The sequence below is a fragment of the Dermacentor silvarum genome, chromosome 9, assembly GCF_013339745.2.
Source record: "Dermacentor silvarum isolate Dsil-2018 chromosome 9, BIME_Dsil_1.4, whole genome shotgun sequence".
Classification (NCBI taxonomy): Eukaryota; Metazoa; Arthropoda; class Arachnida; order Ixodida; family Ixodidae; genus Dermacentor; species Dermacentor silvarum.
Window position 1 is genome coordinate 117,531,829 of NC_051162.1, and position 107,500 is coordinate 117,639,328.

A 107,500-nucleotide genomic window follows, 5' to 3' on the forward strand; every position below is an offset into this window, starting at 1 on the left:
TATTGTATCCAACGTTTCTGCACAAATGTTTATGTCGAAAGCAACGAATGGTGCTACAATAAGTGCAGAACGGTTACATGCTTAGATTTCATTTTGATCCATTGTTACTTTGTTTCTGTGTTTCTTTCTGTCTTTTTTTACAGTGATTCGCTTTGTTGAATTCTAATTTATCGTGCTTTTGTATAATCACTTGTAGCGTCGAACTGAGCTTCTCAATGTAAAATGAGTATTGTTTCGCGCTTACCTTATTATGTATTTCATTGATTTATTCTTCTCGCAACACTCAGTGTTGCTTTGTTGGTTCTAAAGCTTAGGCGAGTGGTCATCTAGAATGCTTTTTTTTTTTATCAACCCTCCAGTTCCGTTTGAAACTAAACTGAAATAAACTTCAATTTGATTCGATGTGAGCATTTCTCACAAAAAAATGTGGTTGATCCCTCTTATATAGGAATCGGTATAGAACACGAAAGTGAAACGTGTCTTCACAGAAGTAGTGTAATGTTTATTGCACATTGATATATAATGTCTATTGGTGTTTTGTGGCTAAAGCGCCCTTAGGCGTTGATGCACCCACGCTGACGCCTGGTGGCACGTCTCCTCCATCACGACTACCAACGTCGATGACCATGAGCAACCGTCGTGCATATGGAAGCTGCACTACGCTGCACACGCTAGCACAACGCGAAAGACGAAGCACGTAACTGACACACTAATACAACGCGCAAGACAAAGCACGTAACTGAATCGTCACCGAGTCAAATCAGCGCGTACAGCGCGTCGTAATTGCAGCCTCCGCGATCAACTTCAGAAACATTTTCAGAGCTAATTGCGGAGGCCACGCTCCGCTGTGCTGAGTACGGTGAACGCCACCTAGGTGGCGTTGGTAGTGCTTCTTGATGCCAGCGTCCCTTCGAATGCTGGCATCGAGGCGTCGTAGTGCTGAGACCACCGAAGCGTTCACTGTCGGTGCGCGTTAAGGCCGGAATACATGGAGCGAATAACCGGCGTCCGAGCGAAGAACTTCGTCGGGCGGCGAACGTCCGACGGCCGGCGTCAAGAAATTTGCCGTCCGCAGCCGATCTGCCTGTCCAAACATTTTCGTCGGGCGAACGCCGCCGCCGGAAGCGTCTAGCGCGCAGCGGTGGACGACAGCCAATCAGGAGGCACTAGTTCCGGTCGCAATGCATGCTGGTGTTTCGCGCGCGCGCGCCTTTTCGCGTCGTCTGCAATCGCGTTGGTGTTGCCGTGTCTGCATGTCTCTGCACCGATTGAGTAGTTCCTAGTATGATCTCTCAGGAATCGCGTTGTATTTGTACATCCCATATCCGCTGATCTGCGAGGAAACAGACAAGCAGTGCAAGCTCTCTACAACAACCTTCAACAGAAATCTTCTGATCTCAGAGGCCACATGCTGTCGTCATGCCTATCTCCCGACTTCCCCGATAGATGACGTTGGCATCGGATATTTCTTTCGCTAGGCTTAGACGCGTTCGAAACGAGAAGCGATCTCGAAAACTACTCAAGGTTATCCATAATACTCTGTCGTCGAAGCGGCCTGAGACTAAGCGAAAGCCGTTTACGCAGTCATTTGCTTCCAACTAAGTGAATTCTACAAGGACAACGCCAAATTCAGTTCGAAGCGGGCGGCCGGGACCGCCGCCAACACGGCGGCCAACGCGCGGCGGCGTTCGCCGCATGTATTGCAACACAGCAAACATCCTGCGTCGTGTCGCCGCGTCGTTACTTGACGCGTGAAGTTCGTCGAGAAAGTTCGCTCCATGTATCCCGGGCTTTAGTGTCATAATGCAGTACTTCTCTTTTCTGCTCGTAGGCGGCGGCACCGCCCCGAGCAAGAGCGCGGGTACACGGAGGAGTGTTAGATATATAAGGCGCGTCTGTGTAGCTCTCTGCGAATGCGTTTGTGGCGCAATGGGTTAAACGCTCGGCGATCTATCGTCGCGGACCGAGAGGTCGTGGGTTCGATTCCCAAATTTTGCATGTTTGTGGAACTTTTTCTTCTGGTTTCTTTCTTTGTATTATGTTCTATGACGTATTTCCGTGACGGAAATACGTCAGTGAAGTCTTGGTGGACCCCGGAATAAAACACTTTCGTGTTAAAAAAGAAAATTTTATTGCAAGAAAGCCTTCGGAGCTGTTTAAGAATACTTTCCCTGTGCAGCGTCTTCCAGTGCAACATACGATAGTCGTTCTTCAGGATTCAATTGCTAATTTCTTTATTATTTTTGATGCTTAGTTATTTTCCATCGGTTAGCTGTGAACCAGAGCGCTGCTGAGGCTTCACTCGCGTTGCTAAAGCTTTCGTTCTCAGCCAGCTGCCCTAGTTTCGGAGCAGCTGACGCGGCAGCTGCGCCCACGTGATCGCTCATGCCACGTCACGCCGACTGCAGCGCCAGTCTGTCCAGTGGTGATGCTCTCACCCATACGCTCGGGCCAGCACTCGAAGCCAGAACGCTGCCCTGGCTCCAGCACAGAACATTGAGCCGAGCTTGATATTGCGTACCCTCGAGTTCGTCGCTTTTGCAACCAAACGCCCTGCGCATCTATGGGTGCTTCTAACCCCCATGTGCCGTTGATGCTAGGTCAGCACGGCGGCAGCGGCGTCGACGACGCGAACGCGAGCGGAGTGTCCGCATAATTGCACTATCACAAAAACATTATTGAAGCTAGTATATGGCAAAGAGCAGCTCTTCGGAAGTTCTTTTAAGAGGAAGCTTTAGTTTGGCAGCTCCTATCTAAATACATGGGAAAGGAGAAATCGTTTTCTTGGCAACCAGTGCACCAAATTTGATAAATTTATTGCACTTAAAAGAAAAAGTTAGAATTTAGTGACTGTTGTTTGCGAATTGTCTACTTAGGCCATCGGCGTTTTAATAAAAATTGTCCAGAATCGCAAATTTCTGAAAACGAAACTATCAAGTTTACAACTCAAGAATAGAAAATAATATCACCATTCTGTAAATTGCGCGTAATAATACATCTACAGCGGACCAAATTGACGTATTATACATGGCGTTTAAGCCTCCAATATGTAGGTGGAGATATTGCAAACTCGTGTAAACGATGTAACAATTCACGTAAAATATAAATTGGCACATCAAATTCACGCGCTTTAAATGCTCTAACACATGCAGTTTACAGACCTGCGATATCTGTCCTTCGTAAAGAGCTACTGATTTGTAAACCTTGTAACTTACGACTTTTTTGTAAATTTGTTTTAATACAGTCACGCCCTAAATCGAAATTCCGCATCCTACAGTCTCTAGAATATATCTTTCACAGTCAAATGCAGCCCATTTACTGGAAATCAGACCAGTGGTTATTTTAGAAAATCGTTACTGCGTTTTCATATATTTGAATAGGCGGCATTGGATTTCGGCCTAGTGTTAAAGATTCCTCTTACGTTTTCTGTTGTCAGCGCCATAGGCTTCGCTGTTTCGTCGTCAGGTTACAACAACAATCAGATATCTTCGTCGAGAAGCAAGAAATTGTCATATTTTATTTTAAATCCCCGCATACTCGCTTGCGTTATCCGATTTTTAGTTTGACGTCTTTTAAAGCTTCAGCCATCATATCGATGAAAAAACTTGGCTGCTGAGCAAGCCTGAACTGTTGATCGTAGAAGAATCCCCAGAAGCAGGACTGTTGCTGGAGGTGGGTCTGTTCCACTATCTGAATGATCGATGCCACTGTTCCATCGATGAAGATTAGGAGGCCGCTCAAGAAGGCGAGCCCGAGGGCGATCTTCATCCTCCTGCCAAGATGCCTGCGAGAAAGACCAAATTTAGAAACGTCTTACTCGATCTTTTTAAATGCTTAAGCATTCTATGCATACCCAACCAGAATCCTGTCTGTCAGGCAAGAGGAATGCAATAGGTCATACCCCCCTGAACATTTCCTCATACCCCCGTAAGCAATGGCTCATACCCCGTAAAGGCTACTAGCGCTCGGCAAAGTGAACCGAACAGTGCATAAGTCCATTGCAATCACCCATACAACACGCAGAACAGCATACGTTTCAACAAAGAACAAGCTCAAAACAGGCATCCGAACCATCAATAAAGCATTGCATACCCCCCACAGCAAATGTAGTGGTGGTTTTGACAGCTTCACTGGGCATCCAGGTTGATAAGGACCGATGAGGGTTGAAAAGGGTCGGATCATGTTCGATAAGGTTGATAACGACCGATTAGGGTTGATAAGGGTTTATACTGGTTGGATAAGTTTCTTAACATTGATAATGACACCGGGCTGCGTGGAGATGAGCAACTGGCACAATGCTTACGCGTACTTAGACAACTCCCAGAGGAGTTTCCACTCAATATTGTTTTTTTTTTCAGTTCTCGTTCATTCAGGCGAGGGGAAACTCAAGAGTAAATTCAGAAATCCTCCAAAAAGGAGTGTTTACCCCAATGAACAATCAGAACCACTGCACTCTAGAAACAAAAAATACAAAGAGTGTGTTAAAGTTTGAGCCGCGACTATTTCAATGTAGTAGCTGCATGTCATATATGCGACTATTTTCATAGAGCACTTGCGCTCCGTATACTCAAACTCTGCCACTTCTATAAAAACAGTTGCACCATTTTGGGTGTATTTTTGTCACGCAACAATAGCCATCTGTCTTGCTTCCGTTTCCTTTCTTAAAAACTCTGCCCTTGCTACTTTCCTGTCGAGAAGGCTGTGTCGCGCTGATAACGCTCTAACCGCTCGTGACCTGGAAGTACCGGGCGTATGCGTTCAAGAGAGGAAAGCCACTCAAGACAGCTGACGATTATTGTTATGAGGCAAAAATACTCTCCTTAGAGTGTAGAACGGGTAGAGCGCTAGAGTACTTCCACTATATGATTTGTGGAAAGGGAGTAACTGGCAGCAGTGCAAATTTTACTGTATTGCACGCTAGTCAGAGTAACGGCAGTGGTGCTGATTTTGCTGTGCAGCTACAGGTTGAGCCATTTCCGCTAGTGCCTGTAAAGAAATAGTAACTGAAAGCTTGTGTCAGAAACTTGTTTCAGACGGCGACGCTGACGGCAGAATGCGCTTGGAGTGTCGATATAATTGCTATCTCAATAAAATGAAAATTGCCACGTGACTGCCCGCTCGAGGCTCTGTGCGTGTATTCGCGGGCTTCTTTCACGCTCGAAAAAAACTTTTATGTCGCACGTATTGAGCAACAGAAAGCTGTATCGCGAGCTTTCTATGTTGCTCTGCTAATTTCTCATTGACACTTTTTATCTATAATTGTATTATTTGAGAAGTTGATTAAATATTTAGGACTAATTATGTAGTTCTCGAAGCGACATGGGCGTACTTACCAGGAGGCCCAGGGGGGTACTGGCCCCCGCCACTGTCATAAGTGGAGGGGCAAAGTATGCCATTTGCTCCCCCCCCCCCCCCTACACTTTTGACAGCGGGCACTTTCGGCTGTGCACTGGGCAGTCCAGCAAAACTACAGCTGAACTTAATTTTGTTTCTTAACAGACTGAACATGTAAGTAATACTCTTCTTTACTACGTTTCCCCTGCTTGCGCAGCGAGGATTGTCCTTTGTGCCTCCTCGTCACGCGCGAGGAGGCGCTCACCATACGCGCTCGCACAGCGCTGAAGGCGGGATGCTGGGCAGTTCCCGCCCTAACAAAGGTAAGCTTGCGCTACTTGCGTCATGCCCACTTTTTTGGGACCACTATATCAGCATTTGAAATCGCAGTCAGCTTGCTATATTTAACTTGGGCGCAAGAGGGAGGGCCCTATGAAGTACTATAATGAGCCGCGCCCAACGATTTGTGCGCCTTACAGCATGAAATCGTTGGATTATCAAATGCTGGAACTATTGGATATCCGTCGAGCGATAGCCTAAATAGCGCTGCAGTCTCAGTATCTTATCACCATCAAAAGTTTGATCAAACTTCTTGCAGGTATAACTGTCGAATTCCATTTCGTAATCACGACGTATCGCAGATATCTTCGTGAAAATGGCCTTCGTCGAACGCGCAGAGCGATTTCAAAACCGATAGTACGCTGACTTGGATACTTGGATGTTTTCTAAAGGCATGTGTCACTTCTGAGGAGCTACACTATTATTTTCCGGCAGGAGCAATAACAGCAGATATTGCATACTTTGAAGAAATCAAGGCTGCTTTTTCTTGCCGTGTACCCGAAACGTGAACAGTGTAGGTTGCTTATGCGCTCTGAAAACATTTGTTGAATACTTGCGTTCTCCCAATTTTTATGCGTTATAAACGACATTAGTTGTCCCCTCCTCCCCGGTATGATCGGTAAACTATGCGGGGCACAGTGTTTCTATTTATTCGAAGCACGAAGCTATGCTCTGAGGAATGAGCGATAATTTTTGTTTCTTTTTCTATGTAGTTTCTTTACAGCCTTTGCAGAAAGTTACTCGTTGAAGAGTGCCAGGGTGTCATACTGGCGGCAAGCGAAATGTTTTCCAGACTCCTAAAACAACAGCCCCAAATACGGACTTGAAATTCCAGGAAAATAGGGAGAATGTTATGCGCCATGCGTTGCGAAACTTTAATTTTCCTGCTTTAAATGCAAGTGTTGCAGATATTTACTAAGCCCTCGTATTTCCATATGTTTCCTGCATCATACGAGATCGTAGTTTGTTTCTGCGGTGTCCTCGGCTGAGCTGAACAAGGCATTTTATTTATATCTGGGGGGGAAATTATGCGCATGGTATGGTTAATGTTTAGGCAATGTTCCAAATAGGTGGTTTACATGCGCCTTTTCCAGCAGAATACGTATGCCAGTGGTCCATACCGTTATTATAGTCTGTTTTACGAGCGGCGTAAAACTTATACGGCTGCGCTGGCAGAGTTACAACAACTGAGGTCAAATTTTGCGAACATAGGGGGAACAATACGCCAACTTTATGTGTGGTGGTAAATGCGTATTGACCACATACAGCTTCAAAAAATGATAAGCCAATATTCGATAGAATCACGCTGCTGTTATTACCTAATTTTTCCAATGTCCCAAGGGAACTCTGCGTTTCAGATATTTTATACTTTGAAGAAATAGGTAGCATTTCATGTGGAATGTGTCACGTAGGTTTAATGTTTATGGCCATCTTAGAAGCGTTGCGAAAAATTATTGAACCCTCGTTTTTCTTTTTTCTTTTTACTTCTCCATGCGTGATATATTAGGTTCGGCTGGTGTCCTCACTGAACTAAAGGAGACAGCTTCTGTATATTTAATGGCTGAAAGTGAAAGGCAAAGGGGGACGTCTACGTAAAGTTAAAAACAGATGGGTAATTGCGGCTTTCGCAACAAATTACGTACGCAAGCGCTAAGTACTCTAGAGTGTTATGACCGTGTCTAACGAGCGGGGAAGAATTGAGTGCGTTGCCCTGGCAGAACTGTATAAAAGCCAGCAAGACTAAATTTAGCGATACTTGGTGGTACGCTATGGAAACTCTCAGTGCGAAGTTAAATGCCTTTGGATCAAACGCAGCATTTGTAAATAACATTCTTATTCAAGTGTTAAAGCGGGTGATATGGCAGCTATCAGGTATGCTTCCTTGTGTCTCGACACAGCTGTAGGTTACAGCAGGTTTATATTTCATGGGATGGCGAGGGGAGGTTACGGTATGTGTAATGTCCGACAATTTTTTTTTCATGTTCCTTGTCAAGTTCGAAGTGTAGCAAGTAATTACTGAGCCGTCGTTCTTCCTCTCTATTTTCATCCGTCATAAGACGTTCCTACTTGGTAAGACGTTCCTCCTCGGTGAACTGAACAAGACACTTTGTTTATATTTGGCGAAAATAAACGGCGCGTTAGGATCAATATGTGGGTAAACTTCAAATACAGGGGACTAACTCTGACACTGGCAGTAAATTGCTCACGCGTGCGAACCGGAGCTTTGTGAATGTGCGTTTCGAACAAGGCAGAATTTATTCCGCTGCCTCGCGCGAACTGTGGACTCAAGCGATATCAAATCTAGCGAAAATTAAGGCCTTGGGGAGGAGGGGGGCCAAGGGGGGGGGGGGGGGGGGGAGGAAGGACACCGTTGTAAATGCTGTGGAGAAGTAACACGCATAGTGATGAATTACTGGCTTTTAAAAATTCCCAACAAGAAGTTCTCCAAAGCATGACATGCGGACAAGGGTTCAAACAGACCAATCATATACGGGCAACTTTTCGATGAGCGAAAAAGCCGGCGTCATCTGTAGCAGCGAAATGACACCTAAATTCCCATTGTCTTCGACGCCACGTCACCACCGCGCCTCGACGGAGCAGAGCGGGCGAATCAGAACACCGCCAGGCGTTGCGTCATAGGAGAGGGCATCGCTGCGACGCCTCGACGGAGCAGATACAGCAACCCGGCTCAGAACGCGAACGTCTGTTGGCTCGAAAACGCGCAACGGAACGGTGTCAAGTGCCCGCGATGAGCCCCGAGGAAGATAATGAACATTTAACACAGAAACTCTAGTTAAAGGGAAACTGAGACTTCCACCCAAATGTAGCAATTTGCTAGAATGGAAACCCAACCGGGTTCCTCGATAGAAAGCCTCGCAGTTGAAGAAAAATTCTTCCTTGTCCGGGAGTCGAACCCGGGACCACCGCCTTTCCGGGGCAGCCGCTCTACCATCTGAGCTAACCAGGCGGCTAGCAGATGACAGGGCGAAGTCAAATTTGTCGACAACTCGAAGCAAAGGCAAGTGTCTGATGTAATAGTTCAGCGGAAATCCGCTAGGTGGAGATAAGTAATTAAAGAAAAACTGAGACATCCACCCAAATGTAGCAATTTGCTACAATGGAAACCCAACCGGGTTCCTCGAAAGAAAGCCTCGCAGTTGAAGAAAAATTCGTCCTGGTCCGGGACTCGAACCCGGGACCACCGCCTTTCCGGGGCAGCCGCTCTACCATCTGAGCTAACCAGGCGGCTAGCAGATGGCAGGGCGAAGTCGAATTTGTCGACAACTCGAAGCAAAGGCATTTTTCTTCAACTGCGAGGCATTCTTTCGAGGAACCCGGTTGGGTTTCCATTGTAGCAATTGCTACATTTGGGTGGAAGTCTCAGTTTCCCTTTAACTACTTATCTCCACCTAGCGGATTTCCGCTGAACTATTACATCAGAAACTCGTAGTGCAGATGCGTAGAGCCAATGCAGTGAGACAGCAGCGGATATGCAAATTTCAAAAACATTACTCGCAGTGCAAAACTCCCACGACAGCTCACTGGCGTTCAATTGGACATTTTTACTTTCACATTCACAACTCATAAAAAGAGCTTAGGTGTCCTCGGGTTTTTTAAAGTATGCGATATAATTGCAGGAAACTGAAAAGTTTATTGCAACCTTTCGAAAGAAACAGCGTCGCTGGCAATTGGGTTGTAATTTTCTAAGGTCGGACACATGTGCTCGATTTCTTTTTCTTGGCAATATTGCAAGTGACTTATGTTTATTGTACTTCGTTGTGTATAACCTCGACGATACTGGTACTTAAACTAGCGATACATTTATGCTGTGGATACATGCTTCCGATTAATTTATACATTTATGCTGCACCAAGTACCATTATTCGGGTAATTAATAAATTGGTTGTAGCAAATGAGCATTTCTTTGTGCGCTGTAATGCTGCTGCTGGGCGGGATCAGGGACTTCTGTCAGGCGCTCATTGCGTTTTGCCCCTGGATCATCGTGAGATTTTATATATTTGCTCGAAATACCTAAATGCAAATTCAAAGAAATGTGCGGGCACCCACGGCCCCCGTTGTGTGATTGATAAAGAGGTCTATGTCGGCGACATATGAAAATATCTGACAGACACATTCCCAGGCTCTTTCACTTATTGTAATAGTAATTCTATATATATATATATATATATATATATATATATATATAAGTTTTGTTCATTTTGACGCGTGACGCTTGCTTCCCGTATACAGGGTGTTTCAACAATCATGCACCAAGATTTAAAAATATGCAAATGCCACTTAGCTGGACAGACCCAAGGTAATGTTGTTTGACGTCGCTTGGCAGTGGCGTACCAACTATTGTTTGATTGTAAGAGAGAGAGAAAGAAAGGTCCCATCGGTTGCGGTTTGCCATCCACTCGAGAAATATGTGGTACGCCACAGCCAACCGACGACAAACAACATTAGCTTGGTTCTGTCCAGCTACGTGGCATTTGCATATTTTTAAATCTTGGTGCATGATGGTTGAAACACCCTGTATACGGGAAGTAAGCGCCACGCGTCAAAATGAACAAAACTTTTTTTACGGTGACCGTGTTTTACGGTGATGGTGACAAGAACTTTATTTAGTCTTGAGAAACTGGCCCCTATTCCGGACATTTTGCATACTACTGAGACATGGGTGCCCATCTAGATTTGTGACTTGCGCTGACTCACCACTGTTCACGCTGATTCATGTTTGCGTGCAGGCGTACGCCGAACCTCAGCGTATTAAAGTTTCACACTTTTTAACACGAAAGTGTTTTATGCCGGGGTCCACCAAGACTTCACTGACGTATTTCCGTCACGGAAATACGTCAGCTTACAATGTACACGAACACAATACAAAGAAAGAAACCAGAAGAAAAAGTTCCACAAACATGCAAAATTTGGAAATCGAACCCACGACCTCTCGGTCCGCGACGATAGATCGCCGAGCGTTTAACCCATTGCGCCACAAACGCATTTGCAGAGAGCTACACAGACGCGCCTTATATATCTAACACTCCTCCGTGTACCCGCGCTCTTGCTCGGGGCGGTGCCGCCGCCTACGAGCAGAAAAGAGAAGTACTGCATTATGACACTAACGCGCACCGACAGTGAACGCTTCGGTGGTCTCAGCACTACGACGCCTCGATGCCAGCATTCGAAGGGACGCTGGCATCAAGAAGCACTACCAACGCCACCTAGGTGGCGTTCACCGTACTCAGCACAGCGGAGCGTGGCCTCCGCAATTAGCTCTGAAAATGTTTCTGAAGTTGATCGCGGAGGCTGCAATTACGACGCGCTGTACGCGCTGATTTGACTCAGTGACGATTCAGTTACGTGCTTTGTCTTGCGCGTTGTATTAGTGTGTCAGTTACGTGCTTCGTCTTTCACGTTGTGCTAGCGTGTGCAGCGTAGTGCAGCTTCCATATGCACGACGGTTGCTCATGGTCATCGACGTTGGTAGTCGTGATGGAGGAGACGGGCCACCAGGCGTCAGCGTGGGTGCATCAACGCCTAAGGGCGCTTTAGCCACAAAACACCAATAGACATTATATATCAATGTGCAATAAACATTACACTACTTCTGTGAAGACACGTTTCACTTTCGTGTTCTATACCGATTCCTATATAAGAGGGATCAACCACATTTTCTCTCTCTCTCTCTCTCTCTTTCGTTTCATACGCTAACAACGGGCCCCGCAAGACTTCATCTCACTGCTGGGCTCTCGCTGCAAACATTTCATCCGGCCAACTGCAAAACGTTGACTGCATAAATGTACAAACACAGACGAGTACTGTGGACCTACGTGATTGCATAATATATTCGTTCATTAACGAGGAACCCGTTTGATTTTCATCGATCCATGGCTCCGGCCGGCCGAGGTATGCGACACAGCGCGTACGCGATTCACTCATGAAGAAAAAGAATGTGCTGAGCGAAATGTTGAACAAGTCACAGCATTGACTGCAATTATGCTAACCGTCCAAAAATTAAACGTTGATGAAAGTACACGGAACGTGAATATGTAATTCAATTTTTATTTACATTTCCTTGGCACAGCGAAGCCGATTCATGCTCCTTGTAAAATATTTGAGTGGGAAATGACTATGACTGGATGAAAGAAAAGATGTGAAGAATACACTGGCCAAAATGACAGTGTGGTCGAGGAGGTCGTCAAACTTACATAAAAAAACAGCGTAGAGCACAATAGTCAATTAAACATTAAGTGCACGTCCTTTAAACACGAGTAAAAAATAAATAAATGTGAGTATGCATGCTGAGTAATAGAACATAGCATGTATTCCACAACTTCTGAAATACAAACGCATGCATTTTGCAAACGCAAGCACTCAGAAATTAAGCAACTCCGAATGTACATGCAGCAGCTTGTTGGAACACCGCATATACCGTAAAAATCTCAGTGAACCCGTAAACTGCAACCACCGAGAAGAGCTCAAACTGGAAACTTGTAAAAATGCGTTTCAGTTGCGGTAGCAGAACCGTTGCAAGCCTCCTGATTAGCTCGAACAATAGAGCGACCGCCCTGCAAACACACTGATTCCTCAGTTTGATTCCCGGACCAGGCTGAATTCCTTCTACAACTGCGAAGCATAATTTCCGATAAACCCGGAGGAATTTCCTATTCGGCTTCGTGCTAAAATCGTATGAATGACAATTTTCCCCTGTCGTGAAATTGACTCCTTGTAGCGAATTTTCGCAACACTGGTTCGCCAGAACAAAAAAAGGCCCACCTTTTTATTGTCACCTCGATTTGCGTCCCGACAAACGTGTCTCGGCGTCTGTAACGGCGGTCACGCTTAAGTCCGGTTACAGCGCGCAGTTAAGGATAATTTCAAATCTAACGGCTTGAACCAAAAATTCAAAGGACGTTAATTAAATGAACGTAGTAATAATGGTAAATAAGGGTATTTAAATCTATTCTCGTGGTTAAGGAGTTTCGAATACGAGTGCGAGTGGTTCTTGGTATCTGAGTCGTACTCACCTAGCATCATTTTTGAGGAAACCGGACTCAAAATATGCCGTTCAATGGTTTGACATCACGAGACAGTATACTCTCAGAAACGAGCGGTATGTGTCACTTATCATCTGCGCAGGTCAGCAATTGCAGTCCTGCGCATGTACACGTTTGTGCGTACATAGCTGTACACTTATGGTTTTACACTCTTGAGTAAAGTTTGGTAAAGAATTAGAGTCGCAGGTGCGCATGCGTTTTGTTTCGTCGTACTGTGCACAGTTTCCCTGTTTCCTCTAATGCAAATATTGATCAACTCGCCCAAACGTCATCTCTACAAAGCTAGTGGCTAAATAATGACGCTGTGGAGTGACTTGATTGATGGGTGGTTTATTTATTGGTTTATGATGCATTATGCTATTGGAAATGTTGGCACAAGTACATTGTGTCGCCAATATCTCCACAATGATAAATTGCTTAATGAATGAATGATGACGATATGTGAAGTGAGTCCTTACAGCTATTCTTCAGTTTTGCTATCACACGTGGGGAGGTTGATTGTAACTAAAAAAAGAAGAAAAAAAAGCTGCACAAAAAGTAAATGTAAGATTTTTTCCATAGCCTAGAAAAGACACCAAGGAAAACGATCTTCTAGCGTTCCAAGACAGTCACTTACATAAGGACTACTAAAAAATCTCGAACTGGACGTATACAATTAAAAATAAAATCGCTTTCAGCAAAAAAAAAGCAAGCGAAACAATATTGAGGTTGCTGAGTTATGCCATAGCGTAAGAAATAGATGAGACCCCACTAAATACTGACAGGCACGCGAACGAAAAATTGCAATTTAAATGACGCACGAAAGACAAGCTGCCACCTGCAAAAAAAAATAATCAGAATATATAAAATAATCAACGAATGTAAGACAGTAAAGCTTAGGTAAACTTCGTCAGTCTCATAATAATGTTATTAGGACATTGAGGGCAATCTCTATTTGGTGGTAGGCACGATTTGAGGTACCGTGGTCGTTTTTTTACCCTGTAAGACACACATTTAATCATATAGTGTAGAAATACTCCAGTTACACAGGCTTGAATACTAAAGACGCGTCCCCCATAGAAGTGGGTGATTATGCGCATAGTGCGAGAAGAGAAATGATCGGTGTTCAGGTTTCTGGCCATGTTCCTCGCTCGGGGTTCTTTAGTCTAGCCCTCCTGGGAACACTTTCCGACGCTGCGCGGTAGGTTCATCTCGGGGAGAAGGGGCCCGAGGTACTGCTTGTAGATGGCCGGAGGTTGCGTCATCGCGTACTGTCCCTCGTAGCAGAAGCCCCTGAAGCAGGACTGCTGGTCCAGCTGGGCTTCGTGTACTATCTGCATGATGGCCGTCACGGTGCCCCCGATGTGAACCACCAGGCCGGTGGCTAGGGCCACCAGCAGGGCCATCTTCATGTTTCTACTCAGGGGCCTGCGAGAAATTCGGTAGTTATTTGTTACTTGTTACTTTCATACCCCACTTCGTTACCTCGTCAACCTGCCCACCTATACATAATACTTTATTCGTCTGCGAAACAAGACTGTGCGTATTCGTCTTACCTCACGTGCAGTGTATTCGTTTAAATACTATAATGTACGATCACCATCTGACTGATACCTAATCACCCTTATCTTGAATAAGCTGACCCTAAGCTATGTTCAGAAAATTTTAGTCTCACTACGCAACCTCTGTCATCGTCGACTATATTTTATTTCCCCAGGCATTTATTCAGTTACATTAAGAGACAGCTGGGTACCTGCTCCACGGATCGCATGGCCTGCTGAACTCCGCTTTTCCTCTTATTCCCAACAACCCCCGTTTGGTTTTTAGCCGACACCACTGTGTTCCTGCCTCTAAACGATATACGCCGGCCAGCTTTCTTTACATCGGCCGTTGCGTGGTGCATAGCTTCAAAAATAAAAAAAGAAAGAAAAGAAAAACATTGTGACGTCCATAGCATCTTCCAAGCTTCTCACTTATTTACATGCCACCAACACAAAATAATACCCCTGTCACAAGGCACGTGTAATGTCATTCGCAGCGAATGAGATTACGTGTTAATGCCATTTTTGTTGCTTCTGCACAGGCATAGCGAATGACATTCACAGCTAGTGGCATTCGCCCATTGAATGAGTTTCCCGGACTCATTCACGCACGACTTGTGTTATCTCGACGACAGGGGCTTGGCAAAAAAATCGAAAAGTTAGAACGAAATGTAATATATTTTCAAATAACCACCCAATGTTTACCATTGTATTACTAACAATATAGTGAAAATATGTAAACAATACGCGCGCGATTTGTTAGGTTTCGTTATCATAGCAGTGTGAGGATAAACATTGCCATCAATTGCGAATGCCATTTTGTTTACCCGTGTAGACTGGAAACGCGAGAGCGCAATGACATTCGGTATGAATGTCATTTACTGCAAATGACATTACATGCGCCGTGTGACGGGGGTATAAATCTTGTTTAAAATCCAACAGTTATATTCTTCGCTGCGTCCAGCAGGCCAGTCTGCCGAAGCGCAAATTTACTCTTGCTGACTCAATTCGTTTCATTGGGTGGGCCTATAGTACTCAAACTAAACCTGCCTCAAAGACCAAGCCGTGAGTGGCGAGACGTACTCGAACCATGGATCATCGTAACCTCTGCTTAACTTCATACCTACAGTATCTGGTTGAGTGATATTGGTTTCAACTACATAACCGTATGAACGTATCAACGCACTTAGTCTGGTGTGCTGCCGCTCAAAAAGCGGCAGGGTAGTGATGCAGGCGTCCGCTTATCGCTATCACGATCTGCTGCAACGGATCGCAGCACATCACTGGCGTAACTCGAGCGGCCAACGCCTGCACAACTGCCCTGTCACTTCTTATGGAGCGGGATAAATGCGCCGTTAGTTCATACGAGGCACGTTCATACGACGTTGGTTGGCGTTTGATCGCGAACGCCAAGAGACTGGTTGTGGTGCACATACAGGGAATCTGTTTACATTTAGCCATCTGTACTGCCCCTACAAATGTGCTTCTCACCACCTCTGTGCTCTACGGTATCTTGAACAGAAATGACAAGTGGTGCATAAATATCCTCACTGCAACAAACGTACGCTTTCAAGCGCATAATCCTATACAATTAAAACACGCATTTTCCCTCGCTTCGTCCCTTAGGTTTACACATAAAATGCTGTTCAACTTAATCCCAGCTAGTTTTAAAGAAGCAGGCGCTCTCTTTCACAATAATTATCATTGGTTCGTAGCGCTTCTTTTTTAGAATTCCGGCAGAGCTGTGTGTCATGTGCACGCGTGTCGTTGACTGGACGCAGTTGATGGCTAAATTGTAGTGTCGGATAAAAGCGGTCACAAGTTTGGCGCGTCCCTACACTGTTTATAGAGAGCTCACGCGTAAACTAGCGAATCCTTCACTTTTAACATTCTAAAGGAGCGCAGAACTCAACACCAAAACCGCCTCAACCTCGGCACGCCAAGAGAAAGAGTAGAGAAAAATAGAAGTGAGGAAAGGCAGGGAGGTTAACCAGAAGCACGTCCAGTTTGCTACCCTGCACTGGGGAAAAGGGTATAGAGATGAAAAGAGGGAGAGAGAGATGAGATAGAGCACAGTTCCGCGCACATTTGAAGATTCGCACCGAGTATACACACGGTCGCCAAGGCTTTCTCATAAAGGTATGGGCCTGGTGCGGGTATACCTCTCGGGCCACTGTGGCGACCCTTTGCAGAGGACGGCGTAGAAAATGGGCGGCAGCACGAAAGCGACGGGGCACGCGAACAGAGAGCCGACGAGTGCCACCAGGGGTCCTTCGTGAGGCACGGCCAGCGCAAGCACGCAGGCGCACACCATCAGTGGAGACGCCATCTTGGCGCGGCTCCACACGGTCCCTGCGGAAAAGTTATGGCACATTGATGCTCGTTCCCCCAGCTATAAGTGGAAAGTTGGTGTTATTTTTTACGCTGTTAGCGTCTAGTCGGTAGCGTGCTCTTTCTTGTGGCGTGCTCAACCAAAAAAAGCGGTAGCTGGAAAAGGGCGTTGTCTTTCAGTTCCCGCGTAACAGATTTATGTTCTCCCGTACATTCTGATAACAGTCTGAAGCTATCATGTCTGAAGCTTGTGTATAAGTGGTACTTTACGCATTTCCTGACGCCGTTTACTTCTGAACATTAGTTTAGTTAAATAAGGCACTTGCGCTTTGCGGACGGCCTTGATGAATGGGGATGTATGGTGCACTAGCGCAGACGTGCGTGTGCTCGTCACTTACGTTGCTTGTGGCGGTGGGACTCGCGTAGCGTCGTCTAACGTCTGTTGGGGTGGTGGTACTTGTCTAACGTCCGCACCAGCTCTATTGTACATCCACTTTCACAGGGTGGAATGGGGGCAGATGTTTTTCCACTTATCGGAACGAAGCGGCGTTTCTCATAAAATCACAAAATAACGTGTTTCACATATCTCAACCTCTTCCTTTTTTTTTAAACGTACATAATAAAAATGTGGAGCTGCGCGTTCTAGTGAAATAGCCAATGTTATTCGGAACAGTGTTTCACATACATGTGTCTATTAATCGGTACATATTTCCCGCACCTGGAACGATTTTTACGTGGGCTGCCCTGCATCTTTACTTCGAACTGTTCTAAGTATAGGTAAGTAGAACAATGTTACAGTTAACACTGCCTACTGCACTGGAACACAGTTCCACATACGTATATGTGTACATACATTTAAAAAGTCAAGGTCCCGATATATGAAAATCGTTCCATATCTTATGCGATTTTCTGTGCAACGCGGTTTCATTGAAGTTTCCACCTATAGCTGGGACCTAACTGGAACAAGATTCAGCGTGTAAGAAGCAGAGAAAACCACATAAAGCTTACGCTACGTATAACTTTTTTTTTAATCGCAGGGCTGTATGGCACGCTAGTATTCTCGTCTCAGCAACACCAGAGAGATAACAGTGAAGCTGCCGACTAAAGCACTAGGTTGCCGTGCAATAACTCCCTATATTTTATCTGTGTTCACTGTAAAAAAAAGTTGTGGAGTCTCTTAGGATTCTCTATTAATTTCGTTTAATTTCAGCAAGAGTCATACAAAAAGAAACAAACATGGAATTATTGGACTGCATACGGAACGCTTCGGTATGGTTTCCTTAAAGGATACAAAAGAATGGCACTATACCTAAATCAGTTTAGACTGGTGAATTATTATGTCAAGATATTAATTTCATTAATTTGTCGGGAAAGGCAGATTACAGTTTACTGAAGAACGCGAAGGCTGGACTTCCGTTTACTAAATTTCATGCCAGAACCTCAGCGCCGGTACATCCCAACGACGTTGGGGATGTCAACACACATTATAGTATTTGGACCCTTTTACCCTGCGCTAAGCAATTGTTAGGCAAGTATCTGGATATCCGCAACCTTGCAGTTCACTGCAATATATCCTGTTTGCTTTTAACAACATGGCATTTTGCAACAGCACGGCTGTCATCGCTAATAACAGCGCACTGAAAGCGAAGGCCTACGCATATGGAACACAACACAAGCGCTGCGCTTTCAAGTGAAAAGTTATTGAGGAAACGCGTTATTGTACACTTCCTACTGCACACGCGCACCTGAAAGGTAGCGAAATAAGATGACAAAGGATATCAGCTATCTTAGGTACAACAAAAAATAGCACGAGAGAAACAGGTGGGTGCTTAAAAACCATATCGAAAGCAGTGTGGCACGCAACTACCAGCCATTTGCAAATTCTAAAATTGAAAACTGTTTTTCTTTGGAGGGATTACAGCGTCTCTGTGGCACTTCTTTGTGGCGTAGGCTACCATCGTATCGCCCACCAATTGGGACACAACGCTTCAGCGATTGTGTTCAGCCCACGTCTTCGTTTTCAGTGCCGTCTTTCTATTAACCACGAACCAGTACCAACGTGTTCGGTTTCCAATCCTCTTCACTGTTGCTTACAACAAAAAACGGCTCCTTGTAGCAGCCCGCTCGAAGCCTCGGAAAAGTAAATAATGCTTAGGACGCATCTTCCCGTTTCTCGGGGCAAAAAACTGACAGCGGTGCACAGCGGTGTTCAATTAAAGATCCAATCTTGAGCATTGCTTGTGTAAACAATCGTTCCACTGCATGACAGGATTGCTAGGACATGCGAAAGCGTATATTGCAATGGAGCTGCCTATAGCGCAGTAGCGAAGTCATTGACTCTCGGCTGCTGAGTCTGCGTCTATGGTGTTTTTTGCTCACGAAGAGTTTCCGGAAATTTGTATTAAGTTCTCGATTCCCTAGAAATGTAATGTAGTCCATTATCCATAAACCATTGACTAAACCCAAATAGGTGGTGGCAAAGTGCATGACGTCACAGCTTGGTGCTGCGGCAACTAAAAGGCAGGGTCGCCGCCCGTACTTTGTTTGAAGCGCGGAGCACTTTAGGGCCCCGGGATGTCGTCCCTCGTCGGTGGCTGTCACGCACGACACAAATTAAGGTCTACGTAGGAAATAAAATTCCCATAAAATTCCCTAAAATCGTTCAAATTAAACCAAATAGGTATAAAATAATATAAAATAAGGAAACCATCATGAATTAACGCATTCATTAGCCCAAATTAATGAAAACTCGATCGAGAACGCCAAGCTGATACCGAAATTATAGTCAAGAGAGGGGGGCCACAGCCTCACAAGTGGAAAGATTCCGCTAGGGCGCGCTGAAAGAGAGCCGTTCCTAAAGTCCCTAAAAAAAGTTTTTTTAGGGACTTTAGCCGTTCCTGCGCTCCAGAACGCTCTTTCCCGCCATGTACGCCGAGCAGCAGGCGCGCTTCGAGCGACAGCGGGCGTTCGACCGTGAAGGACAGTACCGACGCAGGGCTGATCAAGTGGTGCGCGCCCGAGAAGCTGAAGTTGCTCGCCCGCGCAGGCAAACTAATCTGTGAAACGAATAGCTAAACACAAGATAAACACAGGATAAGACAAGATAAACACAAGGAAAACACAAGGAAAACACCGGTGAATCACTGCTCCGCACTTCCCCAGCTTTCACGTTGAGTGGAACTCCATTACCGCCGAGTTTACCATTGCATTAGCGCCGATTTTTTTTTTAGTACTTCCTGGTTTACGAGTCCTATTTAGGCGGTAGTAATGACCGTTCCGGCATTGTGGAAGCACGCTATGCTTGCTTACCTCAACGTGATCATATTCTTTTTTTTTACTGTCTCTGTAAAGTGAGGCTAACGAAAACTACTTAGATAAAACAGCTCAGTGGTACAGCGCTTCTGGAATGAGCGTCAACTAACAAAAACGTATTCTTGGAGCAGCAGGAAACGCCCGTACGTAGACTCGCTACCTTGCAATCTCCGCATCATACGGCTCCGTCCCATGTTTACAAGCTGCGACGCAACAGAATTAATGTCAACTTGAAACGTTTCATTTCCGAACACATCGACTTAAACGTTCAGTGACCCATCTCGCTATCGTATTTGGAAGAGTACCCACGTTTCCCGTAGTCCTCGATGCCGTCGTACTCAGTCCAGGGTGAAGGCGACGATGTTGCCCGTCGGCAAGACGCTCATGGTGAGGAAGAAGTTGGCGGCCGTTCGGGTCCTCTCGGAGTTCAGCGACATGATGACGTTTCCGCTTACGAGCCTCCCGAACGCCGCGTAGCCCATCACGCCGACCAGGAGGCAGGCAGAGGTGTACCCTTCGAGCAAAACAGTTAACCGCATTACGTGGTTGGACGACCCAAAACGGCGCTGTGGGAAATGAGAAATACCGTTTTGGAGGGCTACGGAATAATTTTAACCATGGTGGTCTTTAAAGTGTAGCTAAAGCAAGGTATAAAATTGTTCTTTATTATTATTATTCTGCCCCCCATCCAAATGCGGAAGCAAGGATTCGAACTCGTGATCTCGATCTCTGCAGTAGAACGCCATAGCCACGGAGCCACAGGGAGCTCAACTACTTCTTAAGCTTCTTTATTAACCTCCTGGTTTGTCCCCCAAAATGTTAGTGCCGGTAAAATGCATTGATTTCACACTTTTCTTTTCAAGGGCAGCGGTTAGCGGCCGAACGTGATATGGTAATGTCTGCCGTATGCACTCCAACCGATTTTTTTTTTTTATTCTTCCGTAAATTTCTTTCTCTGGATCCGGGTCCTTCGTGACAAGTATGCCTAAATAAGAGCTTCCTTTCACAGATTCTAGACGTAGACTGCTAATCACGAAGTCTCATTCTCTTGCAAGGCTTATGAACATTACCTTAGTCTCCTGCAAACGAATCTTAAGACAAACCCTTTACCTAGATTTAAGTGCGCGTTAAAGAACCACAGATCATCAACTTTAACCTGGTGACCTCCACAATGGCATCTTTCATAGCCCCGCAGAGTCGCTTTATGACGTTAAACCCCAGGAGTCATCAATCAGACCTGCTCTTACACTATGTAGTTCCTCAACGTTTAGTAAAACACTCGTGTCACCAACGTAAGAGAAGCTCAGGCGGAACAATACCGGGCCAGGCACGGCGCTAACTCCAGCTTCTGCAAGACCACCACCAACCCATGGTCCGAGCACTTGGCCCAGTTTGTGGCTTACCAGCGACGCTATAGCCAGTTGCTCGCTTGAAGTGCGATGGCGTCGCCGAGTCCCGCCTCACGTTCGTGAACCCCGAGACGCTTGCGTAGTTGAACGCGATGACACCGAGACCTACGAAGAAAGGCACGGCCGGCGGGGCAGCGAACGCGCTCCTGTCCATGGGCGAGTGACCCGTGCCGCCTTGTTTGTGTGCGGCTTGGCTCAGGATTTGGCGCAGCTCATTCCACGACCCGGGTACCCGTGGCGTCTGCACCGACCCGAAGCTGTCGGCAAGACCGGTCAGCAGCAGCGACAGAAGCGTCAGCGACAATGGCAAGCTGACCACGCTGCACCTGCGTGGACGGTTGTCGGGAGGATGATGTCAACATGCGACTAAACGCAAACCGTGTTTTACTGGCATACACCAACGCTGCTCTTCTAAACCGTTTTCTTATAGATGTAGCAAAGTATCTGTTTGTTGGGCAGCAGAAACATATCGTCAAAGAACGGTGGATGTTTTATTTCAGTTCCGTCTTGAAAACCGTGGTTTTCATAAATGCTGCATGCCAGTGCAGACAGGTAGAATGGTAGAGATATGAGGAAGCATTATTAGAAAATCTAAAGAGGATTTTTGAGTGGAAATTTTCTTCAATCGTTGAAACCGTTCAAAAATTGCAAGGTGATCGTCACAGCACAAAAAAGTTTGGGTAACAAATGTTTTGTAAAAAAAAAGTAAATCGCATGATGTTCCAACCAAGAGGGGTATTCTGTAAGTGCCCACCTAGTGGACAGTCCATTTCGGGCACCGCTGATTGGATGGAGCTGAACCAGCGAGGAAGAAAATGCCTATGGGCGCATGTATCCTTCTTGCTGGTAACCCAGCCTAGCCAATCAGCACTTCTGCAGCCGCCGATCGAAATAGACATTATCACTATGTGAACCTTTACAGAATGAACCCCCGCCCCCCTCCAGATCTCTGTCATAAATCTGTGCTGCCGCAACCCCGAATGAGAGGAAAAAACACAATACTTAAGTCTCAACTACGTTTACGAAACGGAGCTTTAAGAAGCTCGTTTCTTTGATTAAAGATCGGCGCGTGCGTGGAAAGTTCATTGCGCATGTTCAACGAGCATTACAATATGGTCACGTTGGTGGACATTTTCGAAAACGAGGTCACCAGAAGACAAACTGAAACACACACTCACAGCGCTGCTTTCAGCAACAATCACTGGAAATTCAAGTACCCCGGTATGTTTTATTGTGCCTTCTGTTGTCATCCATGTGGTTTCTTTTTTTTTCGCTATAATTTGCTTTGTAGATGCTTATTTTCTTGCTATTCGTCTTTTATGCCCTTCCCCCGGCACGGTGTAGCCAACCGTATCATTACTCTGGTTAACCACCCAGTCTTTTACTATTCCTATTTCTTGCGACCTCTCACTCACCAGTATCGGGCAACGTCAGCGCACGGTCCCTTCACCGCTGCACTGAACACGCCAATGCCGACGACAAGTGTGCAGTACATTAAACCATGAGTCCAAGGGGTAGGCATAAAAGCCAGCACGAAGTCCGTGATGGCCTCGGCTGTCAGGACTATGATCACTGCCTGCAGGCCCACCACCGAAAGAAGCCGCAAGCCGCTCACGATCCGCCTGTCAGAAACGAAGCAATTGCAATTGACAAATTTCAACCTGTTGATTTAGTTAGGGTTTACCTGGCTTATTTTCGCCAATCACACAACTGCGCATGCTGTGCTGGTCTCATCCAGGTTAACAGAGAGCGCCAGCTTAGAGCAAACTCCGTTTTTCCCTGTCCAGTTGCGTGGGAAACGTAAAAAAGCATTACGCATGCGTTGAACAGACTTGAAAAAAAAATTGTTGAACTTCAGAGAAAAATGTGAATTATACCGTGTTTGGGAGTGATAGTTTTGATTTAGGGTGTCATAGGGTTTACAGGAGTTGTAAAAAATTCATCATTCGAAAACAAAAATTGAGGCACGAAGTTTATCAATCCGCAACTTTGCAGAAAAACTGAAATCTCAGTTTTGTTAAACTGCATACATGTTTTTGAGCGTCTGAAGTGGACCAATTTAATTTATTAATTTACAACTTGCTCGAAATTATTGCAGCGCTTACGCAGGTTTTGAAAAATTCTGACTCACATATCAGTGGCCTGCTTCAGAGCGGTAATATAATACATCAATTTTGCCCGGTTTAGTTGCTTCAGCTGACGCGCTTTATTACTGTCAAACAAGGTTGTAAACTTTCTTATTCATTTTTCTTTTTTTTCAACAATTTTTCGAAAGCACATTGACAGTCTAAATTAATATCTGCTTCTTACAAACCGTAGACCTTTACATATTGTTTTAAATGCAACTAATCTTATCAAAAGCTGTGCAGTGGACGCCGTACAAAACGGTTTCCGCTTTCCTATTTATTTGTACAGGAGATTCTGAGCTAAAGCTCCCTCCAGACCCCACTACCTTTCCCTCGTTTCTTCTACCTATGCATTGATGAGACATAACAACGCAGTTCTGTCACACCAACAGGTGTTGCTTGAAATCCTCAGCATCAGGGTATTCAAGGTGAAGTTTTAGGGGTTCTGTCTCATGTTGAAATTGATGGCAACAACAAGCTCTTGCGTGCGTAGCGCTGTCATCAGCCCCAAAACTGTACGCCGCCGGGAAACTTGCAGCAAACAGACGCAATCCACAACCATTCTCGCGCGGTCCACAACCCTACACATCAACCCTGTGTGGTCCAATTACTTACTCGCGATAACTTACTGTATCGCTTTGGAGTTGAATTCCCCTACACAGAGGCTTACTTATTTAAAATCAAACGATCCGGTTCGCAGTTTTCTGGCTTATGCGGTAATATTGGTGATGCGGAACACTTCATCTGGCTGTTCCCGCCGTTCATCGTGAAAAAAAAGCGCGTTGTTTACAGCCTACACAACAGTATAGAGAAGATTGTCCTTCCACACTATAGCTTCCAAGACGCGGTGTTTTCTGAGGAGCCTGGAGTAATCAGAAAGCAGTTCGGTGGCTGTTGATTACCTTCCTCCGACACTGAGTGTATCAATGTTCGTTGACAAACCCCTGTTAGAATGTGTAACGTGCTCCAGCAGAAGAATTGCTTACCAAGCATGCCAAGCTAATGCCCTCTGCTGTAACACCACCAACAACTGATGGCTTTCGCTCTGAGCGTTCTCATTTCCCTGCCTAAATAACAATTCTCTGCACTGCCTTTGGCGCAATCGGAAACCGTTACCTAACTAAACCAAAAATCTCAGACATTGATTCCAAACTAATGCTCGCTCGAGTGGCCTTGAAAGCACTGTTGGGGTGTCAACTGTCCCCTGCGTGAGAGAGAGAGAGACAAATAGAAGATAGGAAAGGCAGGGAGGTTAACCATACACACGACCAGTTTGCTACCCTGCGAAGGGGGTACAGAGATGAATACAGAGGAGACAGAGAGAGCACAGTTTCGCGCACATTTGAAGGTTCGCACCGAGTCAGTCAGAGGGCTGCCAAGACCTGTCGACTTGAGGTACTGCAATAACGCTTTCTTGGTTTTTTGAGCCATCGATGCCTACGGCCATGGTCTAAGGATCTTCATTTCCGAATATCGTCTCGCCGGTTCAGCGCTTTCCGGAGAGCTTCACGCTCGAAGTCTCTGAAACATTTGGGTGGTAGCTGCCTAGAGGGCGCAGGAGAGTCGATGTACTCTGACCTTTCAGCCAATAACTAGAAGGTTCTGGGAGGCTTCATCCAGCTGGGTTTACTAGCGACGATGACTCAGTGGCTATGACATTCTGCTGCCGTAGGCAACGTCATCGGTTCGATTTCCAGTCGCTGCGGCCACGTTCTGTAGCGGTGAAGTCTTCGTGAATTTTCATCTCTCTTATATCTATGTGCACGTTAGTAAACTCTAGTTTGATAAATTTAATCGTCTCAGTTAGTGTGACCTTCCGTTCATGCTCGTGAGAAGCGCCCAGCACCTATAAGCGCAAATACGTTTGCTCTCATCGTCATCTTGATGAGCCTGAATTCCCCACCCCAGTGCAGGGTAGCAAACCGGAAACTGGCCTATGTTTAACCTTCCTGCCTGTCCTCTCTCGCTCTCTCTCTTTCTCTCTACTTGTAAAGTTCACTGCAGCGCGAATGCCGCTCCCAACTGGTTAGTCCATAGATTTGCCTAAACTTATTCCTTCGGGCTTCAAACGACTTTGCAGCATTTCAGAGTGACCCTTTCCAACAAAAGGTCGCGCTATAAATTCAATCATTCGCAATGATTATGCATGTCTGCGGATACTACTTGTCTCGCCGTGTTTACACAAGGCTCATCGCGGGGAAATTTATAAAGGTAGAGCGTAAAACGTAACGCCCCGAGAACGTCTAAAGTCACAAGCCCGAAGTCTACACCAATCCATATACTACACCCATCGATCCCAAGTTGGCTAACCAATCGCAGCACCAGGTTTCCATCTAACCATACTTTTTTAATTCGAAATCTCTCTTTCTAGTGCAGCATCGTCGTTAGATCACCTTGCCACACCTATAGCTTCCCCCTGATCATAAAGCGAAGAAAAACAAATATTTTCGTAGCAGTTGTGATCGAACTCATGCCCATGCAGCAACGTACAGTTGGACGAGTCACGCCGTCACCATTGATCTAACAAGTAACATTCGCTCTCGACCATTGTGACGTGCTTCATGCGCCCTGGAGGTTGACGCTTTTGGCATCTGTGGAAAAGTTTTTGAGGTCGCACCAAATGACGTCGAATACTACGGGCGAATACCACGTTATACGCATCGCCGAAGTTACCTTGTAACGGTGACAGTATTAGCTATGAGAGCCTGTTGACCAATGTCGCGTTGTGTTTAGAGCCGGCAAAAAATCAGTGAAGCCTGCTGATCTTTATCGCTCTCTTTTTAAATCCAAGCTTTCTTTGCGAATTCTCCCGGACTTTCCTGACCGTGGCTGCTGTCTGGCCGAATAGCTGGCATGTAGGCCAGCACGATTATCGGTACTACGCGTACATCGTCCAGGCTTCTGCTTTTTTACAGAGAAGCTGTATATATGGCTAGGATCTGGCGGATCGTCTCCGGTGGCATAGACCAACAATGTGGACCAATCCTGGCAATAGTGCAGAAAGCGTCCAAGTGCAATGGCACGTATCTCTGTGTACTACGGGTGTGGGATATATATATATATATATATATATATATATATATATATATATAGACCAGTAATTTTCCCTATGTTGTCCTTGGTGTCATTGTTGGTTTGTTATGAAATTATATATATATATATATATATATATATATATATATATATATAATACGGGCGGCGGATATATATCGGTTTATGGATTAAGTGCCTCAGCACAGGCGTCAAAACGGATGATAGATGGACCTTTGTTATACCTCTCGCCGCTACCGATGCCTCTTTCACAAGTGTCGCGATACTCGGCGGCGGCACTTCCCGCCAATCGCTGTGCCCCTTTGTCTCGTGACGTAGGAGATCACGCTAGTGTTGTTATCAGCAGTTGCCCTTTGGACTCGCTATGGGACGGACGCGTGTCGTTCGCTCGGAGGTAAGAAGAGCGGGAATTGAATCGTGCCAACGCCAACTATACTTCTGCGAGATTATCGCCACGTAGCTCATGATTCTGATGATTTTCGTACTACGGCACATACCCATAACGTGGGATTGGCCAGGAAATGGGCGGTACATTTACAGTAAATAAGAAGAAATGAAATTATACAAGGGCACTCTAGGGGTTGTCACATTGCGTATAGCACAGGTGCTAGAAAACGCATGCAAGTGCGCCAGCTTCCTTTACTCCAAATGCACAGAAATGAATGGGGCAAATTTATAGCCTTTGAATTAACCGCTTCACGAGAGCTTCGCATCACAGAGATTTCAAGATGTTCGTTGAGTCTGCATAATTTGCGGGTGTGTGCGTTTGTGTTGTTGATGGTGATCGACGTACACGTCTGCTGTTCACACGAAAGGATTTCTTACCCTACGCCTGGGCCCAGTGCCTTGGAGGCGATGTCGGAATACTGGGTGTACCAGTGGAACTTGCGGTATTCCTTGCTGCGCTCTTCCAGCATGACGCAGCAGCTATTGAGCAAGCAAGCGTTGAACACTGCCAGCGCTGCCAACAAGGGCACCACAAGGATGGCGGCCCATCCTGCAAGGGCAAAAGACGACGTCCTAAATTATCTTACTCTAAACGGACACTGGCAATATGCTTCTTAGAACTGATCAGTCGAGCCACTTATATTTGCCGCTCAATCTAACATTAGCTGATCAGTTTCGATGGGACGGCTAATAATTCGCTTACACATGACAATGATCTACCAACTCGTCAGTCGAGTCACTTCGGCTCGATCACTTTTGCACCCTTGTGTGAGTCTGATTGTGTCTACTGATAATTTGACAACCTGTGCTTAAGTTGACTAACTCATTCGCACATCCATTCATGATATTTAGCCGCGTGATAATTCGCTGACCTAGCTACGGCATGGATCTGCGAGTGCATCAAGCTGGCTAATAATTCTCGCGCGTAATTATTAGTTTGAGTCCCTACAAAGCTGCCAGACACTAGGCGTGTCAGTCAGTGTCATGAACTGACTGAAAGCATCACCTATTCCGGCAAAGGCATAGGGCATCGCCACGATGCCGACGCCCACCAGGTTCGCCAAGAGCGCCGCCGTGGTCATTGGCAGCTGCAGCATGGCCGACCGCGAAGTGAACCGGACGTCCTTTTTCTTCCACCGCTGAGCGAAGCATCGATTCGTCCGCTGCCACCAGCCGTCGCCACCGTCGGTTCCCACCGTGGCAACCACCTCTTCGGGGACGATTCCAGTGTCCTCTAGGGGTACCATTTCAAACGTGTGTGCAGCTGCAGAAGGAACCATGCGGGGTTGATTAGGCCTGGCCCGATAATGAGTCTCACTTAGGGATCTTATGCGCAAATATTTAGGAAAATATAAGCGTTTGTCATGAACACTTTTCTATTCTGACTGCAGAGATTGGTTGAATGTTTGAATGGGAAGATATTCCACCTGCGCTACGAATACAAAACAACTATGGGCACAAAGCTAGCGCATTAGATATTTGTAATGACGCGCTTAAGTTCTCAAGGTCGTACCAAAGAGCACAAGCTTTCCGAAAAGCTCTGACTAGTACCAACAGGAAGCAAAAGACCTACCTAGTGTAAAACGCTCAGAATAACTCCGAGACAGTTATTCTGAGCCAATGCACTGAGTTAACTAGAAGTTTTATTATGAAGTTATAAGTTGGTGGGCACTTGTTCCCACTAATCGCTTCATCACCCGACTACTGGAGACATGTTTAGTTTCGTAAATATACAAATTGAAACAGACAGACAGACAAAGAACTTTTATTCAGGTCCTGAGGAACTGCGTTGGGGCACCCCCCTTGGAAAGTTAAATTAACATGTGAAGTGCTAAACGGGATAGGCAATTCTAATTTTTATCTCCTTTAGGGGTTTTCAATGGAAATTAAAAGACTGGACACACCAAGCACTGTAGCCAAGAATTAATTTCTTAGTGTGTTTTCACCCTGCTCGTAGTTACTTTTTCGGATCTTTTAGGAAGGTATTTTCAACATGTTTATTATAATTTTGTGGGGTCACTGAAATGACGACGCCCTCACCTGGAATCTTACTCTAGCTTATCCAAGGTCTTCCTTGAACAAAATTTCACCCATTTCTTTTAATAACTCCTCGTAAATATAATTGTACGTGTATTGGTGCAGTACAAGTGCTGTAAAATAAGGAAGCATAATCTTCATGGCCCAATTGTCCTATTAGGTGCTGGCAAATCACTACAAAAGAACTACACGCATCACTTTACCGTTTCACTAAAATGTGATTGACACTTCGGAACGGCGGAGACTGCCAAAAATATTCCGTGTGATAAACTTTTTCGAATCTCTGTGTGACTCACGGCGTAAGAATCGACATGTGACTCAGTAAGAATCGACACGCCCTCTTACTGACCCCAGGACCGAGATGTCTCTTGTACGAGCGCACGATGAACACACAGGGCGCAAAAATTAATGAAAACAAAGTGGTAGGCTGGGCGAGCGCTCATTCACAACAGAAAACTTATGAAGCAAAATTCGTGTCATATCCCTCTAAGGCGCTATTCTATATAATTGTCTACGCTTAGATGGTGCATCAACAGCAAAAGCATTGATGAAAGTAATGATATTTAAAATGTGTCGCATACATCTTTAAACACTTCTGATTGGAACTATGCTGCAAGTTTTATAACATTTGCAAAATGTTTATTAAAACGGCTGGAAAGGTACACGGTCGGATGTTTTTTGCTTGGTGTCAGTAGGTCATAGAATGTAGTGGGTTATCTTCTCTCATATTTTTTTTTTCAAAATGTTTTGCACCTGGTATAAAATTACGCGGCTAGATAGATGCACATTTAATAGATGATATTCGCACATATTCTATTCCAGTAAGGACTTTTCGCATGGAGTCCACAATCGGTAAACTTGACGAAACCCCATAAATAATGTGAAATTCTCAATGCATTCTACAGCTGCATGATCTTTATGACACTAAGTACGCAAAAAAATGAATTGGAACTAAAATTCCAATCAACAGAATTAATTGGCCCCTGCAAAGGATATACACATTTCAGGTGACACACGTCAGGAGACACAACTTTAATGGGGCTCTAATATACTTTTATAACTAATCATAGAATGACCTCCCTATGAAAGTACGTTGTCTCACGAATGTCCTGCCGCAAAGATTTTTTTGAAATCCGTCAACTAAAACGGAGCTGGTGCACCGATACCCGGCCTTTTTTTTTTTTTTTTTTTTTTCGTCTCCGCAAGCGGGCTGGAAACCACACTGCCGAGAAACCAAGTGGACAAAGTCCTGGCTAAAAGTTGACTGTCACGACACCGTGTGGCGGCCGCTGTAGACTACAACGCTTCGCAACAGGTCGCTGCCATCTCGAAGGCCACGCGCCGCCGGCACAGTTACGCGCAGTGCGGAAATAGATTTTTCTGTACTTTTGAGGTCGCAGACATTATACATTAGTCAAGTATTTAACTCAAAATTAGCAATTATGTATTGCTGAGCCTGCTCTCGCGATCACGCAATTAGCCAAAAGCTTTGGTAGGTCCAGTTGCTTTCAATGACGCTGCATGACGGCATTGAGGAAGCAAGAGGAAGCAAGTTTCGGTGTTTTTTTAAACAAAGATCGTAAATTCCCTGCTGCATGCAATGCAGTATTATTTGGCACACTTGTTCACAGCAGCCTTTACGACAAATCGACTATGTTTTCTTGCTATGTTCAAAAAGTGCTTCACGGGCCCCCTCTCAGTTGTGCACGAATCTTCTCTCTTGCCAGTGTCCCTTTTGACGTTCTGTACGCTCATACTGAACCGAAACCAACTCACTCAACCTGACGTGCTGCTGTATGTGAGAGCAGTCAACTTCTAAAGTTATTGTTTGCGAGCTATGCCTACCATTGCGGTGTCATGCAACGGAATACTCACGTGTCGTCGGCATTTTTTCTTCGGGAAATCACTTGTAGGGCCACGGCAAGAAATCTTGAAGTTTCCGGTTACAGTCCCTTCTTCTCCGATCGCCGAGCAGGCCACTGACACAATGAAGCTGCAGACATGCAGTCAACGTCAATACTTGATTCACAAATTATTAAATGGCCCCTTACCGCTTCCAAAGAGTGACCCGACCACTTTCTTTTCTTTGGAACATCGCTCAGTGTAGTGGATCCTCCGTAATGTGCCCAATAAATTTTTGAGACGCAGACACCAGAAACACAGCAATCGCCCAACAGTTGTACTCCTTCTGTGCTTGCCGAATTCGCCGGCGCGGTATCCGAGATGTTTCCTCGGAATCAATGATCAATGAAGCAGGCCTGTGCCCTGAATGTCAAGTGATCGTTGAGGTAATGGAACGAAGATGCCGTCACAATTTCTAAATGAACACAGCTAGCTACTCTAAACACGACGGAAAACCCTTCTCAACTTCAACAACTGGCCCACGATAAGCTGCCATGAGAAACAAACGAGGCGCAAGAAGTCGGCTGTTGGCTCAGTTCGCTCCTCACACCAGCGATGTCACTATCGTGGCTATCGACAGCGAAACCGTTAAACACAGCAGGCGTCGAACGGAAGCGGTGTGCCGGTCGACTCAGAGTCGATTGCAACGGCAGAACACAAGGCCACAAGCTTCAATCAACACGGAACAATGTCACCGTCCGCAAAGCCACCGCGGAAGTGCCACCCGTTAAAGGCACGGTACACACAACCACATCGCGTAATTGAAGAGGAAGGTCTCCAAACATGAAGCCACAAGCTATCACATCGTAAAAGCACCACAAGTAACTTCTTTCCACAGTTTAGCTCAAAGGCATCAAGTGCGCGTAATAGTAGGGACAGGTCTCCAACCTCGAAATCACAAACTGTCACGCCGTAGAAGCACAACTATCTTTCCACACTTTGCCTCAAACGCAAAGCTCCTACGATGTATGCATGGCGCAGTTCACACGATGTCTGGCATAGAGCTGGCGTATCTTCTTTCGACTCAAGTTGCCTTTCACTGCCGTAAAAACAGGATATCCAGGGTCTTCGAAGTGGCGCACGTAAATCTGAGAGGCGGCGGGATGACAGCAAGCGATCCTCTGCAGCCCTACGTCGAATGGCCACTTTGTAATACAACCTCCTGAAGCCTCTGTCAACGACACCGGGGTCGTTGTGCAAAGCCGCGAAGATAACCCCGCACGCCGCAGTCGACTGTACAAGGAGTCGTGGCAGCTCGCGCACTCTCTCTCTCTCACCTAATTATTGTCTGCCGCGTCAACGGAAGCGAGGTCTCTTCTTTTTTTAAGAGGACACGTGTAGCTGCAACCAAAATAAAAGACACTTGCACGGAGGTAAATCGATTCTTCGCAGCTTCGATTGCTATGTACACCGTAACACAACTCCCGAGCTTCTGTCAAAACGACGCGGGTTGTACAGTGAAGCCGCGAACGTCGCAGACAGTACCGCCGCCACGATTGGCGAGCTCCCACCGCTTCGCTCGTCTCATTGTGTTCTCCGTCATAACAGCAGCCGCCGGCAGGAGCTCGGCGGGGGTCCCAAGCCTCAGCCGTTTTCGTTACCCCCACGCAAGCTGCGGATCACAACATCTGCGCGTATAACGGCCGCGCCGAACGCAGAGCGGCATCCGAGAGTTTGTATTCCCCTTTCCAGCATACTATAGTTTCCTTCAGCGACGCCGCAGCTGCAAGGCGCCGGCGTCTGCCTGCCACTGCATGAGAACGTGTGCTTTCTTCTTCAAAGCGTTTATTAGAGTGGTTGCAGCTGAGGGCGCTGCATTCGACTTTCTTGGAATATGTCTCAAGTATCATTATGATCATGCTTATCATCATCATGATAGTGTTATCTTGGCAGATTAAGTCACAGCAAGTGAAAACTGTGTTTGTCGCTGCCGAGAAATCACTTCCGGGTCCGCTACCTGAGAATCCTCATCTCATTCTAGGAAGGCGCGAAAGATGATCAAAGAATTTGCACAAGTGCACAAACCTGTGCAGTTACATAACCGGTATATTGTACAAATTCGTTTCACTCGATTCTATTCCTTCAGTGCCATCCACCTTTCGCGGCCGGTAAGATCCGGGTGATCACGTGGGCGATGCCCCGCACGGACCACTGGCGAACAGCGAAGCGGAGCTATATAATCGTTAGGTTTATACAAGCCCCGATTATAGTCCGAGAACACACATAAACGTTCACAGCATTGCAGATGAGTAGACCAGCATAACAGCCCCCGTAACCGCATTACGTCTCATAACACATAACTTCATTAACTACAGTAGATATGTAACAAACTTTAGCTTGCGTAACAGACGTTTGATGCGCAGTATTGAGATCGTCTGCTCTTTGTGCCTGCGCTTTTTTCGTCTGTCACTGAAGCTGTCTGCTAGAAGGCTGTAGGCTAAACAAGCTACCCGTTTGTAAACAAGCGCGCAGCTTTTCCGTTGACTGAGGTTGCACTCTAGCTCGCACAGTGCTGAAGCGAACTACCGACAAGTTGTGTCAGAAATAGCGCGAGAGAAGGAGCTCGGGGGGGGGGGGCACGAGGCGTCGTGCTTGGCGCCGGTTGGCGGAAGCAGACCGCAGCTGCAGTCCGAGATAGCCAGACGATTGGCGGCCGTGATCGAAGACGCACGTATAAGACCGCTGCACACGGGTGAACAGACGTCGCACGGCTGACTGCCCACGTCTGGTGTACCGCGTCTGCATGCTGATACGTCAAGCGTGGAGGACTAAATCTTCGTTGAGCGGAACCTTATATCAGTGACAGCTTAATTTACGAGTCGCGAGCAAATGGTCCCCGTCCGTTTGCTTTCCAGCTGCTATTCAACGATCAGTGAGCATGCTGAAGGGGGCATCGAATCATAACGATTTGCTGTATACCGCTGACCCGAGGTGGCCTACAGAAAAAAAAATTAAAAAGTTGTTTCACTTTTCTTTCTTGCTGCTGTAAAGCAACAAGCTTGTCATTTCAAAAATACCCTTTTGAGTTTTCATTCTCTTTTCCTGTCCGAGATGGCTCAAGTCCTAATTAAGAAAATTTAGTACAAGCTCACTTTCAAGGAGACATCGTAGAAGTAACTTCCAAAGCATGGCCTCCGTAAGCCGTCATATACAAGGCTCCATAAGGCGTTTGGACTAGTCCGAGACCAGAGCCGTGGTTTTATAGGAACATTTAACTCAGGAGATCTTATCTAAACGCACGGAAACGGAAACATTGTTTTCCTTGGCATTCACTGCACAGAATTTAATAAGATTCTTATATTTAACAGAACGTGATGAGATAAACCGACTTGAGCAAGTTATTTTAAGAAAGCCATTACCTTCTAAAAAATCCTTGATTTCCAAAACACTCTAGTATCAACCTTAGAACTTCGTCAATCTGCAGTGATATCCCAATTCTGTAAGCTTCACCTAATGAGATATTGAAAGACGAGAAAATTAGATGTATTATCCGCCATTGTGTAATATTCCAATGGTTTTGTTAGCAATACTTTTGCGAAACCCTCGCAAGCTTTGCAATAATTTCACGTAAGCCGGGTGCCGACGCGAAGCGGTGGTCGGTGGGGTGTCGCGGAGCACAGTATAGCAACACCCCAAATAAAAAGATACTGTTCCAGTCAGGTAGAACGTTCCCTCCCTGATAGTGAGATTAAATTTGGATCATCAAAACAGTCATGCCGTTTATTTCGGAATAGCATCAATCCCTTAACAGCAGCCACAGTTGTGCCTACAAGTCTGGCAGGTGACAGTGGTCTGCCTTTTCCCGTCCTTCGGCTATTCCTAAATAAGCGCATCACTGTTTGGATGATCCAAATATAATCTATCGGGGAGGGAGCAGTCTACCTGAGTGGAGCAGTACTTTTTTTTTATTTGGGGTGTTGCTAGGCTGCGCTCTGCAACACCCCAACGACCGCTGCTTCGCGTCGGCGCCCAGCACCGCGGCTTCCGCCGCGGCACCCGGGCGCAAACGAGAGCAGTATCCGCTTGCGCAAGAGCGGACGCTCGCGTCGCGTAAACCAAACCTCAAGTCTCGGAAGCCAACGTTGCGCTGGGCGCCGCCATGCTGGCGGAAGTGGCCTGCGACAGGAGCCAATAGGCGTGCAGCTCTGCACCCCCCTTCTGCGTGGTATATATTTTCGTATACACGTCCCGGAACACCACAAAAACTTCGTTCTGCCGTCAATTTTCTTGCGTCTTTTTAGCACAACATCGCTCTCTTTTAACCTTGCACTCAGTCCACCTCCACTAATTTGTTCAATTCAATTGAACGTAATAAAAAACAAAGAGAACATGACATCATACATCAAAGCCAGGACTGAATACTCCTAAAGTTCTTATCCGATGCGGCCATTTGACTTGGACCAGCTTGGGCAAATCCACTCAATTTGCTCCTAGGCACTATTCAGTCGTCTTTGAGAGCTGAGACTCTGGCAAGACCTCATTAAGCCTCGCAGTATCCGGAAAATAAGACGTCGTTCTGATTTATTCGCCCAATTAGTTTTTTTTTCTATGATATTTTCTACTGAAATCCACTTCCAGAGTTTTCGTCGCAGAAAAAAAAAGAAAACTTCAAACTTAATCCCGGATTAGAGTGCACGGTAATCAAATGCGGAATGGTGCAGCATAGAAATAACACAAACGGTAAATGAACAATAGATATACACTGGCGTAGCAACGTTAAACCTTGAGCTGGAACTTTGCGAAAAATGCCGTTAAATTCCATCCTACCAAGAAACCACTGCCTTCGTGCTCCGGCTTTCGTAAGCTTGAAATGTGGGGCGCAAGGAAGTCTTCTAACGAGATGGTTGGTGACCTAATGTATGCATAAAGCAGATATGCGTGAAAATACCGAGAAAAAGCCGGCGAAAACACAAAGGGGGCCGAGGGAGGGAATGCCAGCTGACGGTTTCATTAGCTCGGAGCGCCAGCAGCGAATTGGTCGAATCAAGCGCTTTTGTGTTTGTGGAAAAGTACTGAAGGAGCAAGGAACTTCGGAAACGCCAGCCAACTTTGAAGCGATCCGTTATTTTGCACCGCAGATATCATGCGCTTAGGTTCAAGTTCTGTTACACAGTAAAGTTTCCTATTTGCGTGAGCTAACTTATGTTATGAAAGATCAAATACAGGTTATGACTTATTTCTTTGAGCTATCATTTTAGCCAACTGCAATCTTGAAGCCGACTGCTTTGTTTTTCCTAAGACATTTACATCCTTCATCCCTGCCGCGCCATTGTAAAGGTGTACTTTATAATCAAAGCACCAGAGTGACAACTCCGATTTTCATTTTTTTTTTCATTGTTCACGTGTTTGCTACCATAAAATGTCAAATGCACAGGGTTCGAAACAGCTGAATTTATCTTACCGCGCGTGGGGACGAGACCCAGATGGCTGACCCCAAGGGCAGGTTTTTTTTTTCGAATGTGCCAATGATTCCATGGTTTTACCGGGCTTCTGATCAAGCTTTAAGCAATAACTTATGCGGAAGGCCATCTAGCAAACTGCTTTCACGAAGCCTCACTTGAAATACCGGCACAATGTGTAAACTAAAAGTTGTTCATTAGTGTCAACTGCGCAACTGCTTGCTTTTCAGTGCCCATATTTTTTTACAACATTGATTTCACGTTCAAAAAGTTGCTCAAGGTAGTTTCCCGGCTTTGGTACGCGAAGTAAACAAGACTCCGACGTTTGTAAAAAATATGTATTTACTGTAAAGTTCGCGATTATGTCCAACGAGCATGCAGCTGAACTGTACATGTTGCTAAAAGCTCTAAAATGAGCTGCAATAAGAAGAGACGAACAGGAAATACTCCTGTTCTGCATTGTCTCCCCAGCGCTTAGCAGTCCTTTGGTCGCAACAACAGCCTTGCGTCACCACAGAAGCACAAGAATACAACATCCTGAGTCATGGAAACAAGCGTTTGCAGTCGTAGTTCCGCGTTGTACCCACTTTGTACCATGAAGTTGCACCACAGAGTACGTCGTCGGCGAAGATCGATAGCTCCGCAAATGGCCAATTGGAAGTCACCAGCCATGAGATACACACACGCAAACAAGTCTTGGCCCGAAGCCCCTGTCCCCAAGCATAAACTATATGACATAAACTCGTGTACTGTGCGCTATGCCGAGGTGCCTCCTTTCGTATATCTTTCGGTCTATACATATCCTATGAAAGCTGTCTTTCGGTCTATACATACCATCTCGCCGTTTCAGGCGCTACATTCTAAGAGGCAGAAACTACTGGCACGAGATATAACAATATTTGACAACTAAAAAGATACATCCAGTAATCAGCTATTTGGTTTCTTATCCATGGCCACGCGTTAAAACTGACGAATGAACGCGGCGATTCAGTCATGCCGACTGGGCAGTAATTCTTGCACTACATCCAATTTCTACACTTCTGGACGAATACCTTGCCAGTAAATTCATTGATGTTCTGCTTAGTATTGTAATACTAAGCATTGAAATACGTATTCCAATACGCCATGCTGTCGTTATGCGATAGTGTCAGGCAATATACGTACCAATGGTTTTCGTCCCAGCGTATAGACGGATATTCCTAAACTGATGCTAATACGGGCAATCCGACTACATCTACATGTCTTGCGCACGAACTGACTTCATTTCTGCTCTAACGGTATCATTCGTAAAGTTACCAAATTTTAGTTAGTACAACTTTGTTAATTAGCTGACTTATGTTGAGGTTCGTCACGTAAGCTGTATTATCCGCTTCTTCAAGAAGCAAACTAAGATAGCAAAAGATTGTGCTATCTATACACAAGCTGGCCTTTTTATCCGCAGTATAACCTTGACAAAATAATCTGTACATAACACAGGCAAAATAATGTAGTCAGTCCATTGATGTTAAGTATTCTTACATAAGTATTCTTCAAAAACTGTTTTCCAAAATGGTTCCTGGTTCTAGCAACAGATAAGGTTGTAACGCGTATGCCATTGAGAATGCTGGTGGGCATGTTCCCAAATGCCAACAGAAAACTATTTCTTCGTGGTGTGACACGCGTTATATGATACAAGAGTTCTCGAGTACAAGTATTTAGCACCTGCATCCCTCGTCGGCAAAGTCCACAACGGTTTTCCAAATTGGGCAGACTGAAGTGAATAGTTTCAAAACACACTGGCCACTGAGCACTAGTCACACTTGAATCTTGCGTTTCTTCTGGCAGGTCTTTCTTTCGCAGGGGCCGCGACAGCGTTGTTTGCTCCCAAGAGGGAGAATGCTGTCCCAGACATTGGTCGTGTCGTGCATTCTGCGTGTCGTCGTTGTTTGTCACGGCTTCACGTTCGGGTCGATAAAGCAAGGCAGAGCGAATGACCCGGGCTTGACGAGGTCCTCTATCGAAGCTCCTGTACCCGCGATGGTTCCGATTAAACCGGCGACAAGAGTGATCAGTATCACCACTTTCTCCCACGTCGGTATGTTCCTGAAAAAAAGTTGAAATGCATAAACTGATTAGTTACACGTCTTACTGGTTATCGGATAAGAGAGCGCGAGTCCCGGAAACGTGGCGGGGCACATGCTGGTAAACCTCCATCGCACTCTTAGAAGAGAGGGAGTACTTGTGACTCCTCTGCAGGAAGTAAGCACAGTTTATTTAACTCCATTTTTTCTATAGTGCTCATTTTCATAGTGTTCGCTCTAAACCCATGCGGGCGAATGCCAAGAAATTTGCACTACACTGTGTTCTCTAAAAACAGAGGAGTGTAAAATTCAGCGGTGATTTAGCGGTAAATGCGAGAGAAGTGCGTGAGCTTTACGTCTCACTTCTTGGAAGTCCCAGATTCATGAGTTAAACCACGGTCACCATATTTCATAGCGTTGTTCAGGAGCTCACTCGACACCCATCCTACCGCTTAGAGGAGCGAAGTGCAAATGACGTTGGCCCAACACAGACCACCTTCAGTTGCACGGTATATATATATATATATATATACCTCTTCCCAGACATCCCACACTTACACCTTTTTTCCACTTTAACACTCCAAATACCAGCTACTCCCTCAAAAGGAATCATCAGTATCCCTGTTTTACCAGTACTCCCTCTGTCACCAGTATTTTTTTTTACCGCGATTAGCATTCTTATGATGCATCACGCACTTCCCACTGCGCGTGTCTCTAACCGTGTTCCCGGGCAAGAATGCGCGGGACGGCGCGCTTTGGCAGGAGGTGGGCCGCACCTCAGCCCCGGTGTAATATGTCCCGCCACCCGCACGGTACGAGTGGTCCTAATTTCGCGCGGCGTTCGAGTGGCAGGGGGAAGGGGGGAAGGGGCAGGGGCAGGGTCCGTGTATCTTTTAATGGGGGAACAGTGTATTGGGGGGGGGGGGGGGGACGGGGGTTTGCTTGCTTCCGAACTCGCGACTTTCTTTCCCTGTGACCCAAGAGAAAGCTGCGAGTTTAAAACAAGACAAGCGAGAACAAACCTCGTCAGACGCCGGAGAAGAACGCTCCACGGCAAGCAGCATCGCGAGCTCGAATTGAAAGACTTCATGGTCGCAAACAGCATCACGCCGTGCCGGCAGCCATGCATCGCCCGAAAGTCCTTACAGTCCAGGAATTAGAAGAACGCGGGGGGCAGCGCACCGAAGCAACACGCCGAAGTCGCTCGCGGTTCTATGCGGCGAAGACTGCGCAAGTTCGTCCCGCCCAGTTGGAGTGAATTCGGGAATATGTACGTACGTTTAAGGCTGTGATGCAAGAATTAACTTTGGATACTTCTGCCTGTCAACCACCCTCAATTTCTGTACGGCAAGGGTACAACTTCATAGGCGAATGCTGTGCTTGCTGGCTTGTCGGGTCACCCGGTCTTAAGTGCCGGTTCTATGCGCCAGCAGTCTTGTCTTTTCCGCGTGACTTGGTGAACTATTGCAAACGATTTCAGATATTTGTAGTTGCACGTGACTGCGCTCGGCGAATGGCAGCGCAGCGTCGCGTGGAGTGTTGCTACATTGCTACAAAGTTATTAGCATTACCGTTGATAGTCATTGTGAGATGGGTACTGCCATAATTTGTTTGAGTGAGTAGCTGTTCGCGATTTTTCGAGAGTTCTCCTTCCTCGGGTGCGCTTTTCTGAAACCTGGCAAAGCGAATGCTGTCAAACTTCCGCTACATTATAAATAGCGAGGAAGTACTGGCGATTTGTTTTGAGAGCTTCAGTTTTTTTTTTTTCCTTTTTTTGTATAACTTTTCTCTTTTTCGAGTTCTCCTTCTCCGAGTGTGCGGCTCTGAAGCCTGGCAGGAAGAATAATGCCAAACCTACACCACCCTCTATGAACAGGAATACTGATGACTCCTTGTTAAGAAGCTACTGTTTGTCTTAGTTAACTCCCCTTTTTGGAGAGTTGTACTTTTCCGGATGTGGTTATCTGAATCCTGCAACAAAACTTCGCCGCACTCTGACAACAAAGGGAGTATCGGTGGTTCCTTTAAGGAGACTAACTGTATTTTAATTTACTCCCATTTTCTGAGAGTCCTCATCTCAGCTATGGAGTACGTTCACTTTGCTCAGCCGCTGGTTAAGTGGAGCGGCCGTGGGCAAAATGAGAAAGAACTGTGATTTCGTTTTTAAACAGCGATTACTTGTGACCTTATTGTAGTATCTGTATTTTACATTGTATTTTGGTCAAAACAAGTTTTCCTGTTCAAAATTTAGTCTCACCAAACTATTTCGTTCTGGGCATGTGGGTTTAGCCACTACGGCCTCTTTAAAGCAAGTTGAGTGTTCCCTTTTATAAAATGACGTGGCGTTGGGCTGGTCGGTGATCGTCAAAAGTAAACACGTAGTAATCCTGTTATGGTCGGTCTTATTATTTGTGGTGCCTATTCAACGCACATAATCTTTACTTCCGGAGTTCCCTTTCATATTTTCGAAGGGTTACTCTATCTGTTTTGCTCTAAGGGTTACTCCACCTAAAGAGTCTACGTACGCCAGCGGAGTTTAGGAAAAGGTAGTCAAGTTAGGGACAAGCTGTTCCTCTCGCGACAATAGCGGGACAGGATTCCTTTTGTATATATTGCACTGCATACTAACCCGCGGATATGTTTCAACGTTAAAACCGTCACTACTCCAGCTCTTTAAAAGCACGCGTAATTCTTCATAATAAACCCAGGATTCTAAAGCACCGTGTTGGGCCAGCTGACGTCTAAAACGTGGTTGCCGTATCGTATTTCTGGCTTCGCAATCACTTCCGGCGTAAGCACTACGCAAAAACATAGCCTTAGAGATCCGCTTCTCTTCCTCAGAGGCAACCTTCGCTGGAACGTGGATTTCGACACGGCCTATAGCATTGTGCGACTGAGCACCCGATCACGGGACCGCATTTCGTTGAGGCAGGAATGCAAAAAGACTAGAGTGCCGCGCTTCTTTGTGAACATGAAAGAAGCCCAAGTCATCTGGGATGATGCTTAGTCCCACACACTAGGCCGTATTAAGCCGCTGTGTTACTTCGGGATGTCAAACCCCACCAATCAAATCTAGGAGTGTGAAACAAGATCAGTATGTTCACCTCTCTTTCCACTCTGGTGCCGTCTGGGAGCAAAGCTTGTAGTAAAAGAGGCAGGGCAGGATGAAGGTGGTCAGGCCGACCATGAAGGAGCCCACGAGTGGCAGCACTTTGCCGAAGTGGGGCACCTGTCTCTGTGGTGAACAGCAGCGCCAGCATGATGGCCGATCGCATGGCCACCCTCTTCCACGTGAACTCTGCAAAAGCAATGTGAGGACAGAGTGTTCATGGCGATCAGACATTTGCCTGATTATGTATAGTAATTCTGCCGTGACTCGAATGTTTGAACTAGCTGTCAAAATGTTAGTCAAGGAACGCACTTCTTTTTCTTACATTGTCCGGTTCTTGTGGAGTTGTGGGATTGAGTATGACTGTCGACTGTTTTCTGGTCTTTTCTAACAGTTGATGTTAGTTTCTAAATGCGTTATTACTTAGCCACGTCAATGCCTCCTGCGTGAAGCTTGGTTTGGCCTGCTTTAACTTCCCGGCAGAAATAAGGGCCACCCTTTATGGAAATTTTCATTCATTTTATAACTTTTTCGTCGTGCATTTCCTCACTACGAACATCTCGCTTTCGTAAACAGCGTGGCGTCACGGGCCCTGCGCAGAGCGAAGTGCGAGACGTGTGCAAAGAGCTGGCGGGCAAAACATTTCCCTCGCGCCATAGGCATCTGCTACCGTGGATTTGTCCGAGTAACGTGAGCTCGCTGTCAGCAAGCTGTCCGTCTGCGGCACGTCGAGAAGATCTTCGCCTGCGGTGAGCAGTACCCTAATGCTTTCCTCATATACGGCTGGATAGACGGCGCGAAGTGCTGGCCGAGTGTGACATTCCGCGACATACATGTTTACCTCGAATACACGACTGTACCATAAACTATACGGGAGCAATGAAATCCCGCTTAAGGCGTACGACCTTGCCATGGAGGGATAAGTGCAGACATTCGATTGAACTCAATAAGCCATGCGAATGCAGACGATTTGCCTCTACCATTGCGATCAAGAAACTCGATCATGATTCAATGGCTCTGGATCGAGCACAATCGCGATCGGAAATGCCCGTGCAGCAGCACTCTATATATCCGGATCTGGCTCGGCCAGGATTGAAAGTGCCTTTGTAGCCTGAATCGATGCGGCGGGAGGTTTAAATGCTTCTTCGCCGCAGTAGCAAACATATGTTCATCTAGTTCGCATTGATCTCATATACAACACGTCACGTAAAGAGCTGCCTACGTGTCGTGTGCTGTTTTCATCACGTAAACGCGAACGTGATAGCATTTGTCCCGGTGATCCTCAGCTGAGTTTTCGACCAAGTTTAAGAACATCCAGAATTAGAGCTACAGGATACTGCTAAGGCAGCAGTCGCGTAGTTCGAGTTTTCCAAGAAAAGAGCCAAAGTGAACTTCGCAGATTCTCTCATCGTCTGACGATTGCATTTTTTCGCGGCGCACGCCAGCACCCATGTTTTTCGCCGCTTCTCGTCACTTGGGAAACAGAAAAAAAAATATGATCCCACTGTCTTTTTTCGTTTGATTTACGCATGAAACCGCGCAACAATTCGGAGGTATGACGAACCGGCTCAGCGGACGCGCGCATAACGCACGCAAAGAAAAATAGACTCGATGACCACGAGAAGGCGCGTGTGAAACGGTGGTGTTGATGAGAAGCGCTTACCGTGGGCAGCGCGTGCGAAGGGACACACCTGTAGTGCTGCACTGCCGATCTGGGCAGCATTGCATGTGTAGCGTGCGTTGGAAAATGTGGCCCGACTATTACTAACTGAATGAACAAGCGTGGTGTGAGCGCGCACAAACAAACATGAATAGATCACACTGAATGACTGCAGCCAACGACTGTCAAAACGCTGGCAGCGCAACGTACCTTCGCCCGCTGTGCGCGGGCGAAGGTACGTGCGGTCTATCAACGGAAACTGAGCGGCATAAAGGTCAGAGCCGTGTGGAGATAAGAGACGGTGCGGTCGAACGAACGACGAGCGCGGTTGTTGAAAGCGTAGAAGTGCCCCCCCCCCCCCCCTTGCTCCCTCCGGCGCTGGCTTCCCGCTTCCTGGCATGCGCGTGGGGGAGATAAGAGACTGTGCGGACGAGCGACGAGCGCAACACACCTGTGGTACACGAAGCTCCCAGCGTGTGCCAGCGTGCGTGCGGCGTGCCTTTTGCCCAACAAACACTCCCGCGTGTACCCGAAGATCACGTGACCAACTCGTTGTGACGTAGGCCGGGAAAGGTCTATCGTTTCAGCTGTTCCTGTCGTGTTGCGGGAGCAGCCACCTCCATAAGCCACTTAGTTTATTTATTTGAATAAAATTGGAAATGCTCGCAGCTATTGCATCGCCAGCTTCTCCGCGAACAATAAATTGTTGAATGGCAGAACCATGATAACATGAGGTGATATGAAAGCACCAGGCAACGAAGGACTTTTCTCAAGAGTGCTTAAAAGTCAACATAAACAGACAGCAATAACACGGTACGTTCCGCGGTTTCTACGAACTTGCACAAGTCAATCAATAGAGTCAATGAAGTATTGCGCAATACAAAAATAACCAAAACTCTAAATATGCAATGTGGTAATACATAAGAAATGTCACTTTCATTAAAGAAGGTTATTAGGGCTTTTATAGCAGATCGCTGTAGTGACTCGTTATGCTGTTGACCAAGTAAATTTCATACACTGAAAGGACGATTATGAAGGCGACTTATTTCTGACCATGAACTCATATTTGCTACGCAAACTGGGTTCATGGTCAACGACGTTAACGATACAAAACCTACTCAGCGCAGCAGTTTCTTGTGGACTGATTCTTTCTTTCGTATGGAGGAAGGATAAAGGAATTTAACTGAATTGAGACAAGGCTGTTTTGCATTTCATCAGGACTGGCACACAATAGAACAAAAGGAAAGATGTGCTCAATGTAACACCACATAGTACATTGAAGGCACAAACCTGTGGGGATGCCGAGGTGCCCTTCGACCTCCTGGCACATGGGGTTAATGACTATGAGGAAGGCGGTAACAAGATGCACGATGAAGAGCAGCTGGACGGCGATGCTGACACCGCCGTCACCGATGGAGAGCAGGATGTTGGCCCCGACCTCGTTGCCGAAGGTCAGGTAACCCAAAGTGGCCATGATCACGTACAGACCCACGAGAGCTGGCAAAGAAAATCGCTCATTAAAGGCCGACTGCAAAGCGGTGTCACTTGCGCTCAAGTTTTCGCAAACGCGTAGATCGTCCGCTAACGAAACAGGGTCTATCCCAGCGATCTCCGGTTAACCCTGTCTGGCAACAGCTGACTCGATACAATGCCTGCAAATTTACTATTTTCAATACACTGACTATAGTCGGGTACAAGTCTAGAAGGCAGTGGCATTTGCCCCTCCTCCCCCCCCCCCCCCCCTTCAAAAGACGGATGCACACAAGCCTCCACCAGTGGGTTCGCACATTAGACTGACGCCATGAGGTGGGCGGCCGGTGACCCCGCCAACGGAGGGCATGGCAGTCCGCGCTTCCAACTGGGCTGAGTCCCGTTAGCGGGACTTTTTTTTTTTTGTCGCGGAGGAAATTGGCTGTCATCGCTTTAATCATCTGGGCGGGGCCTCTCCTGCCTTCTTATGTTCTACCCGACTATAGTTCCCTGCCGTCTTCTACTGCGCTTCCCGTCTATTGGCACCCTGCACTCCGCAACTCTGATAAGAAGCAGGAGTGATCAGCTCTGCGCATTACATGCCCCACCCACTATCATTTCTATCTAACTTGAAGTAAGATCTGGTACACCCATGTCCTTCCCATTAAGACGTGCACTTACAGATGGTGGCGTACGCTACGGCCATGGGGAACCGGCTCCTGTCCTTCATGTCGTTCTGGATGGTGGGGAACATGGCGGCGCCCCCGTACGAGAACATGATGGTGCCGAAGCCTCGGAAGAATGCCGCGAAACCCACGTGCGGCGATTCCCGCGGGAACGCCGCCCGTCCGTCGTGCATCCAGGCGCAGCACACGCCCACGATGATCAAGAATGCCGCCGCCGTCGCGCCCATGGCGCCGAACGCGGCGAACCTGCGCACCGCCGTTGAACAGGGAGAATTTGCAACCAGAGCGCACGCTTTCCGTCATGGGCACTCAGCCCCAGGTTTGCACTACGGTTGTCGTCGGTTGTCGTCCATACGGTGGTCGTTCATATCACAAAAGGTAAGCACCCGAAAAAAAAAAAAACACCAAAAGCACTTCACCTAACACTGCGGCTCCAATAGCTAAATATAGCATCGGGAAGTGTGTCTTGGACACAGTGTCATTGGCGTACAGTAGGCACCAAAGCCTAACGAACCGCGAGATCCGAGGAAAAGCTGGAAATTTTCCCATTCTGTACACACCGCCTGGTATTTGGATGTCCAGCGCGTGCTACTATATGCGAACAACACTGTTTCGCGTTTTTACAGGCTACCGTCAGAAACTGCTCGGAAATTCGAACTTTTTTTCAGATCGCCCCTCGGGATCACTAAATTTTGACGCTGACTGCGCGTGCTCGTGCTCGTCACGCGTATGAACCTTCCGCACGGCCAATCACGCGGCTCACCCGAAGTCCTTGGGCGTTCCCAGCAGCATCAGGACGCCCATGGCGGCGGAGATGATGATGAGCCAGTAGCAGAAGGTGAGCGTGACCTTGTCACCGAAGAACTGCCTCATGACGTCCATGACGAGCTCGGCTGAGAGCAGGATGAACACCGAGCCGTAGCCGAACAGGCCCATGATTTGCACCGTGGACGTGAATAACCTGCGAGCATTGGAGAAGGCAAGAGGGACTGTGCTTAAGCGAAAGCTTCGGCTCGGGGCCAACTCCTATGCTGCCTATTCAAATACACGGCGGAAATGCTTTCCTGTGATAACCTCTTGAACGATTTTAATGAAAGTTGTTGCATTGTAAAGTGAAAGTTAAGTTTTAGTGACTGTGGGAAACGCAATTTCCGTTTATTGCCTGAATGTTTTTACAAACAATTTTTTTTCTAATTGTAAGTTTAAAAAACATTTATTCCCGCAGTTTATAAGTATCTTCCTCTGCATCATAAACAGGTATTTCCGTTCTGTAAACTTCATCCGTTATATAATCTAAAGCTGCCAAATTTGAAGTATAAACTTACAGATTACGTGAACCTATTACAACGTTTACACTGGTTTTGCAAAACTCATACTCACATAACTACAATATGCCACAGAGAGGTGTATATTACACTAATTTTGTCCGCTTTAGATGTGCTATTAGATCTAATTTACAGAATTGCGGTACCCCTTTTCACTGATAAGTTACCGGGCTGTAAATGTGATAGTTTCGCTTTCCGAAAATTAGCGATTTTTCAACAAATTTCAAACAACCAACGGCTTAAATGAAAAGCCCGCTTCCAACAGACCCTAGATTTTTACTTTTTTCTCTTGAGTTCAACAAACCTTACCAAATTTCGCGTAGTGGTTGCCAAGAAAAGCGCTTTCTCCTTTTTCGTGTATTTAGATAGGAGCATTTGCCTTTACGCTCTTGAGAGCAAGGAAATGTTCCTGAGAGCATTTGCCTCTCGAGAGAAAAGAAATAATGTGCTCAAATCTCCCCTTAGGTGATGCCCTAATGATTCAAGGAGTGAAATAAAACTTGTGACTTCTGTTCTTCATAGACGCAGAGTGAAACGACTAAAATCATAATACAGGGTGTCTTTTTTTTTTCTTTCTTAGCTGCGCCAAATTTTAGAGAGTATCCGTGGCAGACAGCACAATTCTGGCATCAGTAATAAAACAAACATAATCGGGATTCATTTAGACTTTACGAACTTTCCACAGAATACCAGCGCATCAAAGCGACTGGTAATTCTGTGATTCCGAATGTGCCGCCTAACTTCCAAAGTCTCACGAATGACTTCCGCCACCAGCTGCTTACAGAGACCGGTAGTTTCCTGTCGGGGTCCCAGATGTGCCGCACTTTCAATATCCCAGTTTCATTTCCGATATATTCGTCATTTCCGAATACAGCTGTACCACAGGCGGTAATGACAGCGCAAGTGATACAGCTTCCTGTACCGGCGCAATGCAGGCTCTGTTGCATTTGTACGTATTGTCATTGTATCTTGGTTATTTATGCTTGTGACTAGCGAAAAACCGGCCACTGTGATCCTTTTATTCTCGTTCATATATACATTTATAAGGCAAGTTACGGATGTGCAGTGCGGGGTTAATTACAGAGCTTTGGAATAGCGTTTACAATATTTACATGCAGTGGGCGTAATTAATCTCTGATAATGATCCAACCCTTATTGAGCGCATATTAGCGCGGAGGCAAAGCTGTTTGTTTGAAGCAGTACGAATATAGCAGAGTATCAGGGGTGATAGCATCTGTCCTCTGTTCTTCAACGTGTCATGTATTTAATTCAGGCCAACATGTATCTATTTGACCATAACTGTATCAGCTAGAAAAAATTCGGTGTGACTGACGAGATGCAACGCTCACCTTGCCGTTACTACAAATCCACGCACACGCGCGCACGCACTCACCCACACAGAGAGAAAGAGAGAGAGAAACGTTACTCGTGAACACACCATGTGACATCTTAGTGAAACAGAATCATCAATTCTCAGGTATGATAGACAGTGCATTTCTGTCACATCAGCTGTATTACTAGACGAGGTTGAGATTACTTGCTTGACGAGCCACACTGTGGTTTTAAAATAATAACAATGTCAAAGGAATTTACGTTAGTAATTTTTTCCCCCTTGGGACACAAGTCTCAGTTGTGGAATTGTATTCGAGCAATGAAGAAGTAAAGTAATTTATCAGAAATTCTGTGCTTAGCACCAATGTCCAGAATGCTGCGAAATGCATTGATGTTTAAATCAACACTAACCTACACTCCACTTTTCCGAGTGATTAAGTTATAAACGACTTAGTTAATCATTGAAACTTTGTTAATTGGGCAACATTGCACTTTCACCTTCAGCATTCACATCTACGAAGAATGCAGGCAACGATGTTACAGGATTGCGCTACCTGCAACATATCTCTGTGTACCAAGAAAAGACCACCTGGTTTATAGACGCGCTCCAGAGGCGCTGCACTTCAGCGTCACCGAAGCGCACTACTGGGTGTCGCCACTAATCCTGCTCACTCTAGTGACGCGCAATATGGCCCACTTACTACTGACAAAAACTGCGCAGCCAAAGTGTAAGCTTCTGTATCAGGCCCAGTATATACACACGTTCCTGAGACGCGACCATCATATTCAAGAAGGACGCGCCTTGGCTAAGACACTAATCCTGGCCAACCGGATGGTCGTACCTCAAGTCGCCGAATTACTTTTAACAAGGGCTACGCAACAAAACTATCACCTGCGGTGTCTGGTCCGCTATATACGCACTTTGCCAAGACGCTACAGTTCCTTGTCACACTGTACGGGCAGTCTTGGGCCCGCCAATTCTCTCTCCTAAATTGTCCCGATTAATTTCGACAAAGACTGCAGAGCCTAAGTCCGGCAGTTTCAGGGCTGCTACGTACCTGGCCCACTTGCCGTACGCCCTGAACGCGATGGACGGGTACGGGTCTCGCACGTGCCCCCTGTATTCGGCCCATCGCTCCTCCAGGATCGTCCAGCAGGCGCCCAGCTTCCAACCGCTGTAGCCGGACGCGAACGCTGAGGCGATGATGAGGAACAGACCGAACCAGCCTGCAGGAAATTACCATTAGTCTGCGATAGTGAAAAAGATGACCTACAAAGTTTTTGATTGATTGATTGATTGATTGATTGATTGATTGATTGATTGATTTATTTATTTATTTATTTATTTATTCAATCATTCAGTCATTCTTTGATTCATTCGTTCGTTCATTCATTCATTCATTGATGAAAATATTGCTAATATCAGAGGTTATAGCAAGGAAGGCACACACAACATTTTTGTGATCGATCACAATGATGCCGTCATAATCACAATCATGCTGACACGCAACTACAATAGAACAGCTTCAAAGCAAAGTAATTTCAGTAATGAGAAGAGCAATGATAAAACTATTACTATCACTAGAAGAACCGGAAAAATTTTAGCAAGCAATGCAGCCTGTTCCAAACGTCCTCAATCTAGTGTACCAGGAAGCATTTAGTGTGTTTGTTTGTTTGTTTGTTTGTTTGCTTGTTTGTTTGTTTGTTTGTTTTTTCTTCGTTCGTTTGTTCGTTTGTTTGTTTGTTTGTTTGCTTGCTTGCTTGTTTGTTTGTTTGTTTGTTTGTTTGTTTGTTTGTTTGTTTGTTTGTTTGTTTGTTTGTTTGTTTGTTTGTTTGTTTGTTTGTTTGTTTGTTTGTTTGTTTGTTTGAGAGATGGGGAAGGCGAGCCTTCAAACACAATCATCATAAATACAAAAATACATGTGCCGGCAGTGGATGATAGAAAAAAGAAGCGGATGATTCAAATACGAACAGCAATATTTCAATGCTGTGCCTCGGGTGCGTAGCATATTAGTGCGTATCGTTTGCACATCGTAGTGCCGTACAACAATCTCTGCCTCGGGATATTAAATAACGCTTTCATTTGATGCCACTAAAAAATTCCCCCTTTTTTTTTGTCTTACCTTTGAAATGAAGCGTTCGCCTTTCATTGGGCGATGACGGATCAAGTACTGCGCACACTCATTCATTTAGTATACACTTGAAGTTGGACCACACCCTCCCTTTGCCATTGAGAGCAGAGTACTTTTGCATTCGTTTCTGTCTCGAACCTTTCTCTTCGAGGGTTAGGAATAAATCAATAAATCAATTTCAATTTTCGTGATCGCCTGCTGCATCCGAAATGAAATGCGCAGAACTGCCGCACGTCGCTCTATACGCGAGAACATTCTGTTCAGGGTGACAAGTTTCATTTACTATAAGCCAATCTGCGCTTCATGTGTCCAATGAGTCGCTCGAAAATTCATTTTACCGACGTTGGCGCATTTCTGGACTTGTTATTTGTTCGAGCTATAATAATCTATGAAATGATAATTTTACGCGTAATCCAGCAACCAAGACTCTTTTCACGAGGTCGGTTTTAATGGGGCCTAGATCAAAGCCCTCATTTGTAACTACCAAGCACAGTTACATAAATACGTAAATACGTAATGTTGACGACCGGTTGCCAACCCTTTTATCTTATTGCTTTCAACCAACTTCAACGTCACTACCAGACACAGTTACTGAGATAGGTAAAGCAAGAGATTAATGTTGACTACTGGTTGCCAACCCTTTTATCTTATTGATTTCGACCAACTTCGTAATTCAGTAGACCTATTTCATATTTGTAAAAAAATTATCATTTAAATTTCACCGCGCAGAATTTCACCGCACCTATGCTTCTTTGTGCGTGCAGTGTGATACTCCAAAATTCTCATTTAAGCATGTTGATGGTCGATGCGGAATCCTGAATTTTAACGTGAACTCGTAGTACTTCAAGGGCCCTTCATCATCATCAGCAGCAGCAGCAGCAGCAGAAGCAGCAGCAGCAGCAGCTGCCTATGTTTATGTCCACTGCAGGACGAAGGCCTCTCCCGGTGATCTCCAATTACCCCTGTCTTGCGCTAGCTGATTCCAACTTGCGCCTGCAAATTTCCTAACTTTATCACCCCACCTAGTTTTCTGCTGCCCTCGACTGCGCTTCCCTTCTCTTGGTATCCATTCTGTAACTCCAATGGTCCACCGGTTGTCCATCCACGCATTACATGGCCTGTCCAGCTCCATTTTTTTCTCTTAATGTCGGCTATCCCCGTTTGCTCTTTGATCCACACCACTCTCTTCCTGCCACTTAACGTTAGGCCTAGCATTTTCGTTCCATTGCTCTTTGTGCGGTCTTTATACTGTTTCGCATTGGTCTAAAACATCTTGGCCAACAATGCGGGCCGTTCACGTCCCACTCACCGGTTTCCACAATGGAGTAGGGCAGGGCCAGAATACCGATGCCCGCGACGCCGCCGACCACGAACACCGTGGCGAGGAAGAGCGAGATTCCTTCCGGGTTGGTGGGCACTTCCACTCCGCCATTCTCCGCCGATTTGACCTGCGCGTGTCACGTGGACTTAAGCACAGGCCGCTGCACGTCCATTGGCTCCACTGCCCTCGCCATCGTTATCATCACATTCATCACCATCATCGTCATCAGCAATAGCAGTAGCAGACTCAGCGATCTCCGACTGCCTCTGTTTCATGTTCAAGCAACTCTATCCTATCCCTGCAAATTTCGCAATCTCCTCGTACTATTACCTACTCATGCATTTTCAAATCTCGTTTCGAATAGGTTCCACTTAGTAACTGGAACACTTTTGCAAATATGTTATACGTGGAAAGAGCTTAGGAACTAGCTGATTATCTAGTCATCGCATTACGTGGTTTCCACAAGTATACTTGTTTCTGTTAATTTCAAGTAGATTGTGTTCTATATTCCTTTGCTATCTAGCTAAAACACTTGTCGACAGAGCACTGCTGATTTCATAGCACGGTTAAAAACCGTGCTAACGAAGACACAGCTAAACTTCTTTGGCGCTGTAAATAAATATATTGTACACCTGGTCACATGCTCTAGATTGTAGACAAACAGAATTAGGGAAAGATCTTAGAGTCCAAGATGATCATAAAATTTATAACACAGTGTTTTGTTGCAACGCTCGTGATGCAACACGGTGCATTTATTTTGTAAGTAGGCGTTTGAACTGAGGTCACTCTATTTTTTTAATGCGACTACCATTCTCTAGGAAATTCACGCACTTTGAAGGATCTATCTGCCTCTATACGTAACCGTTTCCCCGCCAACTTGGGTTACTGGCTACTTCGTGGTCTAATGGGTACAACATCAGGCGGCTGTGCCGGGGCAACAGAGTTCGAAACCAACCGTCGGACCAACTTGGGTTACTGGATATGTTCCATTTCGTATGTGCCAGTGGGTTTGTGCCGCTCTTCGACGATAATTTCTCCTGTGCAGGTCTGAATCTAACCCACGTGTAATATAGTCTGACAACTGTGGTTAAATATGCATCACACAACCACCACAGGTGGACTTCGCGGCGTCGTCGCTAGATGGCGCCGCATGTCCAGAGGGAAGTAGGGAGACCACAAACACTGGAGGCGTACAAAAACAGAGTTCCCAGTAATGGTTCATAAAACGTTTAAGCTGTGAATTCTTTGTGTTTGTGTGTTATATAAGTAGGACACTAAGAAAATAATAACGAGAGCTTGGTGGCGCAGCCCACCACCCCGTTTCAAAGGGCGTGGTCATAGCATCCATCCATCCATCCATCCGAAGTGCCAGAGAGGAACCCTGTTGTATACACGCCTACACACATAACGCGTCTCTGTGACTATACGCTGCGTCGCTACATTACTTTAATGCTATTCGCATTATTGCCGACATTCATCATAAGATTGGTTCTGCCGGAATATTTTTTATCACTGCTTGTATCATATTATTGTCTGGAAGAGAAGTATCAAGTCAGGGAAGTGGAGTAGATTGCGCCTCCTAATGACGCGCACAGCTAATAAATAAAGAACGGACACCAGGTTGTGCTACGTACGTTCAAACTCTGTCAGCGTACTTCCATTTCTTCTCGCAAAATGTCTCATTCAAATAGATACGGCACGCATAAATACTCTCATCAGACAACCGCTGGCCCGATTTGGATGAAGATTGTTGCATTAAGTAGAGCACAATTTTGGTTTAGTTCCTCAATTCTTTTACATAAGTTGCCTCAAATTGGTAAGTTTAAAGTCAGTATAAATTTGTTACTCGGCACCAAACAGCGATATCGCAGCTATGTACACTGCATCTGTTAGAATACTGAATCGAACAGATCTGATTGATGAGTTCACGATTTACGTGAAATTGTTGCAATATTTACGACAGTTCCGCAATAGACCAATTACCAAATTATTGCTATGTTTCAGAGCGGTGTACATACATAAATTTTGTCCGCTTTAGAAGTATCAGTAAGCGCAGTTTACCAAATATGTTTTTTTTATATTGATGAGTTACAGAACTGCAAACTTCACGCTTCAGCATTCTTGATCTTTTTTTTCAATTTTGAGCAGTTCCTTGCAAAATAATTGATGGTGAAAATAAAAAATGTGCTGCTTGCAATCATTAGGTTACTAATATTCTATTTCTATACAACAAACTTCATGAAAATCCGTGCAGTGGTTGCTGAACATTACGAGTTCTCCGTTCCCACGCCTTACGAGCTCTTGAGGTCAGAGTCTGTCATCCCTTCAGCTACGACATGCACTAGGCTCATGGTCTAACGCTGCCTGTGAACCTCGTACAACGAAGGCACTTTTAGCTCTCCTCAGAGACACTCGTCTCAATGAAACACTTCACTTGTTTGAGGTTGTGGTGCGGTGTGTGTTGCATGTTGCGTATCTGTGATGTGCACTGCATATATAGTTTCATTATTTATCGCACCCCATCTGGAGTAGCACACAATCCTCTCCAGAATTCTCTACACAGCCTCTCTCTCCCTCTCTTTGAAGTGAAGTTTTCTTGTAAGACGCGAACTCTCTTTTTCAACTCTCTAAACAGCTCCGTTCTCGAGGCCATTCTCAATGACTAAAAGCTACGAATATACAGAAGCCAAGTAGGAGCCACGGAATCAAAGCGTAAAGAAGCGCGGGCGGGTAATTAGGGCTTCAACTATCGCTCCGTGGGAAAAAGGCAGCGTAACCACATCCGCGACCACTTGAAGCAAGGGCAAAACACTCCATCATCCTTGACCAACAATGCACGCGACCTCGTCCTCTTTCCGAGCGCGAGTCACACGATCTCGCGTACTCGCGGTAAGGCGCGGGATGCGTGCCGTGCTCTTATCAGTGAAACCTAAATAAAGCTAACTGTGCGTTTAAAGAGACGCTGAAGTTGAAGATAAGGTTAAGCTGTGTTAGTAAATAAAACTTCGGCGATAGCAAGAGCCGCCACGTTTACAGCGCAGGAGGCTTAAGAGGAAGCTTTAGCTCAGCACCTCCTATCTAAATACAATGAAACGGAGAAATCGTTTTTCTCGGTTACCACTGCACCACATTTGATGAGGTTTGTTGCACTTAAAAGAAAAAGTTATAAATCGGAAATTTTCTGAAAACGAAACTATGAAGTTTACGACTCCCTAACTCAGCAATGACAACTGATATCACAATTCTGTAAATTGGACCTAAGAGTACATCTAAAGCGGACAACGGTCATATATTATACATGGCCTTCAAATAGACCACTTATTTGTGAGCAGAACTTTTGCAAAACCCTTGTAAACGATGTAACAAATTCACGTTAATTTACATATTAAATTTGTCCGCTTTCGATGCTCTAATGAATGCAGTTCACAGAACTGCGATAGCTGCTCTAGGTGCTGAACTAAGAATTTGTAAACTCCGTGCTTCTATTTTTTTTTTCAACCTTACCAATTTTTTAATAACTACATTAAAGAATTTAGAATAGGATAGAATAGAATAAAATAGAAAGTTTATTTCTCTTTCACGCAGTACAAAGCAGTACAGGGAAAAGGGGAGACTGGGCAAAAAGCTGCTAAAGGCAGCTTGAGGCCCTAAATCTAAATTACGCTTCCAACGGTCACTATAAATTAAGTTTCTCTCTAAAATGCAACAAATTTAATTCAAATGGGCGCAGCGGTTATCTCAGAAAATTGTTTCTGCGTTTTACATGTAGTTGAATAGGCGGCATTGGAATTGGGCCCGAGCTAAAGCTCCCCCTTAAGAAACCGGGCAACAGGCAAGAACAAGGACGCGGGAAGTGACGGTGCCTGAATTCGGCACTAGTTTGACGTAACGCCATAAAGTGTTACAGCGTATGTTCGGTTTTACTTAAATGGCATTTTGTAAAGACGCACTGCATGAAATTACAAAGCAATAACAAGGACTCATTCTAGCCACTTCCGAGAAATTTTGTTGTACCGAAGGCCGGCCGGAGGGTACGACAAAAAAAATACAGTCAAAGGGGTGATTTGGCAGAGTTCGTTATGCGTTTGTAAATGGTCTTACGCTAGAAGACATGGGAAAAAGAACGGGGGTATGGGGCGAAAGAAGTCCTTCGTGTGTCCTGTACCCCCTCCCCTTTGTTGGTCCGCGTCTCGTAGCGCAAAACCATTTCGAAAGTCAAGAAATCCATTGAAATCCGTGACGCCCATATACTGCTGCATCGGCTCCGAACTTGAGGCGCAAATTTTAACCGTTAAAGCTTCACGTTAATTTTCCTCGTTGGTAGTCAATCATTATTCGCCAATATAAGACAACAACATTTTAAAATCTTATTCTACTTTTTATTAAAAATAGACTTTAGAAAGACTACATTACCGTATAAGTTGACTTGATGTTTCCTATTCGGGAATGTATGGGCTGTTTTTGTGTTTTTGTGATCACTGTGTATACCATAATTATCGCCCAGCGCATGGAGTAGCATGTCACGCGATCACCCTGGCTATCGTCTCCGGCATCTCATTAAAGCCATGTATCTCTCTCTCTCTCTCTTTCGTCCTAGTGTTCCTTTAGGCAAGTTGTAAACCAATCAGCGGCCTCTTCGCAATACCAATTTCTCAGCGCTGCAGGTCCTACTGCCGCAGTACGCCCTTCCGCCTTCTTCAGTAACCATCAAGCATTCCATAGACCACAGAGTTTCCTACAAAAATCACTAGAGGACGCTAGCATCTACGAAAGCTGCAAGCACGGTGGTTAAGACCGCATGGCAATGATCTAGATAGCGCATGGCTTTGACTAAACTTCCTCAATCTGGCTTTAAACGGCTTTGTCACTTTGCAAATCGCTCATTTCGCGCAAAATATTGCCTTTCAAATTCAACCCTTGTTGCAGTGGTTATGGAGGTGCGCCATATCTTATTGCCTTCCAGTGTTCAGACGAGCATGACTTCTCTAAAATTTATCAATGTGATGGTTAACAAATAATGACACAAAAGTCTGGAAGCCACAAACACGTAGCTGCTCTCGATTTCCTCTAGCTTCACACGCTGCACCATCTCAGGTTCAGCGTTTCCTCTTGTAACAGTTGCAGAAAACACTACGATACCAGACATATGTTGTCTCATGTTGGATAACCTTCACCTTCCTTCCAATGTGAGTGAGACTAATCGACCCAGATAAATGCTACTATACTGGCTGTTGTACTGTGAAACTCGTGTGAAATTACGAAGATGGGCTCCGCCGCACAAAAGGTATCAGTGCAGAGAAGCCATATATGTGACCAACGCTTTCTTGGAAGTAGCTGCTTGTATTTTAGTTTCTGTGTAGTGGATTTCACGCGAACCCACGTAAGCTATAAACCGACTGCAGCAATATCATTGTCAGATGTAGACGCCAGCCTGCCAGAGTGATTGCGTTTAGCATGAACGCGTTTAGGTTAGCGTGAGCTGGTTCGCTAGTCGTAACTAAGACAGCTTAAGCTGTAACGCAAAACAGACAAGGACAGCGATGTGTCTCTCTGCGTTCTTGTGTCTAATATGAGTATGAATCTAATATGAATATAATATAAATGTAATGTGAATCTAATATGAATCTAATCTGTATCTAATGTGCGCTGCAGCCAAAATAATGTCTAACTCGGTGTGATTTCAAAGCTCAACTTTTTTTAGGCCGACCTTCATTTGCTACTTCCCCGGTATTGGGCGTTCGTCGTCGCTTCCTTGCCGGATATATTTATGGATATGTATATAGACAACTTGGTTCCCTGAGTATGCGCCAATGCCCATTCATGGCCACTCCCCCGAGAATGTATGTGCCACTGGGACAAAGCTTGTGTGGAACCTTAAATGTATTCACTCGTGTGTCGTTCTTCTATGCGCATGCTCCTAACATCAACATTCTTCCCTCGACAAGCGTAGCATCATACATAGCCTTCGTCCTCGTGACTGCTACCGCTACAGGCTACGAGGCTGTGCTCGTGTTATGAGCTACTGCCGCTACCTCATCAGCTAATAGAAGCTTCACATCTCGTGACATTTCGTAATAATAATAATAAACAATAATGATAATAATAATAATAATAATAATAATAATAATAATAATAATAATAATAATAATAATAATAATAATAATAATAATGATGATGATGATGATGATGATGATGATGATAATAGCTTTATCGCAAAGAAATATATATATATATATATATATATATATACAGAAGAATAGCCAGTCCGCATAAGCCAGAGGCTTGTGTGCAGGTTTGGGCACTCTAAGTAGTAGATGTCAAAGTTACTGTCAATAAAATATTCTTAAACAAAGCCTAAAGTAAAAATATAAACCCCAAGATAAAAAGAAGACATATTCGCAAAGAAACGCCGCGCATTTAAAACAGTATAATGCACACGTGATGCCGGCCACAACAATAAATGCACGTACTAGCAAAATTTGCATTTGTTACAAATGTTGTGCCTCTGTAACCCATAGTTTTTTTTTATTCGCTCCAGCAAAATAGCATTATCAGTGGGTGGCCTTATTTTACTAATATACAATGCAACATAAAAATCGCGTGTTCTCTTTCCATAATACGTAAACAGACGGGTTCCTGTGAATCTTTTGTCACAAAGAAATCCGACGCGGCTGTGGACGACACGATTGACGTCGACTGAAAGACGCAACAGCATAGGCTTAGGCAGTCACAGCAGTAACAGCGTCTAGCCGAAATGACCACGTTTTTACATTTGCCTTTGTGATTGGGCTATAGAAAAAATTTGATTCCACCATTGCGTTAGATCTGTGTGTTTTTTTCTTCACCTAAAATATTCCTTTACAGCATCAATATTCGCCCCCGTCTTCATTTAGTCTTTACAAACGTGGGGGCGCACAATAAGCGTGGAGGAGACAAAAAAAAACGAGAATTAATTTCGTTCGATATACAATTTCAATTCAATTTATATTCTATCCCTATACTGTGCTTCAATGAAGTGGTATCAGGAGCACCAAAAATAAAAATAAAAGGCGGCGATTAGGCGGCTTGACGGGGTCATTGCCCCCTAACGTGTCATTCGTTTTCAGCCGTTCATTGAAATGTTTACCGCAGAGAAAACTGAAAACGGAAGTGATGCAGCTGCGAAATGCGGGCGCAGTAAGTCTTCCAAACGTTTGGTGGTGTACAGCCGAGCATACACCCCGGCCCACATACACCAAAATAAACCGCAATATATAAAGGATCAATGCAAGAAAGCATTCAGTACAAACATACACACGTTCTTTGCGAGTAAAAGGTAAAAAAAGTTTTAAAAAAAGAAGGCATTTGTGCGTATACGCTCTGTAAGCTGCGTACATTTCTGCGCGTTCGCATAAGTTTAAAGCCACGTGCAGTCACTCGTGTCCTGCCCTAGTTTTGAACTGGCGTCGTGTTTATCTAAAAGTTTTTTATACGAGAATTCGACTCTGAAACTGCGGATTTTAATTGTGCTCCTTTGATATCTGGTTCCCCAAGGCCCTTATTTCTCTAGGCCGATGAGTCATCCGCCAGAAACAAGCGTTACCAACATCTTCAACTGAATCATCGCAAGTCGTGCGCTTATTTAGAGGTGACTTCAAACGCGTTAGGACCGTTGGCGGTAATTTCCTGGTGTGTATCCGTAAACCGAGAGGCCGCAATCAACAGTGCTCCTTTTTAACTGAATGGCCTCATTAGTATTACTGCTTTGTCTGCTGCTCAGTTTGGGTATGAAGAAATATTGGTGTTCAATAGGGCATCATATCAAACATTTCTTTTCATCTAATGTTGAAGAAATAATGAAGTTATGTTGGCTTGGATACTAATTATCCGCTCCCTTCAAAAGTTTACAATACTTTACACTGTGCGCCAATATGAAAAGGAGTACCAGATTTGCGCTTAAAGCCGCCAACTTTCTTTGTGCTTTGTAATAGAAATAAATGTTACGTGAGAGAGAGAGAGAGAGAGAGATATTCTTCATCGCAAGAGTTATACAGTAAGCAGCTATGAGTTTAGAAGAATCGCTGCTCAAACAATAGTCATCTATTTTATTTCATTATCTTGGACTGTGTGGAAATCATTTCCGCGATGGTGGTGAACGCAGCGATATTGAAACCATGCGGAGACCGTCTCCTTCCTGTGGCAAATTGTAATCTTCGGTGAGGAAGCGCTGCATCACGTGACTCCCGCCGTCCTGTCGCTTTACTAACGCACCATAGATTATCCGAAGTGACGGCCATTAGAGCGAGTCGCAAAGCCGGCAAATTGTGCGTCTTTCGTGTAATTAATTGTTTAAAAGCATGCGGGGTTAATGACCTTGTAGTCATTCATGCGTGCACTGAAAACTACACCACATTCCTTCCTGTTTGTGCCTCGGGAGATTCGGCCAGTTAGAGTGGCCCGCTAAATTTAGCGGACGAACTGGCGATGTAATGGCAAGCCTGATCGTCGGGCCCGAGAAGCTAAGCGACAGCCTTCTTCTTCAGTGCTTGGGAGGATGACGACCTAGAGACAGAGAGAGACAGTAGCACAAGCAAAGGCACGGTAGCTGGCAAAGGAAAATCCTGGTTTGCTACCCTACGCTGGGACTAGATTGGAGGGGGAGGTAGAGGGATAGGAAAGACGAGAGAGAGAGAAAGACGGCACAGGCGCACACAATCACAGCCGGTGACTCACCTCATATACTATCCCCGCACCGTAGCACGTGTAGCACTACAAACATGGGTTGAGACTATACAGCGTCGCTTGTGCAATTACAGCCTAAAAGCTCCCAGCTACCGTCTACCCTATCATATTTACGCTCTACATATCTTCCAAAATATGACCAAAAGGTGTACACGCTTTTTGCGAAGTCTCGCCTCGCTTTATTGACTCGTCTGCGATAGTCCGAAAACCATCACGGCTTGACGTGCTGCTTCGCAGTGTGACAGAGGACAAATTACTGACAAAGGGACATGGACAGAACAAACTAAAGAATTGACAACTGCTCATTTTCATTAGAGCATCTCGTATCTACTAAAACATTCGAGTGCAGATACATGGTTAACAAAAAAAAGTGAGAACGAAATGGCAATGACTAGAAAGGATGAAAGCTTATGTTGACGAAGAACGTGTTCCGGGTTAATGGACGTGAAAAAGGAGCAAAAGCAAATAAAATACCACCAACTGAAACACATTCTAGCAAGAAAACAAACTGTGTGTTCGCGGAATCATTCTGTCGCTATCAACGAGTCACTAACGTGTCCTTTGTTGCGCTATGAAGCAACGCGTCTAGCTACAACGTTTCACCAACCAGCACCCGTCACAACATTTTCAGTTAGAAAACAACCCGCGGGATCCTTCTATACGATCATGTCAACAACACCTGGGTAGTGACCATGTGCGCACGCGCGCACGTGAAAGTGGCGAATCCGAGCCAAAGTGGGCGTAACAGGACGGGACAGGTTTTCGCTACCGGTGCTCTTATCAGATGACGCCGTAAAACTTCGCTCTGGATTTAGGTACGACTGTGCAAACACGGCGGGACGATGTCGTGCTTGCTGTTGTCCTTGCACGATAAAAGTCCTTGTCAACACGTGTCATCTGTGTTCCTCTGGCTCCGTCCTCAAAAAAAATTTAATTCTGGGGTTACACGCGCCAGAACCATGATCTAATTATGAGGCACGCTGTATATAGTGGGGGAGTTCTGCATTAATTTCGACCACCTCGAGTTCTCTTTCTTTCTTTTTTTTTTTTGCTTTATTGCCATTTACAAAAATCAGAGTACGGAAAAGCAGAACATATTCAAACGCTAAAAACGTTATCCTGTCTTGGAGAACGTAATTCTTAAAAAATCGCACATTCAAAAGCAATTCTATTTGTGCGAACCAGTCTGGCACAGGTATTTGTGACTTTGTTTTTCAACAAATCTGTGAATGCTTTCTTTGAAGTAATGGCGCGCCGCCCTGGCGTCAACGTACGTCAGCATTTCGGACTGCTATACGACGTCTCCACACACTGTGCAGTACAATGAGCATGATTAAATCAAAGGGCATCCCATCCTCCCTATTGACAGCCAGAAACGGGATATATCGAGCACCGAATGCAACGAATGCACGCTACAAAATCGTGTGCGCATTTTGCAAGAACAGAACCCACGACCTCGTGCTTTACAGCGAAACGTCGTGGCCACTATAAGACTCCATGACGGGTGGCTCCGTCTTGTACACCCGACTCGCCCAAGCGTACCATGTTACTTACTAAACGTTCCTCTGCAGAAAAACGTTTCAAGCCTATCGCTTCGTAGATGGCCCATGGACGATGCCACCCTTAGTGTCACCTGTTTGCCTCTTTAAAGTGTCATCGTCACCAAATGCGCACCCGGGAAACGCGATTAAACGTCTTCTTCGTCCGCAAGCGAGCTCTATCGGACGTGCCAGTGCTCCTTTCGTAGGGGTGTTGCAAGATGATATCGCTTGTCACGAAGATTATAAGACGTCTCGCTCGCTCACTTGACGGCCCCTCCGTCATACGGGGCTCTCGATTACGTTTACGCTAACCAGTGTTTCAGACGTAGGTCTCCGGAAGCGTTACGGGGAAAAAATTCCAAACGGCAATGACGTCACCATCGGGATCGCATTTCTACAGCTACTGATCCGAGATGTTCGCTCGCGTCTCTGAGCGTCGCCTGGACTATAGCACGGACGCATTTGTGGGTGTCACATTAGCAGTTTTGATTGCACGGTGTTTTGAACAGACACTGACGAGGAACAATAAGTGAAGCTGAAGTGATAAGTTACGTTGCTGCAATCACAAAGCGAAGAGTCCACTCTTGCCCTCTTTCTTCGTTGACATTACATCGATGCGAGCGGGTCGAGTTGTAACTCGAGCGGATCCAGCTCGACCCGACCGTGCTTTCAAGCATCTTGGCAAGCGGGTTGGCCGAGTCGACACTGAATTCACCTCGGCTCACGCTCGGCTCAATCCGCTAGCGCTTACGTGGACCCGCCGACCGGATTTCGGCCTGATAAGCCGATTCGATCCGACTTTATCGGTTTCATGTTCATGCATTTCCTGATTGGAGACCTGTCAAACCACAGAACATTCAAAGGCGAAAGGCGAGTGGCGACGCCGCCCTGAAATTCATGCGCATGCTCATCGTGACGTTACAAACACCCAAAAAAGTCTCCACAAGTCTAGGCTATTAGTTATAATTAAAGACTAGCAGCATTGTTTTCTAGAGTGACCAGTGATTCAACCTAGCAAGTTTCGGCTGTTTGCGCGTGTGCCAAAGCAGCTCAAACAGAGCTGAAAATACTTCGAGATCTGTGCTGTCCCACTGGTATACCAGTCCTGATGTTTCGACGCAATATCAAAAACATAAAAAGAACGTTTTGCCTCCTCTTGCTTCGGTAATAGTAAATCGTTTTCCGAACGATATAAACTTTTCAAATAACACGTAACCCGCACAAAGCAATTTTGAATTGTTCTTTAGTGCATATTTAACGGTCAGCGAAGTCCCATTTCAATACCAATTTTTCATAGTTCTAGCTGAAAAGAGCCTACGAACAGTCCCATATTATATAATATAATCCCATATAACAGCTTTTAAGGACCCCCGTTGGTATACTAAAAAAATAATCAAGGAGTTTTACCAGACACGCCGTAGTGGGGTACTCCGAAATAATTTGGATCAGCTGAGATACTTTAATGTGCACCTTAATCTAAGTACATGGGTGTTTTCGCATTTCGCCCCTCATCAAAATGCGGCTGCCGTGGCCGGGATTTGATCCCATGACCTCGTGCTTATCAGTCCAACACCATAGCTTCTCGTTGTGATACTAAATTATGTATTGTATACTATATAGACGGCATCGACCCATAGATTTGTTCGACAGTCTCGTAGAAACACAGTAACAATTTTCTCAAATTTTGGGATAGAATTTTCGTAACCGTTTACAGAGTTTGGTGATCTCTACAAAAGACTTCAGTGTTGGCTAAATATTTCATTCGGAGAGGCGAGAGAAAGGTAAGACAGGCAGGCGAACCAGACGCACGCATGGCTTGCTTTGGGAAGGTGAGAGAAGGGCAGATGATGTTGTTTTATGGGGTTTTACAATGCCCAAACCACCATCCTGATTATGAGGCATGCTGTAGTGGGGGATTCCGGATTGATTTGGACCCCGTGGGGTTCCTCGGCGTGCACCTAAATTCAAGTACACGGGTGTTTTATGCATTTTGGAAGGGGAGTTGAAAGAATGGAGAAAGGCAAGGAAATCAACCGTTACGATGAGAAGAGAGACACGCGCCCAAGATCACAGTCATCGACAGATTAACAACGAGTAAGCGCCAATTAGTCCATTCGTACCAGTTCGTTGTCCTTAAGAATTGCAACACTGCCTTCGTCACTCTCTGCCCGAACGAACCATTTTGGAATGCCCACCTCACCAGCCGTCACCGGCTGGTGAGGTGGGCATTCCAAAATAATTTGTTCGGGGAAAGCAGTCTCTCGTCAACGCGAGCGAGCTCAGTTGCGATCGTCCGCCTCTCTAGGTGTATCGAGGACCGTCACAACGAATGTGACCAAGAGTCTGCTCGCGACCGAAGTCATCGCACCCAGCGTTGTCGGGCACGTTAATACAGAAGGCAAGGAAGGGGCAGACATCATTAAAGGGACACTTAAGGCAAATATTAGGTCAACGTACAATGTTAAAATACCATTCCAGAAAACTTTCAGGGCTTGTTTCATGCCAAGAATAGACTTCGTTTAAGCGAAATTGGCGTCTCAAGGGTCCGTGTACCTTTAGCGCAATTCAATTGTCCCGCTTCCCAGCGGGAAGTAGTAGCGTTACATACGGCACCACCGCCCTTTACTGTCGTCGGTGAGTAAAGTGACAGCCGACAGATGGCGCTACGATTTAACGCGAAAGCACAAACACGCCACCATGGAGAAGCCGAGAAAATACAGTGCTGGAGTCGTTGCTGCAGCTGCTCTTCGTCGTGTGGTGCGGACCGCTCGGGCATCCCACGACATTTCATGGACATGAAATTCTCATGGACATGGCATTCTTTGCCACTCTACGAGCCAACATAACCAACGCGGCACCAGGCGACAATCAAACAACTGAAACATGCAAAAGCGGGCGGTGCAGTCTTTTTTCTAAAATTCAATTAGAGCTGGACCAGTGGCATTTTCTTCAGTGTTCTAATGCAATGCAATAATCTTTTTTTTATTTCTGGTGATCGAGTACTAGTAACGCAATCATTATGAGAAGTGCCTACGTCATCCGACTACTACCTGAATGTCCCGGGGGAGTATCAAATCGTGTCCTGCATTTATATCAATTTCTCGATAACTAAAGCTCTGTTCGTGACAACACTGACACCTTAGACGTTCTCGAGCATTATTCCATTACTTTAGCTTGACTTAATTTTTGCCTTAGCGGCCCTTCAAGGCTCTTTGGGTGTTAGCCTTTAACAGATCGCAAAGATCTTGATGCATACCTGCTAAGAGTTTGCGCCGATCTCCTGAATATTATTGCTTGATTCTTTCGAAATGTTCGCAACAAGTGCAGTATGTCGCCGGCTTCTCCACAACGTCGATTGATTTTTGGATTCGGCGTCCCAAAGCCGCACGGGGGTAATGAAAAACGGCATAGTGGAGGGTTCCGAATTAGTTTTGACGGAATATGGTTGCTTATAATGTTTAAATCTCAGGACACAAGCGGTTAATTTTCTATTACAACGTTTTTTTTAATTAGTTTACCCTCATTGAAGTGCGGCCGCCCGCGCCGGGGAGTTGAACCCGAGACCTCGTTCTGCTCGGCAGCAGAACGCCATTGATACTAGCGCCACTGCAGCCAGTTTCTCCGCAACGTTCACTTGTTAACCGAATATAGCATCATGATAGCTGAAGTCGTCGCTGCCAGTTCGCAACCAAAGGCCGGTCATGTCACTTGCAACTTAAACAAAAAAAAGGAGCAAGGATTATCTCTCTTTCTAACGTACCATCACTCTTAGAGATGTCCGTCGTAAAGTGCAACGTGAAAACACAGGTTCGTTCAAATAACCACGCGGGTTGCACCCCCTCCTAGAAAGCGTGACGTACGGGCGCGTCATTTGGTGATGGCCGTCACCCTGCGTGGTGTTCCGCAACGCCAATGCGTATGACCCAGGGTTATCAACCAGGCAGCTAAAGAAGAAAAGCCCGCTAGAAGAAGCGTGGCTCACACGCGCGTAGATCAAATCAAATGAATATCAGCGGAGCTCTCTCTTTTCATGCGTAAACAAGAGGACGGAACAACAGCGTCAGCAGGAGATACGCGAAAGCGAGTGGCAGCTAGATCTGTACAGAAGGATGTTGTCACGACCGAGTTGTTACGAGAGATGAGTCAACAGGTTTCGCTTCTAGAAGTCTCAAATGCAGCTATGATAGGCTTCGTTGCGGCGTTATAACTTGCACGACCCGGTATTCTGCGGAGCCATAGCTAGGTACGTTGACCCTGTTATTACAACGAAGTTTTTTTTTTCTTGTCTTTTTTTTTGCCAATCTTCGCTGACTGTGACTGTTGCTACTGCGGGAGCGGCTACTATGCTGTCTTGCTGAGTAACTCGCTTACAAGACGGCACGCGTGTAACGAATCGGCTTTCATACGACTAGTCTATACCACGTCAACAGATATGTGCAGGTTACCGGCTCGGTTCTCTGTGCAATTACGCGACAAAACGACGAACTGCACCTAATTATCCTCACTGCAACAAATGCCGTGCCTTCAAGCGCATCATTCTTTCATTAGAGCACGTCTTTCCCGGCGTTCGGCGCGTCTGCTCGGTCAATATCTCGCCGAGTGATATGAGCCAATCCTGGAGACTGCACAGTATTAAACTGGACCGATGCCTGAGAGGACGTAAACAAAATTGATGACGCAATTTATGACGCAAAATAAAATTGATGATCGCGAAGACAGTGCAATCCGCGGTCGCGTGCCACGTGGGTCACGTGGAGGGGGTCCTCAGCGTCCTTGTCGCGCTCTTCGGAAAGCGCAGTGATTGGGAAAGCGCTGGTACCATCACAATTTAGTTTTTTCATACTTGTTATTTCAATCTCGCCCGGCCTCATCTTCTAATTTCCAAACTTTTCCGAAAACGAAATTCATTTTTCGGGATACTTGACGCAACGTTCGCGAAATCGTAGAACAAGCCCGAGTTCGTAAACTGTACGAAAAATTCGTAAGTGTTGGCAGGTACGTTTAAATTATACAGGTTGTTTGGGGTATAGAAAAAGCACGAAACGGAAACGTTTCCCGCTGTCCCCACCGTAACACATCCGACTCAGAGCTGGCACCTGAGCATTGGTCAGTGGAAGGAACCGGGCTGAGTGCTTGTAGAAGTTAGTTTAGTGAGGATAGGGAGGACGGGTGCTTGCTCGCTTTTCTCGTTCCGTCCCCATCACAGTGCGGCATCCGCCGAAGGGACTCTAACCCGCGATCGCGTGCTTAACAGCAAACTTCCACTGCCACTGCGCCAGAGTGATGGGTCCAGCAGTTAAGAGGCAAGAAGTTAATGAACAAACAAAAAAAGAACCGCGCTAAAGACGGGTTTAATTGAGGGTAACCTTACCTAGGTGGACGGCACATGGAGGCTGCACTACGGGAATGTTTAGCTTTAGCTGTGACACCCAGTACCAGGTATCGCCTGTGATATATGCACGAGCAAATTACGGGAATGTGGCTCTCCGAACGATCGGCAAGAACGGTAAACCCGAAACGTCGCTTGCACGTATCGCTTCCCACATCGCTGCTGCTAGCATCGCGCAGTCTGCCACGTACAGCCTGTCAGTCAAGCGGAATCATCGGGAAACCCGAGCGTAGCTCGCACCGACTGCTCTGCGTTCCATTCCTGACTTTGTTTTTGCCTCCATATACCTGATGCCGCGGCACAACGGCATAGCTGCGCGTTTGTAATAATGGCGGGGATGATGTCCTAAATAGTACAGACACACTGTGAGGTTCGTAATTGGGTCGTAATTATGGCCAAAGCAAGGATAAATGAAAATTATAGTGTATAATTGCATAGGCTTGTTGAATGTTTCTTCTACCTCGAAAGTCGCAGTGTGACAAAAAAAAGCTACTGAACACGCTCACCAGAGTGGTAGAGGCAATACAGTTCAATGAGTAAACTAAAAGGACATATAGTTTGCCAATGTTCCCTTGTAAACCCATGTAAATAATGCAAATACTGTGAAACAAAAGTTATAATGTTCCATTCTATTGTGTGCCAGCGATACGACTGTTAATTTTTTTTGAGAGGGCGCCACGAGAGAGACCCACATTCACCGCACGGTACCTATTACTTTTCAATAATGACAGAGCCACGTGGTCAACACCTTCGAACAGTGCGCAGCGCTCATGTGACGTTATAGGGAGTTTAGCCCCCTAGTGGTGGCCTGCCGAACAACGCTTTTATTTTTGATCTTCACAGTAATGTCAACTTGAAACTCAAGCAAAACTGCACCCAATATACTAACTAACCTTTGTTTAGACTTTACAAGCTTCAAACCTCGCGCATGATTTCATTTTTGCTGAGCCAACGATGTCGCGGTTGCGAGTACCACGTGCTAAAATCTAAAATTAAATTCTGGGGTTTTACGTGCCAAAACCACGATTTCATTTTGAGGCACGCCGTGGTGCGGAACACCGGATTAATTTTGATCACCTGGGGTTCTTTAACGGGCACCCATTGCACAATAGACGAGCGTTTTTTGCACATCGCCCCCATCGAAATGCGGTCGCCGCGGCCGGGATTCAACTCCGCGACCTCATGCTTAGCAACGCAACAGCGTAGCCGCTAAGCCACCGCGGCGGGTAAGATGCTTGTAAACGTGGTCGGGTTGAGCTGGATCCACTCGACTTCTGACTCGCCCCGCTCGCGTCGAGGTAATGTAAACGAAGAAAGATGGTAAGGGGGGTCTAGTTTGCTATTGCAGAAACGTAATTTATCGCTACAGCTTAACTTATAATTCCTCTTCAGTGCCTGTTCAAATGCCATGCGATCGAAACGGCAAATGTGACACCCACGCAATGCCATTGCCACTATGCCACCACGGCGTGTACACCACGTGTCCACCGCGATGCCACACAACAGAACCAGTACGAAAGAGTGGTTGTGTGCCATCTGTTCTTTTTTTCTTTTTTTTTTTACAGCGAAGTTGCTTATGGCTAGAGTTCTATGTATTTTTAGTGTCAGTCAACATATCTGCGTGTGCAAAAACTCACCTTGCGAATTTGATGCATTTTCAGTAGATTAGTTTTCAATAGGCACCATTTTCAAGATCAGTAGACTCTCGGGTAGATAATAAGCACTCCTCAAAGATTTGACGCTGTGCGAACCGCGTGGGCCACGTGTACGCTCGCACCACCCTCTCTTTGTCGTCGTTCCAAGCGCTTGCGTGCCTAGTTTTTTTCCGCTCTCTCGGTGTGGCAGTCCCGTCACGCGTGTCTAGTTTCCTCCGGCTCCCCGAGGTGGCGGCAGTCTACCGCGCGAATGTAAGCCGCCGATCAAGATCGGCGATCAAAATGAAAGTGTTCGTGCGTGTGTATTTCTTCGGGATGACCACCGTCGCCACTCAAGAGATAAAATTTCCTCATACCTTCGATCTAAATTCTGTGTCACCTCTATGCAATGTGCTAAACTGCTTCGCTGGTAATCCACCTTCACAACAGTGGCATGGCGCGTTATTTATTTTTTATTTTTTTGCAGTAAGCGACTCGGGTTCCTGTGAAGGGCGCCACGACTTTCCTTGACGTTAAGACGTCAAGGAAAGTCGCACACCACGTGTGCGCGTCCGGTGGAGACTGGGTGATGACCATTACTGCATCTCAAACAACACCGGTGCGCGCACCTCTGCGAAAGAGGTTGTGACACAATCTAGTCGTGCAATAAGCAACTCTGACGCGAGAGTGCTTGCTGACGACTCTTGCTGCGAGCGCTAGAGCATGCATATGTCAGAGACTCGACATATGTAGGGTGTTCCGCCTCATCAAGTGGAGTTTTATCTGTCGTGAAACGTTTCGCCACCATTTTTTTATCGCACTTTCGGGCACTGCGAGAGGCAACCGTTGCTCGTCTGCCAGCATATCTGGCCGAGATATCCCAATCGTAGGCGGACACACGACCCTCGGACATATCCCGGTATTGCAACATCCGAGCATGCTCGAAGTGACAGTGAACGTTTCAAAGTAAAGCTGCCAATTTTCACGCTGAAGGGGTCGTTTTTTTTTTCCTTTATTCTTTTTGGACCAAATCTCCGTGGCAGTTTCTTGGAAAAGGAGATGACCGAACTGCCATCATCGCTGGAGCGAAGATAAAACGCCTCAGGAAGTTTTAAAAAGATCGAAGAATGTCTAACGTATACGTATATGGCTTCTTAGCTGTGTGAAACTTGTGTGACACATTGTCTATCAGTGTAACAGAAGCAGGCAGAAAATGAGAACAGGGCGGGAAACATCTCCCTTATCAACCCTCTTCTTCTCTCAATCCTACACTTTCGGCATCACCACGTTAAGCCATCGATTCTATAGTTTAAATCTCAAAGCTGCATGTCTGGCCTCGTGTCGATAACTAGCCAGGTGACAGGCGATTCCATTTGCTCAAGTTGATGTGAGTGTGAACGTGAAATTCTGAGCGACCCATGACCCCTGCCGACAAGCACCCTTCTCTAGCACACAGCGAGTGACAGGGAGAGAATAACTTCTTCGAGGTTGTATCAGCGCACCGGTATCAAGAGGGAAAGAGAGAATAACCGTCTTTATTCAACACCTAACCCCATGTCCTAAGGCTCCAGGACGTCCCCGGTACGGGATACCAAGGTTTTCTGTAAAGATTACAGTGAGGGCAGAATATTGGGAGGCGATCCAGCTTCGTATGGCTGTGGGCCGGAATTGAAGCTGAGGTACTAAGGAGTTATAGAAATAGCGTCCTCAAGCAGGTTCGTATGCCCAAAAGCCCCATCTTTCTTGCGCGCCTTTCGCCTTTTTCGGGGGCTCTATTTGCCTTGTTTTTGTGTTTTTGTACTCCTGGTCGATAGCGGCCCAGAACCTTGAGACGCCTATATCCCATAAACTCCCTATTATGGTCAAGAACACTTTAGAGGGCGCTTACAAGTGGAGGCCGATTCGTGACGGTTGGTTCTCCACCCAAACTTTGGCACAATAACCACGTGGACACGACCGCTTATGCCAGTCTCTTCACGTGTTACTGGCTCCTAGTTTATGCGCGAAACCCAGCATCAAAGAATAGGTACCGACCCGCCCAAGCCAGTACCTTACGCAGGTCCATAAGTCATGGGTGTTGTCGGGGCAGCCACCACAATGTCGAATGTTGCTGGCCCCGCGGTAGCGTGGAATACGATGAACAAGGTAATGCGAGAAGAATTAGCTTGTGAGGCCTACCAAAGCATGTTATCTATTAGATGAAGTTTCGCATTGTGGCGGATGGTGTATAGAGAGCAGCGGTTCGAACGAAGCCCGCGAGAGGTTTGCCTTTCTGCAACGCCTTCAGATCCGCGTGTGGAACACAAGTCCCACAGCAGGGTCAAGACTGAGACATACAGGAGCGCGTTCCAAAACGATTCGCGAGTTGGTCGGGATCGAAGAGTTCCGCTTTACTCCGTCGATTTTGGCAGAGCACCACCGGCTGCTCCACGGAGTGATAACACGGCTGGCGACGAGCTCTCGACCTGCCATTGTCACTGATGCGCGAGGACGACGCTGCCGATCTGCTGACGGAGCAGTCTCTGGGTGCGAAAGGTTCTGTTGCGAAAGTGGTTGGAATCTGCTTCTAAAATCCACCACTCCTGGCACTCGGCTCGTTCGACAGCATCAGTGGCGGCCGATGGCGCAAGCTGCAAGCTTTTGCAAGATGAAAGCAAGACAATCTGGTCGGAAGCTTATCCGCAGCCCTCCACTGTTGTGCGTCTCTCGCAATCGACATGACTCTTTGAAACGATGCAAGCACAATCCATCAAAATCGGCCATAAGGATAATAATCAAGAGTTATATAATTCGCGAACCGTACGGATTGCCAATTTATTGCTAGTGAACCATAACGAGCCAGATGACCTCCAAAAGAGGTGTGCTTCCATCACGTCATTGCTAAGGGTTCCACGTGGCACTGTTTGTCATTGTCGAATTGACGGCGCTGCCTACAATGTCCTTGGCTATTTTCGGCCATAAAGCTCTCCGTCGTGTCCTTCACTGCTCAAGAGCGACAAAGGCCGTATAAATTCTGTCCAGTGTAAGCGTCACCGTGTCAGTAAACAAACCGGGCAGTCTTCTATGTCTCTTTTTTTTTTTCGTTATCAGCAATGTGGTCAGCATCTATTTACACCTACGCTCGCCCAGTTTTGCCTGTCAGCTCCTTCGGATACGGAGGCTGTATCATCCGGTAATATCCGACCGCATAACTGCATCCACGCGCAAGCAGAAAGATAAAGATGCGAAAAGCAGACATAAGCACAGCGCGCTGTTACCGATAAGAAAAAAAGAAAAAGTAAGGAGTGCGGGAGAGAAGGGTGGCAGGTGGGGGGGGGGGGGGGGGGGGAAGCACGCGACGATAAAGAAGCCACGTTTACAAGCTTGGTGAACGCGTGCACTCTCATCACGATGCGCTTATGTAGTCAGCAAAAAATGGCAAAAGAGTGCAGTTTTCGCTTTCGTTTCTTCCGCGAGCCATTAAGGGCTCGACCTTTCAGAAAAGACTCCGTTAAGGAAACTAGGAATTCTAGCAAAGAGCATCTTGCGAGGAAAGTTTGCAGGGATTCGAACCTCCGTTCTTTGATTGAACGCTGGCCCTTCTCTGTGCTAGATTGCACTGAAGAGCACCGGATCAGATGTTTGCTTACAATTGGTTTCCTGAATAAAAAATTACGCGCTTATTTTTTATCGTTTTTGAGTATCGGTTACGCGCTTATTTTTTTAATCGTTTTTGAGTATCGGTCTCGCTAATCGTTCAACGGTTAGTTTCCTATAATTTGACGTCGTTTTTGAAAGGCTCTCTGGCGCATGGAGATTTTCTCACATTGTTTCTTTATCCAACCGAAACCTGCACTCCGCGCTATTCAAGACTCCGCATTGAAGAGATCCGGATCAACATTAACAATTGTGGCTTGAGATAAACACACTGACCTTAGTCACTCTCTGTTCTTTTTTGCCTTCGGCTATTAAGGTTGAGTGACCAAGCAGCGAACACGAGACCTCGCCCTCTGAAACAGAGATCCAACGCCTCCGAACCATCGTGGTCGACCGAGTGAGCCCTCCCGTAGAACGTTCCGAAACGGATGACCAGCTTAAAAAAAAAAGAAACACGAAAGACCGCACCTGTGGTTTCCGACCGTTAGTCACATCGGCCGGGTCCCCCCACGGAGGTTGTTCGAGCTGGAAGGAGACCGGGGCGGTCAGGTCCTCCCCGCCGTTCTCTCCGATGCCTCTCGTTCGCGATGATGTCGGCGGCATGGCGTTGTTGTGGAAAAAGCCCGGGCTGGCTACGTCGGTCCCTAAACGTGGCTGGTGGTGTGCGAGAAGTGAACCGTCTCTCAGGGCGTCTCTCGGAGCACTGACGACCCCGGAGTGAAGTGAGAAGTTTCTTCCCAAGTCGGCACAAAACGGAGCGCGTGCCGCCCAACCAGGAGTAGACGCAATCTGAGATCCCGTGACGCCGGCGCGTCCCAGACGCTCCTCCCGCTGTTCTCAGTGGTGCGATGCGCGCGGCGTGCCTCAAGACGCCCGCCGCGGTCCTTTCTTAATTTTCTTTCTTTCTCTTTGCTCTTGCTCTTCTTCTTCTTTTCGTTTTAACAGACACGGACGACCGTAAGGCAAGAAGCCGCCGGCCCGCCTCGACTTGCCTCGCCTAGCGCGGTAGACGAGGTCGGCAGAACGGTATACGGTTGCGCGCTCGGGACGCGAGATAAAAAACAGAGCGTCCGGGAGATAATTTTTTTTCGGGCTATCATATGGCGCCTGTGGTGGCAGTGGTGTAGTTGAAGGGGGGCGGGGGGGGGGAGAGAAGGGGAGGGCATCGTAGCCGCGAGATCTGCAGAGGGGGCGGGGGGTTCTCAAAGTGACACCGCGAGCCTCCAGCCAGCCCCGGGGTGGGTGGGCGCTGGCCGCGTTGCGCAATGGCTTCCACACACACACATGCACGTACAGACACACACACACGCACACACACAAGCACACACATACACAAACACACGCGAACTCACAATGCGCGCGCATGCTGACACACACGCACAGACACAGCTACACACGTTCAGACACATGCGCGTTTTTGAAGAGGGGAGGGTCCCCAAATGTGTGGGCTCGGCCCGTCGGCGGTCCACTTCGTGGAATGGAACAAGGCAGTGTACGGAGCGAAGGACTCGGGTTCGGGTGATATAAGACAGCGCGCGCGCCCTGTTATCGGCGATGTCGTGGAATGAGCGCCTTAGCGCTGTGTGTGTTTGTGTGTGTGTTTGTGTTCTTTTTTTTTTTTTTTGTTTCGAGACCCCCAGCGAGTGTCCCGTGACTTGGAATCTATACGCCGTGACCGTGCGCGCGTGTGTGAGTTCACTCGATCCCGCCAGTTTAAGTGCGACGTCCATTCTCAGTACACTTCCATTCATAAAGTGCGTTGCTCGTACAAGGCTAAATAACAAAAAAAAAGAAGAAAAGGAACGAGTAGAGCGATGCACAGAGAAGCACTTCTTGCTCCTTTTGGCTTCAAATTTAATTTATCGTTTTTAGTCAGTTTAATTAAGCCTGCGCCTAAGCGCTCACATTCCTCATGCCTGGAACGGGTTGCATTTACAGCCGGGCGCGGGATCGTTGGGTCCGTTCAGGCGTGAAATAATTTTCGCTTGATGATTTGTTCACTAATGCATTTTCGATCTTGATTTCGCAGTTGACTTCATCCTAGAGTAAAGGTTTTCGCCGTTCCTATATCGTTTGACTTGAATGGGATGAAAACGACAAAAATTGGCAATTTCGCGCGAATGGCGAATCACGGACAGCTTCAGCAAGGTTTCAACTCCTCGGGCGGCTTTCTAACTATGCAAGTGCGACTATATGTGGGTGCAACTGCGACAGAATTGCTTGCTCTCTTGAAAGCTTTGAACACGCCATGAAGGGCATGCAATTGCATCACACAGACACCACTGCGCTGCCTGTAAATAACGGCACCAGTTAATTTACCAAACTTTCAGACCGTGAGCATCATTACTGTTTTGCATTTTTTTTTAAGGGACTGAAAAAATTCTAGTTAGAAATCACGCTCCGTTAATGAAATATCTCGTTACTTTTGATTGCGTGCACCAATTGTGAAAAGTTGTAATTGTTCAGCAAAGAAGACAGAACCGTCCTCGAGCAATTTCGGCGGCTGCAGCATATACCTTGCATGTGTGGCATAGATAAACATGTGCCATGCATGTACCTAGACATATACGGAACATCACGGCGACGGCTGAAATTCGCCTGGAGTGTGCATATGACGGCTATCGCAATGAAATGTTGGAAACGGATATGTCGTTATGGCCACTCCATCACGGTAAATGGTTCGAGCACGCGAAAAAGGATCTGGTGGCCAGCAACGCGACAACGCGTTTACTGTTCTGCGGAGTTTGCTTAGCCGCCAGGCGCACTGGTGTTCGCTGTCGAAGCAGCACTATTCAAGCCCGAGGATCGCTTGAAACAATTGACAGTCAACGCAAAGCCAGTATATAGCCATTTCTGTCAGCGGCGTTTGTTCAAGTGGGAGGACTATCCGTGAATCTTAGCACATTCCTTTATACGCTGTAGCCGTGGACATCTTTCATTGATTTTGAAATGTCAGTGTTCCAACGTGAACAGGCTGCACAGACAAAGGCAAGTGAAGTGGAGCGCAGGTGTTAACTTCCAACTGTTTCCGTCTAAAGTACCGAACATGTACGCACGGTCGTTTGTGTAGCCTTTGTTTTACTCACTTTTGACGCTATGGAATATGGATCTTCCAGAAAAAATGTGCCGCCTAGCCCGGGAACGGCTTGTTTTGAATGAAACAAGTACTACGAAGGTGCAACAACCCTTCTTCTGCTGTTTGCGTTTACCATGAATTTATAACAGCGCCTCTTCTTCCAAAACACATATCATGATACGTCATATATCACCATATGTCATATATCACCATATATCACCATATATCATATATCATAAGTCATATATCACCATAAAAATATTTCACAAGTACGTGACCACTCATCTGCCATAGACATCTAGCGTCAACGTTTAACAACTTGTTCCATGGACATGCGACATAAGCATACAACTCCTCAATAACCGTGGATATCTTCCACGAAAGTTTGACAGCTCCTCTTCAGCAATGGAGAGACTTGAATATGTAGCAATTCATCTGCCACTGACGTCTCCCATGAACATTTAACTGCTCCTCTCCCGTTAACATCTACCATTTACACACCTTCTTCATCACCTCGGACACCTACCATGGACAGCTACCATGAACACGCGTCAACTCCTCAGTTACCATGAATATCTAGAATTACCATTCATCACCTCCTCCTAACTCATGTACATCTACCATGAACAGGAACAACAACTCCGTGACCGCGTATAACTACCAGAAATAATTTTAAAAATTCCTCTTCGCCTATACACATCTGCATGCCATGAACACGAGCTGTTACATCAACATTCCTCTACTGCTCCACTCCTGTTGACAACTGCCACGAGCAAATTACAAGTTCTCCGAAACCCCTTCATCACTTTCTTGGAGCTCGTCGCCACACTCCAAATAACCTGGCTTTGCAGCTTATATTACAGCCTACGTCAGGCAATTAAGTAAACGGTTACCCAAGAGCAAGTGTCCATACGCCACGTGACCCACTGCCTCAGTGGCCACGTGCTCAGGCTCGAACATTGCCCTGCGCGCCGGGACACGCCTCGCAGCTTTCAATACAGTGCCGCAGTGATGTCGCAATTGTCTAGATTCTTGGTTACAATAGCCGAGATAAAGACTGGTAAGTAGATACGGAAAAGCGTGGAAAGGGCATGCTTTATATCGGTGTCAATGTTTGGACAATAGGACTTGTCGCCATCATGCAGAGACCTTCGTGCACGAAGGCCTTGCCGAAACACCTCGTTAAAATTCTGCGTGGCCCGTACCTGAGGCGTACAATTCTTTCGTTCTTCCACATTTCCTATATAAACTATTGTTTTATGCCTGCGTTGAATAACCAGATACATTCCCGCTTATATACAGGGTGTTTCAGCGAACACTTTCAAAAATTCTTAACGGTCGCCGGTGGCAGATAGCACAATTCTAATTCATGAGCTGGTCTGCTCGAAGAGGCGGACATTACTTCCACAAGAAATTGAAATGCATAATCGACTAATTAACATAAATTCACTAATTAAGTTTTTAACTAATTAACTGATGGTCCATATTGCAATTTACAAATTGTAGCCGGGGAGTTCGCAAGGCGGATCCACTTGGAACGAATTCTCGGGATGACTTTAGTTTCGAGATATTAATTCCCGAACTTTGCGGAGAAATGCATTGGCGTTCCAGTTAGGTTCTTAACAAAACGTCGTTTTTTGCATTGAAGCACAAAATTAACTGGAACGCCAATGCATTTCTCCGCAAAGTTCGAGAATTAATATCTCGAAACTAATGTCATCCCGAGAATTCGTTCCAAGTGGATCCGCCTTGTGAACTCCACGGCTACAATTTGTAAATTGCAATATGGGGCATCCGGTAATTAGTTCAAAACTTAATTAGTACATTTTTGTTAATTAGTCGAATATCCATTTCAATTTCTTGTACGAGTAATGTCCGCCTCTTCGAGTAGACCAGCTGATTAACTACAATTGGTCTATCTGCCACAGGCAACCTTAAATAAATTTTGAAAGTGTTCGCTGAAACCCCCTGTATGTTCTACAGAGTAATACATTCCCTTACTCATATGTCCCGTGTATTTCCTGTATGCTTACAGTTCTCTCTCCCTCTCTGTGTTTGTGTCTGTGTGTGTATGTGTGTGTGTGTGTTCTACTATCAATGTTCATTTTCGAAATACTGCATCATAATTTGTGCCTGTTACTTGGGCATCCCGTCATTTTACTTCATGGGAAAATACAGAGTACGTCACACTTACATTATTAGCATAATCTTTCTTTTTTTAACATATATTTCATGGCTTCTTCGTCGATTATTTATTTGAAAAGCCCAACGCCTCATGTGATGGCAGTTGCTAGCCTGCTCTCACCCTTCCTCCCCTCTTTGTCTATTTGCATATACGTTTACAAACGCAAAAATAATAATAAGAAGAATTTTCTGCGAAGCCCGCATTACTCAATGCCTTACATAGCATCCCCCTGTAAGGTCTTCTTAAATAATATTTATCACGGCTGGATCCCAGTGTGTGTATGCCTGTGCGTGGCGGCGATCACTAACAAAGTAGTTGCTTTAAAAGAACGACGAGTACTCCGAGCCAAGATCTCTGTTTTCTTCTTTCACTCTCGCTCTCTCGGCCCCTCCCCTCCCCGGAAACGCGCCTTGCATCTGCCCGAAACTGGGACACAAAACTCGGAGCAGGGCCAACGACCCCGTATCTCAGTGCACGCACCCCGATGTCCGGGCATTCATATCCACACTTTATCCGACGTTGCGTTTATGCTCTACTGTTGTTTTTTTTTTCTGGGCCCATGTTCTTCGTCGACAACGCTTCGCGTGCAGTGAAGCTTTTCGTAAAGTTACGTCTAAGCCTGCAGCAAAGTCGCATCCGAAAGTTTCCATTAGTACACGTTCTGGACTGTCTGCTCAAACAGCCTGGAAAACACTATGGGCGTCACACACCGAACAGTTACGGCGTCTGCAGCTGAGTACGTCCAAAAAAAGAAAAGCTGCAACCGTGTTGACTTATCATCTTGTATCCGTCGCGTCGGATCTGTATAATCCTCGATCCTCCAATCTTGAAAGTTCCGCAGCAGCAGCGACACGCTTCCGACAAATGGTCACTACGACTCAATAAGTCACCTCAGTGATTGCTACGATGAGTTGCTTAAGAAACGCGACTGCTCTCCAAATCTTTCGAATAGAAGCTGAAACTGTCTGACGACGGATTTTATGGCTTCAGAGTAGTGGTGGGCTGAGTACGGCTCCACCAATGTTACAAAAACAGATAATTATATCTTGCATATGTGGCGTGGCGTGTACCGTAGTTCTTATTCATCAAAATCCAGATTTCGGCAGCGTATTACTTTTATTCCAGTTACTTGTTGATTTTATGTTCTAGCGCAGACGAGACTGAAAACGAGAAGCTGATTGTCGAAAAAGCCGCAGTATTTCTTCAAGTCTCCAGCTCCCCGCATTCTAAGTGTATACATGCTTATTAAGCAACTCTCTTCGAAGAATGGGGCGCAAATCTGCGCGTACCACTTTTTCCGCGCAAACGGTAGCGAACGTAATCTTTGGTACAACCCAGTAGCGCACCCAGGATTTCTGCCAGGAAGGGGGGGGGGGGGGGGGGGGGGGGGGTTGACAGTTGCCTAATACCATCGAAGCAGCACTAATTTCAATTTCTTCACGGAAAATTGTAAAAAAAATGCGCTTTTTGCAAGTGTGCAGACGATTGCGCGTCTTACATCTGAGCTGCAGTACTCAAATGCGCAAGGGAAGAAAACGAGCTAAAAAAAAAAAGGGGGGGGGGGGGGGTTAAGTCCGCCTCAGGGGGGAGGGGGGGGGGGTTACAAGCCCCGAAACCCCCCCTGTCGGTGCGCCACTGGTACAACCACAGCACGTTGAGTTGTGTGCGTCCATGACTGTTGCTTTGTGTGGGATTAAATTGTTCGTCTAAGAAGCGGGTGAACGTTAGTATAGTCTGAACCACGGTGGGAGCATACCAGGGTAACGAGAAACTGGCTGCTATACGTGGCTATTGCGTTGTTTGTGTTTAAGCTGCCTGCCAATGAAGGTGACCCCTGGTGGAGTCCGACTCACGGCGAAAACCATTGCGCACGTGTAAGCTTCGCGTGAGCGTCGGGCACGGCTAGAGGTGAATGCCGACGCCTCGAGAGGTTTATAGGAGTGGACCGATACGACAGTTAAGCTCTGGGAACGATCGCTGAATGCCGATCAACTCCCAGGCGAATAACCCGCCAACGTCACGTCCCGACACCGAACACCGCCAGCCTTCGCGAGGAAGCCAGCCGCCGACATCGAGGCGCCGACTTCGAAGGTCACTAAAGGCTCATTCACACTAGGCCGACATGAAACTCTATGTCGCTTTTGATTCTGTGGACTGTGGGCTCTTGAATATTTTCTTCCCCGGTTACAGTTTACAAATTTCGCTTGTATTGATAATATAGTTCATTGTTGATAATACGTTTGCCTGCGGTAAGCTTTCTACATTGTTACACCTGTTCTGTGCGACTGTCACTATCATACTTTTTTTTCTAACAAATTCACAGCTGCCACTTGATGACACCAGTTTGCTTTGTTGTCTTGAGGTCACATTAAATTACAGTTCTTAGTTTCTTTTGATCAGGACTCTGTCTCATTGATGACAGCAACTGGCAAAAGCCAGGCTCCAGAATCCACCTCCTTAATTAAGCCACCCCTCAGAATGAGCTAACGCTATGACCCTAAGTAGGGATGTATCTGCAGCTTCAGTCTCTGCTCACAATTTTTTTAGCAGAAAACGAGATAATATGAGGCGCACAGACTTCATCTAAGGACCAGCACTGTGTGAAATTAAAAGCTGCAATCCTCTGGTGGCGATCAGTCAAAGCCATGCGCACCTTCCTGAAGCTTCCGCGATTGCTCCGGCGCGCCGTAGCGGCGAAATGTGGCGTGTACTCGACTGTTGCCTCCGAGATTCCTGTGCGCACGTTTGCGTCTTTTCTCGCCCTTTCATGCATTCTCGCGTCATTGGACACACGACACACCTAAGGCTTCATACAAGGTGGCACGAATATGTGCAGACAGTAAGTGAAGCTTCCTGTCACAAGAAAAGTTTAGCGTGGTCAAACATCTCGGAGACACATATGACATGAATAAGGCTTCAGACAAGAGGCTGCACGAGCCAGTGCGAAGACAACTTGGTATCGCAAGCCAAAGTTGACTACACGTAAAGGCAGAACGTTGACAACGCCCGTCACGGTGTCCTCATGACTTCCGAATTGAGAACAGCATTGTCCGATAGAGGAACCTTACCGTCAACATCGACGATCTCGAATCCCGCGTGAGTATGGGCACACTCCCGTCAGGCATGTTCGCCGTAGCGCGTACAGTATGCTTTCAGCGTGATCCGCTGGATAGCAAATAAAGACGGCGGAGATTTACTTTTGGCTCCAGCGAATGACACACTAACGATAAGTAACGCTCCCGACGGATCGGATTTTTCTTTTCTTCTTTCATATCTAGAGATGACGCATTGTACAGTAGCGGTAGAGTGCACGAGTACTGTTAGAGGATATTAATATCTGACAAAGAGACCATAAATGGACAGCGGTGTGGGTTAGAGACGACAGGAGTAATCAGTCATGTCATAGAAAACAAAGACTGCGTAAAGCGCGGAGCGGATGACCGCGGTTGCCTGTTGCAATAATGAACTTACTTCCAAGGGCAGGAGCCGAGTATTGCAGAGGGCTGCAGCAACGTTACTAGATTACCTCTAGTAACGGTGGGCTGCAGAGCATGGACCTTTTCAGAAAGTCACGCGCGCCCCTAGCGGCAGCCCACTGAAGCAGACGGATTAAAGTGCACCGTAAAGATGGGTCGCTCAGGAGCGAGCCGGATCTTTTGAACCGCTCTTTTTAAAGAGCGTGTGAGCCGTGGTTGAGTAAAAGTGAGCGGTGGTTCTTTTGGAGAAAGGGAGCCGGTTCTCTCTCCGAAAGAACCGCCGCTCATTTGAACCACGGCTCACTAGTTTTTCAAAAAGAGCAGCTCAAAAGACAGCCGAAGGCGAGGGGGTGGAGGCGACTCTTGCGAGGAAGGGCGGGAGGGCAGTTGCTTTCTCGCACCGCTAATAGATGGCGCGGAAATCACACTCAGCAGAAGAGACGGAACGGTTCGCCACGGCTCGAGAGAGAGAGAGCCTGTTTCCTCTCTCCGCAAGTGCTGCCGCTCACTTACTGAACCACCGCTTCCTCGCTCTTCAAAAGAGCAGTTCAAAAGATCCGGCTTGCTCCTGAGCGAGTTGCGCTCACGAGCGAGCGGTGGTTCAGTAAGTGAGTGGCTGTTCTTTCGGAGAGAGAAAGCCGGCTCTCTCTCGTTCTGCGAGCCGTGAGGAACCGTTCCCAGAGATGGCTCAGGAGCGAGCCGGATCTTTTGAGGCGCTTTAATAGCGAGGGAGTGGTGGTTCAGTAAGTAATTGCGGTTCTTTCGGTGAGAGGAAGCCGATTCCATCTCGTTCAGTGGGCCGTGCCGGACCGTGCCGTCAGAGCCTTGTCTTCTGCTGGGTTTTGAGATTTCGTTTTCTCACCGACGAGTGGTGGCCGGCGTGGGCAGACTCGCGCTACTCGTACTCGCTCGCAGTGTGGTGTTCGCAGAAGTCCCTTTGTTTTGTTTTTTTTTTTGTGCGTCTATTATGGACCTAAATAAAGTTATTTCACTCACTCACTCCCGATGCCACCGAAGGTAGAAGTAGAGAGGCCGTAGTTGACAAAGGATGGTACCGTTCGTTGCCTGCTGCTGTTCGAACGATGTCTCACGACTCTCACCGATCGCACATCGTGCGCTGGCGCAACAATACTTCGAAGGTGGTCTTCCGTGTCTTTGAAGACAACAGGTGAACGTACAGTTTACGTCCTGGTCTTCATTTGTGCTAATTAGCGTAGTCATCAAAATGTCGCCCATGGCATCCACTTCATTGCATTTTCTTAGCTTGTATCATTAGCACGTCAATAAACGAGGCGAATGATCTGTTATGTTGTAATAGAACTCCATTTCTTCTTTTCTTTTTTTTCTTTTTTGTCCTGGCGCGTGATGGCATGATCGCCAGTATCGCGTGTGCGCTCAAAAGAAAAAAAAAACGAAAGGTACGTCCGGTAGTCTTGTGGATCTTTAGCATGATTTTTGTATTGTACTTCAAGAGATGATTTCGACATTCGTTTTGCATGGCGTTACAGCTCACTCATATTATAGTGAGCCTGCGTATGAGAATAAATGAATAAAGTTGAAAGATAATGTACAATAATTTTGTGTTCTTGTTTTGACCAAAGTTGATTCTAAAGTACCACAAAAACAGAAAATCTCCTGTAATGACGATGAAGTTACTTTTTTTTTCTGAGAAGTACGTCGCATTCTGCCTGTTACAGTATTATAAGCATTTTACCCTCAATATGAGAAAAGAAAGTTTCATTACAACTGAAAATTCATGCTTTTAAAATGTGTAAAAATAATCTCTAAACATAGCGAAATACCAATAACACGGTTATTCAATTGTGCATGTATCGTTTTTTTTTCAAAGCGAAATAACTATAGAATATGCATAACACAGGTGACACGTTTAAGTAAACTAGTGAGCCGTTCAAATGAACCGGTTCATTTCAGTGAGCTGAGCCGTTCCGAGCCGCTCACTGAAGTGAGCCGTCCTGCCCATCTCTAGTGCACCGGCTCACCGCAGCGCGTACAGTATGCTTTCAGCGTGATCCGCTGGATAGCAAATAAAGACGGTGGAGATTTACTTTTCGCTCCCACAGATGACACACTAACGATAAGTAACACTCCCGACGGATCGGATTTTTCTTTTCTTCTTTCATATCTAGAGAGGACGCATTGTACAGGAGCGGTAGAGCGCACGAGTCCTATTTGTGGGCGATTTCAATGCAGCCCACCCCCTCTGGAGTTATACGTACACCAACCCCAGGGGAAACCTGCTTCACAAAGTTATTGAGGACATGGACCTCACACTCGTCAACGATCCAAGGAGTAGCACGAGGCTCGGCACAAGTGTTGCAAGAGACACGACCCCCGACTTAAGCCTCACCAGAAATATCCCCCAAGCTTGCTGGACCAATCTGGCGCAGTACCTAGGCAGCGACCACGCGCTGCTAGCCACCACTCTCCATGGCCTCGAATACAAAGCCAGGATAGGCACTGCTCGCCTCACGGATTGGGCCAAGCTGCGGGAGATAAGAGAAGAAAGAGCTACAAACGAACAGAGCCTACAGATTCAGTCAATTAAGGACGGGATAACTCAGCTCCACCAGGATGTGAAGGCGCATACTAAAATACTTGAAACGTCCACCACCACTCCGAGCATCGACGCTTGCTTGCTCCACATGTGGGAAGCCCGGCGTAGTCCTGCTGAAGCGTTGGAAAAGGCAAAGATTAAATCGAAAGCTCAAGAGGCGAATCGCACTACTCACACAAGAGGCTGAGGAATACGCTAACATACTGTGCGCGAAAATTGGCTATCCCTCTGCGACAGCTTGAGAGGAAGACTGAGTACTTCCAAGACGTGGAAGTTATTGAGGTATTTAATCAACCCGGCCAGCAGCAAAACGGAATCCCACCCCAATATGGTCCGAGTAGTCCACCAATTTCCAGGGAACGAGGCGGACCTCCTTTTGACTCTCAAAGCCCAGTACTTCCCCACACAGCCATCCGAGCCTCTGCCACCCTACACCGGCGCCCCAAATGAGCTCCTAGATGAGGGCATTCATCTACATGAAGTAACAGCGGCGATTTGGCAGTACGCTTAAAAAAATTTAATTTCACAACCTTTCAGATGCATCAATGAAGTTGCCTTCAAAATAGTCCCCATTCTACACAATACGTTGATGCCACCTCTTCTTCCATTGCTAGAAGCGCCCTTGGAAGTCCTCTTCTGTTAAGCGCTACAGCAGCGGCGCTATTCCCTTCTTGTCACATCACTGAAATGCCGCACTGATGCAGCAGTTTGCCCCATTCGGGTAACAAACAAAATTAAGTCGCAGGGGTCTAAATCCGGCCGAGTAGGGATGGTGCTCCTGCGCAGTGGGTGAAATTGCGTGCCGAAAACTCACGCGCTATCAATGCAGAATGCGCAGGTCGTTATCGTGGTGCAGAGTCCAGCGCCCATATTTCGACCCGTTTGGTCGGAACCGGAGCACGTGACCTCTCAGCCACTTCAGAACCTCTACGCAGAAAGCTGCGGTTGACAGTTTGGCCTAGAGGTACAAATTCGAGATGAACATGACGGCCGGGAGATTTCTGACGCCATGGGCGGGACGACGCGCATTAAATTCAGTTTCCTAGAATGGATAATGCAGCCTAGATTATAAAGATATTTAAAGATTTAACAGGGGATCGGTGAAATTATGGAAGCAGGTTTTCCCACGCATCTAGTTTGACCTAACTTACGATGGCGGACCTCGGGTTAGAATTTGTAATTGAGGTGTCAACATGCGGGCTGCCGACACCATTCGTGCTGCCTTTCCTCGCTCGCATGAGCCAAGCATCTGAAAACGCATGTCTCAAGTTTAACAGTGCTACTGGCTGTGGCAAGTTCGCTGTGTGGGAAAGCCTGCTTACCGAATTTCGGATATCCCAGGAATGTTTGGAAGAGTGAGCCTGACGGCACTCACTACCGACTCGTTCCCAATGAGATGTTCTTATCGCCATCGTTGTCATCATCATCATCATCAGCGTCATCAGGGAGTTGACGTAGACCATCGAGGGGAAACTTGTTTCGTGAATACGAGATTTAGTGGCCAGCAAGCGAAACAAGCCCGTGAAAAAGTTCGCCTATAAGATTGCGAGGTGTAATTCACCAGTAATTTCCCATATTTGTTTATTAGTTGTTGTTTTTTTCAGCTGGGCAGGGAAGCAAGAGAAGTCTAGTGTTTTAATATACGATGCGCATTAAAAAGTACAGCCTTTATTGCGAAACTTGAGTCATAACATGCCAGTGCTTGGCAATAAATCATTTAGAACTTGTGGAATGAACAACGAACCTCACTGTATAAGCCGCCAAATTTATCTCCAATAAAGCGCGCAGTTTACTTTATATACGTTTGTTCACGCCGTGCGCTCTTCTCCGCCTTATGTATACACAATCCTATAAGGATGACATGTGTCGCTATCTTTACTGGGGTCGTGTCGACCCTGCGGCTATCTGGCGTAAATATATACCACGCATAAAAAAGACGTCCGAGTCATCAAGCACATATCTTCGAGGTCGTGTGTGGGGTTCGCGTAATACTGCTTCAGGCGCGATATATGCATTTCTTCCTCCAGACGTCTCAAAATAGCGGTTTTGAGAGGAACTATTTTGCATCTCCGGGACTTATTCAGGACATTGAAAATATCGCCGAATTCGCCATCTTGTGAGTTTCGAATGACCCACAATGCGGATTCAATGGGTCGATTCGCTGAAATCCCGGACATTGTGCAATTCGGTAACATGACGAAAGTTGACAATGTCTCGGATAGGCAACACCGGAACGGAGACGCAGTTTGGCATACCGACTGACATATATTGAGAAGTAACATATACAAAATCGTGAGAGAAAAAGAAAAGACGCAAGCACACACAGCACTTACTTTCAATTACTGAATTCAATGCAAGTTTAGCAAAATTTTGTCATTTCTCGCCCTCCCCCCTGTGTAATTTTCGGGCTATACATGTGTGTGTGTGTGTGTGTGTGTGTGTGTGTGTGTGTGTGTGTGTGTGTGTGTGTGTGTGTGTGTGTGTGTGTGTGGTGTGTGTGTGTGTGTGGTGGTGTGTGTGTGTGTGTGTGTGTGTGTGTGTGTGTGTGTGTGTGGTGTGTGTGTGTGTGTGTGTGTGTGTGTGTGTGTGTGTGTGTGTGTGTGTGTGTGTGTGTGTGTGTGGTGTGTGTGTGTGTGTGTGTGTGTGTGTGTGTGTGTGTGTGTGTGTGTGTGTGTGTGTGTGTGTGTGTGTGTGTGTGTGTGTGTGTGTGTGTGTGTGTGTGTGTGTGTGGTGTGTGTTGTGTGTGTGTGTGGTGTGTGTGTGTGTGTGTGTGTGTGTGTGTGTGTGGTGGTGTGTGTGTGTGTGTGTGGTGTGTGTGTGGTGGTGGTGGGGAGGAGGGAGGGAGGGAGGGAGGGAGGGAGGGAGGGAGGAGGAAGGAGGGAAGGAGGGGGCATTGTGTACCTATATACGTATATAGGTACACAAAATATATACGTATACACTTGACAGGAAAGGAAAAGTGAGGAGTAGGCTGGCAACTGCCACCGCAAGGGGCACCACGCCTGCCTACTTTTCAGAAAGGAGGAGACAGAAAAGTAGAAATGGAAGATAGGAAGAAGGGGAGGAATGAATCAGGACAACACTGTCAAGGAATAAAAAGAATCGCTGTGTTCGTCTGTCGACCTGTCATCCGCGTGGAGCATTACACGAGCGTCAGACGAGAAATGAAAGATATGCGCATGGTGACTGGAATGCCCATTTTTTTTATTATTGCGGTAGCAAGGATATGTACACTCCAAGCGCATTGCTGCCATCGCCGTCGCCATGAAGTTCCGTGTAAAGTCCAAATATGGTAGCATCGTCGACATATCCTTGAAAGCTTGCGAAAGCTTTCAAGCGCATGGCGACGATGAAAGCAAGTCAAAGCTCGCGAGGGTCAGCCGACGATCGCGGCTCAATCTCACGCGAGGGGGGAAGGCGGGGCGGAAGCGCACCGTCTTTGTCACGCGCGATGCACCGGGGTGAGGTAAGGTAGGGTAAGGGTGGGTAAGGGGGGGGGGGGGGGGGTGGCTCTACCGGCGGCAGCTGCTTATGGCATGGCCGCGCGGGTGCCGTATCTTGAAAGCGATCTGCGACGTTGACAAAGCTCGCGCCCGCGCGGTCCTCATCTTCAAAGCGATCTGCGATGTGGACAAAGTGCAACTAGTGCCTGTAGCTTCGTATGCGCTGTGCTTTCAACGTTTAGTTCGCGTTGAAGCGAGAGACAGCACGAAGGCCAATTCGCTCGCTGCTGCAGCCACGCCTTCTCACTCCAGCATTTTGACAGCGAGTTTCCACGGTCATCGAGCCAGATGTGTTCATGTTTTCCTGTGCGCGCCTGACACCACGTGCTTGTTAATTTAGTTAGTAAGCGAATGATTACAAGTTTCTACGGCCGATAAAACTACTATCCTTAGTTCGTATAGCTGTCTACAAATTTGCTATCACAATTGATTCTTCGCCTTTCCGGCGAAACTGCAACACTGCGACATATGCGATAATATCGCGAAACTGCAACACTTCTTTTCATGTGCGGTAAATCTATACGGCTGAGGCCCACAGGGTCAACTGACTACCTGCTTTTCAGTAAGGAAGGGACGGAAAATATAAATGGAAGATAGGAAGAAGGAAAGGAAAGAAGAGAGACATCAGTGTCATTAAATAAACAGAATCGCTGTGTTTGTGTGTCTACATGTCTCCGGCGTGGAGCCTTACACGAGCGCCAGACGCGAAATGAAGGATATGCGCTTGGTTACTGGAATGTCCATTTTGTTTTTTTTTATGCGCAGTATACATCTACAGCTGAATCCGGCAGGGTAAATGTTACCCCATAAAGATAGTGACGCAGGCCATCAGTACGACTGCAGCTCAAGAGCAACGAACGCCGCATACTGCAAACAAACGGTATATGAAACAAATTGTGCGTGTGAGGGTAAGAGAGTGAGAGAGAAAGAGTTTAATCATACTTGCCATAATTCAGGCCTTGCTACTTCAGAAGGGGTGTTTGAATTGACACAAAGGAGGACAAAAGACCAACAACAGCACTAGTTTCACCTCGAAAACTAGGCATTGAAAGCTTTAACAAGATTCAGTGTCGCACTCGATGCGTCTCGGAACGCTGGGGCGTTGAGCGTGCCAGTGGCGCTGCAGGCAGACCACATCGATGGTCCGGGAGATGAGACCGGAGGAAGACCGTTGGACTTGGGTCAGCGTCCAAAGAAAGGGAGGATTACCTAAATTAAGGGGAGACGCTGCGCTGTCAGCGGCGTAATCGTGAACACGGTTACACCACTCCCGAAATAGTATACCCCAGCACTGAAGTAGAACACACTCGTTTACTGCAATGTGGGCTCTTTGTTTGTCTGGTTGAGCTCTGGGCCACCAGGTGGCTGCACCGTGCTGACCGCTCACATTTGTGCCTCCGCCCATCCGGCAAAACGCCCAGTCCGCTTGCGTTTAGCGGAATATACCGGGCACTCTAAAACTCTCTATTCAACATGGCGTGGTATGCACACCGCTGCTCAGAGCGAACGCTAATAAGTGTGCGGACAATGATCATGCCTAACGTAACGTGGATCATGCCAACAGTGGAAGCAAGAACGCTGCCTGGCTCCGGCAGAGCCGATTGAGCGAGGCATGACGGTGCGTCTACTTAGCTTTGTCGCTTTTGGAGCCAAACGCACTTCGCGGCTCTGGGGGCCTGGTATAGTCCTCCACGCGCGGACCATGCATATGAATGAAAAACTTTTATTTCGGCAAAATTGTTAAAAGAGTAAAAGCGGTTGCCCAGACATCTTCAGCCCTTCGTTCAACGCCAGGACTGGTATTGTCCTGGCGTTGAAGCTCCGTGAGGTGGGGTCTTGCGATCTCCAAACTAGAGTTACTGTATATGGCTCCCGCAGGGAGCCATGTACAGTAAGTCTACACGAAAGCGCGCAGTACGGCCCTCTTTTGGATGTGAGGGTCCGAGCTGGTCACCGCAGCCTCCCACTCTGCAAAGTTTTTGAGTCCCTCCGGACCTGGGTCCTCGGGGCATTCGTATAATATATGTGGAATATCTGGTTTTGAATGAGAGCAAAGCTGGCACGTAGGAGAGTTTACGTCTGGGTATATGATTTGTGTATGATTAGTGTATATAGCTCCGCGTAACGTCTCAGATTTAGTAAGTTTCTGGTCGAGACCACTTGTGTGTGGGTTTTTTTTTCTCACTAAAACAACACACTATACTGCATTCGAAAAGCAAAAAAAATGAAAAGAATGAGAATTCAACGTGGCAAACTGTAATTATACGAGGAGGCGCAGTGAAATCTGTGACGTCACACTGGCGTACTCCCGCTGCGGTTTGCTGCGCGAAACGAGCAACAGAAGTGGGGCTTTTATGCTATCAGATAATTATGTCTCCCTCTCACTATATATATATATATATATATATATATATATATATATATATATATATATATATAGTTTATTGATTTATTTAAATTCTGCTGTTAGCTGTGCTGACACCAGCACTCAGCACTCTGTTTCTCTATTTCTAATGGCCGTATCAATATCGGCAAATCCAATCGGTTTAACTCATCGTCGTTACAATGTCTCAGTATATGATGTAGATGTTATGCCACTAGGAACCTGGTAATCCACATACGTACTATTTCCAATGTGCTGCATTGTACTCCTACTGAAAAAGCGACAACAACCAGACTACTACCTACTACTACCAAATACCTGTTTGCTTATACTACTACTGCCACTACAACTATAATACTACTATTACTACTACTACTCCAACTAACTACTACCATACAAGTACTGCTACTACTAACCGCTATGTATTTTCTGTCCCATCTTTCAGAAAAGAATCAATTCTCCTAACCGTCGCCTTCTAACACCTTTCAATTCCGTCCGGCCCTTTGTGTAAACTAAAGAGGGTGTCATCTCAGGCTCAACCATTGTGATATAAAATCGAACGCCTGTACCACGAAGCGTAATAACGAAAGCATTCGTTATACAGGTCAGTTCGCTGTAAAGGTCATGTACAGCACCACCGACAATTGAACCGGGACAGAATTTTTTTTTCCATCGTTATATAGGTCATTCCGTTGCAGAGGCGTTCGACGGTTATGTAAGAGAACCAAACAAGATGCACTCGCTCTCTCACCTTCGTCGTGCCGTACATCTTGGCTGCGGGCCCCACGTCCGCCGCCCGGCTCTTCAACGCCTCGTGCTCCGCCAGTGTCATCTGGAGCCGAGATAAGCGGCGTTATAAAGACGCGGCCATAAGCTCCTGCAAGGCTGCATCATCCTCCCCACCCCACTATACTTAACCATCCCAGCTCCTTCTGTCACTACCCGTGCCGTGCATGTATGCACGAGTGTGCGCGAAACGGACGTCACACTGCCTTGACAACGGCAGCACCGCGACAGCGTCGCCGAGCGATGCAATGCACGCGTCCTCCCGTGTGAAAACGCTTCGCAGAGCGTTTCCTTGCCTTTCGAAGCTCTCGCGAAGTGGCCGGCAGAGTGTGTCCGAACGTAAACGGATGTGTTTGACCTCGCAAGGCTAGCGATTCCGTGACATATGAGGACGTAAACCTCCTTGGTTAGGACCCAAGGAGTTTATAACCAAAAAAAACATAAACCTCCGTGGTTAGCTAGGACCGGTCCGCGCGTCCCTTTTGTGTCCAGCTTGACGCGTGCCGGCAGCGTAACTTCTATTGACAAGGTGACCTTGAAGCCGTTGGCTCAGAGTAGTTTATTTGTACAGACTTGCGCTTGCAATCGTCGGCAATACGGTAGTAACCATTGGTAACGTGAAACCGTTGCTATTATGCCTGCACCCGCGGAGCTCCGCGTGCACGTTAAATATTCCCAGGCGCTGAAAAATTCGTCCGGAGCTCTACAATATAGATGCTCTCGCGTGGAAACCCGGCGTTTAATTGGGACGCTAAACGTCGATAGTTACTGAAGGGAAGAATTCTTTGATTGATTGATTAGTCATTGATTTCCATTTACATTCAATAAATGGAGGAGGTAGAGGAAAAAGCCGCATAGACGTGGCTCGAGGGACCCTCAACCCCCTTGGTCGCATAAAGCTTGCAGAATCTCACACGCTTTGCAAAGTATATAGAACACAGAATACAGAGAAATAGTTAAAATAATAGAAATAATCACATCTGAAAGACGAGAAACGACATATTGCGCTGTTATGAAAAATGCGCTACCAATAAAAGGGCTAAAAAGCGAGAGCATTAAAGAACTAAGTTCTGACAAAGTCAGGTCGTGCAAATTACAGCCTGCTATATGTGGAAATTTGACAGTCTAGGCAGGTTGCTGCTTAGCATTTGACAAGCATAGCTTGTTCTAAAACGAGGAACCTTCCATACTTCGGCTGTGCGTTTATGATAATGGGATACATTTCTCGATAGCTCAGCGAGTTCACCAAATTGGGTATTTTTACGTTTAACAGTAAGATAATATTCACGCAAGAGCCTGCGTTTAGCGACGATATGGGCGTTAGGTATGGTATATTTCCCAAGTAGGTTATCGGTATGTGTCTAGCATGGATACATTGGCGATTACGCGTATTACTTTCTTTTGCATTTGTAATAATTTAATCAAGTTGCCTCTTCTTCACACATTCCGCCTGCTGTCTTGCCGTGTTGACAACAACTCCGGCAAACGGAGTATGGGCCCCAGGGTTTGTGTGCACGAATAGACGGATTGGTCCGCCGAGTATGCGCAGCTGTGCACGTGAAACTGGGTAGCCACCCATTTTTCGCCGACGTCCCATAAATGGCATCTGCCTCCTCCGCATGAGCCTGAATGCACAAGCCGAACAAGAGGCATGAAGTGAAGAAGTCGGCAACCGATAAAACTGAAGTGCGTTACGGAGAAGTGAAAGAGGAGTCGGCAACTGAGGCAGCCGACCACCTGCACCGACACGTTTGCGTCAGAAACATTGCATTGCACATTTCCGTCGTCAGCGATACACCGGCGTAAACTTACATATAATTTGCGTCACTTCGTACAAGCATTTCCTGTACGAGCGTTACGTTTGCATAACGTTTGCGTTAAGATTTGCGCAAGCATCAAAGAAGGGTTCGCTTAACACCGATTCTTCAATAAGCGTGAAATCTACTGAATTGTTTGGCAATTCTGGTTGGAAATTGCATTGTGCCGGCAGCCCTACTCTTTAAATGCGATAGCATTTTAGTCTCTGAATCTGGCAATCTGGCCTCGAAGGTTCGCGAGCGTAACCTACGTAATAGCCTATTTGTCGACAGATTTTTAGCCATTCGGTGGGCCCTTTATATAGCAATATTTTCCCGCGTATAGTAGACCATTTGACGAATTAAGTACTCTTCTCTACTCAGCTAAATAAAACTGTGCGGAAATATATTTTAAGTGCGATATTAAATGCGATAGCATTTCTTTGCGTACCACCACCCATTTTCCTTAATCTTGCTGGGCAAAACCACAAATATGAAAGTGCTCCCTTTCGTAGTGTAAGTAAACCCCTGGCTTAATACCCAACACAAATATCGGATGTGTAAATTATCCCACATCCTGAAAAGATGTACAAAATTTGAACCTGGGACGATATTGCTACGCTCTTCTCTTCAATAAGAGGACGGTCACCCCGACGAAGGCAATGACAAACTGGGCCATTTGCGCGGACTGTCAGCTATATTGGTCAGTATTTATGATTGGTATGATTTATAAAATCGATCCGACTCTTGGCCAACCCCCTTGAAAGGGCAGCTGCCAGTGCCTCTTCAATCATCACCATCTTGGTCAGGGCTAGGGTTGCATTTTAAATGCACATTGTAAATAACTCCCATTGTAGTTGGCGCTTCATTCGTGCAGCAATACGCATTGTATATTACAACATACATGATCCATCTACTCGCTGCCATGGGCCGTGAATCATCTACAATGCACCAGAATCGCCTCAAGTGCTACAGATCTGGTCATAAAAAAACAATCGGGCGGAACTAATATACTATGAATATCTAAGTATGCCATTCGACAAATAGTTTTTTTTTTTTTTGTGTGCTCCGAAAGCACAGAACAACATTAGCCGAGAAGTGGCATGAATGAGGAGCGTACTACAGCAGGTTCCTCTTTCGTGACGAGGATGTAAATGCGCTTAAATACGCAGACAATAGGTGAAGACGAGACACACATAGCGCAACTTTCAAATTGTTTATTCGAAAATCCAGTGGTCACTTATATACGCTTACACACGTGACACTTCACATGCGCACTGCACTCATTAGACATCCAAAAACCGAAGTTTCTGTTCCGTCAACGTCAGGGACGCTACACTGACACATTTTTCCTATTTCATCACATGTCGACTTCACCTCGATAATAAGCCTCGCCCATTTATTACAATTCTGAGCTGTAACGGTGCAGCTATCAATTTTCGGAGTGCGGGGGCACATTTTGCAGTGCTCGGCAAGATGCGCCCAAATTGACCCTGTTTTTGACATTAGGGCAGTCTTCCCTTAAGCGGTCATTTAGGCAGCGACCGGTTTGTCCGATATATACCCTTCCCCAGGAGAGCGGGATTTTATACACTACTCCCGTTAGGCACTCAACGAAGTTTACTTAGCGGTTCGCAGTTCAACCGGGCGGCTTTCTGGAACATGGCTCCGTTAACTTGCACAGCCTGGACAACTACTATGGAGCGCATTTACATCATCGTCATGCTAAACCAACTCGCCCAACTGGATGCACTGTCCTCTGTCGTGCCTCCGCACGCGCTACGCCCTCTGGCGGCACCAGCGTGAAGTTCCCGCATACTCATTGGCTCATACACAATGACCAAAGTTGGCGTATAGAACAGGTTCATTGAAGAGCGACACATATACCCACCGTGGTTGCTTAGTGGTTGCGGTGTTGGGCTGCTAAGCACGAGGTCGTGGGATCGAATCCCGGCCACGGCGGCCGCATTTCGATGGGGGCGACATGCAGGAAACACGCGTGTACTTAGATTTAGGCGCACGTTAAAGAACCCCAGGTTGTCCAAATTAATCCGGAGTCTCCCCACTGTGGCGTCCCTCATACCAGATGGTGCTTTTGGCACGTAAAACCCCATAATTCTTTAGGAGCGACACACACCCAGGAGCAAATACAGAGTGGGACATATCAAAGATAGCATCAAATAAGTTCATTGTAGAGCGGTAGATACCCAATGGCATATATAACGACGTGAATGACCCACATCTTGCGCTGCACTATTTTTGCCATTGGCCCGTATGTTCGGGTGTGGTGGCTAGAAAGCTAGATAGCCAGAAGGAAAACTATCCTGACAATGCCAACAATGCTATTCGTATAAAATCAAAGTTATCAATCGCGTCATTGTGCACCCGTAACGTTGAAATAGCGTTTACATTCTCATGCATAGTCATCGGACATGTCTTCCCGCGCAACTATTTTTTACTTACTGTCGAGAAGATGTCCATCCAGTCTGCCGTTCAATGCATTTCTCGGAACAGTCGCGCGTGGCTCGTCGTTTAACACTCAGTTGCGTTGACCACGCGTCTCCCCCCCCCCCCCCCCCCCGGGAAATGAGATGGAGATTATTTACGCGGCAAAGAGTTCGCAAACAATGGCAACAATTTGAACAGCAAGGACGTGAGTCACATGATATAGAGAGTGAACTACGCAATGCGCCTGGCATCTGTTTGACATCGCGTAGCTGCTCAGAATGTAAGGCGCGATAATTGAGTCACCTGAACGCCAATTTACAAAGCAGCAGCTGCTGCTGGGAGCGTGTCCACACAACAACATGATTGTGCAGAAACCATCGACGACGATGGCCACCGTAAGCGAAAGGCTAAACGCTTACAGAAGGCTATTCGCTTTAATAAAGGGGTGAGGCGCTTGACGGTATGCGTGTTTTATTCTCATGTGTGTGTTGTATCCAGCGGCGGGAGCGCCGGCCTGGAAGGCGGCTGCCATACTCCTCTGCCGCAGCCGCTGCAGAATTAGAGGTCGGCGGGAGGAAAGGAGCTAGGACTCTCGTTTCAATTTCAGTATTCAAGCGAAGCTTTCTGTGTCTCCCTGATTCGTCCGTGAGCACCGAAAACACACTGCAGGAAAGCCAACTTACACAATGGAACCATCTGCGCATCTGCGCACACAAAGAACAGCGGATGCGCATCTGTGCGCACAATATAACAACGGCGCACGACATGCGTACGTATCGCAGAACACTACAGTTCACATCGTTGGTTCACATTCACAGTTGTACCGATAAGAACAATGGGAACTACAACGTCACGCTACCCAGACGAACTGTATATCTGCTGTTGCCGATACACGGGATCGGCCTTACGGGCACGATCGCGCTCGCGCTTACGTTCGCGTACGGCATCCTCTTCTGCCGTGCACTGCACCCCCGGCCTACCCATGGTGACGGCCGGGAATATAATGCGTGACGCGCGTAATGCAATGCAGGTATATACAGTTCGCCTGGGTATCGTGGCGTTGCAGTTCCCATTGTTCTTGTCGGTACAACTGCGAGTGTAAACTGTAGTGCGTTTATCGGCAACGGCCGTCCGTGTGCCGGCAACGGCAACGGGCTCTGACCGTCTACCAGAGCTATCACAAGGCCACACTGTGCAAGTGTAGAGTGGTCCGTGAAAGTGTGAGTGTGTGCGTGTAATCAACGGCTACACGATTAAAATAAGCGCTAGTCAACTTAACGAAATGTGTCTTCATTCAACTTCAACGTTCAAAAAATACAATCTTAAACAAGCAATCAAATCACATAGGCATCGCATCGGGTCGCTCAGCATTTCTTAGATTCGTTGCGTGGTCGTTGGCTTTGGACTTACACTTTGATTCAGTTTGCATGGGAGAAAGCTTCGCGTTCAACCATCTCTCTTTAAGACAGGGACTTTGATTTTAACAGCGGAGCTGTTTAAGCTTTTCGTTTCCCCCCGTAGCGTTCGCAAAAACTTGCCTAGCGACTATGTCACTGCGCACAGCTGCGCGTCGCTTCATCTTGCGATAACCAATCGATAGCCAATCATAGCTAATCAATAATTGATCAATAATCAATAAATTCCGGAAAATGCTGAAGCTAACTTGGTAGAGCTTAGCCTAGCCCCAAATACGTGGCCAATACCTTGCGATAGCGATTCTATAACCAATCAATAGGTGAATCAATAATCTACCAATAATCAATAAATTCCGCAAAGTGCTGGGGATGACTTGGTAGTGCTTAGGCTAGCCCGAATACGTGGCCAATACCTTGCGGTAGCCAATCAATAGCCGATCAATAGGTAATCGATACTCAATCAATAATCAATAGATTCCGGAAAAGCATAACTCGTAAGGCCCGGACCAGCTAGGTGCCGATCAGCTACGCTGTTTCTTTAGCCTTGCGCCACTAGTGCAAGTTACGGTAATTTTGTTAACAGCAGCTTCCTAATACCATCCAAATCTTGGCCAATCCCACGCAGTGGGTATGCGCCGTCGTAGACTAAATGCAATCCAGTCTAATCCGATGGCCACACTACATAATCTGAACCTTCGGACGATGCAAAGCTCTCTGTCCACCGAGCATTTCAGTGTCGCTTAGATATGCGAGACGAAGGTGCGAAGCTTCGTTGCGGACTGTCAGCTACGCCAATGTCTCTCTATGTTTCCTAGTGCCATCCCCCATTCTCTTAACAATACACCTACCAAGTTTCAATCCGACGCTCGATGCTTCGTTTCTATAGTTTCTTCTCAAATCATTTCACTCTATTTCAAGATTCGGTCCGTGGTATTACTGACAGAAGGCACTTTCTAGACGCTTTTCAAGTAAATAGGTAAGCTGCCCTTCATTATTCGAGAATGCAGCACGTATGTGCTCCGAGCAAGTACCTGTCTGGAGATTCCGTTCTCACGATCCGTGTCACCCCTTCGACAATTACGCCCAGATAAACATATCCACAGCTTCAAGAGGCCGCCTATCTATTCCGTACTTGTGTTCCTTTTGTCATGCTATATCCCCCGTTACCTTATACATTTCCATGTTAATCCTCAAATCTAAAATTAGACTTTGCGTCTTCAAGTACTCGGACATTTCTCGCAAGTCATTTCCAAGATTGCTGAAGAGGACAGTGTCATATGCAAGGCGCCGGTTTCTGAGGAATTTCCCGTTTGTTCTCACCCTTAATCCTCTCCCATCTAGCCTCTTGAGAACTCGTCGTAAGCGTGCAGATAATAACGTTAGAGCGATATAGAAGAGGTGTCGGGCACGACACCTCTTCTTAACCAGTATGATTCCGCTCTTGTCAATGATTATACTAGCATGTGAATAATAATAACGCAAATAAACGTTACAAACCAATAGCGATAGAACTTCCGTTCCTGCTATTCGAGTCGCAGCTGCCACTGTGAATTCAACCGCCGATTGCGCTTTACAGGTTTATGCCGTCTGGGCTGTAAAATTGCTGAATCACTGCAGGAACCTTTCTCCATTCCCTTGCCAACACCCACTGATTCCAATGCCTACTACGCATAGGCTATTTTCGAATAAGCATGACGCGCCTGTCTTGTGTTACGCAGCTGGCGTTCATAACTGCATTCACTATGTTATACCTATACGGTTTTTTATCACCGTCAGAACCGAACCGCCACAGAAACGCAAAAGCATGTGGCTTATTCCGTTTCCGTATTATCTGGTTCGCGAACTCAATCAAGGCATACAAAAATCTGACCTTTGCTGTCATAGTAATCAGCTGTGTGTGCACTCTGCGAAAACATGCCAGTCCCGGACACTATTTATCCCTTACAAAGATAGTTTTCATTCCATACGGTTACTGTTGAGCCTCTATAGCCGCCCGCATCAGTCAGGAATTCTGAATGAGTGTTCTCACTGTCTTTATATATATTTTAGGTGCGAAGCACCTTATCCGCGCGGGCTGTCGGTCGTCTCCGGTCGTAATCGTCGTCATCGTAGTCACGGTAAGCAAGCGGCTCGTGCTCGCGCTCGGCACGCGCTCGTGCCACTGCTCCCGCGTTCGTCGTCATCGTCGTCGTCTTCCGCAGCTGGCTGCGTTGCCGCTCATCATTCCAGCGTAGAATTTCACTTCTCTTCAGTCGTCGTAATGGGGAGGCCGCGTTTACGGGGTTATGAGCCTTTGCTTAAGGCAGTATGGGCCCATTAGCGGTGCATCACTGCATGCTTCGCACCTCCCCAGGTTTCACGTCAGTGGAGCTACATTTCACTCAATGGGTCATTCGAGCACCGAGTTTTTTTTTTGCAGTATGTGTGAGAGAGAGCATGCGACAGTGAGCGGAATTGCGTACGAGGACGGAAAGCGGGAAGGCAGCACGTGAGGGGGGGAGGAGTGCTTCTACTCTAGTAGCAAATGCGTAGTTTGCACAGTGGCACGCGCCGTATCTTGTAAACGATCTGCAAATGCGACGACTTCGGGGTCGGTCTACTCGCTCGCTGTCGGCCTGTCGGCGCTTGCGTTGCTGCTCCATCCTTCTCGCATGGCGCTCGGCAACTCGATCACGAGACAAACCCGGTATCTCCATAGCGCGCACACAACCCCTAGCAACTGCCAGAGGAGGTCAACCCAACGCGCTTCGCCTACCCTCCTCCTCTACGAAGCTTCGCCTCTTTTCTCCTTCCCCGCTTCACTCAACGCTACCTAGATTTCCTCTAGGTGGTTTTGGTTCGCCGAGCGCTCAGCGCGCTCTTTCGTACTTCGCCCGAGCTTCACACTTCGGCGGCTTCACGCTACCCCTCGACGGGTAGCATGCGCCTAGCCATTTATGCTTGCGCGTAAAAGGAAGCATATAGGAAACCGCCCTCAAGATAATGCCAAATCACGTCTCACGCACACCGCTCCCCAATACCCACATCAAATGGATTCCATGCCATCAGGGCATGACAGGAAATGAGGCGGCACGCGCGGCTGCCCGCGAGCATACCAGACAGGCTTTCCTGCCATCCCACTCCAAGCTCACCATCAACGTTGATGACATCGCCCTAAACTACTCGTAGCTTCTGCAACACCACCGGCTGCGCAGAAGAACTTACACTTCACCACACAAGAACCTGAACAAAGTGAAGGGAGTCATCCTCCGCCGCGTACAGGCAAATACCCATGTACACGGAATAATCATGCACAGACTCTATTCGACGCAGTACTCGTACCCATGCACCCATGCAACGTCGCAGACACCCTGCCACTTATGGGTCAGAATTTCCCACTGTGTGACACATCCCCAAACCCCCCTTCACAAGCTCCACAAGACGACTCCAAACAAGGACGCCCCATAGAAGCACAAGAAGAGCACCCTAAGTCGACTCACATCTGTACCACCACTGAAACGTGGAAGGCCAGAGAGAGAGAGAATTTATTTGAAAGGCAGAGAGATCGGCCTGAGCGAGCATGCTCTGGCCTGCTACTCTGCACAGGGGAAAAAGGAAAGGGGACAAAAAAGAGTGACGGAAGATTATGATGAGGACAGGAAGAAGGGGCGCATATATACACTAACACAGTGGTTTCCTTAAAGCCTTGTGTCTAGTTCGGTGGTCTTCAAGTAGTCCAGGGCAGCCCTTGTTGCTATTGATGCTACTCTACAGTCAGACATGGCGGACAAAATAGTACTTTCGGACAATGTTTATCTTTCAATGCCTGGTAGCGTTGAAGTCAGTGTCTTCCGCTGTGATGCGTAGAGAGGGCAATCGCAAAACAGATGTTGGAGGGTCTCAGACACTTGGCAGCGTTCACAGTTCGGGCTGTCCGTACGGCCAATCAGATGTGCATAGCGTCGACTGAAGGCGACGCCCAGGCGAACCGGTGAAGCATGCTTGCTTGGCATCACTTGACTTTAGCTGGGAGGCGAAAAGTTCTCTCACATTCTATTTCCCGCAGGCGCCTGTACCGATGGTCTGGTTGAGCCCAGTATTGTGCTGCGTAGAGTTGCATGCGCGTGGTCAACAAAGAGTTTACATCGCTCTGCGAGTAAGGAATCTTTAATTCGATGGCTCTAGGAATAGAGGTTCTTGCATCCGCATAAGCTAGCTCGTTGCCGGCCAAACCACAGTGACCAGGTACCCATGGAAGGTAATTGAGTTACCGTTCCTCTGAGCAAGATCAAATATTTGAATGATGTCTAACGCTAGCATGTAGTACTGGCCTCTCCCAGAGAGAGAATCGATAGATTGCAGTTCTGATCTTGCATCAGAAAGATTAGTCCATGTACGTGGTGTCAGGTAGGAGACAAACCGGACAGCTTCCCGTATTGCGACAAGCTCTGCAGCTATTGCAGGCGATTTGTGGTCCAATTTGTATTGGCGGGATGTATCCAGCTGAGGGATCACAAATCCGCGGTCGAGGCGCACGAGGTAATCGATCCGTCTGGATCTATGTGGACAGAGCCATCGTAAAGCCCAGCCAAATGGGCCAAGGTGGGTTGTTTAAGGCCAGTGGAAGGGACACGCAACTTCTTCGAAATCCCAGGTACGTGAAGGCGCACCTTTGGTCTATGCAGTGTCTACGGTAGCACTTCAGAGATTGTGATAGGTGCGAAGTCTGAGGGCACGATATGCCTGTGAGTAGTGAGACATCTTCAGTAGGGGCAGCTTGGGCGGTTTACTTGAATTGAAGAATTGCGTCGAGTCAGCAGTCGGAGGTGAACTCGAAGTGGCTCACAGGACATGTAAACTTCAATTGGATAAGACCGTTATTCCTCTATAGTGCCGGAAGTCGAGCTTTCCTCTGACGACCTGGACGACCAGCGCAGTCTGGTCGCCAGGGTCAAGGAGGCAGCCCAATACACAGGATTCCTGGATTACGGAATCATCCCACCTTGGATGAACCCGGGTCCTGACTGCGATTACCGTTTCAGAAAACAAGTTTATTTATCTCTCTCTCTCTCTCTCTCTTCGGCATGTAATGACAGTGATTGGTTCGTTTGGTTTCGTTTTCTTTCACTAATGGCGCATACCCACAGCGGGTATTGACCAAGATTCAGATGGTATAGGGGGAAAAAGTTGTATTACTACTAGAAACGACATAAATTTTCGGGAAGAAATGAATGAAAAATACCACATAAGAATTTCTAAAGAAAATCGGCTGCAAGCAACTACAAATGTTTGCACCGCTGTGCAAGCATACCTATGACAGTGCCCAAGAGAAGAGGCTAGAAATTCGGGCTTCGTCTTTAGTAGTCTTGTCCTAGCGCTCGCTTTCTTGTCGTTCTTACTTGGTGGCACTGACGTCGTCTTGCTTTCTTTGAGGATAGCGTGAGGCCTGTTAACGGGGTTGCCCAACTAAATATTTCGTAAAACCCGGATGATTCCAGCAGTAAGAAGCTAAAGGGTTGTTTTAGTAGCGACCAGCGGCTAAGACCGGATATGTAACAGGAGGAAGAAAAGCAAAGTATTTCCACTTCATCACCAGGAGGCGCAAAGTTATATACAGGTCCTCTCAAAATTTCTGTTACCAATTAGTTACCTAATGCTTCGTTCTGAATGTTTGTCTTTTCCCCTTTTCTGGTATTTTGTTAGATGCACTTTTCAATAAACCCAGTGTGGCCAATCACCCCTGTGGGTACGAGCCATGCTTTGAGGCAACAACAACTTCGGCAAACAGATATGACCCACCGCACCGTTGCTTTGGCACAAAATATCCTCGCTCGCACCTGCGACAGCCATCATACCTGCGAATGTTCACTCCAGCTAGCACCGTTCTAACGCAGTCTAACGCTTATACTCCGCATTATATTCTGCCAGTTATCGAGTCATCCATATGCATGACTCGATAAGGCATGCCTTCGTTTCAGAGGCAAAGCTCTTTTTTTTTCCTATTTACACTCGCACGGACAGCACACCTGCCGTTCTAGCTCTAGGCCATTTCTGCTATCGTGTTGTCGACTTGAACAGGCTCAAAGCAGGAATGCACAATTTCCGCAGAGCGCAATTGAATTTTTCCGGACAGGTGTCCTTGCGACGAATTATCTGCCATGCAAGTATGTAATAGTGTCCGAAACACGGTGGCTATGACGCGTTTCCGGCTTCTGCATGCTTCTGCAGATAAACTTTCTTTACTCCGAGACAGCCGTCTCTGGGGTAGCGATTTGGGTACCTCTTATACAAACGACTGAGCAATTTTAACACAGTGCTTTCAGGCCTTTCAACCTGAAATTTCTTGGATATCAGTGCTTGTATAGTCCGTTCCGATGAAGCAAGTACAGAACTTCATGCACTTTTGTTTATTAAAGACAACCAAGGTATATTCACATGCATATATCTTTCTTTTGTTTTTATTTGCTTTTGTATCGCTTGCCCACTTGCTAGGTCTTCACCCGAGGACTGCAGCATGTTGTGAATAAATGAATAACAAAAATGGCCGGAACTTTCTTAAGGAGAATTATCGTGGTCCGATGCATTGTATAGAAGCTCGTTATTTGCGCGTTTGCGAGCCAGATGTTCTTGCTTCTCTTCTTTTGTTAGATTAGGGTAGCGTTGCCCATCCCTGGCTGTTCTCGCGCAGGATGCAGAAACAACGCTCGCCCCCCTTCCGGTTGAGGCACGTTAGATTAGGGTAGCGCAGCCCATCCCTGGCTGTTCTCGCGCAGGATATAGAAACAACGCTCGCCTCCCTTCCGGTTGAGGCACGTTCGATTAGGGTAGCCCGGCCTATCCCCCTCCTTCCGGTTGAGGCACGTTAGAATAGGGTAGCCCGGCCTATCCTGTCTGTTTCTCCGCGCAAGATAGCAGAAACAACGCTCGCCCTCCTTCCGGTTGAGGCACGTTAGAATAGGGTAGCCCGGCCTATCCTGGGCTGTTCTCGCGCAAGATATAGAACAATGCTCGCCCTGCCTTCCAGGGTGAGGCACGTTAGAATATGGTAGCCCGGCCTATCCCTGGCTGTTCTCGCGCAAGATAATGAAACAACGCTCGCCCTCCTTCCGGTTGAGGCAGCTTCAGAATTAGGGTGACTCGGCCTATCCCTGGCTGTTCTCGCGCAAGATATAGAACCACGCTCGCCCCTCCTTCCGGTTGAGGCACGTTAGAATAGGGTAGCCCGGCCTATCCCTGGCTGTTCTCGCGCAAGATATAGAAACAACGCTCGCCCTCCTTCCGGTTGAGGCACGTTAGAATAGGGTAGCCCGGCCTATCCCTGGCTGTTCTCGCGCAAGATATAGAAACAACGCTCGCCCTCCTTCCGGTTGAGGCACGTTAGAATAGGGTAGCCCGGCCTATCCCTGGCTGTTCTCGCGCAAGATATAGAAACAACGCTCGCCTCCCTTCCGGTTGAGGCACGTTAGCTAAGGGTAGCGCTGCCTATCTCTGGCTGTTCTCGCGCAGGATGTAGAAACAACGCTCGCCCCCCTTCCGGTTGAGGCACGTTAGATTAGGGTAGCGCAGCCCATCCCTGGCTGTTCTCGCGCAAGATATAGAAACAACGCTCGCCCCCCTTCCGGTTGAGGCACGTTAGCTAAGGGTAGCGCTGCCTATCTCTGGCTGTTCTCGCGCAGGATGTAGAAACAACGCTCGCCCCCCTTCCGGTTGAGGCACGTTAGATAAGGGTAGCGCTGCCTATCCCTGGCTGTTCTCGCGCAAGATATAGAAACAACGCTCGCCCCCCTTCCGGTTGAGGCACGTTAGATTAGGGTAGCCCGGCCTATCCCTGCTGTTCTCGCGCAAGATATAGAAACAACGCTCGCCCTCCTTCCGGTTGAGGCACGTTAGAATAGGGTAGCCCGGCCTATCCCTGGCTGTTCTCGCGCAAGATATAGAAACAACGCTCGCCCTCCTTCCGGTTGAGGCACGTTAGATATAGGGTAGCGCCTGCCTATCCCTGGCTGTTCTCGCGCAGATAGTAGAAACAACGCTCGCCCCCTTCCGGTTGAGGCACGTTAGATAAGGGTAGCGCTGCCTATCCCTGGCTGTTCTCGCGCAAGGATATAGAAACAACGCTCGCCCCCCCTTCCGGTTGAGGCACGTTAGATAAGGGTAGCGCTGCCTATCCCTGGCTGTTCTCGCGCAGGATGTAGAAACAACGCTCGCCCCCCTTCCGGTTGAGGCACGTTAGATAAGGGTAGCGCTGCCTATCCCTTGCTGTTCTCGCGCAAGATATAGAAACAACGCTCGCCCCCTTCCGGTTGAGGCACGTTAGATAAGGGTAGCGCTGCCCATCCCTCGCTGTTCTCGCGCAAGATATAGAAACAACGCTCGCCCTCCCTTCCGGTTGAGGCACGTTAGATTAGGGTAGCCCGGCCTATCCCTGGCTGTTCTCGCGCAAGATATAGAAACAACGCTCGCCCTCCTTCCGGTTGAGGCACGTTAGAATAGGGTAGCCCGGCCTATCCCTGGCTGTTCTCGCGCAAGATATAGAAACAACGCTCGCCCTCCTTCCGGTTGAGGCACGTTAGAATAGGGTAGCCCGGCCTATCCCTGGCTGTTCTCGCGCAAGATATAGAAACAACGCTCGCCCTCCTTCCGGTTGAGGCACGTTAGATAGGGTAGCCCGGCCTATCCCTGGCTGTTCTCGCGCAAGATATAGAAACAACGCTCGCCCTCCTTCCGGTTGAGGCACGTTAGATAGGGTAGCCCGGCCTAGTCCCTGGCTGTTCTCGCGCAAGATATAGAAACAACGCTCGCCCTCCTTCCGGTTGAGGCACGTTAGAATAGGGTAGCCCGGCCTATCCCTGGCTGTTCTCGCGCAAGATATAGAAACAACGCTCGCCCTCCTTCCGGTTGAGGCACGTTAGAATAGGGTAGCCCGGCCTATCCCTGGCTGTTCTCGCGCAAGATATAGAAACAACGCTTGCCCTCCTTCCGGTTGTGGCACGTTAGATTAGGGCAGCCCGGCCTATCCCTGGCTGTTCTCGCGCAAGATATAGAAACAACGCTCGCCCTCCTTCCGGTTGAGGCACGTTAGAATAGGGTAGCCCGGCCTATCCCTGGCTGTTCTCGCGCAAGATATAGAAACAACGCTCGCCCTCCTTCCGGTTGAGGCACGTTAGAATAGGGTAGCCCGGCCTATCCCTGGCTGTTCTCGCGCAAGATATAGAAACAACGCTCGCCCTCCTTCCGGTTGAGGCACGTTAGATTAGGGTAGCCCGGCCTATAGCTCCCTGGCTGTTCTCGCGCAAGATATAGAAACAACGCTCGCCCTCCTTCCGGTTGAGGCACGTTAGATTAGGGTAGCCCGGCCTATCCCTGGCTGTTCTCGCGCAAGATATAGAAACAACGCTCGCCCTCCTTCCGGTTGAGGCACGTTAGAATAGGGTAGCCCGGCCTATCCCTGGCTGTTCTCGCGCAAGATATAGAAACAACCCTCGCCCTCCTTCCGGTTGAGGCACGTTAGATTAGGGTAGCCCGGCCTATCCCTGGCTGTTCTCGCGCAAGATATAGAAACAACGCTCGCCCCCCTTCCGGTTGAGGCACGTTAGATAAGGGTAGCGCTGCCTATCCCTGGCTGTTCTCGCGCAAGATATAGAAACAACGCTCGCCCTCCTTCCGGTTGAGGCACGTTATATATGGGTAGCGCTGCCTATCCCTGGCTGTTCTCGCGCAAGATATAGAAACAACACTCGCCCTCCTTCCGGTTGTGGCCCTTTAGATTAGGGTAGCGCTGCCTACCCCTGGCTGTTCTCGCGCAAGATATAGAAACATCGCTCGACCCCGTTCCGGTTGAGGCATGTTAGATTAGGGTAGCACTGCCTATGCCTGGCTGTTCTAACGCATTACGTTGAAACAACGCTGACCCCCCTTCGGTTGAGGCATGTTTGCCGTCCCAGTGAGAGCACAAACAGCTGTGGTGAGTGGTGTTCAGCCATTGCACCAAATCACGCAGCTGGCGCGGCAGTGCCAGCTGCGTGCCAGTTGCGCGATAGCTGCATTGTAGCTGCGCCTCTAGCGCGTGAATGGGCGGAGCTTCGGACTTCGTTGGTGGTGATGTGGGCTTCATTCTCAGAGGAATCGGGACGCCCCAATTATCGTATAGTCACGTGACTCAGTTAAGTGAACTCTTACTAATATTGATTGGCTATTTTCAAACTCCTAAGTTATCTCATCCCTTCACACTCCTCACAAAAGCAAAAATTTAGCTTTCTTTTAAATTTTATTATTAGCTGCTGCATATATCCTCATGATTTTTCAGTATTATAGACATTAATAGGTCTAATGCAAAATTGTAGCCTTATTGCTTACGGATTTCTAAGCGTAAAATTTATTTATAAGGGGAACCGAAAAATTGAAAATCATCTTGCATGAGTTTGCTGAGGGCTTCCTAATAATGCTTCGTATTATAAAAGTACTGAAAGTTGGGCGAGTTGGAAGTTGGTGTGTAAGAGGAGCCTAGAACATTAGTAAAGAAATGCCACAGAACATAGGCATTGGGAATACACTTCGTATATATTGATGCGATTAGCATTCTTAGCCTACTTCGGGCGTTTTGGCCATATCTATTTATCTGTGTATCTATCTACCCTATCAATCTAGCGTCTTACACCGACTCAGTGGCCTAAGTTGCCTACCAGCTTGGGCCACTAGATCATGGTCGAGATGCCGTCATGGTCATTCCATCATGTTGTCATTTCGGCTTTGTCACCTCTCTCTCGCCATTCCGTCACCGCCACGCGTTCTACGCCAACCCAGTGGGCCAAGTTGTCTAATAGCTTGCGCCACTTGGTATGTGTTCGTGGTTGGGATGCCGTCGTGTTCATTGCAGCGTCGTCATTCTAGCTTCGGCAATTGCCTCTCGTCATGGCATATCGTCGTAACCCAGGCTTTATGATACAGTCGTCGTTACGCTATTGTAGTCACACACTCGTCATCCGATTGTCCTAGCACCGATGTCATGCCATTGTCATCATTGCGTCATCGTCGTCCATTCTTCGCTATAACGTAGTCGTGATGCTGTAGCGGTCGTCTTATCGTCGTCATTATAACTTAGCCATCCAACTGTCGTCGTGCCATCGTTGTCACACAGTCGTCGTCACACTGCCTTCGTCGTTCCGTCGACGCCAATCTTTCTTCGGCATTCTATCGTAAATATGCTGTCGTCATTTAATCGTGATTATGCCACCATTGTCATACCATCGTTGTCATTGCGTCTTCTTCGTACCATTATCGTCATTCCAGCTTCGTCATCCGGTTGTCGTCATACAGTCATCGTCATCCAATTGTTTTCATGTCGGCGTCGTCACGTTGTCGTCGTTATACCAACGTCATCTATTAAGAATGGTCATCACATTGTCATCGTGCCGTTATCGACGTACCGCATTTTGTCATTCCATCGACGTCATTCCTTCTTTGTCATTCCATAGTAGTCGGAGCTTCGGCGTCATACAGTCGTCGTCACGCCGCCTTGCTCGAGCGTTACTATGGCAAGCGCGAGTGCGTAGCAACTTTGGTGGATGCCCGATTATGACACGTATAAACAAGGC

The 107,500-nt window shown here is 46.8% G+C and overlaps 2 protein-coding genes and 1 non-coding gene across 4 annotated transcripts; all 3 read right to left on the reverse strand.

Annotated features, from left to right (window-relative positions):
• Positions 1-8,844: 8,844 nt before the first annotated feature.
• On the reverse strand, positions 8,845-8,919 carry Trnas-gga (transfer RNA serine (anticodon GGA)). Its single transcript has one exon. It is a non-coding gene; the product is annotated as a tRNA-Ser (tRNA).
• Positions 8,920-13,702: 4,783 nt separating this feature from the next.
• LOC119464133 (uncharacterized) lies at positions 13,703-32,444 on the reverse strand. 2 transcript variants are annotated; one of them, XM_049655567.1, is made up of 9 exons: positions 31,019-32,444; positions 30,843-30,960; positions 27,937-28,194; positions 27,309-27,480; positions 22,722-22,928; positions 21,301-21,632; positions 20,207-20,411; positions 16,417-16,606; positions 13,703-14,141 (listed from the first exon to the last, which is right to left on the reverse strand). In XM_049655567.1, the coding sequence occupies exons 2-7, from the start codon at positions 30,853-30,855 to the stop codon at positions 20,236-20,238; spliced, it is 1,158 nt and encodes a 385-aa protein (XP_049511524.1). In that variant the 5' UTR covers positions 30,856-30,960; positions 31,019-32,444; the 3' UTR covers positions 13,703-14,141; positions 16,417-16,606; positions 20,207-20,235. The 2 variants fall into 2 exon arrangements, with proteins under 2 accessions (XP_049511524.1, XP_049511523.1); XM_049655566.1 differs by having other exon boundaries at positions 30,843-32,443.
• Positions 32,445-38,054: 5,610 nt separating this feature from the next.
• On the reverse strand, positions 38,055-73,159 carry LOC119464134 (uncharacterized). Its single transcript, XM_037724972.2, is given in 9 exon segments — positions 38,055-38,350; positions 41,433-41,557; positions 41,559-41,626; positions 44,388-44,594; positions 45,249-45,499; positions 46,017-46,214; positions 48,969-49,137; positions 51,352-51,490; positions 72,753-73,159. Coding segments are annotated over 9 exon segments (1,446 nt in total). The 5' UTR covers positions 72,888-73,159; the 3' UTR covers positions 38,055-38,196.
• Between the last annotated feature and the right edge of the window lie 34,341 nt (positions 73,160-107,500).

What these genes read in the sequence shown, in the direction of transcription:
- LOC119464133 (XM_049655567.1), bottom strand. An exon ending in GCTGACGTTGCCCGATACTG is followed by an intron (nt 21,633 to 22,721) that starts GTGAGTGAGAGG and finishes CCGTCCACGCAG; the next exon opens with GTGCAGCGTGGTCAGCTTGC. An exon ending in AACTGGCTATAGCGTCGCTG is followed by an intron (nt 20,412 to 21,300) that starts GTAAGCCACAAA and finishes TTTTGCTCGAAG; the next exon opens with GGTACACCTCTGCCTGCCTC.